The sequence below is a fragment of the Macrotis lagotis genome, chromosome 2 (genome assembly GCF_037893015.1).
Source record: "Macrotis lagotis isolate mMagLag1 chromosome 2, bilby.v1.9.chrom.fasta, whole genome shotgun sequence".
Lineage (NCBI taxonomy): Eukaryota > Metazoa > Chordata > Mammalia > Peramelemorphia > Peramelidae > Macrotis > Macrotis lagotis.
Window position 1 is genome coordinate 192989057 of NC_133659.1, and position 140000 is coordinate 193129056.

General features: G+C 38.6%; 2 protein-coding genes across 4 annotated transcripts; one reads left to right on the forward strand and one right to left on the reverse strand.

Annotated features, from left to right (window-relative positions):
• Positions 1-30366: 30366 nt before the first annotated feature.
• On the forward strand, positions 30367-88016 carry IGF2BP1 (insulin like growth factor 2 mRNA binding protein 1). Of its 3 annotated transcripts, none has more exons than XM_074220590.1 (15): positions 30367-30541; positions 31747-31807; positions 65026-65074; positions 66831-66882; positions 69752-69815; positions 72874-73155; positions 73955-74089; positions 78123-78245; positions 80185-80320; positions 81761-81883; positions 82724-82843; positions 83458-83532; positions 84012-84143; positions 84636-84749; positions 87924-88016. In XM_074220590.1, exons 1-15 carry the CDS (start codon positions 30367-30369, stop codon positions 88014-88016), a joined length of 1734 nt encoding a protein of 577 aa, XP_074076691.1. The 3 variants fall into 3 exon arrangements, with proteins under 3 accessions (XP_074076691.1, XP_074076692.1, XP_074076693.1); XM_074220591.1 differs by having other exon boundaries at positions 82727-82843; XM_074220592.1 differs by lacking the exons at positions 72874-73155; positions 73955-74089.
• A 35467-nt stretch (positions 88017-123483) lies between these two features.
• LOC141511372 (large ribosomal subunit protein uL18-like) lies at positions 123484-124369 on the reverse strand. The gene is given in 2 exon segments (XM_074220593.1): positions 123484-124198; positions 124200-124369. Coding segments are annotated over 2 exon segments (885 nt in total).
• Positions 124370-140000: the final 15631 nt, after the last annotated feature.

The window sequence follows — 140000 nt, forward strand, 5'->3', positions numbered from 1 at the left end:
TTTCTGAGCTGTTCTACTGAAATAATTTTCCAATGCACAGGCCTGACTATGGAACTCTCCTATTCCATGGAATAGGAGAATGAAAAATAATTTTCAATTAATATATTTTTCAATGAAAAATATTCAATGGTTCCCTAATTCCTATAGGATAAAATACAAACTCCTTTTCCTTGGTATTTAAGTTCTTCACAATTTAGCTTGAATTTATATTTTAACTTTGTTTCACATTTATTGGCATTAATGTACTCTCTATTTTAAACAATCTGGGCTACTAAGTTGTCTAGTCCCACTATTCCCTGGCCTATCTATTTGTATATACATTTCCTGCAAAACACAATCTACTCATCCTGTTAAAATACTTTTCTACTTTCAAGTTCATCCAGTTCTATCTCATATTAATCCCCTTTACAAACTCTTTCTTTTAATCAAGCAGGTTATTCTCTGAACAAGAAATTCTATTTCCCACCCCATGCCTTTGTACAAGTGGTTCCCCCATGTCTGGGATGTCCTCCTTCTCAACTGCATCTCACAGAATTCCTAACTTCCTAAAAGCACATGCTACTTCTTTGAACAAGAGGCCTTTCCTGAAGTTCTTTGTTAGCACTCTCTTCCTTTTGAAATTTGTTTGTAAGTTGTACTTAATAACTAGGCAGCTAGGTGGCACTAGGAGGCTAGAGTGTCTGGTCCTAAGTCTGGAAGATCTGAGTTCATATCCAACCTCAAGACATCTATTGGCTATGCTACTCCAAGCAAGCCACTCCTGCTTTGCCTGTTTCCTCATCTGTAAATAGAGATCAGAATAGCATCAACTTCCCAGAGTTGTTGTGAGGAGCAAATGAGATGATATTTGATAATACTTGTAAATTAGTATAATGTTAGGCACATAGTAAACACTATATAAGTGTTAGCTATAATTGTTGCTATTATAATTTTTAATCGTTATTTTTATATTATATCTCTTAAAAAGAGTATATTTTAAAGGTATATATATATATATATTTTTTTTAAAAATTTATAAGCCCTTTGAGAACAGGAATTATTATAATTTTGTGTATTGGTTTTCCTATCACCGAGCAGAATACCTTGCTACACTGGTAGATACTTGAATGTGCTGGTTAAATTGAAAACACAAGGGGTAGCTAGGTGGCGCAGCGGATAGAGTACCGGCCCTGGAGTCAGGAGTACTTGAGTTCACATCCGGCCTCAGACACTTAATAATGACCTAGTCGTATGGCCTTGGGCAAGTCACTTAATCCCATTGCCTTGCAAAAATTTTAAAAAAAAGAAAGAAATTGAAAGCACATTCAGATTCTGCTTGATGGAGACATCTTTGATTTTCCTAGTTCTCCTCCTCAGGAATTACTTTCTGTATAGCTTGAATATATATATATATATATATATATGTATATGTATATGTATATGTATATGTATACATATATATATATATATATATATTTTAGATTTTTTTTCAAGGCAATGGGGTTAAGTGGCTTGCCCAAGGCCACACGGCTAGGTAATTATTAAGTGTCTGAGGTTGGATTTGAACCCAGGTACTCCTGAGTCCAAGGCCGGTGCTCTATCCACTGTGCCACCTAGCCGCCCGCTTGAATATATTTTCACTTCATTTTTTGTAGCTATAGTTTCCCCCTAATAGAATGTAGTCTACTTGAGGACAAGGGCTGTTTTATTTCTGAGTTTTTTTATCCCCAGAACCTAGGGGATGCTTGTAGTAGCAGAAAGTAAATAAATGCTTGTTAAATGGTTGGATAAAAGTTATCTCAATAGTTAGAAACTGGACCAAAGAAGTAAAGAATGGAGAGGGGTTTTGAATCATGAGGTAGGGGAAGAGGATACATTTATAATATATGGCCTCAAGTTTCTAGGTGGAGGAGGAATGAGGTTCTTTTTTTGAGAGGGAAGGTATATTTGAGGCTTCTGGAGAGACTAGAAGATTTGGAAAACTCATTGTAGAAAATGAAAGAAAAAAATCATTCAGGGAAGAATGACAGGATTCTCTTAGGGGAGTAGTAAAGAGGGTCTAGTTGAGATCAGATAGCAAACATTTATGCAGGGAATTAGTCAATAGAATTACAATTCTATTTCTAATTACAATTCTAATTTCTGCTAGTGTCATTCAGTAGATTGTATGTAAGGGTAGAGACAGCAGAAGCTGGGAGTAACCCCCAATTAGGGTTTGGCAAGGTATCAGTCAGAGAGAGCAAAATGAAGAGTTTCAAAAATAGAGGGCAATTTTTTTGGTCCATTTTTCAAGAGGATCAATGATATGTGTTGACTAATGTATGAACTGGATTAAAATGAGGCAGAGTTGCACAAAGTCATCAACTTCAGTCCCTCTTCCAGAGTCAACCAAGTGCAAGGGCAAGTCAAACATCAGGATGACTGCAATGGCCCTGAATGACCTTGCCATAGAGAACAATGTATAGTTGAATTGATTGACTATAGGATCAAAATAATAAAGAGAGGAAAGTGAGGCTGATATAGGGATAATTCATTAGGAAATCAGGTAAGGGAGAATAAATAGAAATGATATGTAAGATACAGAATGATGAAGGGATGGCAAATGTACAGAGAACTTACACAAACAGGTACTAACATGGAAGTCGAAGAGGCAATACAAAAATACCCTCAAGGTTTCTCTGAAAATCTTTGGAATCAATTTGATGACATTGGAGTTTCTGGCCCACATCAAAGAAAGCATTCTCTTCTATGAGCAAAGCAGAAGTGCATAGCTCAAAAGAAATGTGAGAGTGTACAAATTTAGAGACATCTCCACTCTAATTGTTCATATGGACTATTTGTGGTAGAGCCTTCCAAACTTATATTGGTCTCTTCAGTCATAGTTCAACACAGGTGTACACCAGCCCTAACACAATGATGACATTTTGGTCCTCCTAGAGAATACAGAACAAAGTAGCTAGGTGGTGCAGTCAATAGAGCACTGGTCCTGGAGTCAGGAAGACCCGAGTTCAAATGTGACCTCTGACACTTAAAATTACCTAGCTCTGTGACCTTAGGCAAATTACTTAATCCCACTGCCTTGGGAAAAGCCCCCCCCCCAAAAAAAAAGATAGAGAATAAAGGATGACTAACCAACCAACCAGAAGGGATGAGTAAGAGGTAAGATGAAGGTTGTGATCAAAGAAAGGAATTTTGAAGCTCAGGATCATGGGGGTAGGTCACGTCTGTGTGTGTGTGTGTGAGATGGTGAAATTAGGGGTATGAGTGTCACAATATGTAGTTGAGGTAGAATGAAGTTATAGGTCATAGAATAGCTGAGAAATAAGGATAAGAGAGAGTTTACAACTTGAGTCCTTTGATGTGGAAGCCTATTTATCCAAATAATCCTCCTTCATAAATCTTTCAACCCAAAGACAGAAGCAATGGAAAAGTAGAGACAGAGCTCTGAAGATGGTCTTGGAGAAGTAACTTCATGTCCCCAGAAGACAGAACTAAGAGTAGTTCAAGAAATAGCAATTATAGGAGGCAGTTATGTATGTGGCATGGAATACTCCTGTACCAAGATTTCTGGAGAGAGGAAGAGTTTCTGGACATCATTGAATCCCCGGACTCAAACCTCCAGGAATGAAGAGGAAGGATTCTCAAACTAATTAGGAGAAGGAAGTCCTGAAGAGTAGCAATGAACAGAGCCACAATACAGAGAATCAAGCCTAAACTTTACTTCCTACTATCATTGAATAAACTGGGATGAGGATGGGGGCATCTAGCAAATTCAGTATTTTACCTTTCAGAAGAACCTTAAATCAAAGAAAAGTGCTAAAAATACTGAGGTCCCTGATAGAAATGAAAAGGGGCAGCTTCACCAAAAGGAGTTAAACTTCTTTTTTATTATAAGCACTTTCTCCTTTTCTTCAGGGGATTTTCAACCACAGGAGAATATTATTATAAGTATGGAGTTACCTGAAGGTAGGAGGGTACTAGATGAGGTAGAAGCATTGTTTTGACTATTTTAGTGTTTGGGCAGGAGTCTTTGTGTTTTTTACATTTTCTGTCTGATGAATAGCCTATCTTATTTCCTCTGATAGTTTGAATGCTTGCATGGGAGCTAACAACCTTTGAAAAAATATTTTTCTGTAGAATACCAGGGTATTGTAGGGTACTGTAGAGTACCCTAAACCAAAGCATTGGGGTGCTGGGCCCTTTTCATTAATAAGGTCAATGAATTTAGAAGGGATTAAGAGTCAAGGCAGAGAGGTCCTTCACCCCAGGCCTTCTCAATCTATGTATAAATACAGAACTAAGGTTCTAGGTCACAAATTTTGAAGTATATGTGAATGAATGACACTGTCCAGTGGACTGTGTTTGAAAACAGTATCCTACCTTGGTGGTAAATGGAAACATATAAGAACTAGGGAAGAAGCTGGGGAAAGACTTGTAACTGAGGTGAGGTAGGAGTGGGAGTAGAATGAGGTAGAGGATATGTTTTATGGTGAAAGTAGGATAAAGTTGGAGCTAAGTGATTATATACACACATTTTCTCCCATGGACAGGATGGAAGGGCAAATGGGGCACATGTACTTGAGAAATGGGACTAAAGGAGGGATGAACCTTTTTATTTGTGATCATTCCCCTGAATTTCCCCTTCTCCATGAGAGAGGTCAAATGAGTACTGTTTCCCCACCAGACTGAAAGCTTGCTGAAGGGAAGGACTGTGATTTCTGTCCACCCCAAAAGTAAGTCCCCTTTGCAGAGGACTTATGGTCCAGAGGCTTATTGAAAGCTCCAGCAGAGTCCTCCTCGGCCTCCTTTTCACCCCAGTGAATTGCAGGACAACTACTTAAGCTCAGTGTACCATAATAATGTTTCCTATATTAACTACCTATTAGGCAGCCCTTGAGATAACCTCTCCAACCCAGGAAAAGTGCCTGCATTAGTTTAAATATATGTGTGGGATGGGAGTTAGCAGAAGCAATCTGATTTTACCTCTGCCTCCTAGAAACCCCAGTTTCCTAGAGTCCAGACAACCCTCTGCCCACCCCCCACCCCCGCCTCCACCTCTCTTACCACTCTCCTGCACTCAGCCTCTAAAGGTCAAATGTTGTTTCAGAGATAACCCTAAACCGGAGCATTGGGGTGCTGGGTCCTTTTTCATTAATAAGGCCAATGAACTTAGAAGGGATTAAATGTCAAGGAAGAGAGGTCCTGCAACCCAGGCCTTCTGGACCAGAAAATGAATGATTTCAAGAAGTGCAATCCTGTGTCCCAAGACACAAAGAACCCCCCCCTCCCTAAAAGTCTAACCTGACCCCATATGGTAAGGAAGGGAAAGATTTGAGGTGCCATTTAGCACTGCCTTCTGGTCCGGCATTCTACACCAAGCTGTCAGGGATGAGGACACTTTAAAAATAAACCCTGATTCTCACCTCCACCCCCACCACCTTAGGGTGGTAGGAGGGCCTGGCCTCTTCCTAGGTGACCTCCCAGCAGCCTCAGGATCCAGTTTCCCTTTGATCTCAAGCCCTCCCAGCCTTGCTTCCTCCAGACAAGGAAAGAATGTAGCCCAGGCTGGGGGGAGGGGCCAGGCAGAAGTGGGGGGATGGGGTGGAGAGCTAACCCAGAGGGCTCTCGTTCAGGTCTTGGCAGGCCTCTAGCTCTCTTGGAGCAACTTAGGGGAAGGTCCCACCTCTGCTCTGAATCCTGGATCCAGGGCGCCTGGAATAGATTGTCTTTTTAGTCCCCCCCGAGACTACTGTTAGGCAGCAAAGTGGAGTGGACATGGGCAGAATCACCCCCTAGGCCTACCAGCAACTGAAGGAGCCCCAGAGACTCTGTGAATGTAGTAAACCGTATCCAATTTGCAGCTGAGTCAGCCTGTCTGTCATCACCCTAGATGGAAGGTGGCTCATGTAGGCAAACTTCTTTCCTGGGTTCTTGGGAATAGCAAGGGCAAGAAGGAGATAATGCTCCATCCTGCTGGGTATTCCTGGTCTGAAGAAAAAAAACCAGGACACAGAGACAGATGAGGCCAGACTTACCAATTAACAGTTGTAGACATTGAAACTGGGGGGTGGAAGGGGAAGGAGAGTTGTCTTGGGGAGTTCATGGTAGGCCTCCTGGAGGAGGGGAGTGTGAAGTAGGATTTGGGGAATTGGGAGGGGGAGACAAAGTTGTTAAGAAAAGAAAGGAGGAAGTCGTTCACAGTTGGAGGAATGACTTCTGGAAAGACTGGGCATGGGCAGAACATCTAACATCTAGTAGAAACCTCAGCATCCTAATTCCTAGCCCTTCTCGAATTCTGGGGCCAGAAACAAATGAATGGGAATGTATGTCTTAATTGACCCACACCTATACCTTCCTCACTCTTGAAAATTATCTGTTTTCTACTTTCTCTTCCTACTGAGGCCTAATCTGTCATTCTTTCCTAGAAAAACTGAGCTAGACTAAATGGGATGAAGGATAGGCTCCTAGTTTAGGACTTAAGGTGCGAATCCTGGCTTTAGGAAGGACCTCATGAACTCTTCCTCTTCCTCCTCCTCCTCCTCCTTCACCTCCACCTCCTCCTAACCATCCCTAAAAAAAAATACAAAACAAAAACTGATAGTGTCCTACATGAAAATAACCTTTAAAAAAAGGTTTTTCAAGATATGAGCTTCCTCACTCCCCAATGTAATCTTATCTTTTTCCTCAAACCATTTTCTCCCTTACTATTATATATTCGGTAATCCAGTTTCTCAAACTTGAAATCATCTTGTTCTTCCTTCTTCCTAATCCCTTCCTCCCAAATCTAATCAGTTGCCAAGTTTTGTTGGTTTTACCTCTAAATCTTCATTGGTACCCACTCCCTCTCTTTTTTATATCCCAAGCACAATAGTTCCTAGACTATTAAATAGTCCTCCTCAATTGGCCTTTCTTTTTCTAATTTAATCAATCAACCAACCAATCAATCATCAAGTATTATTAAATACCTGATGTGTATCTGGAATTGTACTAAGAGTTGAGGCTATAAAGACAAAAATGAAATAATTTCTGCCTTCCAAGAGTTTATTCCCTATAAGGGAATCAATCTTTCTTCTATACAACTCCCAAGTTGTTACTCCTAAAATAAAGGTCTGACCAAATCACCATCTTGCTTAAAAAGCTGCTTTATTTTTGTCATTTTCATCCTCTCTGATTCTTCATGATCCCATTTGGGGTTTTCTTGGCAAAGTAATATTTGTCCTCCATTTTTGAAGAAGGTGATGACATCAGGGTGGTGGTGCCATAATATTCAATGAGGGGACAATCTGGGTCCAGTAGTCAGATATAAATTTGTATATTTGGAGATAACCCTGGATGTGAGGAAATCAGAATTAAATGACTTGCCTAAAATCACATAGCTGGTAAGTGTCTGAGGTTGGATTTGAACTCAGGTCCCTCTGGCTTCAGGGCTGGTGCTCTAGCCACTATACCATCTAGCTGCCCCATCTTATTTCATAGTCAAAGTGATCCTATGCTGAGGACTAATCCTGCCCAGGAGGAATAGACAGAGGGCAGACCTTAGTGGGTGAATCCTACTTCCTGAGTGGTTTGTCATTTCCTTCTCCAGCTCATTTTATAGATGAGGAAACTGAGGTAAACAGGGATAAGTGACTTGCCCAGGATCACAGTTAGGAAGTATCTGAGACCAGATTTGAACTCATATAGGTATTCCTCACTCCAGACCCAGTACTTCATCTACTGTGTCACCAAGCTGCCTGTCAAGAAGCTGCAATTCCTCCCTATAACCTCTAGGATGAAAACAAAACAAAAACACAACAACAACAAAAACAAACTATAATTCCTTTGTTTGCTAGTTAAAGTCCTTCACAGTCTGACCCCCAATCTAACATTTCAGGTTTATTGTTCATTTCTTCAACACTCTGTTGCAGTCCAACTGGCCTTTCTGTCCCCCTATCCACAGCATTCCATCTCCTATCTCTGGGTATGGGAATGACATGTAGAATGTATTCTCTTCTTAGCTCTGTTTTTTAAGAATTCCTACCTTCCTTCAAAGCTGAACCAAAGTATCATTTCCTTTAGGAAATCTATTCCAATCCCTATAATTGCTTGATGTTCTTTGGACTGGAATTATTTCTTATAGTTTTCATATGCACTTATGAAAGAATAGAACTTAGGGGTGGCTAGGTGGCGCAGTGGATAAAGCACCGGCCCTGGAGTCAGGAGTACCTGGGTTCAAATCTGGTCTCAGACACTTAACAATTACCTAGCTGTGTGGCCTTGGGCAAGCCACTTAACCCCATCTGCCTTGCAAAAACCTTAAAAAAAGAATAGAACTTACCTGAGGGCAGAGATGTTACATTTTTGTCCTTGTATCCCTAGGGTTTAATACAGTACTGGCCTCAAATGGGACTGAATTTATTATAGGGGCTCAATTTGTAAGTTTCTCTTCAGCTCTAACTGATCTTATTTCATAGTCAAAGTGATCCTATGCTGAGGACTAATCCAAACCAGGAGGAATAAACAGAGGGCAGACCTTAGTGGGTGAATCCTACTTCCTGAGGTTTTCTCTGGAAAGAAGGGAATTCACTTCCCTGACAGGTTTGGAATAAAAGACTCCAAGAGCTTGAGACCTCCCAGAGAGAATGGTACATTCCTGAGTATTCTGGTCTCCCAGGACACCAGTCTAACCCCAGGAAATCTTTCATCTGCCATTCCATGGCAGGGTCATGCTAGATGCAACATCTTCCAAGTTCTGTAAATACTATATGCCCTTTTTTGGGGGAGGAGGTGAAGGAGAAGAAGGAATTTCTGTGACTTCAGGAAATCCAAGAACCCATGACCTTCATTCTCAAGACCTCATTAATTATCTATAATGATATAATCTTTTCTTATACCATCATCAACCAAGCATCAGCATCTGTCATCAGCATAAACTCTGGCTATCTTCTGTGGAACCTTCTCAGAAACCATTTAGTTTTTACTTTTCTTGCCACCAGGGATGAAGTTGGGATGGTTTTTGGACTCTGAAGACTAGAAAATGAAAGTCACTTCCTTCAAATCCTCTGGAAGTTGAGTAGAATTGGAATTAATTCTCTTGGGTTAGTCTCTGGGCTTTGAACTGTATTCTGATAGGCTGCTGACTAATCTGATCAACCAAACCAATGGATAAGTGGCTAGTTATAATGTGGTTAGTGCTCTGGACCTATAATCAGGAAGCCCAGAGTTCAAATTCTGCCTTCAACACTTACTAGATTTGTGATTCTGGTCAAGTCACTTAACTTTTATCTGCCTCATTTCCTCAACTCTAAATGGTGATAATAATAGAACCTATTTCTCAGGATTGTTGGGAGGACAAAATGACATAATATTTATTTATAAAGCACTTTGCAAATCTTAAAGTGCTAGACAAATGCTAGCTATTTTTAATCCACTAGTATTTGCCAGGCATTGTGCTAGGTTAGTGATACAAAGGGGAAAAAATGAAATCTCATTATGTAGAAGTAATTTCAAAATTTGTGAAAAATAATTGAAGTAATTTTGGTGAGAGAGGACATTGGCTTATGGAAAGAAATCTGGAAAGGTCTCATGTAAGAGGATGTGCCAGTGAAAAGATTCTACAAGGTAGAGGTGAGGTGTATTTCAGACATGGAGAACTCCCTGTGCAAGAGAACTGAGTTGAGAAGACAAAAGATGAAATGATTTATTTGAGGGACTGAAAATAGGTTGGTTTGACTGGAGCAGAGAGGTGGATAATGAATGTTAAGTCAAGAAAGACTGTTTGGAACCAGATTATGAAATACAATGGCAGAGAGGTTTGATTTGATCCTGGAGGATAGGTGCCATTGTGGTCAGTCAGATCTGTGCTTTAGGAATATCAATTTGGCAGCTGGATAGAGGGTGAACTGGAGAAAGGATTAGTCTTGGGGAAGCCAGGCTATAATAATTGTCTAAGTAAGAAGGGATGAGGGTCTGACCTAGGTATGAGTAGATAGATACAGGAGATATTGTGGAGATTAAACCAACAAGTGAGTAGTTTTGGGAGAGAGTAGGAAAAAGGAGGAAAGATGGAATTAACATTGTGACCTGAATAGATGGGGCTGTTCCTAGCATAAATAGCGATTTTGGGGAGGAAGATGATGCGACTGTTTTAGAAATATAGAGTTTGAATGAAAAAAATCAGACTCTAGAGAAGCATGGAATGAATTACAGGATCTGATGCTGAGTGAAGGGAACAGAACCATTGTACACATTAACAACAATATTGTGAGTTGATCAACTTTGATGGATGAAGCTCCTCTCAACACTTTAGAGAGCTAGAACAACCCTAAGGAGACTAGCCCTGGACAATGCTATCCCTATCCAGGGGAAGAAAAACAAAACAAAACAAAACCCTACAGAATCTGAATGAATGCTACATTCATGTTTTAAAAAATTCTCTCATGTATTTCTTTCCTTTCTCATGGTTTTATTTTCCCTTAATCATCATGCCGTATACCGAAAATGATTAATCTGTAAACATGTTAAACACAAAAGTGCATGTACAATATTCACCTGGCATTCCCTGCTGAGGGAAGGGTGGAAGGAAATTATGTAATTTAAAAATATGCATATGCATATGCATATGGATGAATGTTGAAAAACTTTCATAACATGTAATTGGAAAAATAAAATATCAATTAAAAAAATGTTAAGTTTGAGATGTGCCTGCCTGAAAATGTCCAATAGCAACTTATGATGGGGGGTGGGACCCTCGAGAAAAACACCAGGACTGAATAAATAGATATGGGAGTCATCAGCAAATGGATGATTATAAATCATACATCATTGATGAGATTACTGAAAATGTAAAGAAGAAAGAGGAGACTTGGACAAAGCTTTGGGTGAATCAAATCTTGGAAATGGGCTGTGGGTGATGATGATCCAGAAAAAGACACTAAGAAAGAATAGCCAGAAAGACAGGAAGAAAACTAGGAGAGATAAATCCCACTATAACCTGAAAAATGGAAAGTGCCCATGAAGAAAAAGGGTTAACAGTGGCATTGAAGAAAGGTCAAGAAGGATGAATACTGAGAAAAGGTCATTGGATTTGGCAATTTGAAGGTCACTGGTAACTTTGAAAAGAACTATTTCATTGAGTGAAGCTGACTAAGGACAGATTACAAGAAGATGAAAAATAAGCAAGAGAAGAGGTAGTAGAGGGAACCAGTGTAAAAAGCATTTTTGGTTGTGTGAGCTGGAAGAAAGTAGTGGATAGAGAACTGGTCTTGGAGCCAGGAAGACCTGAATTCAAGTCTCATTTCTGATACATGCCAGCTGTGAGACCTGAGACAAGTCATTTAACCTCTCTTGCCTGAGGCAATTATTGAAGACTATAAGTAAATGTTTGGCAACTGGTTTAGGGGGTAGTATGTTCTCAATAGACATTTTTTTTTGTGGGGCAATGGAGTTAAATGACTTGCTTAGAATCACAAATTAGTATCAAGTATCTGAGATAGGATTTGAATTTATATTCTCTTGACTTCAGGGTTGGTTCTAATCCTCTGTACCACTTAGCTACCCCATATATCCATATATATCCATATATATATGTATATATATACATATATATATGTATAGTTTTGTATAAGGCAATGGGGCTAAGTGACTTGCCCAAGGTCACACAGCTAGATAATTATTCTCTGACTGGATTGAACTCAGGTCCTCCTGACTCTAGGACCAGTGCTTTTATCCACTGCACCACCTAGCTGCCCCCATCAATATACTTTTAAGTTTAATCTTTATTATTATTTTCTCCTTCACTTTCTTAAACCTAGAAAGCAACAGAACAAGAAATCAAATTCTGATTTGCATCATCTTTCTGAGTGTAAATGCTCATATTGAGAATTTAACAGGTTTTTTTTAAACTGGTTTGAGTTGGCCCCAGAACACCTGTTTCTCTTTCAGAAAATCCCTATCTGAATGAAATCATAAATCTAGTCTCTAAGCCTTTTGGCTTTGAAAGGAAGAAGAAAGATGGCCTGAGGGGATGGCAGAGTCAAATATAAGTTCTTTAAGGAAGGCAGAGTGATGGGCATATTTGTAGGCTACAGGGAAGGAGAGACTGAAATTGGAAAGAGAAGGGAAGATCACAAGGATAATCTGTCATTAGACCCCAGAGAGAATGTGATCAAGGGCACAAGTAGAAGATTTGCCTAGGTAAGAACAGGAGTCACCTCTTACTCAAATATTCAAGAGTCTGAGGGATAATACCAAAGGATTTTGAAACACAGAAAGGAAAAAGAAATAGCTCATAGTGAATGGTCTATTTTGTCAATGAATTAAGTATGCAAGATTCTCTTATGAGAGGAGTATGTGGAAAACTTGAGGAGGGAGAGAATATGATAGAATGAAACTGGAAAGAGAAAAAGAATTGCCTTGCAGCAGTGAGAGCCCAGATGAGATTTGTTTTTTAACTGGACCTTTGATTTAATTGTTTTAGGGAACTCTTAGTGGGTAAATTCCCTCTACCAATGTATCTCTCAATCTTAGGTGGCTGCTTTAAGCACTGTGATTTTAAATAACTTGTCAAATATTATGCAACCAGCAAGTATAAAAGACAGAATTTGAAGCAGGTCTTTCTTATTGTCACATCAGTCACTAGGTCATGAAATCAATTGAGGTTAGATAATAAAAGTTTTAGTGGAGCCACTTGACACAAGATTATGTGCTAGACTATAGCCACAAAGGTAGATGATAGAAATAATTTTTGGTTTCCATTTGCTAAGAGATGAATATTAATAGAACAAAGTAGAAGGGGATTCTAGAATAGAGAACAAGGTCAATTTGAACCAGTTGAGTATTGATTGGGTCAAGACTGAGAAGGGAAGAAATTGAAGGCAGATCCATGGAGTAAATTACTGGATCAGAAATAGGAAGGAGTTGAGAAAAGGGAAGAGGATTAACAGAGGCTTTATGTGTTCATGGGACAGGTAAAAATTTTAATTCATAAGACAAACCAAGAATGTAAAAAGGATCTGGTTCCTGGCACCAAAACTTCCCCACCTTTGACCTGAGAACTAGAAGTATGTGCTGTGATGGAAAGGTTGGGGGTAAGGGAAGAATTAGGGAAAGAAGGGGGGAAAATCTGGGTTCTCAAGAAGTCTCCATTGCATTGGGGAAAAATTCAGTCTTTTTACTCAATGATTTCCTAGTTTGTTGGGGTTACACTCAGTTGCTACCTCCAGAGAGAACATGTTTTGTTGGGGGAGACAGTCTTCACTTCAGCAAGCCTCAGTCAGTTCATAATTTGATGGAGAAGGAAACTTAGTCCCTGCTTTTAGGGGACCTCTAGCAAGTAGCCACTGACACAGAGGGAAATGTCCAAAGATTGGCAATGGAGAGGTATTGGAGATGTGTGCCTGAGTGATCTATGAAAAGGATGAAAAAAAAAGAAAAGGATGCCCATTATTGAACAACAGCTTGGTTAGTTCCATGGCATTTGCCTGTGCCTGACTCAAACTCCCATTCACCAAATCTCAACTATTGTTACAAAAATCATTCCAATCTCTTGGCTCTTCAGTGGAAGTCAAACAGCTCAGGTGATTGATGTGGTCTGGGGGAGGGAAGCGGTCAATCTTGTGCTCTGGTAACTAATGAAAAAGAGCTGTGGCAACCCAAACCGCAGCTAGAGGATACCCCCAACAACAGATAGCCCTGGAGCACTGCAGTGGCATTGGAATGCATTGTTTGACTGTGTGTTCAGCAGTTTGGCTATTTTCTATTGGCTCTGGCTGTGATTCAAATTAGCTTGCATCCTGTAAACCCTCCTCTGGCTGTACAGACAGCCAGGGCAGGTGGCTTAAGAGTGAGTCTGGCAAGAGAGAAGTCAGCTGTAGGCTTTGAAAACTCCTTTTGAATGATCCACTGAGTGGATAAGCTGCACGTGGGTAATAGAGAATTGGCTACATTTCCAGAAGAACTATTGGCAGGGGTTTCTGCAGGCTGCACCTGTGAATGTGCCCTGCTGCTTTGCCTCATTGTAATTACAACTCAGAATTAAAGGAGAAATTGAAGTTTATCTCTGATAACCTCCAGCTCTGTTGCCTTGTGGTGGTATGGAAGGTACCCTAAGAGCTGGAAGAGTCTATTAATGGAGACAAAGTTTTGACAGGTCCTTCCAAACTGGCAGGGCTTCAGATATAACTGAAGATGTGATGGATCACACTATCTCTTTGATTGGAAAACCAGTGTAGATAAGTTTGAAGATGTTCATATGAAGATGTACCATGTGAAGTGATAGCAACTCTTAGACTAAGAGAATCTCTCAGATTCCTTTTGCAGCTCAGAATGTTGTATGTGTTGTCTATCATGGACATTGAGCCAGTTAATGTTATTTAAAGCTATTTGACAAGGCAGCTAGATGGTGTGGTAGATAGAATCAGGAGACTCATCTTCTTGAGTTCAAATCTAGTCTCAGACACTTGCTAACTGTGTGACCCTGGGCAAGTCATTTAACCCAGTTTGCCTCAGTTTCCTCATCTGTCAAATGAACTGGAGAAGGAAATGACTCTAGCCACTCTGCAAAGAAAACCCCACTTGAGGCCACACAGTCAGACATAACTGAAAAATTACTAAAAATGCTATTTGCCACAAGAGAGACTTCATGAGGCAGAGAAGGATGGGAGCAAATGGAGAAATCAAACAAAAATCAAAGGCATTGATAAAAACCTTAAAAAATAAATTAAGGCAGAGGGTTTACGAGATTTTTGTAACTCAGGAGCTGAAAGGAACCTTTTGGTTCTCCAGTCCAAATTCTTCATTTTACAGTTGAGGTTTAATCTTCCTTGGGAAGGGCAGTTCTCCGAGGCCACGGCTTTCAGTATACTATATTGCTTCATACTCATGTTAAAAAAAAAAAGACCTGGCCACAGGCTAACTCCTTAATAATCATAGTTGACATTTATGGAATGCTTTGTTTTATAAAGCAATCCTATCCCACCCAACTCCAGCCCTGTGAGGTGAGATGAACTATACAAGCATTATTATCTCTATTTGTAAACTCAGACCTTAAGTGACTTGTCCACAGTCACACAGCTGATAAATGTCAATTCAAATCAAGGATTTATTAAGCACCTACTGGGTGACACTGTGCTAAGTGAGCTAAATAGAAGCAAAAATCTACTGTCCAGTGGGGGAAAACAATACTTAAAGGAAACTCAAAAACAAAGGGGTGAGAATGGTAAAATAGTGAAAGAAGCATTTGAATCAGAAGTCTAGAGAAGAATGGAGGAGTGAAGATGGCCCTACTTAAAATGGAAGTTCTGGGGGGTAGTCTGACCTATCAGGAAAGGGTTACCAGGGCAGAGGGATCTTTCAGAGTAAGAAAGCTGCTGACACACAATGGAGAAGTCCTTGAGAGGAATGAAAGAGTGAATGTCAGCTAGGATTCCAATTCTAGTCTACTAAATCCAGGCTCAGTATTGACTAAACAATATCTTCTGACTGACAAAACTTCCACATTTTTCAACTGGTTGCTTTGGTTTTCATGTAGAGACAAGTATAGTTAGCTGTGGAAGAAATTCTCTTGCAGAGGTATAATAGATGGTCAGGAAAATTTTGAGTTAATATCTTGCCTCTGACACATATTAGTTGTGTGACCCCAGGCAAATCTCTGAATCTCTTTCAACCTCAGTTTCTTTATCTGTAAAATAAAATATAATATGTATGTGTAAAATAATGTATAATAAAATCTGTTATATCTGCCTTACAAGGCTGCTATAATGTTCTATAGGGAAACTGCAAACCTTAAACTATTATTTAAATGAAAGTGATAGGGCGCTAGGAGGCACAGTGGATAAAGCACTGGCCCTGGAGTCAGGAGTACCTGGGTTCAAATCCAGTTCTCAGACACTTAACAATTACCTAGCTGTGTGGCCTTGGGCAAGCCATTTAACTCCATTTGCCTTGCAAAAACCTAAAAAAAAAACAAATGAAAGTGATAAATTATAAGAAAGATATTAGATGGGGCAGCTAGGTGGTACAGTGGATAGAGTACTGGCCTTGGAGTCAGGAGGAAATAAATACAATTCCAGCCTCAGACACTTTATACTTACTAGTTGTGTGACCCTGGGCAAGTCACTTTTTTTAAAAAAAATTGACTTTTTTTCCATATGCATGTTACAAAAGTTTTTCAACATTCAACCATATGCATATGTATATTTTTAAGTTATACAATTTCCTTCCATCTTTCTTCCCACCCCCCTCCCCTCATTGGTGAACAGTCTAGTGAATACTGTCCATACACATTTGTGTATGTGTATGTATATTGTCCATACACATATTTGTAGATTAGTCATTTTTGGTATGAGGAATTAGGATAAGGGAAAAGAAAGAAAACCATTGGTATAGGAAAGAAATACATAAGAGAAATTTTTTAACAAGTGAATACAGTATTCATCAGATTCTGAAGGGTTTTTTGTTTTATTTTTCTTCCTCTGGATGGGGATAGCATTGTCAATAACCAGTCTAATAGGTTGTCCTAGCTCTGAACTGCAGAGAAGCTGTATTCATCAAGGTTGTTCAACTCATAATGTTGTTGTTAATGTATAGAATGTTCTCTTGCTTCTGCTCCCTTCACTCAGTATCAGATCCTGTAATTTGTTCAATGCTTCTCAAGAGTCCAACCATTTATGGTTTATTATAGAACAATAGTATTCCATAACATTCATACACCATAACTTGTTCAACCGTTCCCCAGCTGATGAGCATCCCCTCAATTTCCAATTCTTTGCTACTACAAAAAGAGCTGCTATGAATATTTTGGAACTTGTGGGACTTTTCTCATTTTTAATGATTTCTTTTGGATATAGGCCTACTATTGGAATTGTTGGGTCAAAGGGTATGATAAGTTTTTTACTTTTTGGGCAAAGTTTCATATTGCTCTTCAGAATGGTTGGATCAGTTCACAACTCCACCACAAATGCATTAATGTCTGGGTAGGTTACATAACTCTGATTGCCTTGCCAAAAATAAGAAAGATATTTCAGGCAATATGCCTTATTTGGAAAGTGTACTGAGAGAGATTTAGCTCACATTCTTGCTCTGGAATTTATGAATTGTATGATAATAGACAAGTCAATTAATCTTTCTGAGTCTTAGTCTCATCTGTAATAAACTGGGAATGATAATATATGTACCTTTCTCTCTGCTGCTACCTAATCTTTTCCTCCTTTCCCTGAAGTGTGTATCCCCTAATGTTTCAATATTTCTCTCTTTCTCTGCCTTTCTTTGAGGATCTCATTCCCTTTAATCCAACTCTATCAATGGGTTCAATGATCCCTTTTATGCCGATGACTTTGAAATCTAGATCTTTGATCCTAATTTCTCCCCTCCAACTCCATATCTTTGTCTATTGTGCCTCTCCATCTGCATGCTCTGCCAACCACCTTAAACTCCCCAAATAAACATACTTTCTTGCCTCTTAAACCACACTCCTTTCTTAATTACAGATTTCAGCTAAGGATAATCTCCCCCCCCCCCCCATCCCCATCTCCCGGTTTGTGCTTCCAGCTATCATCTTGGCAAAGACAGTAGAAGGATTTCCTATTTCCTTCTCTAGCTCATTTGACAGATGAGGAAACTGAGACCAACATGGTTAAATAACTGGTCCAGGGACATAGTTAGTAAGTGACTGAGGATAGATTTGAACTCAGATCTTCCTGGCTCTAGGCTCAGAGCTCTATTCATTATGCTACCTAGTTTCCCTGTGGGTTTTTTTTGGCAAGGCAATGGGATTAAGTGACTTGCTCAAGGCCACACAACTCCTTAATTATTAAGTATCTGAGAACAGAGTTGAACTCAGTTTCTCCTGACTCCAGGGCCAGTACTCTATTCACTGTGCCACCTAGCTGCCCCCATCTAGTTTCCCCATAAATACTTTTAACTTTTCTTTTACTTCATGTCCCACATTCAACCAGTCATCAAGTTTTGTTGATTCTACTACCACAAAATTTTCTTTCTCTTTGAACCCAGAGACTCTCAGTTCAAATCTCTGACACCTATTGCTGACCTGACTTTGGACAAACCACTTACCTCTTTGGTATCCATTTTCTTATCTATAAAATGAGGACTTTGAAAAACAAAGAAAGAAAATTTAAAAAGTTTCTAAAAGACCCCCTTCTAGTTCTAGGATGACTCTTCATTCTTCTCCAATCCCAGTTACCAACCTATCTCAGGCCCTCACTACCTCCTGTCTAATCACATTGTGATTCCTTCCTAGCTGCTCTCCTTGACATGTATCTTCTTTCTCCAGTATAATCTTTAAACTTCTGTCAAAATAATCTTCCTAAGACAAAGGGCTGATCATGCCACTTCCCAGCCCAGTGATTCCCTACTGCCTACAAAATACAGTACATAAGCTTCCTTTCCAGGCATTTAAATCCCCATGCTGTCTGGCTCCTATCTATCTCTCTAGCCACATTTCAAATTTTTTCCTTTCATATATTCTTGTTCCAGCAGAATGGGACTGTTAGCTGTGCCTCAGTCTTGCTCAGCCCTTTTCTGCATTTGTGCTTTTTAATTTTGTTTTGGTGGCAATTTGAGTTAAGTGACTTGCCCAGGGTCAAGCTAGCATTGAAGGTCACATTTGAATTTAGATCCTCCAGATTTCAGGGCTGTGCTAACTATCATCACATTTGTATATTAGAATAAGCTGCCCTCCATGTCTGGCATGTACCATTTCTACATTAAAATCTTCTAGGTCTCTAGTACCTCCTCCATGGAGCCTTCAGCAGAAAGAATTCTCATCCTCCTCAAATTTATGTCACTTTGTCTGAACTTCATCTTTGCCGTTATCAAGTTCTTCCTTGTTTCATGCTCATTTGTTCTGCCTGTGCTATCCCCTTCAATAGGCAGAAGATATCAGTTCAGTGCAATTTAATTCAACAAACATTAAATATGTTCAATGTGCCAAACATTGCTAGGTGCTAAGGATAAAAAGATCACACTAAATATGACCCTATGCACAATAAACTTACATATAATTGCTTATATTACTCTTTGCAATTCCTTACCACTATTTTCCTTTCCATTAGTGCGTTTTCCTTTAATTTACCTGAAAGCAACACAGTGACTTTAGCATAATAGGCAATTAATAAATACTTGCTGAATTCCCTGGTCTAAATGGACTGATTTGTGGGACTGTTATATCCTTCCATGGAAATATAAGCTGTTTGAGGACAAATATTATGGGGGAAGGGAGATTTATTCACAGTTTGTAGCACTGTGCCCTAACCCTAGTGTTCACTTAATGTTTGTTTATTTAAATCAAATGACCTACCTTATATAATTTTTTTTCACTAAGGAATTGTGTAGAACATGGAACTTCATATAAATCTTACCACTTCTTAAGCCCAGAGTTTCCTGAACACCATATCAGTAACATTCTTAGACCTCCAATCTGAGAGACAGTTGTTGCAAGGTAGAATCTCTATCTAGACTAGTTCTGTATTTATTGAGAGTCTAGGTTGCATATAATACTATCGAAAGTGTTGTGGGGGATATAAAGATAGGGTCTTTCCCCTCATCAGTAGTTAATTCAATTCAACCAAAATTTGTTAAGCACCTGGTATTTGCCAGGCATTTTAGTAAGTACCAGATGTGTTCATAAACAATAAATTGCAGTAGTGCTTACCATCAAGGAACCTCCTTCTTGAATAAGGAACATGCTTCTGGAAACAGACAAAGTGTATATATGTAAGTAGGTAAGTAAATATGAGAGAGAGATGGTATTCAAAACTGAGTATGATCAGGGAAGGCTATTCAGGAAGATGCCACCTGAGCTGAATTAGGAAGGTAGGTTAGGATTTTGATACCTAGAGATACTGAGACAAGAATTTGCAAGTTCACTGAGAGTCATCAGCATGAAACAACAGGTGAGAATGTGATGACAAGGATGACAGTAGGCTGTTTTAGGAGAAGCAAAGCATTCTGGACAATGCAGTAGATAGTCCCATTTTGTATTGTTCAACAGAGGAAAGGTAGAGTGTTTTTTTTTTTTGTTCTTGCCTGATAATGCATGTTTTTTGAAGGATATTGATAAGTCAGAAGAACATACAAAGGTGAATAACCTATGGAAAGGGGACTTGAGTCCAACTCATTTGAATACTTCTTTGAGGAACTGTAAATATTTATTCTGGAGAAGAAAATACTTGGTGATAGAACCTGACAAGTGTTCTCTATATAGTATTTGAGGAGTTTTCAAATGGAAGAGAAAATATATTTGGTTTTCTGGCATATCCAAGTAGGACTTGGAACCATGATAAAATTTACAAAAAAACAAATTTAAACTTTATATAAGAAAAAACTTAGAACTGTCTCCTGGTGGAATGAATTGCTTTGGGGGGGTGGGTTCTTTCTCATAACCAATTTTCAAACAAACACTAAATGATCACCTGTTAAGAACATTGTTGTAGGAGCAACTAGGTGGCAGATTTCAGGGCTGTGCTAACTAGCTACCATCACATTTGTACATTAGAATAAACTGCCCTCCAGGTCTGGCATGTACCATTTCTGGCTCTGGAGACAGGAGGACCTGAGTTCAAATCCTGCCTCAGACACTTAATAATTACTTAGTTAAGTGACCTTGAGCAAATCACTTAACCCTATTGCCTTATAAAAAGAAAAAAAAGAAAAAAAGAATGTTGTATATTTTGAATCAGATACAAGTAATATAGCATCTGAGATCCCTTTTAAACTCTGGTGTTCTATGTATACTAGAGAATACTGAGGAGAGGTTGGCAAAATTAACAATGGTGCCAGATAGAATGTCAATTTTCAGGAAAATGGTGAAAGGTCCATTTTGTTGGATTATAGTTTCTGAAATTAGTCTGGAACCAGATCATGACTGACCCTTCATAATTATGTCAGGTTGAGGAATTTAATAATGGAGGCAATAAGAAGTCACTGAATTTTGAAAAGGGGAATGATTTGGTAAGACATGATTTAAGAAATTTACTTCCCAAAAAGTTTACATTCTAAAAATAAGTTTACAAATAAGGTATATACTCATGGAAAGCTAAGCCACCACAGAAGTATGATGCAATATAGTAAATGGTTATTATAAAACACATGATTAGTGTTTCATTAGTTTGAGGGAACTCCTAAAAGAGACTTCCATGACTGATGCAGATTCCCAGCATCCCTGAAAATTATAATCCTAGATTTTTGCTCAGGGCACTGATGAGTTAAATAATTTTAGCCCAGAGTCATGCAGTCACTATATAACAGAGGCAGTACTAGAATCTAGATTTTCCTGCCTTCAGGGTAATCTTTCTCCATTATACCCTGCTGCTGCCTTCCTCATTACTTTGAATATATTCCTATTTATCGATTTGTGGGTAGGTATATTGTATTTCTCTAAGTAGAAAGTAAACTCCTGGAGAAGAACAGGGACTATAGGTTTTTCTCTTTGCAACATCATCACTTAGCATAGTACATTTTTTGGCATATACACACAGCAAGGTTTATTACATGTATGTTGGAGTGAATTGAAATCAGCCCCATTCTTTTGGAGTAATATACAAATTAAAAAAGAAAGTATTTACTTATTGCTTGAGCAGTTCTCTTATTCAAACATTACTAGCCAAATGTGGGACAAGCACTTTTTAGGGAAAGATGATATTGAGGCTGACTCATTTTGGAATCAAAAATTTTAAAGTCATGTAGATGCTTAGAACAAAGTTTGCTTTTGCTCATTTCCAATAGAAGAGAAATTTGAAGGTGGGTCATCTGTCATATCTCTCAGATACTTAAGAATGAGCATCTTGAATCAGATTCACACTCCATTCAGATCAGAGTCACCTCTCTTTCACAGGCACAAAGAGAGGTCTTAGTCTTATTCTTTCTTCATCATCATCATTTACCATCTCAAAAGGTTAGGAATGATCTCCAATTCTCTATTTATTACTAAAAATTAATTCAAATCTTTCTTCAAGAACTGAAGCCCTTCATTTTTATGAAAAGTAAAATAGAGGTTGAAAGAAAGGAAATGACTTGTCCAGGGTCACAACAGGGAATTATTTGCAGAGCCAACCCTAGAATCCTGATTTCCTGACACTAGTGGTCCCTGCCCACACCACACTGCTGGGTCTCAAATCTATTTATATCATCAGCCTGTGCCATAAATTTAAACCTCACATTGTGTACTTCCTTTTACTTCAAACTACCTCTTTTAATTTTGGAGGGTTGTTCCCTACTTCAACAATTCAAATAAATTTTAAAAGCAATGTAAGCTCTGCTATGGACAAAATATTGTTAGACACTGGGGATGCCAAGATTTAAAAAATCCATAGATCCCCTGACTTGCAAGAGTTTGTCTTCTGTTAGGTCAGGGGTAGTGGGGGATGAAAAGGGGTAAGAAAAAAAACAGGGGAAAACAACATATATGAGATAAGTATATACATATATAAATGAGTAATATACATATATATATATATATATACATATATTCATTTCAAGAGGGAAAGAGCAAAACAGGAGTCTTCCATTAATTACTTACCTATGTAAATATTGTATATCTCCAGCAGAGAGTAAGCTCCTGGAAGACAGGGACTGGCTTTCGTTTTGTTCTTGAGTCCTCAGTATCTAGCACAATGTCTTCCACATAGTGGGCACTTAATAAATTTTTTTTTGTTAGATTGTATTGTTTTAAATTCAATATTTACTTTCTCCATTCTCTTCATAATTTAAAACTAGTTAAAAAAAAAGGGAGATAATTTCAGTGAAAAATCAGCCTAACCAGTTGCTTGGCATTGAGCAGGTAAAATTAGTAGATTACTGAATTTTTCCCTTCTCAACTAGCTAATTTGGCAGCATGTAGCCCTCATTTTAGTACATTTTCACACAGAAGAAAAATCATTACATGGAAAAGAATTGAATAAGATGAAGAACCAATTTTCTTTTATTTATTTGTTTAATTGTGAAAATAATTTTTAAAATCAATGTTTAATTTTTGCATTGTCTAAATTTCTACTTTTCTCTTCCCCAGCACTTTCCAGAGATCCATTATTCCATTTTAGAAATTGTAGTTATCACCAAAATTATTCACCAAAAATTCAACCAAATAAAATGGTAAAAAATAAATAAAACTAAAAATTCTCAATAATTTAATTTGAAAATATGCAAATGAACTTTAACTAACTATTGAAAGTTAAATTTTATGTGCTGCTGCATTGCCTTCTGATTTATTTTACTCTATGTAATTATAGAATTCTTTTGCTGTGATCATTTTTATATTATCATACTCAACTCTTTACAGTAGAATAGAAGGTCTTTAAGGACAGGCAAAGGCTGGTTTTCGTTTTGTCTGGGTATTCTTAATGCCTAGCACAGTGTCCTGCACATAGTAGGTGCATAATAAATGTTCATTGGATTAGGTTGTACATGTTATTGTTCCAGTTCTAAATTTTTACTTTGTATCTTTTCATTTCTTTCCATATTTCTTGTTTTTTTTTTATAATTGTCATTTCTTTTGGAGTTATAATTTTCCACAAATTGCTAATATATTTCATTCAGCCATCTATTTCTAGGACATATGGTATGATTCTCCAGCAGGGAAAGCTAGGGCAACATATCATGGTAAACAGATTACTGGTGGGTGTGAGGAATAACTACTCACCAGTTGTAAAGAAGTCTTAAATTGTGCTAAGTGAAGTGAAGGATTTCCTCTTCTGTTGTAAATGGACAAAATAGACAAGTTTCCCCCACCCCACCCCCACCTCCAGATAGAAGACTTTGGAACAATTCTGTCTGGAGTTAGAGGTTTACAAGAGATGGCTCTTTGACTGTTTGTAGAGCAGTTGAATCACCTTACATCTAACCTCACAAAGCTGATACATTTCTTTTATTCAGGATGTATACACACTTTACTACATAATTGTTTGTCTAGTGGTGTATATTTTAGTAGAAGATCAATGCCTGTGGGAGGTAGAGGCAGAGAAAGGAATTTTAAAATTAGAAGGGAAAGAAGAAAAAATGAAAACATGGAGAGATAATTTGACAGAAAAACAGATGGAGAAAGAAAGGGAAAGGGAGAAAAGAAGGAACATAAAGTGAGGGACAAATAAGAGGAGAGATGAGAAAAGTAGGAAGTATTGAAGCAGAAAAGAAAAAAGATAATTGAAAGGAAGGAGGCAAAGATGAAGAAAGAGGAGGAAAGAAATAGAGAGGGGGTGGGAATAAGGAGGAAAATAGAGAAACAGAAAGAGGGGGAGGGGCAGAGAGGAAAAGGAAAGAGGGGAAAGGAGATAGGATTCTGGACAACTCTCTTCAAACCATACCAATTCAGAAAGAAATGAAACATCAGTCCTATAAACTTTATAGTTAAAATTGAAAAATGAAAAGGGACCACATGAAATGTTTATTTAAAAAAATATCTATTAGGACAAATGCCAACCTCATTTTGGAAGGTTATGTTTAGATTCTAAGAGCATTTTTTAAAATGGAAATTGAGGAAGAGATTGGACAAAGAATAAATATATAAAAACTCATTTTAGGCTGCTTAGATACATGTAAACTAGTTTAAAAAATAGATTTGAATCCAATCAAATAGTCAGTTATTTCAAAAACATCTAATTAGTAACTCTGGCTGTTTGATTGAACTTAACTAGTTATTTTCAAAATAACTAGTTGATTAGATCCAACTTTAAAACAACTGGACAGACTTAAATAGGTTTAAGTGACTTCCTGGGGGTGAAATGCCCTGAAAAACTGTTTATACCATTACAAGAAAATCCAAAAAAACCCAACCACCATTTCCCTTCAGAGCCCTAAATATTTGGGGCTGCCCCTGAGAAAAAAAAATACTCTTAACTAGAAACAGACTAGGAACCAATCAGTCCACATACTACAGTGAAATAAAGGCAAAAAGTAAGCCCCCAAAATCATATTTTCTCCTTTAAAAATTCTTTTAGTCTTAGTAATTAATGGTATCATGAAGAAAGGTGGGACCAGCACTCCTTAATGAAAGAGGCTGCTGATATTATCTTATACTGGACCCAAATGATCCAAACACTTAGGGAGGATGTACATCAAATGAGCAGGATTTATTTGTAGCCATTTTCTTCTGGAAAAATGATTCTATTTTTTTCCCTAACTTTTTTTACAGTATTTTTCTCCACAAAAATGCTTTTTTTGAACCAGATATCTGATTTAAAAATATACATACATATTCACACCACAAAATCATAATCCCCTTCCCCCCATGAACCAAGTTTCTTTTCCCATTTTACAACAGGATTTGGTTATTGATCCCAGTTTCTACCAAATCAGAATCAATAGTAATGTGAAATCTTCAAAAGGCAGAACTGATGATACAGCTTGGGGCACATTGTTTTGCAAAGGACTGAGGGGGATAGAACAGTTCATTGATAAGTTGGTTTTGGAATCCTCTCTAGGAAAGTCTGTTAATCTAATGAATGACTCCCTTTCCCTCCTAAAACCCCCTTCTTCCTTTTCCCACCTCATTCCCCATCCTCAATCCACCCCAGGAACATCTGTATAATATATATCATTCTGAGCAAAAATAATTTTTGAGCAATTATGCCCCCCCCCACAGAACAACAAGCAACTATGTTATTAAAGGTCTCCCCTACTCCTTCCAAGTACTAAATCTCCAGGATAAACATATATTTTTCTTTTGAGCCTTTATATACTAGAAATGGTTGAATTATAATTTTATAGGGGGGGGATAACCCTCCCCCTTCTCTCTGGTCTCTATATTTCATAAGTTATTCTAAACATATAATTACCCTTTTTTTCTTTGACAGGAGGAAATATACTCCTTATAAACTGGTGCTCACTTACATTTTTCAAACTTTTTGTAGTATTTAAAAAAAATAACAAAACTAAAACACACACACACAAACCCACTAAGATTTCATGTTGTAAGAAGAAACAAAATATCTCAAAGCAGTTACAATGAAGTGGGTAGAGAATAAATTAAAGCAGCTAAATGCCAAGAAATTTGATTTTTTAGACTTCTTAATGTATTCTATAAAGAGTAAAATATTATCCAAGAAACTATTGCTTTCAAATATAAAAAAAATTCCATCTTCATGTAACTCCTTAACTTCTTCCCATACTTCTGAATTTTTGTCTTTTATAAAAAAAAACTTTTGAGCTTTGACAATAGAAAACAAATACTAAATGTTAGATTTAAAAAATTCATCTTGTATTTGGGAATATGAGGCATTTTTCTATGCAAGTTTCTTTGGAAGAAACTTTAATATGCAGACAATCCAGACAATTCTTAATCCAGACAATTTCTTAATTCAGAGGTACTTTTGAATTCTTTAACCAGATCAAATACTTGTTTGAAAAAGGGAATGCTTTTGTCCAGGAGGTCTATTTGCAAATCTTTCCAAACCTAAATCAAACTTGGTCAAGAATTCATCTGAGGAGACTGAAAAGCCATCTTCTAAAGGAAGTTATGATATATTTGGAAACAAAGAATTGGGGATTTTACTTTTTTCCTTTTAATGTGAGTATTGAAGATTTAAATATAAAGATAGTAAATACTGTAACTTTTTCTGTCCTCTTATTTGGTATTCTAGCCTTACCAAGAAATGCCACTTTTCCACATGCTGACTTTATTGACCCCAGCTGATACAAGGACAGGGAAATGAAGAACTGATTAGAAACATTCTGGTAAAAACAAAACAAAACTTTCTTCCTGGAATATCCAGATCATTGAGGCAAAAGTGATTTGATAGACTGAAGGGTCTGCATCTCACAGCAGCTGCCCAGTTCTCTTCTGCAGTAAGAATACTATTTTGGGGGAGGGGACACACACAACCATCAGGGGAAAATGCTAGAATTTGGTAGAACTGATGATTAGAAAATAGATGATGAATTTTAACAAATAAATGTTGACAATAACCACTTAAAAAACTAAAACAGACTTACAATAACAAATTTCAACCATTTTATTTTCTAAATGAAGAATCTGGTTTAATAGACTTGATAATGAATAGTAATTGTTTTGAAAATGGCCAATTTAAACTAAATTCAAATTATCCCCCAAATCTGTTTGTGCCCAGAGAAGCAACCTGAGTTAGGTTTAAGGAATGGTGGATAAGGAGGGAAGCATTTTTTTTAATCATAAGGATTGGGTGGGGGGCAGAATTAGGTTTTTTATTTCAAGATAAGGAATTTCATGTGGAATTTTTCTCTATGGGGAAAAAACAAGGAGGTAATAATAATGCTGCCCCTATGTATATGAGAACTTACAGCTTTACAGTGTGATTTACATCATTCAATTTTCAGCCTGTGCTTTAAGGAGAAAAATAAGGGAGAAATAGAGATTCCCTTCTTTGGAATTATGTCCCAAGCCTCTCTTCTATTCCCCCCCCCAATTTAGAAAGGATATGGATAGAACAGGACTGCTCTATCATCCATTCTGTCCAGCAAGAGAGAGGAAAAGACAAGGAAACAATCCTAAAGATGCTAGTTTTTGAGTGTCTGTCTGCCTTTTGTTTATTTAAATAGAGACCATTCCTAGTAACCAAAAAATATTCCTGGGAAACATTGATTATCCTCCCCCTCCCCACACACCTAGATTGCTAGCCAAAAGAATCAGTAATTTCTCCATTCTAATTTTCTCGAAATTTTCCATGTGTTTTGCAATGGACATTAATCAGTTTCAAGTTTTGTTTTCTTTTTGAGTTTGCTGGGCTGGGCTGACTGATTCGATCTTTCAAAGCAGAGTAGGGAAGGTTGGTGAAAAGGTTGTTATCTGGGGTGGGGGAAGTCTCAAATGTCTAAAAACCCTTTGGACAGAAAGCCTTCCCCCCCTCTTCCCTCAAATTCTCTCTGAATTGAAAAGTTGTACAAATTTTAACTCAGCTGTCCCAAACCGGGAAGAAAACGATGAACTCATGTCTTCCTAGGGCAAAAACCATTGATCTTATTTTGTAGGTTGAGTAGAGAAGTGAAGCCCAGGCTCTTTCCTTGTGATCTTAATAATGAGCTCAAAAGGAAGAAAAGTGGAAGGGTATTGTCTGGAAAGATTGCTTCAAAATGTTGATTTTATAGACGGTGTAAAAGCTGATAGGACTGAGGTGAGGATCGTAGGGGGCATCCTGCTGGCCCTGGAGGTTAGCTCGAAAAAGCAAAATTAAATCAGATGTTTTGATAGAGCTAACACGTGTTGGGGTGCTACCCCAGTGGAGGCTCAGACAATGGGGAAATGAGGAACAGTGACCTTAGTCTCTTCAACCACCGGCTTTCCAGACCCTTGCACCCTCTACCTAGTATTCCGTTCTCCAGGTCCACGGGGCCCTATCCTATACACCGCCTAGGTTGGGGAACGGAAGGCTCAGGGGGGCTCCTCGCCTTTCCTCCCCTCCTAGCTTCCCGGCCCAGAGGGCTCCGGGGCTACTCCTTCTTCCTTCCCTCTGCCGGTATCCCGGTCCCGGAGAGCACCCGGGAACTCCTTTGGTTCCCCATTTCGTAGAGGGGTCACGCTCTCTACCAAGATTGCTTTCTCCCGTTCTCGGCAGATTCCGAAAGGCGCGGACGAGACGATTCACCTCTTCCCCCACCGCAGGAGAGGAGGTGCGGACCTCCCACGTGCCGCCCCTTCCCCACTCCGCCTCTCGGGTCGGAGGAAGCGGGACTAATCGGTAGGAGAGAAGAGTTGGGGGTGGGGAAGGACCCTGGCGGATCTGCTCCCCTCACCCACACCCTAGCGAAATCAGAGGGGGGAGGGGAGGCCCCCGTCGCCCCTCCCCAAAGCCCCCGCCCCCTCGCTTCCCCGAGCGCTGAGCGGAAACTCTCCCTCCCTCCCTCCCTCCCCCACCCACCCAGTCTGGTTTGGGCCCGGGGATCTCTAGCTTCCTCACCCACCTTCCTGCCCTCTGACCCAGCCCCCCACTCCCAGCTGAGTAGGGGACCCAGGAAGCAGAAAGCCGCGTTTGGAGAGCTCTCCTGGTGGAGTGCTCTGTGACTCCGGGAGGGACCAGGAGAGGCTAATTCTACTTGCCTCACCTCCCAGCCCCCCATCAGGTACGAAGAAAATGAGGGTAAAATTCTTCGCCCGAGTCACCCACAGCTGCCTTCGCCCCATCTTCTCCGGGTCTGTCTATTCCGCCCGCGGTCATCTAGCTAGCTTGTCCATTCTGCCCTTGAGGTGAATGCAACGAGCCCCCTCCCCCTCCCCCTCGGGGGTTCCGGGGAAGAGCTTGTCAGCGGGAACCCCGGTTCGGTCCTCCCTCCCCGCAGTCTCCCTCGAATTCCTTCATGGTTCCCCACTGATTCCCAGCAGCACTTCGCTGGGGCCCCAGCGTGGCCGCTTCCTCGCCCCGGGGCAGCCCAGGAAACACGGGCCACCTTTCTGGGATTCCGGGGAAACGGCCCGGGTCGGCGGGGACCCCTGCTTGAGGGTCTCCCCCCTCCCAGAACCGCCCCGCAAACCCCCCCCCTCCAGTGGACCCCGGAGTCCGTGGCTTCCCTTTGTCTCTCGCCGCGCTCGCCCTCCTTTTCCCCCTACCCCCCCACTGGGAGCTGCAAACACGAGCAGGCGCTGGGTGTATTTAAAGGAAAAAAGGGGGGGAAGCCCCAACAAAACCGAACCAACAAACCCCAACGAAACCTATGGAAACAAACGAAATGAAAACCACCCAGCACCCGATCCCAAGAGATCGCGGGGATCCCTTCCTCTCCGCCAGCGCCGAAGATCACGGGTGGGAGACTGAGGGTGGGGCGCTCTCCGAGGGGCCCAAGTTCCTGCCTCCTTGGGGAGAGGGCGCGGAGATCCACGAAAGACTAGCATCCGCCCCCACCCCCCCCCTGGTCTGGCCCCGGGGGCGCGCCGAGCCCCCAGACTGGGGAGGTGGGTGGGCTAGGCCGGGTGGAGAGTGGAGGAGGGGGCTGACGGCGTGGAGGCCTCCCCCTCCCGGGTGGGTGGGGGCTTTCACCACGTGGCTTCGCCCTACCCCCCCCCCGCTCCATTTTTTTTTTTTTTGCCCAAGTAGATTTTATTTAGAGGCGGCGCCAGGGCGGCCGTGGAGAAACGTGACCCAGGAGCTCGGCTCGCAGGGGTTTGGAGCCGAAAGGGAAGCCGCCGCTGCCGCCGCCGCTGCAGCTACCGCTACCAGCGCCTCCCTTTTAGCCGCCGGGCCCCTACTCCCGGCCCCCCCCCCAAGAGTCACCCCCTCCCTCCCCCGCGCCTCCCTGCATCCCCTCCCCTTCCCTCTCCCTCCGGCCTCCCTCCCCGCCCTCTCCCCCGCCCCTCTTCGGCTCCGGACAACTTTAGGGGTGGGGTGGAAAGAAAGTTTAGCGCTCTCCCCCCCACCTCTCGGCCTAGGATCGTCGCCTTCTCCCTCTTGGCTTGGCGATCTGGGGGACTCCCTCCAGCCCCCCAAAGCCGCCACCATGAATAAACTCTACATCGGCAATTTGAACGAGAGCGTCACCCCGGCAGACTTGGAGAAAGTGTTTGCGGAGCATAAGATCTCCTACAGCGGCCAGTTCTTGGTCAAATCCGGCTACGCCTTCGTGGACTGCCCCGACGAGCACTGGGCGATGAAAGCCATCGAAACTTTCTCGGGTAAGAAAGGATCCTCCGAGCTCCCCGCAGCCCCCCCTCGCCAGGCCCACCCAAATACCTGCCGTTCTTCCGCCCACTTATTATGCCTACCCCTCTTATTCAGTCCAGCCTCAGTCTTCTAGGTTATAACTAGGGCCCTGATCTGAGTCTACGGCCCCTTCTTTCGAAGTCTCCTCTTGGGGGAAAAATCGGGTCCCCCCTTTCAGTAGTAAGATTTCCTACAAAGGCAGCAGCCACTTTGGAGGCGCTGGCATTGCATCCCCTTGCCCCACCCCCTACTCCCCTCCCCGACGGGACGGACACCCCCTTATTTAAAAGAAGGGGGACCTTGCTTTTTCAGGGGTCCAGGGGACCTATTGACTAGCCGTGGTTTCACCGCCGAGCCTTCCCTCTCCCTGGCTAGGATGATTCCTGTGTTTAAACACTCCCTGCCCCCACCCCCTCCATTCCTAGGCCCTTCGAGGCAGGGAGGGGGCTCTGGGCTTCCCGCTTACCCCCACATCAACTCCCCTCACCCTATTTTCCTTGGAGAGTTTAGGCTGTTGGCCAAACGTGGGGTGAGACGGGGTGGAGAGGGAGTCTTGGCCCCAGGGGAAGGGGCTTTGGCCATTTTGATTCTGAAGTGGGGCGTGTGATGAAGCTAGGAAGCAGCGCCGTAGTCGCCATGCTGCCTTTGGAGACAAGAAACTAGGGAAAGGGAAGACGGCGAGGCTGCTGGAGGCCCCGGGTTCCTCCAGCCCTCGAAGCCTTTCCTGGGTGATTGCCTGCCTACTCCCACAGAACAGTGCAAAGACTCCCACTCACTCTCGGCCCCCCAATTCCCTGTGCCCAACAGAATAATAAAGTTGAACTCCCTTCCACCTTCCTAACCAACTCAAGCTTTGCAGAGAAATGGGGGAAGAGCAGATTTTCCTCGGATCTATTTATCTTCTGATGTGAGGGGTGAGGTATATATACCCCATTACCGTAGTCAAACTCCGAGGAAAGGGACTTCAAACATCTTACAGTCAAGCTTTAATACCATTAAAAAAGAAAACCTAAACTCTTAGACACCACTATTTTCTAAATATTTTCTTTTTCCATCTTAGAAATCTGCTTAGTGAATCCTTCAAACCCCTAGGTTATATCCCCTCCTTGTCTCTCACATCTTCCCCCCCCATTCAGGCATTCACTAATAAAACACTTCTGTTTTCTTATTTTTTCAGGGAAAGTGGAACTACAGGGGAAAAGACTGGAGATTGAACACTCTGTCCCCAAAAAACAAAGGTAGGGAAAATCTTAATCTTGGGGGAAATACTTCTGGCCTAAGGGTCTTTTAATATTTCTATCTTTCTATATTGTGGTAGATGGAAGGACATCCTCTGCTTACTATTCTATTGGGTTGTTGAGGGTTTTGATGAGATGTTACCACCTTGTTGAAGGTGTTTTAGAGTTTGTTTTGGGGGAAAAAAACTTAAGTGGAGACATGAGTGGAATACAGGAAGTAATTTGGAAAATAGAAGGGAATCAAAAAAGCAAAATGAAGGAAGCCTGAGGAGTTTTGCTTAGGGAGTGGGACCCACACACCTCAAAGAGAGCTAAGGTCTCTAAGTTTGCAAGAGTTCCTGATTTCTAGGTACTCTGAACATACAACTTCCTACCGGGCTTCCCTCCTCCTCCCCTCTACATAGATCATATTTCTATTAGGCTTGGTTTTGGGGGGAGTGGAGAGAGAAGATAACCTTTAGGGTTTCAGAAGGAAGCTGAGTGAGACCTCCCCATTCCTTCACCCAAAGAATGCCTCTTAAGATGGTTCTTTCTTATCCTGCATTAGACTGAGGCCAGTTTACACAGGCCCTGATCCCTAGTCTTTTTCTCTCACTCTCACCCCTCTATTTTTGAAAGAATATGCTACTGCTTTACTATCCTTCTGGAACCCCCAACCCCCATCAGTCTATTGTTGCAAGGGGACCATCTGGGGTGAGAGCTTTGTGCTCAGGCAGCGAGCTAGGGCTCTTGGAGGGCCAAGAACTGCCTGGATGAATGGAGAGGAGGGAGTAGTGTGTTCTTTAACCCTCCTTCCCTTTCCTCTCTGTGAAGAAGGAACTACTCCCCCCACACTCTCCTCGATCAGGTCCATGTAGAATTCAGAATCTCCCTCCACTTGAACTGTAGGTGGGAAAGGATAAGGGCAAAGTCCTACTCTCTCAAAATGGACTTCCCTCTTCCCCCCCTCTACCCCCACCCCCTTCCTTTCTTATTCTTGATGATGGAGGGAAGTTACCCTCACTCCCTGACTGGATTATTTGATTAATTCGTGTCTCCCCCCACTCCCCTCCATTTGCAAATTTTGTGTGGTTCTTGGCTTTTTCTGGGTGGGGAGGTGGGAGTGAGTGTTTCTGTATTTTCTGGGTTTAGAGGAGCTAAAGGGTTTAAGGTTGGGGCCAAAAATCTGCTGGGTGATTTCACTTTAGCTATTTAAGTAACATCGTAGCCAGGGCTGATCAATGTGGCTTGTTACATGTTTATAGAGTCTGTGATTTAATCTCTATTGGCTTTAGTACTTCAGTATCGGGGAAAGACAATTAGAGTTAAGTGAAAAGAGGCAATAAAATTGGAAGGTTAAAAAAAATCTTGTATTTAAAAGTATTTCAGAATGGGGAGAAAAAAAGACAATATATATGGAGAAATCTCAATAAATGAAGTACATTCTATAAATCTGAGATTTGGGTTGAGGGTAGAAACCTGAAACATTATCTGTTTGGAATTTTGAAAAGTGGAAATGGATTGCACTTCCCCTCCCCCCAACTTCTCTTTCCTTTTACTTCTGGAGATGCAAAGGAATACTAAGTTGTAAGAAAATAAATTAATTACATTTAGATTCTTATTCCCACTGTAGGAGTATGCATTTATTTCCCAAGTCATCTGTTTTTTCCCAGGTCACTTCTAACATCTCTTGCTCTAAAATGTGTAGTGAGATCTTTTTAGTTGGGGGGGGGTTGTAGGGTCTGACTGGAAAGGACTGGGGTAACAATTCCTTTCCTTCCAGAACTGATCAGATTACCTCTTTTGTATATTCTCCCTTCTCATGTAATTTCAAGCTTAAATCCTGAGGTTTCTTTAAAAAATTTTTTTAAATGAGACTTTTCCTACTGAAAAGTGAAATGATTTTGTTGCCATTTTGCTAAGATGTGGTTAAGATGTGTATTCTCAGTTTGTAGCTAAAAAATATTTCTTCAGTTATTTTATAATAATGGATTTCATAGTAATTTGAATTTATAGAACAAGAGCTAGTTATTTGAAACATGTTCTAGATACAACCATGTATATACAGATGACTCTACTCATTTGAAAAATAAACTTGCAATGAAAGAGAAAACTAAGGAGACTAAAGGCATTCTTACTACATCCCTTACCGGGTTCTGAATCAGCTTCTTTTTTTATTTTTATGATTGAATTAAAAACCTTCCAAACTTTTTATGACTGCTCTCCCCATTTACTAAGAGCAAAATGAGAAAAACAACTATGATTTGTGCCACTGCCTCAGTTTTGTAGTGCTTTTTGTTCTTTAAATTTATTTTCACTTGATAACTCCTAATATAGATCTAGTTAAAATGTGGGAATTGTGCACCATACATCAAAATAAAAATAGTAATGTATTTGCATTTATTTTCTTGAGTATAAATAAATTTGAATTGGATGAATTTAAATTTTTATTTCTGTATTTTAGTTTCCTTCTCAGGTCCTCTCATAATAAAGTTTAGAAGTCTTTTATCAAAATTGATTGTGTTAATGGTGATCATTCAAATAGCAGAATAAAATATGGGGAAAACACTTAGGGGAGAAATGTATTTTTCAAGTTATTGGGGAAAGTTGTAATTTGAAGGCCTTGAAAAAATTGAAATTCTTTAACAATATTTAAATTCTTGGGAAAGTTACTACTTATTTGAAAAAACAACTGACTTTTTAAGAGAATTGAAAATCTATCTTTCAAAAGAATGTCTTTTGGAAGAATGACTTACAAGAGACCATCTACTGATAACCAACTATATAGTGGGGGAAAAATTAAAAAGAATATATACCATGTTTTTGTGAATGTGCATCCTAAAGTTGAGATATTTATTCAAGTTGATTGTTGGTTATTCTCAAAGTAAAACTAAAATTAGCAGAGCTAACGATTTTTTTTAAGAATCCTGGCTAAATCTTTAAAAATCATTATTTGTCATTCATAGTAAATGTGAGTCCTTTAAAAATGAATTGTTTTAAATTGATAAAATATTCTACAATTGAATCTTTTGATTAGTTAGATTTTTCTTCTCTTAAAAGTCTTATTTGGTGTCATGTTTTGCCAAAGTATTTTTTGTGTTGAAAGCACTGAGAGAGAGTGACTGTGTTTGTGTGTGTGTGTGTGTGTAGTTTATTTTTAAAAATTTGTGGAAGAACCTAGAAGAAATAATTAGTTTAGGAAAAGGTTTGAAAACAGGTTTAGGAATGTTCACCTTTTAAAATGGGTCTGTCTTTAATGAAAAAGATTTGTGGTTGGGAGTGAAAATGAATGAATGAAAAACAACAACAAAAACAAGCCAGAGGGGTGAAAAATAAAAAAAAGGTGTTTGTGTATGTGAGAGCTTTTAAGGCAAATTTTACCCTAGTGATTACTTTTGAGAATTAGTATCCTAACTAGGGAAGAATTAACAATTGCTCTTGATGAAGATAAGAGTTTTATCTGATGATTAAAACACTTTAAAATAGAAGCCCAACAAGGCATTTTTAGTTTAAAAAAAATTAAAATCAAATTTTATTAAACTGGATCCCCAACTCCCCATAGATGATATGATGAATCTCTTAGACATTTAAAATTTTTTCTGCCTTGTTTGGAAATTTAGCTGGAAAGTCAGACTTCATTTTTTTTTTCTTATTTTAATTTCCTCTTAGAAATTTGCTATGATGTTTTGAAATTTTCTGAAACCTTAGCTGTGATATATAGATTATATATCTGATTTTCAGGATTAGCTTTTCCTAGGGTATAGTGGGTTTTTTGTTTGTCGATTTGTTTTTAGGGTTACTCATTGAAAGAATTGAGAATTGCTAGACTTTGTTAGCAATTCTCTACAAAGTAGAAAAAAATAAAATGTTACTACTCTTAGTTTCCTGAGAGAACTTTAATCAAAGAGGATAAAATGTAATTCTTAGCTTCTGATACATTTAAAGAGCAACCAACTATTCTCAGCTTTAAAGTTTTAAATGAATTGTATCTTGTTGTTTTAAAGTTGTTTCAAAATTGAGGTGTAAGAAATGTCACCAAAACTTTTCAGTGCTTACTCTTTCTCAAATTTCCCCCAATACGTACTAATAGAATTTATTTGGAGATGTTTTAGAGAGGAGGTTTTAAGTCTATTTCCGCTGTTTTTAATGTAAGCCAACCAGTTAAAAAGGAGCATTTGGAAGAGATTTCAACAATAAAATTGCCACTTAAAAAAAAAATCTTTCAGGTTTGCTAGTTGATTAAAAATGAGAGAATTTTTTTGGAAAAATTTTGGTAGTGAAACTTTCTACCTTTTTGGGGGGAGGGGAGAGGGAATGGAGGTGATAGATCATGTGGATAGATGTATAGATCTATCTATGTATTTAAAAGAAAGTCTTCCAACTGTTTGATTTTTCTCCCCTCTCCCCTTAATAATAATGTTTTTAAATGTGGCTAATGTCTTCCAGAAAAATGTGACTAAATTTTTTGGGGTTGGGAGAGAACAGAGAAGGGGGGTAAAAAGCAGCAGGGGAGACTTGAAAAATCAGACAAGTTAGTCCAGTGCTGGAAATTCCAGACGAGGGGAAAAAAAATTCAGGGATGGGGGTGGGGTCAATTTCCTTGCTCCCCTCTTGGAGGAGTGGCAGAGAGCTCCTAGCTTCTGGTGAGGGAGCAGGGGCAGAGAGAGACACCTCAAGCTTAGAATAGTTAGTGATAGATAGAGTCTGAGAAGAGAAGTTTATTTCTTTCTTTCAGGATCTTTTTTTCTTTCCCAAGTTTGCCGTGGTGACTGAGAGCTTCCTGGAGAGCTACTAACTGCTTGCCCTGCAGCAACTAACCCTTCCCCTTTCTACGCCGCCCCTTCCACCCCCACCCTAAGCCTTCAACCTTGAAATCTTTTGGGTTGTGTGTTCTCACTGTTCATTGGTTACTAAGCTTTTGTAACTCCCCAATAAGTAAAAATTACATTCCTGGGTGAATGCCATTGAAATAGGTGCTGGGGTTCTTGGGGGGGGTTGTCTTTGCTGCTCTAAACCAAATCCATTCTTTTCCACCCATTTAAAAAAAACATGTGGAGTGGAGATCTTAGCATTGGTTTCATATTGGACTATTTTGGAATCTCTTTAACCCCCATGTTCCATGAAATTGCTACATAATGCCTGTGTGTGTGAGAATGGCCATGTCTAAGGTTGACAAGGGAGAAGGAAAAATGAAAGAGGGGGATAAAGAGGAATGGGAAGAAGGAAAGGAAGAGGGAGAGAGGAAGGGAGGGTAAAGAGAAGATTAGAAGGGGGAAAAAGAAAGAAACTGGGAAGAGAAAGAATAGAGATATATATGGAGTGGGGAAGGATAGAGTGAAATTTATATTTCATTGTTACTGGGAGTATTCTCTTTGTAGATTGAAGCCTTGCTAGAACTTTTCATCTTGTGCTATTCTTGTCCATGTCTTTCCATAAATCTAGAAAGAATTCACATGCTAGAGAGTCCTTGCTCTGATTCTTTAAATTCTCTTTCTCTGTCTCAAAAGACTAATCCACCTTCTTTTTTTGGTTCTATATATCTTCTCTTGAGGCTGAGTGGCATAATGGATCCTGACCATGGAGTCCAGAAGGCCCAGATTCAAGCTTTGCCTTTATCCATAGTAGCTCTGTGACTTTCTTTGAATCTTTCTGTGCTCTAGGTCTAGATGTTTTTCTTAAAGATTCTAGGTTATAGAGATAGAGTTGATCAGCAATGGTGAAAGAGAGAACTTTCTTCAAGAGTTCCTACGTGAATGAAATCAGAAGTTGAGACTACAAAAAATCTTCTTATGTGTTATATCTCCAGAGTGACTCATCATGGCATGGATTGAACTGGAAGAATTTTGAGAAAAGATCCAATGGCAGGCTGCTTTCTGAATACAAGTCTAGCTATGTGGAGATCATTGAGGGGGGGCAGTGAGGAAGCTTTGAAGAAAAAAAGAAAATTCTATAGGCACCCCATATCTTTTCCAGCTCATTCTATCATACTACCAATGGAATACCTTAATATGACCTACAATATGGAACCATTAATAGTTAACAGGGTCAGTTTATGAATGGTCTTGAGTCTTCTGCAAACAGAGAGGTCCTGCCCTTTATGTCCCAAAGGACAATTTAAGCAAACAAAAATAAGTGAGCTCTGGGTTCTGCCTGCACACCATATTTTTGATGCAAAAGGTGGATCTGAAGAGGTATTCATTAGAACTGGCTACTTTTTATCCTGGAACCAGAGGCAGCAGGTCTTTGACCTTTTAGGGGTTCTGCCAGTACCATGGGTTTTTTTGTGTGGTAGCCAAGGGATCCTTTGTGGTCTCCAGCTCAGCTTCCTTCCCTTACTCTTCTTCCTTTAAGTTCTAAAAAAATGATTGGCATTTGTTAATTTTTAAAAAGACACACAACAAACATGAGGTATCCCAAGTTTCTGTTACTTTAGATATACAGGGACTTGGTTTAGTTAATCTCATTTTATTGATAAAAGGTTAGGAATAGGGGACAGATCCCTTTTGAATAAGTACTAACCAAGGATAAATCAGTTTAACAAAAAGATTTCCAAGTCTCAGCTCAGTGGTCTCTTATTTTAAAGAAAGTTCAATGAAAACCATTTCAGAACAATGGAAGCATTTTCATCAATCCCTCTGAGTTTCATTCATTCATTGGAACAAGAGTTACATTAAGCACCTGCTATATGCAAGGCACTATTGGATACTTGCCTGGGCTAGCAGTGTAATAGAACCCCAGCCTTGGAGTTCAGACCTGGGTTTGAATCCTGACTATTGTTGCTTTTTAGCTGCTGTGTGACCATGAGGAAATCATTTACCTGCTCTGGACCTATCCTTTCCTACTAAGTTCAACAGAGAAAATATCTTTAGTAGGGTTATTGTGAAATAAAAACCTTTTGGCACTATCTAAATGTTAACTATTTTAGAAGCTGCTAGGAGAGATTTTTTTAAAAAGAGGGCATCCTGGCCATCCTACAGTAGAGAAAGGGGGGAGATAAGGACAAACATATTCTAGTTCAGAATATAAGATAAGAGTTCCATGATTACTTACTAACCCCATTATTTCATGAGCTTCATAAAAACCAAGTTCCTGAGGGAAAAATCCTTTAGGAATAGTTCTGAAGTGACATATCATTTTGTATCTTTTGACATTTCCTCTTTTGAATTTTTTTTAAATATTTCCTTTTTTTAATGAAATCCCTCATTTATCCTACCCTGATATGAGAATCACTATTGCCAAAGATATTGCCTACTACTATTTCATCTGTGAGAGGATTGGTTTCTTCCTTCAAAGTTTTTGAAAATTTGTGAAGTGTGGGTTGTAAATCATAAATACACATCAGGACTTTACTCTTTGAAAATAGAATTGAAATGGTTCTAATTTTTTTTTGTTTTAGTTTTTGCAAGGCAATGGGGGTAAGTGGCTTGCTCAAGGCCACACAGCTAGGCAATTATTAAGTGTCTGAGGCCAGATTTGAACTCAGGTACTCCTGACTTCAGGGCCAGTGCTCTATCCATTGTGCCACCTAGCCACCCTGAAATGATTCTATTAAAGAAGGATTTAGTAGAATGTAAGATACTTGAAGATGAAAGAACTCTTCTTGTCTTGGAATTCCCAGAGCCTAGTGTAGTATCCATAGAATAGTAGGTATTTAATTCTTGCTGAATGAATGACTGTCAGCAAAATAATAGATTTTTAGACAAAGATAAATTTATCTATCAATGTCAAAATACAGCTGAATCAGTCCAAAATCCAGGTACTCTCTCCGCCCCCTCCCCCCCAGATTTGGTATTGGGTGTCATATCTAACATTGTAGCCCCACCACTTAATATATTTTGTTGAATTGATTGCCTAGAAACAATATCTAGCTAATTGACAGAAATTTTGACTAGTCTGGATGCATTCAGACTATTGCTGTCTGAAGGATTTCATTTGGAAATCTGAAGGGATCTTTTAGGAGTCCATGTTTTGAGTGTTTGAAGGGATATTTTAGGAAGCTCCTCTTGCAGTGGCAGTATGGAGGGGGAGAGAGAGTTATCTCAAAGTATGACTTTGGAAAAACGTTTTCTATAGAAAGGGAAAAATTAAGGTGGGAGATGAATTTTTCCCAGTCTTGATTTTTGGAGAATTTCTGACCTGAATTTTTCCTCTGAACTGCACCTCTTTGGAAAGGAAGTTTAAGGGGGGAATCAATACATTCCAAGTTGTTTCACTCAAAATTTCAGTGAAACTTTTGGATGTTTTGTTAAAATGGCACTAAACACTTGGGTCTGAATGAGTTTTTTTTTTCCTGAAAGGAAATTTTGGCAATATGTAAACGCAATGTTTTTTAAAGACCTATAATTGCTTTTAAGGAAGAATTTAAATCAGAATTAAGAAAGCCAAGTGAAAACCCTCATGTGCTTTTCATTTTTTTCATTCTTGTACTTAGAGGTTCTTTTTTTTTTTTCCAATGAAGGCTCTTTGAGGACAGAGACTATTCTATTTTTTTTTTTACTTTGTTCTTTAGGATCTTGTCTTGGGTCCTAAAGGTTTTTTTTTTGAATGTGCCATTTGAAATTATTTGAATGACCCAGAGGGGACTGGTTCCTCCCCCCAATAAAAAATCCTACAAAATAATTCCAATTAATTTTTTTTATAGTGCTAATTCTCAACTTTCATTCAAGCTTTATACTTTGATATCTCTAGTAGAGGGGAGGTGACCCAGGTTTCTGGAAGGCTATACTTGTGGAACACAAGCCCTGGCAGGTCTTATCAGTAGAAGAGGCTTTCCAGTACTGGCAGGTGACGGATTGCAAGTCTTTCATTGGGATAGCCAGCATCAGCCTAGCTTAGTGTGGAGAGGCTCATTACCAGACAGCTGGCTGCTACATTATGAATTTTTTTATTTAACCAGAGCTATTCAGTCACTGGAAGCTGTGAGCAGCATCTAAAAACACTGGTCCTTGAAGTAAGTCTCAAGCCAATTTCTGGAGGGACCACTTCTCTGAGATATTTTCTGTCTTGCCTTGGCCATTCCTTTGACCATTAATCCTCACCTCTAGACTCTTCCCCACAGTTTTATTCACCTTTGTCAATGACCTGAACTGATAAATGTGTAGATAGAATGAATCTGCGTTAGAGGGGAATTTGATGGTATGTGTTTGTTGGTGGAAAATGATGTTGATAATGGACTCTCTTATACATATTAGGTATATTTGGTATCTTAACAGGGCAAATATATAATTCATTCAAACAATCATTTCTTAAGCTCCTATTATGTAGAAGGAGGCTCTGTGCAGGACTTTGGAGACCAAAAAGTCCAAAGCAGTTTCTACTTTCATAGAACAGTCTAGGGAGGGAGGAGAGGGAGTAACAACTTGTGCACAAAAATATACATAAAATAATGTTTTTTGGATGGTAAAATAGCAATGTAAGACAGGATGTATTTGACCTGCACATATTGATTTCTCTGTTGCTTCTTCCATGCTGAAAGGGAAGGCAATTGTTTTTTTAGAGAAGATTGGAGGTAGTTGTTATTTTCCATTTAGATCCATGCCAGGTGGACCTGGCAAGCCCACCAAACAGGTCCCCAAATTTGTCTTAGCATAACCCTTTACTATCTTATCACACAGAAAACTTGGGCATTTTTTTTAATCTGGGTTTTGTGTGTGTGTGTGGGAAGACAGAGAATGTGTTATGTCCTCACAGAGAGTAGTTGTAATTCTACAGGAAATTGGCCATTTATTTTGTTATTTTAGTGGCTGAGAAGCTATGCCAGGGTACTAGCTGAAATTTCACACTTTAGGGTTATTGTATTTCAACCAGAAAAAGTATAAAAGTAGAGGGGGCTTTGGTTGGCATATATAATAGGAGAATCAACCTAAATTAAGCAAACTGGATCTGGAGAAGGGTGAGCCTTGAACAACAGGTGTTTCAATGATCTTGAATTAATAAAGCATGAGAGACTCTTGATTCTGGAGAAATAGTGAAATGGAAGTTGTACTTCACGACACTAGAGATAGAACTTTTTGCAACTGTTGATAACTATCCCACATGGTCTAAATTCTTTGCTATCAGGAAGTCAGCAAAATGAGACAACATAGATTCAAAGTTGATGTTCTCAGCATGCTGTTCATTCATAATGACATTTAAAAAAATATTCTTTTGATACAAATCGTTTTCCCAATATCATCATCTCCTTAGTGGCTTTATATTGCAAATCACTTCAAGCTCCTTGCCTAAGTTCCAATATACTTTCTATAGCCTTCTGACCTTTCTCCATGCTCTATTAGTATTCCTTGCAAGGGAAACAAGGACCTCTACTCTCTCCAGTTTATTCCAAGAAGGGCTTCCAAATTCAGATATGATTTTTAGCCATTTAATAAGCCTGTGATTTTACAGTCCTATAAAAGGGGTATTACAATTAGTTTATACAGAGTGATATCTATTTCAGGATTCTGGAGTCCTGGTAGCATTTGGGCTGACTTGAGACCTGTCAACTTTCCATTAGGATCTTTTAATTGGAAGGAAATAGAGAAGGCAGAAACCTGGATACTGTTGGTAGGGATGGGGGAAGTAGTCATTCAGAATAGAAGCATTTTTACTAGTTCTTCTTTGGGGAATGAAGGGAAAGCTCTAAGTGGATTATTTCACCATCTGCCAGTGTTCCAGTTTCTCTTAGTTCTGGTGGTCAGACTTAACATAGGAGCTGAAGATGAACCTTGTTACCTTATTTTTGAGATGATCTCCTCTGGGAATAACCTACTGTTTGGTTGAGTGGGTGGGGGCCACCTCAAAACTGTGCTAAGGTACTGTAATTCAGAGACATACTTTTCTTTCTTCAAGCTAATAAAGCAATTTGCTACTTATTAGAAAGGTTGGGAAATTTTATCTACTGTAGTTATCTTATCAACAGTGCTTTTACCTTTTTGATACCTATTGTTTTTTGAACTGGAATGAGTTGGCTGGGGCTCTGCTTTCTAGGCTGAGAATATGAAGCACCCTTGAGGACATCAAGTCTAATTCCCACATTTTAGAATTGAGGAAACTTAGGCTAAGAAAGCCAAGTGACATGTCCTAAGTCATACAACTAGTAGATATCTGAGGGGAACTTGCTTTTGGACAATTTTCTCCTGGAGATTTCCTGACTCCAGATCTGAGATCTATACATTGTGATAATACCTAGCTGTAGTAGTAGATAGTACTCTTTCTGTTATGGCTATAGTAGGGGAGTGCAACTAGTTGAATTTTCTTCTCCAAGTTGTGTTTTTTTAGGGGAGTTGGGGGTGGGGAGAGGATAAATATAGCAAGAATGAGAGGGATTCAAAATTTGGGGCAAGGAACCCAGCTTTGCTATAGATATTTGCCTGGATTCAAGATTTTAAGCTTTCACAGTACATTTAACCTGTGCTCAAAGCCCAAGTTGCCATTACTCTTATCCCTGAGTATTACAGGTAGCAGTAACAGGAATAGGGATCAGAGTTCAGACTCCCAGGGCTAGTGATTCTGCACCCCTTATATAATATACTATCACAAATAGATTTAATTAGGAGGAAGGAAGGTAGTTCAATGACATTCTACAGTTGTAGCAGGAGACAGAAAAAATTCTAGCCCAAAATGAATGCATAAATGAATGCTTGGGAGAATTTGTGAGTCCCACAAATTTTACTCATTCTCTCCACCAACTCTCTTCTCCAAAAGACTGGTGAAGTGTTATTTCTATCTTCAAAATTCTATGGATGAAGTTAAAGGAAACTAGCCAATAGAGAGGACAGAGAGAAAAAAGGGCTTCCAGTTCATGACACTGTAGAGCCTGGGCAGCAAATACATTCTGGTAAAGAAAGCTAAATAGGGCATCTCCTCAGCCCATTTTTCATTCACAACTATGTATTCAAGGACTACAATTCTCAAAAGAGCTATTTCTTAGACTTCACATCCCATAAAATCAGTTTTTTTTCTGGGTCCCAGAAAGACCCCTTGTGTTTCTCATCTTGTGAAATCTTTGATCATTTATAGTTCTTTGCCTTATCTTTTAGCTAGTGCTGGACCTCTCTTTATAAGTATTCTTTGTCTGAACTACTGCTGTGAGGACTGCCTGTCCACAGCTCTGTGTATCTGTTTGCCCTTGGGCCTGGTCTCCTCTGCTCCCACTGTATTGTCTACTAGCAGGTAGATAGCCATGGCATTCATGTCTTCTGCCACGAATCAATGCCCATGATGATTTGTTAAGATACCTTCTGTTCTCAGTAATTTGACTTCTGGCTGTGATTTTTACTTTTTTTGGTCTCAACTTTTCTCTCTTTCCCCAAATCACACACCTCTTTGCAGCCCTTCCTATCTTAAATAGTTCTGGTACTGTTTGATCACATAATCTGTCTTCTCCTATTCTTACTGCCACTATTTTAGTGCCTTACACTGCTGTCTGAATTAGCAACTGCCTGAATTGTTGTAATAACTTCCTAACCTAGAGATTTTCCTGCCTCTATTTACTTCCTATTCTGTTTCATATCATAATACTATACTGCCAAGATAATATGAAACCATTTAATGGTTCCCATTGCTCAAGGATTAAAAGTTAAATCACATTCAGAACTTCCAATCTGGCACTAAACTACCTTTTCTGCCTTAATTCCGCTCCATTCAGTCTTTGCTTTAGCCAGTCTAGATTGCATCTCTCTCCCTCCAACATGTCCTCTTTTTCCCCTTTTCATGCCATTCCCCCGTCTTCTTCCTCTCCACTTCCTTTCCTTTTTAAAAAAAATTATTAAGGCAATGGGGTTAAGTGACTTACCCAAGGTCACACAGATAGACAATTATTAAGTGTCTGAGGCCCAGATTTGAGCTTATGACCTCTTGACTCCAGGGCCAGTGCTCTATCCACTGCACCACCTAGCTGCCCCCCTCTTCCTTTCCACTTGATGAATTCCTACCTTTCTTTTAAAGCCCAACTCTTGCTACTTTGAAAGAATCACCTGATCCTGTTGGTAATAATCTTTTACTTCAAATAGATTCTTGTATTGGAAGGAACCAAAGACCATTGCCCAACCTATACATGGAAAGCAATCCTCTCTCTGATTTCCCTGACAAATTAGGCATCTCCACTTGAGCATGTCTTGTGAGGGAACTTATGTCCTTTCAAGACAGCCCATTCTACTTTAGGACATAATTAATTGTTAGATTTTTTTTTTAACTTTGAGGCTTCTAATCATTGTTCTTAGTTCTACCCTCTGGGGCTAAGGAGAACATGTCATAACTTCTATCTGGCAGACTTTCATTTAAAATTCTTCTAGACAGCTAGCATGGTACCCTCTGCTTTCTATCTTCTAGGCTAAATATTCCCCTTCCCTTCCAAATGTTGATCATAATTCAGGACAAAGTCATCTTTGTACCTTTTTCTGAAGTTGCTTTTCAAACTATTTTGTACCTCTCTAATATGCTTGTAACACAGTAGTGTGTGGTAGACTTTTGTATATCTTATTCCCATTGTGATGCATCAATCAATCTGTGATCTCATGGATGTGGGTATTATTCTAGTGATGCAGATTGCTAACCATCACGTCTTCTAAAAAATTGTATTTATTGTATTTATTGACTGCAATGGGATTAAGTGCCCAAGTTCACACAACTAGGCAATTAAGTGTCTGAGGCTGGATTTGAACTCAGGTCCTCCAGTCTCCAGGACTGGTGCTCTATCCACTGCACCACCTAGCTGCCCCAAAGAGATTACAGTTTATCCATGGCTGGAAGATTTCTTTCTTTTTTTTTCCCTTAGGTTTTTGCAAAGCAGTGGGGTTAAGTGACTTGTCCAAGGTCACATAGCTCCGTAACTATTAAGCATCTGATGCTAACCATCTCTTGCTGAGCACCCTGTACAACTGTCTATGTCCTATTCTAAAGTTATTACCTATTACTGGGGTCTACTTACTGTGCTGAGGGGAGGGGAAGAAGGAAGAGGATGGTTTCCGGATAATTCTCTTGACTTTCCATAACTACCAGTGGGGCATGTGGCCTGGGAAGTGCTGCATGACTCTTTTCTTCCTGTCATACATTTCTCTGACAGTGTCCTTTACTCTGCTTTTCCTGAAAATTGTCTCACTAAAAATGTCTTAGTGTCCACTCAAGCTATACTGCTCTCTCCAGTGCTCTTTGGGTGATCTGTAACTTTATTTAAATTCTTTGGAGTGTGATTCAAAGTCAGCAGCTATGCCAAAGAAATACTGGTTTTAAAAAGATGAGCCTTAGTTTTTGTCATAAAAATTAGGAACATTTAAGAGAACTGCTCAATTACTCAAAAGCAATGCTGGGGACTTCAAAGTGACAGGGATCATGGTCTCCTCAAACTTGGCAGTTTAGAACAATGCTCTGCACATTTAATAAATAATGTTACTAATAACCATTTATTGATGTTGATTTGAAAAAACCACTAGTTCCACCCTCAGTCTGGATGACAAGGTGGGACTAATGACCTCTAAGGTACCTTCCTTCTCTAATCAAAGCTCACAGTGCCTTTAGTATTTTGGGTTCCTTTTCCTGCCCCATCTGCTCTGGCTCTTTTTTGTCCGATGGATGACTTCCCAGACTCTTTGCAGTGGCAGAATCTTTTTGCATTAAAAACAAAACTAAAAATAAAAACCTTTGCAATAAAATCTTCTAATCAAAAAAGCCACTTCTTACTCAAATAACAAAAGACTGTTTTTTTTTAAAAAGTTTCCTTTTCAAATCTAATGATATTTCAAATAATTTGCTTGGTCAATCTACTCTCAATACTTATTATATTCTTGTGGTATGATATTGGTTGTGATCACTCACCTAAGAAGGACTTCCACAAAATTTTTGTTTCTCCCTATGCAGAAGCCTATACTTGGAGAAATTTAAACACATTTCTTAGCTTTTGTTTCCTAGAAGTACTTCATTGTAATTTTGCTTGAACAATAGAAGTATTTTTTGAAAATTTCCCGAAAACAGTACATAGGATGCATTAGGGCTGCCAGAATCCATCTGGCATTGGAGCCTGTTGTGGTCATCTATTTTTCTTTTCTGTCAGTGAGATATGACATCTAACACAATGATCCTGAGGTTTATTCATTAACATTGGTTCTCTAGTCTCTTCCAACTTCCTGGTTCTATCCTGTGATCCAGAAGGGACAGTAATAGGAAAAAAATAGTTAAAAATGAGATTTCCTCCTCCCCCCAAACCTTCACATTGCATTGGGAATATAATGGATACTGCTTACTTTAAATATTAGCCTGACATCAGTCATCAATTGGTGCATGTGTTTAATGATTGTAGACCAATAATATACCAGCTTATGGATCATGTGATTAATGTTAACCAATCTCTGAAGGCCTTGCACCAGTTGAAAGCCATGCCATATAACATAGATGACTCCTATGATGGCAAGTTTTTCTGTCATCGTAACTTTTTTCCTCTGAGGACTCTGTACCACCAGTCCTGTGAAAGAATTCAATTCTAAAGGTCTTTTATTGAGTGCTATGCTAGGTCCTAGATGGGGAGAGACTAAGAAAACAATATGGGAAGGTCCTGGCAGTCAAGGTGGTATCAGAGTGGTAGTCATGATAAAAACATCCTAAAGGTCACACAGCTAGGTAATTATTAAATGTCTGAGACTGGATTTGAACTAAGTTCCTTCTGACTCCAGGGTTGCTGCTTCATCCACTGTGCTGCCTAGCTGCCCCATGGGATTTTTGCAAATTGAACTAGCTAGGGGATAAGTAGGATATGAATGAGGGGCTGGGACAGGAGGAAGGAAGGACATTTTAGTTGTTTGGAGTAGGGGGAAGCTTGAGTAAAGGCTGGGAGGCATTTTTTTAAGTGGCAGAGGGAGTAGTGTTTATGGTCTTATTGGAACATGCAAGTCTTTTGAAAGAAGGTAAGCTTTAGTAGGAGTGGTTTTATTTTTGTGCTTTCTTTTTTTTTAGCATAATATCTGGTAATAAATGTATGTTTGATTGTGAAATAGACTTCAGAAAATGTCTTACTAAAAGTCTGAGACGCTGCCTGTGGGAGTCCAAAGTCTTGATCTCTTTCTAATTCTTTGTGCAGTCTTGGGGAAATTGCCACTGCTTTGGGGGCCATACTTTTCCTTGTTTGTAAAATTAGGGAATTGGATTATAAGCTATCTAAGGACCTTTCCCTTGCTAATATTCCATAGTCTAATTGTTCAGGAATATTTTTCTCAAATTTCCATGTTTTTCCTCTTTTTTTACATATTAGATAACTGAAGTCCAAAGAGGAATGAGGTACTTCAAGAAACTACTGAAGCCCCTGTCATCATCAATATTATCAAGAATCATATTTTCCTTTTACTTATACTTTTTTTTTTTGCAAGGCAATGGGGTTAAGTGACTTGAATGAGGTTACACAGCTAGGTAATTAAGTGTAAAAATGTATGGTTAAACCAACATGCTTATACCTCTGAGTGGAGATAGCCTTATTTGAGACAACTTAGAACTTGGTTTATATGTTTTATTTATCCAGGAGCAGTCTGGCCCAGATCATAGAAGGAGAGAGAGAGGAGGTAAGGTGATTGGGTCAGCCAGGTAAAACCATATTGACATCTTGGAGTATGGCTCCATGGCTCAGATCCCCACTTCCATCCTTCCAACTTTCCTAGGAAAAGGACTAGGACTGACATTCCCTTACATCCTCTTGGTCTGGGAGGTGGATGACAGAGGGGCAGGCAATAACTGCAGCTATACCTCTCTGACAGAATTCCACTTTATCAGGGAAGGGATAGGAAGAAGAGTTGGGGGTGAGGGGCCAGAAGGGAAGAAGGTTTAGTTTTTCAAGGCATCTGTCACCGAAGGGAAGTCCTTTTAGTTGTCCACTCTTAGATCTAGGCCCAAACTCTCAGCTCTTTAGCAGAAGCAGAACTGCTGCTGTCTCAAAGGAATGCTGACTGTCTCCAGGCTGCCATTTTCTCAGTCCTGTAGCTTTCCCCTCCCCCCTTCATCCCCATTTCAGTGTTTGCAATGGAAGAGGCCAACCCCCACCCCAGGACCTATCTCAGCAATGGCCCTGGAAACAGCAAGAGAGGGAGAGGGCTGGATTGGATCTGGCTTCACTGAAGACCTCTAAGGGGGGATGGAGCCCACTGGGGCTGGGGTCAGGTTTCCGGTGGGTGGTTCAAGAAAGAGACAAAGAGCAGGGTTCTGACTCCCCTCCCTTCCCCCTTCCCCCTCCTTCCCTTTTAGGAGCATGGTTTTTTGCTCTGGGGCTAGACTTATCAGAAAGAAGGCTGAGCAAATGCCCCAACAGTAGTAAGAAGGAGGAGGAGCATCTTACTCAGCATCCTCTTTTCCCTGGACCCTTGAAAGTCCCTTCTCTTTCCTTCTCTCCTGAGCTCATGGTTCAGAATAAAAAGGAGAGAAAGGAAATGAGAACATCAAGAGAGGACATACTCAGTTCTTCTGGGTTAAGTGAGAAAGGCTGGGGAGGGTGGTGGTGCTTGACAGTAAGACGGGCTGACTCCTGCTTCCCCCAACCCCCAATCCATCCCAGCTGCTCAAACCTTCTCAATTCTCCCCTCGGGTGTGAACCCTCTTCTTCCCCCCTCAGCTGCTGTGCCCTTTCCCCCTCAGCTGCCGGAGCCCCTCCTAGTCAGTCTGTTCGGCACCTTTTCTCTGGGACCCTATTGCTCTGTCTTACTCCCCTTAAAGCTTTTTATCCTTGCTTCTCCTTCTCACAAACACACCTGCTACAGTCTTCCTTCTTCATAAAGGGTGGAGTGAGGAGACAATTGGACCAGCTGTTATTTATTCCCCACCCTTCTACATACCCCAACAGAATCTAGGATTTGAGGGGTCATTTCATTTATTTCCTTGACTCCAGGCTAGATCCCATCTGACAAGTTTTAACTAGGATTATAAATCACTCCTCCTATTTTCTAACTTGGAATTCTAACCTAAAGGAGATACTATATAAACTTGGGGAAAATCACTTAATCCCTCTTAGCCTCCATTCCCTCATCTGTAATTATTTCTTTATTTAAATTTTATTTTGGGACAAGTAATTTTTAAAGGAAAGTAGACTAAAAAGAGTCTGCTTGGGTGATAGATTTATAGGAAATATTCCTTATGTGTCCTACTCTTCCCCACTCAGGACAAGAATTGTTCTGTGACTTGAATCTTTTCTGTAATGTAAAATTATCAAAGAAATTTCTGTTATTTTCACCTGTTTCCAGATGAAGATTCCAAAATATTCACCCTGAAGTAGACCTTCACCTGTAGAGGCTAAACTTGACTTCTCTACCCCTCATCCATCCACATATTATACCCAGCTTCAATATTCCTCTTTATTCCAAACCCTTAATTTCTGCTTCTTAATTGCCTAGATGGAAAGATTCAATTTGCTTTTTGAAGTAGAAAGTTGCATTAACTTTTTGGTCTTCGGGGTGAGGTTTAAAGTTCTGTTGTCCCCAGGTAAGAGTACTGTGTCTACTTTTTTAGAGTGACCAGGGAAATATGTCCCCCAAAAGCCTCAGTATGGGTTATTCCAGGAGGCTGCACTGGGCAAATTATATTATTTAATTCCATCTCCTAAATCCTGATCAGGTTTGTTCTGATTATTTTTCCTTAATACTTCTGCCCATTTACTTTCCCATTTCCTTAAAAAAAAAAGCTCACTTTTTCATAGCTGTTGCTTCTCGTTGATTTCCTTCACTGACAATTCCCTATATTGACAATCAGTTTACATATTCTATACTCTTTTGGCTCTTTTTTTTCCCACTTGAATTGTCTATGTTTGAATTCTATCTTTGCCACTGGGAAAATTACAACCCCTTTGGATTTCAGTTTCCTCTTCTGTAAAATGAAAGGGTTAGATTAAATGTTCTTGAAGTTCTGTTCCAGGTCTAAATTTGCACTGTAGTTTGAAGAGACAGCTGTGGTTAGGAAGCACTGTTTTGCTACTGCTGTAATTCAGGGCAGAAGGAAAAGGGATATGACCAGGGCAGGAATCAGGATTGGAATCTTTCTAGAACTTGGATTTCCTAAAGTCCTTAAGAGACACTAGGGCATCTTTTGAATCTTGTATTATCACTTGGTCAAGAAATGTAATTTCCTGGGGGGCCCATCTCTTTTTCAGATGAATGACTTGGGAAACAGTCCTGACTGTTTTCAATTTACCACAAAGGTTTTGTTACTCTGTATTACCAGTTAGCACCTTGCTACTTCCAAGAGTTTTCAGTTTTGCACTATTAACTCTTTGCTTTCTTGCCTAATTAAAAACAAAATATTTTTTAAAGTTTTCTGAAAATTGAAAATTATGAAATTTAAAAAGGCTTCACCTTGCCCCCTAGTTCCATTTCCCTCCCATGTCTCTGTGTGAAGTGGTTGGCCAGCCAGCATTTATTTAGTGCCTACTACTTCCTAGACATTATGCCAATCCCTGGGGAGCCAGGGACAAAAAACCATACATTTGCTGCTTTCAAGAAGCTTATGTTCTAATTAAAGAGACAACCTGTCTTGTGTGTGTGTATGTATGTGTGTGTGCACACACCCACACAAAATAGACAAAATGAATACAAGGAAATTCAGAGAGCAAGGCTAGGGTAATCAGGAAGGGCTTCTTGTGGAAGATGGTACTTCAGCTAAGTATTTAGGGGAATGGGGAACCCAAGAGGTACAATGCAAATTCTCATGGAGAGAATGAAATAAGTTGAGTGAGGAGGAGGTTAATATTCTAAAAGAAAGTCATCATCGTTGGTACTTTATGGTTTGCAAAACATTTCACAAACATATTTTGATTTTTATCCTTACAGCAGTCCTATGAAATAGTGTTCTAAGAAATGTTGAACCCAGACAGAGCAATTCAAGTGACTAATACAGAGTTCTATAGCTAGTAACAGTTATTAGAAGTGGAAGATACAGCTGATTCTTTCTTTTTGTTTCTTTTTGTTTTTTTTTTTTTTGTTTTTTTTTTGTTTAGGTTTTTTCAAGGCAAATGGGGTTAAGTGGCTTGCCCAAGGCCACACAGCTAGGTAATAAGTGTCTGAAGCCAGATTTGAACTCAGGTACTCCTGACTCCAGGACCGGCGCTCTAGCCACTGTGCCACCTAGCTGCCCCCAGCTGAGTCTGGCTCTAAGTCTCATTCTGTACCCCTAGCCACCTGACTGCCTAGTGTGACTGAATCTAGAGCAATAGGTATAATGTGTTCAAATCCTGCCTCAGATTATTACTAGGGAGAGACAGAGACAGGGGCCCATCTTTAGGAAAATCACTTTAGTGTCTTTTTGAAAAATGGATAGGAAAGGGACAAGTTTTGAAATGTTGGTAATATCTCTTGCTCTCTAAAATAAGGCTGCCCAATCTTATTTTTAAAAGTTTTTATTGAAACAATAGACAATATATTTTGATTTGCTATTTTAGTGAGAGCTCTGAGGTAGCTCAGCTTCATTTACTAAAGCATTTAGTAAATCCACAGGGAGTTGCATAAGATCACACTGTGGACTGGGTTTTTGATAGCCCTTCTCTAAAATATAAATCATATACAGTAAGAACCAGGATGCTTTAGTAGAGTTAAAGGACTTGGGGGTTAACATTGAATGGCCCTACCATGTGATGTGGAGCAAACCACCTAATTTTTCTGAGCTCCTGGTTTCCACATCTGTAAAATAAGAGGAAGAGGGATAGAATGGTAATCTCTAACATTTCTCATAGCTCTAAATCCTATGGTTGGTTAATCTATAAAATAGGGATATTAGTTTCATCTGGCATTGTTGTATTCTGAGATTTCCTGTGTTCATTCACTTTTTTTTTTTAAGGTTTTTTGCAAGCCAAATGGGGTTAAGTGGCTTGCCCAAGGCCACACAACTAGGTAATTATTAAGTGTCTGAGGCTGGATTTGAACTCAGGTACTCCTGACTCCAAGGCTGGTGCTCTATCCGCTGCCCCACCTAGCCACCCCCACTTTGCTTTTCAAAAAGAAAGATATTTAATAGAATACTGTGCATTGGTCTGGATCCTGATTCTATTTTGAGACTTTAAATAGGCCACTTATTTCTGGACCTTAGTATTCTCATATATAACAGGAGGGGGTTTAAAATGGAGTCTGAGGTGCCTTGTATGAACTTTGTAGGAAGAAAAATAAAAGTTTCCCTTCCAACTAAGGTTTGCTTGGTAAATAAGAACCAAAGGGCATCGCATCTCCCCTACTCTCGTGCACTAGTTATACCTTTATTTATCTATTTATTTTTTAGGTTTTTGTAAGGCAGTGGTGTTAAGTGGCTTGCCCAAGGTCATCATTAAGTGTTTGAGGTCGGATTTGAACTCAGGTACCGTTGTCTCCAGGCTGGTGCTCTATCTACTATGCCACCTAACTGTCCCCTTAATTTATTTTTAAAAATAAATTTTTTTTGTTGATATCTTCTACTTTTACACCTACATTTCCCCAATGTATTCCTCCCTTCCCTTTGCATATAGTCCTATAAAATTTATTGAAAAAGCTTAATATTATTTGCAGTGTTTCACACTTTTAAACTCTTTCCCCTCTCCTTTCCCTTTCCTGCAAAGAAGTGAGGGTAGAGGGAAGGGGATGAGCATATCAATTCATTTACATAGCACTATTATTTTTCTTGACATTGTAAATTCATGTAAATCTTCCTCTATATTCAATGCAGTAATGATTTCTTTACAGTACAGTAATATTCTACTGTTAGCATAATGTGGGTGGCCATTTCCCAGTCCATAGATGGGTTTTTAACTTTACTTTTCTTTTGCTACTATGAAAAAATGCTACAAGTATATACTTTTATAAAAAAAATTAATAAATTTATTTTTCCAACTACATGCAAAGGTAGTTTTCAACATTCATTTTTTTGGGGGGTAAGATTTTGAGTTCCACATTTTTCTCCCTCCCTCTCTTCCCTTCTCTTGCCCTTGACAGCAAGTAATCTGACGTGGTTGTACATGTAATAGTTCCATATTAGTCATATTGTGAAAGAAGAATCAGAACAAAAGACAGGAAAAACCATATAAGGGGGAAAAACATAAAAGCATAAAAACAAAATTTAAAAGGTGAAAATAGTATGCATTGTTCTTCATTCAGACTCATTAGATTTTTTCTCTGCATGTGAATGGTATTTTCCATCTAAATCCTTTAGAATTGTCAAGTATATGTTTTTTTTAATGTTTCTTTTTGCAAGGCAATGGGGTTAAGTGGCTTGCCCAAAGCCACACAGCTAGGTAATTGTTAAGTGTCTGAGGCTGTATTTGAACTCAGGTACTCCTGACTCCAGGGCCAGTGCTCTATTCACTACACCACCTAGCTGCTCCAAGTATATGTTTTTGACATAGACTTACATACCTTGATTCATTTATTTTTTAAAAGTTTTTTTATTATTCCAACTACATGCAAAGATAATTTTCAACATTCATTGTTTCTAAGAAACCTCCTCTTGACATTGAATAATCAGCTATAGGTTATGCATATATAACTGTTAAATATATTTCCACATTAATCATGTCATGCACCTTAATTTAAATGAATCTATTTCTAACAGAAACCTGTTGGATGAAAGATTAGTGGAGGTATGACTATGATACATGTGTAAGTGCTTGTAGCATCATAGATTTAGAATTGAAACAAGACTTAACATCTTGTCCAAGGTTCATATGGTACAGAGAAGTAGTTATTTGACTGTGATTCTAAAGGTTGTAAGTGGCACCTTAGTATTGAGATTTGAACGCAGTTTTTTTTGCTTCAATTTTCTTTTCATGCTGCTGTGCTGCCTTCAAATTAAATTATGTAGCAGACCTAATCAAGGAATTTTTAGAGCTGTGAGTGACCATTAAGATGCTCTTCTGACCACAGGCAAGTCACTTAGCCTTGCTGAGCAATATAGCTTCATCACCTGTGCATTTGAGACTATGATATCTGTCAAATTGCTAAACTTACAGGACTATTGATTGAACGAGATGGGTGTGTATATAGAAAATACTTTGTGAACATTAATGTTTATATAAGTTTCTTTTCTGTTCTCCCACTTGTGATTTGTCTCCAAGTCAGACCTAGCAGTGATTGCACCATTGGCTCAGGATCACTGCTTTTGCTGAAAGGGAAATTAGAAGTTACCTAGTTCTGGGGTGGCTAGGTGGTACAGTGGATAGAACACTGGCCCTGGAGTCAGGAGTAGCTGATTTCAAATACAGCCTCAGACACTTAATAATTACCTAGCTGTGTGGTCTTGGGCAAGCCACTTAACCCCATTTGCCTTGCAAAAAAACCTAAAAAAAAGTTACCTAGTTTAGCCCTCAAAATTTGCAGATAAAGAAACCACCTCCCAGAGATATGAAGAGTTTGACTCAAGAGCCTTAGGGTATCTAGAGCAAGGGGAGTATAAGAATCATATAAGGAAGGAATATAGAGAATCTATATTTCTGCAGAAAGCTTTTTGGGTCCCCATCTCTTAAACCAGTGTATTATACGTAAGACTTTGCATGTGTATGACCATCTGCACAAGCTGTCCACACACATTCATACCAATTCCCTTTGGATACTTTCTAATACTCCTTCCCAACTTCCAACAGCCTCCATGAGGGCAGCTTCCTCTCTATCCCATGTCCCCTTCCTGCTGCCTGGCATCCAGCCTCCTGAAGTGTCTTTAGTCCCTGGACACCCCCCCCCCCCACCTTTCTTGATACAATTTAGGCAGGAAGCCCTGGGCATCAAGCCAGCTCCACCTCCCTTATCCTCTCCTCCCCTTCTTCCACCAGCCCCACCTCCTGTCTGAGTTGCTGCCATCCCTGGAGCGTGCCAGTTCCACCCCCTTCAGAGAGGGTTTTCCCAGATGATCTGACTCTGGTGATCCGGCTCTCTGCCCTGGGCCAAGGTCCAGAGATTGCCACCCCCCCCCCCCATACTTCTGTACCATAAAAGGGAGAAGAATAGCAAAGAAATGACTTGATTACTCAATTAAAAATAAAAGAAGCTAAGACTGAAAATCATTTGCTTTCTTTCCCACCTGCTTGCTAGGAGAGATAGTGAGCTTTAATGTAAAGAGTACTAGCCTGGAAGGACACCTGAGTTCCTTTCTATGTTCTACTACTAATTAGCTATATTGTGACTTTAAGGAGAATCACTTCTAGACCTGTTTCCTCACCTGAAACACCTCTAAAATCACTTGCTTCCCATATTCTTATATAATTGGAGATAGGTTAGATGATATTTCTAAAGGTGGAGGAATTGGTAGAATTTAGGGTATAAGACAGTCCCAGTGGGTAAATTCTTCAGATAGTCACCAGTCTCAAATTTCTAACTAGTCATCAACTATGGGTGTTATGAATTGTATTGTCTCTGGCTTTGAATTCTAACTCTGCTAAATACTTTCTGTATTACCTTTTCCTTGTGCCTATGGCCTCATCTGTAACTAACTAATCTGTAACCTAATGAGGTTGGATTAGATAATCTGAGGTCCTTTTCAAGTCTAAAAGTATGATCTTCTGAGTTTTCCCTAGGGGATGCAGGACAACAAAATTAGACTTAGCCCACTCTCTATCTCTTAATAGAATATAGTGGGTAGGGAAACCTGGAGAGTTTCTACAGTTTGTGTGGGTGGATTATAAATAAGACTCCTTCTTTTTCATATCTTAATGGTGACTCCCTCTAAAAGAGTCCTTTCCCCACTAGATGTGGGTACCAGGTGGGAATATTTTCATTCTTAGTTGTTAGGACAACTCAAATTCATTCCTGCTCTTGAGCAGATAATTTATGTAGTTGGATAAATTAAATTAGGGAAACATCCAACAGCCATTTATTGAGTGTCTTTTATGGATGATACTGGTTTCAGACACTGGGGAAATAAAGATCAAAAAATAAAAATAATCCACCAAGAGTTTCTGATTAGCCATGATGAAAATATAAGGATGACTATTGAATATGGAGAGGCACAGTATCATTTCTCTGTTGGCAGATGTGGGAACTTTTGGATGCTTCTCAGATTCCTAGCACCATTTATGCATAATCCATAGCATTTTATCAGAGTGTCTGCTTTGCAAAAGGAATTTTTATAATTTTTTAATGTAAATTTCATTTTAAATTCTTTAAAGTTAAATTGCATGATGTGAATTTGTGAACTGTCTATATGTCCAAAACTTGATTCTTCTTGTATGCTTGAGGAATTTATGGTCTATACTATAATAGGTATGCAGATTAGTAGATATAAGTTAGCGAAACAGAGAAAAACATCAACTGGAATAGCTGCTAGTCCAGTTTGTGACATGGTGATTTAAGGGGGAATGAAATATAAATTAAGGCTGGAAAAGCAGATTGGAGCCAGACTGGCCATTGCAAAGTACAGCCTTTTGAAGATTTCTAATCAAGGAAGAGGACCTGGTTGAGTGAGAATGAGAAGGGGAATGGGGTGGGGAGGTCAACTAACTAAAGATTTGGTAATTGTTTGAATGGGAAGTTATGAGGGAAGGGGGGATGACCCTGAAGTGAACAGTCTTTAAATGACTGGGTAAATTGTATAGTGGTGCTTTAGAACAAATAGGAAATTAAAGGTGTGGGCTGGGTGAGAAGAATTGAATTTTGGACACTACAAACAGTTCTTACTTTATATAAATTCACATCATACACATTTGACTTTAAAGAATTCTAGGGGGCGGCTAGGTGGCACAGTGGATAGAGCCACCGGCCTTGGAGTCAGGAGCACCTGAGTTCAAATCCGCCCTCAGACACTTATTAATTACCTAGCTGTGTGGCCTTGGGCAAGCCACTTAACCCCATTGCCTTGCAAAAAAAACCAAAAAAGAATTCTAAAATAAATTTGCATTTAAAAAATTTCAAAAATTCCTTATGCAAATAAAATGGTATATGACAAGATACTGTACAACATGTATAAGTGGTGGTGGAAGCTGAGAACTGACCTACATCTGAGTCAGTTCCCACATATCTGTTTGACAAACATACACTTGAGGGGAAAAGTGAACCATTTCATAAGTTTGTCAATAGATATGAAAATGAAAATAATTAAAAAAGAGGAAAGAGGATAAAAATTTTCATTGATAGCACACAAGAACCTGGTCTTGCAGTATTGACACTGAACACCATAGTGAATAATGGTTTATGCACTGATTCATTCCTTAAGATGAGAAAGTTTTGTGATGATAATTACATTGCTTTCAAAATGCTACTTATTTTGGATAATGCCCTGGTCACCCTCCCCTCTAAAAAAAAAAGAGTAGATTGAGCCTTTTGGAGATGAGCATCTGATTGAGCTGCTAGCTTCAAAGAAGAAAAGGAAGCTTCCAAACTTGAGTTTGAACTGAAAAGATTCTAAATTAAAAAGGTTTGAAACAGTTGACAAAAGTATTTTGCTATTTGAATGAATTTTTCTTGTAACTGAAAAGTCCAAATAATTCAAAATTTTTAGTAACTCAAAAACTAATTGAGAACACATAAAGAGCAAAAGAAAATTATTGTTCAATTATCTCTTGATAGCTTCATAAAAAATTTAGTTTCCCAGTCAACTACCAGTGATAAAGGCTAGGTGAAATGGGTGGGATACTTATTGCACACACTTACGTTAGATTTACTTGACAGTATTGTGTATACTTCATCATAAACTGTATCTTTACATTTCATAATTCTGTTTATTATCATGGTACACTCTACATTTTAGTACATTTTATGACATGTATAAAATATTTTGTATACGCTTTTATCACAAGCTAACTGAAGTGAGTGGACAGTGACAAATTTGCATTAAACAAAAATCACTTTATACTGAGGGGTAGAATAGTTTGTAGAAATCAAGAGCTTATCTATATTGAGATTGAAATGCTGGTGCTACCTGGTAGATGTGTAGTTTTGCAGACTGAGGGCTATGAAGATCTTATGAAGGTCTTATGATGTCATTAGCAAAGAGATAAATTGAACCTATGGGAGGAGATGAAAAAAGGGAAAAAATATAAAGAGATCAAAGGACAGATATTATTTAATAAGAGAGGCTGGTCAATGGATAGAATTCATAAAGAAGGCAGTTAAAGAATGCTCAGTCAGGTAGAAGAACCTGAGGACAGAGGAGTGTTAAAAGATCCCAGTGTTCTTTGCACCATGGGTGGCACCATCTAAGGGATCATTTAGGTGCCATTATGGGCTAAGGAGCACAGATTTGAACCCAGATCATTGGAGTTTCAGATCAACTGCCTTATTTGACAGCTGAAGAAAACAAGATACATTGTGATAATGCCATCATAAGCAGCAGAACCGGTACTGAGCAGCAAGATTATTGAGGATGTGGCATGTAGTCTGATTATTCTGTTTGGAAAAGCTGACATTTGGTGGTCTACCTCTTGGTATTTAATTGTCCTGATCTGATTGGGGTGTGAACTTCATTTTACTTGAGAAGAAGATGCAATGATTCTTAATTAACAATAGACCCTTTTAAATGTTAAGCTAGAAAGTGGGAGCCAGATGAGCTTAGGAGAGTGACATTCTTTTTAAAGCATGAAGTGAGAGGGTGTTTCTAACTCCCCAGAAATACTAGCTAGCTGTCAGGTGTGTACTCTGCCCTCTCAAGAGGCCCCAGGCTAGTGAGATAGGACAGGTGTCCTGGGCAAAGGCCCCTCCCCCTCCCATGCATTCTAAAGTCTGCTCCCCTTCCCCATTTTCTCACCAACTAACTTGCAACCAGAGCCCTTAATGATAAAAACAAGATTGTTTCAGTAAAGGCCAATTGCTTAGGACTCACAATTCTAGTATATGATCATTCCAACCCTGAGAGGTACCTTTTTTTTTTTAAATTTTAGCAAGGCAGGTGGGGTTAAGTGGCTTGCCCAAGGCCACACAGCTAGGTAATCATCAAGTGTCTGAGGTCATATTTGAATTCAGGTCCTCCTGGCTCCAGGGCTGGTGCTCTATTCACTGAGCCACCTAGCCACCCCTAATAGGTACCTTTCCATAAGCTACAGAAAATGTGGAGCTTGCAAAGCAAGCTTATATAAAGAAAATTCCGGTGGGTTATTTAACCTATAGGAAAGCAACCTTTTTAGGCACTTTGAGCCATATTCATTTGTTATACATGCTAGATAACTCTTCAAGAGAGCAGGTTTGGTAGGACCTCTCTGTGGCAATACTTCATTAGTGTAGTTTGAATCACTATATTTATTCAGAATAAGAGAACATAGAATGTCAGAGCATAAAGGGACTATCTAGTCCACCCACCTCCCTTGGGAAGTCACATTGCTTAACAGATTAAAACTCACATGATCTAGCACAGGCTTCTTACATATTTGAAAGGAACACAATTGCATCTGTCTGACATCAAGGGAACAACTTCTTCAGCCTGTGACTGGAGTGGCATAATGAACGGGTAGGATGGATGTGATTGTTCAAGGTGCTTCCACTCTGAGGAACATTGCCAGACTATGGTATGGCCTCTATCCACAGAGAAGGCTGAGGATCTCCTGGTTCACTGACCTGGGCCTACCAGTCATTTAATATTTCTGAACCTCTCTTTTCTAAAGTAAAAGACTGAAACAGCTAGTAATACCAGTGGATAGAGTATTGACACTGGAGTTAGAGAGCTGAGTTCAAATCCAATTTAAGACATTAGTGTGGGGCAGCTAGGTGGTGCAGTGGATAGAGCACTGGCCTTGGAGTCAGGAGTACCTGAGTTCAAATCCGACCTCGGACACTTAATAATTACCTAGCTGTTTGGCCTTGGGCAAGTCATTTAACCCCATTGCCTTGGAAAAAAAAATCTAAAAAAAAAAGAAATTAGTGTGACTCTGGGCAAGTCACTTAATCCCAATTGTCTCAAAAAAAAAACCGAACAAAAATAAAGGAGAGGGGAAGGGAGAATCCATTTATTGCTTACAGTGTGCCAGGCAGTGGGATAAGTGCTGTACAAAAATCTTGAGAAATAAGTTTCCTCAATGGTGTCCTCTTCTAGCTATTGATATGAGAAGTCAAAAAACCTTTAAGATATGAACTTATAGAATTCTACAGTTCCCCCAAATTTACTTCTTGGTTTTTCATAATTCATTGTTTCTACTGGTTCCCCTTGCTATCAGATTCCCAAACTGGAGGTACAGAATTCTAGAATTCACTGTAGGGCCAATAGTTAGGACACTGAATATCCACCCCACTTATTATGATGAAACTAAGACCAAAAGAATTAACATGGTGGTGGTAGCTCCCCAAACCTGAGACCCAGCTCTCCTGCTAGATTTCTCCTACTCCAGAGCTCTTCCCCCTTCTATCCCTATCCCTATACCTGCAGGCCATCTGGAAGTTGCCCCAGACTGTCTTGAGGATGCCATCTACTGTTCTTGCCTGCCAAATTTCAAGAACTAATTCACTTGACTATAACCTGAAGTGGTCTGCTCAGAAGGAAGAAATCAAAATCCTGCCATAGCCCCTGAATGTTTGTCAACCCACATTGGTTAGGTTCTTAGAGCATTATATTTAATACATTGTATCAAAAATAAGAGAAAGTTGAGAAAGCTTAGAGTTTGTAATGTTGACCTGCTTGTCCTTTAGTAACATTATTGCAGTAGTAATATTATGCTTTTACTACATTTGTAACCTTCAACTCTTTGGAATTAGAGTTTCTTTTTCCTTGCTTTCACTGAATTTACTGACTAGCCTATGCGGTTTGTTGACCTTCTCTTTACAATCTCTTTGATTTGAGGTTTTTATTTTTTGAGAGGAAAGGGTCTGGATTTCCTTGTTTGATGTTGGAGGGTAGAATTGAAAATTCAGTTGGGGATACTGAGAATGTGTTATCAGGGCAGGGTGTGTACCCAGGAGGGGCGGGTGGGGCCCTGCCTATCCAAATGGGGGAGGGGAGGTTTGGGTTCTTTCATTGGATGGGTTGTTCTGTTCTCCCACCCCCCCTTCTAGGGACTGGGACATTCCTGACATTCCAGACAATCTCAAAGCCAATGCTTTCAGGATGTGAATTAACATCCCAAGTAGAGATTTGATTTCACCACTGCCTTACCTCCCCATCCTATTCCCCCCCCCCCATCTCTTAACCAACCTATGGGAAAAGAAAACCCCTGGAGGGGAGACATCATGGGAGCAAATGGACTCTGGTGTGACCTTTGACATGTTTAGACAAAGGATAACCATTTGTTATTTTGTCCCTATTTAAATTTCTAGAGAAGCTGAAGAGCTCTGGGCCCTGGTGATAGATAGCCCCTGGTACTTCTGGGAACTAAATCAGACTCCATAATGGGGACTTGGTCTGGGAGAGTTTGGGGAGAGCCAAAGATTTTGGGCACTTTAAGCTAGGGGTATTAGGATCTTCTTAATTCCAGTCCTATCACCAATTCTTTCATGTGATTATTGGCTCTGGCCCTCAGTTTTCTTCTGGTTGATTGGGTATATTTAGTCATGAACATAATGTTTATATTAGAATTGTGTATTGTCAAATTTGCCTAATAGTGTAGACACGATTTAACTCAGTTGAATTTACTCAATATTTAGGTGTCATTTTTTGGAGGATAGAATGTTTGGTTTATAGGATCATAAAGATGGAAAGGATTGTAGACCATTTTTTGAATCTATCCTTCATCAGGCAGAGGGGTAGGATTCATCATCTGGTCTTTTGGAATTATGATTGGTCATTATATTGATTAGAGTTGAAACTTTCAACATTGTTTCTTTTTTACTATATCATTTGTTATCTGCTACTTACTATAATATTCTATTATATTCATATACCATAATTTGTTGAGCCATTCCTCCATTTCTAGGACTTTACCTCTACACAAAGAACTACTATTCATACATCAGGGTCTTTCTCCTGCTTTTCTGATCTCTGATTCTCTAGGCTATTGACATACATACATACACACACACACACACACACACACACAAACACACCCACCCAGTTTTAACTGGGTCAAAAATTGTACACTGTCTCCCTCAATTTCTGGATATGAAAACTTTAGAAGGTATGTATGGTAATTATGGCTCAATTTCCTGTTAGATATTGGTGAATTATCCAGACTTTGGGGTTTTCCTAGACAAAAAGCAAATTCTCTTGGGGGAATCTAGTTGTGCTAAGCCCTGGAGATTCTAATGTAGGCCACCTGAGACCCCCCCCCCCCTTATCTTCCTTGCATTCCTTTTTCCTGAGGAAAGACTCCTCAGAGAAGAATACTTTTGGACTCCTGTGGTTGTCAGAGTAAATTGATACATCCATAGTCAGGAAACGGTTGTGTTGATTTGATGGCTACTGGAATTATTTCTTTTGATTTCTTCTCCCCTAAGATTATAATATTACTCCATTATCTCAGTAGAGAGGCCTCCAGAATCTTTTCCCTATCTTTTTTTCTCTCTTTAACATCAAAGGCTTGGGATTTGAACTGAGGTCCCAGGTTCAGTCTGTAGGATTTTTCTCTGTGATGTTGAGTAATTTGTCCAGGTTCATAGCATCATAGATTAGAGCTTGAAGGGATTTTAGAGGTCATTGTAGAACAACTCCTCCATTTTATAGATGAGAAAACTGAGGCATAAGAAGGCTACATTCAGATAATAAAACAATATGTAACCCCAAATTTTAAAATTCTAAATTCAGTACATTTTCTGCTGAATATTCATGACCATGATCTTGACCTCCTTGTGTATTAACAAAATTAACAAGATGCAGTCATAAAGCAAGCATTAATATCTGCTGCTTCCTTGACTAAAATCAGAGTTCTGCTGTTCCCTCCTAGAGAGGGCTTCATTCTTATCTTTCTTTGAATGTCCAAAGTGACTCTGATCTTTGCTTTCACTTCTTACAGGAACTAGAGAAAATTGAGAGCTGGTAAATGACTTCAGCAAAGGAGGAATATTTTGACTTTTGGGCAATGAGTGCTTGCTGAATGAATAGACATGGCTCCTGGGTTCTGGGTAACCATAGCAAAAGGACATAAAGAACCTAAGAAGACAGCTAGGCAAAAGTTTGGTTAGCTAACGTAATTTGTTATATGTAAACCTGGCAGCCAGTGCATTCATTGTATTGACTGGTGTAGACTTCATTTACCCATGTCACCAAGAAAGTCAGCCTCTCTGGGTCATAGTTTCCTCTTTTGTAAAATGAAGAAATTTTAGATCAAGTACCCACTATGAGTAGGGTGAAGAGGGGAAGAAGTATAGTACAAAATGTTAAAGGAGTTTGCATTCTCTTGATATTTAGGGAGGAGAGTGAGGTGGGAATGGTGGGAAGTAGTTCTCTTAGAGATTGCTACCAAGAGAAAGAAATGGGTGTGTGGGGAGAAAATGAAACTGTAAGCTCCCTTCTGATGGCTAAGCTGATTCCCTAAATCTATAATTCTGTTGATAATCCCATACTAGAAAAGTAGAGAAGTTCTCTGTTAGAGAATTTCTGAGATTCTACATGTGACCCTTTCTTAGATCTTCAAACTCCAGTCCTATATCCATAGTACTGAGATCTATAGGATCAAAGATTTAGAATTGAAAGATATCTCTTGGATATATTTTATAGATGGAAAAACTGAGACTCAGAATTTGACTTGGCTAAGGGTATACAGAAATGAGTAGAGATTTGAACTTGTATACTCTGGTTCTAAACTGAGTGCTTTCTACTACTCCATTATGTTGATACTATGAAAAGTTGGGGTAGTGTCTTTTTTGTCCTTTGAGAAATAGCTGTGAGTAGGTTAACCTTGAAAGATGGGGATTAAGGTTTTGTAGTGGTATCCATGATATGTATGTGGTTAATGTGGTTAATAGAAATGGCAGTTCCATAGCAGTAATTGGAAAGAACAAAAAGATGAAAGTGAAAGATATAATTATCTTTGCTGACCCATAAAAAGAGCTGAAGAATGGTAACACCCCTCCCCACCTTCCAGAGGTGTGGGTACTGGGCGATGAGGAATATTAAATATAATAATACTGGATATTTTTGATGTATTGGTTGGTTTGAATCTCTTTTTCCTTTATGGTTTACTTTTGTTTTTGCAAGGCAATAGGGTTAAGTGACTTGCCAAAGGTCACATAGCTAGGTAATTATTAAGTGTCTGAGTATGGATTTGAACTCAGGTCCTCCTGACTCCAGGGCTCTATCCACTGTACTACCCATCTTCCCCTTGGTTTACTTTTTACAATTTGTTTCAATGATTCCCTCATTAAGCAGGGAGGAAAGGGGGAAATATTTTTAAAACGAAACTGATGTTGAAACATAAGTCAAGAAGAATTTTAATGGCAATGCCACTGGTTGTCTTGGCCTCTAGATAATTGTCTGGGTGTGAATGACTATTTCTCTTTCCATTTCAGGAGCCGGAAAATTCAGATTCGAAATATCCCACCCCAGCTTAGATGGGAGGTAAGTGTCTTTCAGGGGACCCTCAGGATGGGGAGGAGGAAGAGCAGCTGCTTTTACTGGAGAGAGAAATTCCCTGGGAGGTATATAGAAAGAAAGCACATGTCATTCAAAGTGTGCAGATTGAATAGGGAGGAGGGAAGGTATTCCCAGCTGCTTCTTCATAGTGGGTGTGGAGCAGGATGATCTTTAAGGGAGGAGGTTTCTCATCCTAGAACCTGGGTGACTAGCACTGTGTTGAGAGATTCTGAACCGCTTCTCCAGACCAGGGCTCAGTCTGCAGCAGCAACATCATTGCTGGCATTTATAGTGTATCTGCTATGTGCCAGCTACTTTGCTAAGCACCTCATTTTATCCTCACAACAACCTTGGGAGATATTATTATCTGCATTTTACAGTTGAAGAAACCAAAACAAAAAGATGTTAAATGATTTGCCTAGGGTCACAGAGTTAGTAGGTGCCTTTTTTTGGTTCTTCTTTTCTCTCAACTCCTCAGCATTCTATGACCTCTATTCCTAGCTCCTCATTAATCACTTTCTGATTGTCTTTGTGGTGAGAGGAGGCAAAATTGGGCTTATGAAATGAATGTCATGCCTGGGAGCATTGAAAGTTGCAAAATTATCTTCTCATAAACATCAGTTTGTTTTCCCTTAACTGTGAAATTAGTAATTTTCTCTATTGCTGAGTATACTTTGATAGTCCAGGGCTCCCTCTTGGCATTAAATAAAAGAATCTTAAAAATTGGAAGTGACCTTAGAAGTCAACTAGTTCAATTTATACCTAACAGATATCCATTTTGGGGGGCAAGAGTCCTATAGTAGCTTCTAGTGCAAATTCAGATGTAAGAAAGGTAGCAGTTCCTACCTTCAGGCAGATTCCAGTCATAAATTATGCCTGGGACACTGAAATAGGATGCCTATACCAGAGATATACATGCTCTTTTACAAAAGTATTTCCAGCTGCTATGAGTCATACATAAAAATATGGCCAGCAAGCTTTGTCAAATCATGTGTCTCCACATTTTTGGAGGCAATACAGGTTGGAAAACAACCAGCTTTCATCACAGTTTTGTTCTCTTAAGGACTGAAACAATAATGGGATAACTTTCCCCCAACTGGTCTGACCCATCACCTAGGTCAATGGGTAGACTAGAATATCCAGATGTTCCTTTTTTAATTTTCTGTTCCTTTTCACCATCACTGTCAAAAGGTTAATAGATTCTGAGGCAGATGGTAGAGCTGTAGAGAGAACATTGGCTCTGGAGTTAAGAAGACCCAAGTTTAAATCCAATCTCAAAACACTAGATGTGTGATCCTAGACATATCACTTAAACCTCTGTCTCAGTATCCTCATTTGTAAACTGAGGATAATAAAAGCATCTCCCTTGGAGGGTTATAATTGTAAAGTTCTCTAAAGAGGGCCTTGCAGATAGTAGACACTATATAAATTATTGTTTTTATTACTATCATCATCATCATCACTACTATTCTAATTTAGCCCTGCCCCCACACACCCACCTTAGTTCTTCAAGATTCTCTGGATATTTCTCAAATGGTCTCTAAGAAAGCAGGGGCTTTCATAGAGAATGAAAGCATCTTGAGGGTAATGACTGTTTAGTTTTTATTTTTGTATTTCTCACCAGTGCCTGGTACTGTATTCAGCACAAAATAGGACCTTAAATGTTTGTTCAGTTAATTGAAGTGAAGCTTGAGGATGATTGGAATGGTGTGGGCCATGGACCCTTTCTGTGCTTTTACAGGTGTTGGACAGCCTGCTGGCTCAGTATGGCACAGTAGAGAGCTGTGAGCAAGGTAAGAGGATGAGACACAAACAAGATGGTCTTTGAGAAATCAACTGGCCCTTCTATGGTCATGAAAATAACTGAACTTCACAGAAAAGATCTTTTCAAAAATTCATAAAAACAAGAAAGGGCAGGGTAAGAGAGCAAGAGGCTCAGATGGAGAGTTAAGTGACTTGGGAACTGGCTCTGATCCTGCCATGAAACTCACCTTAATAAAGTGACTTCTGGTCTTCATTTTCTTCCACAATAAAATGTAGGAATTAGATTAGAACAAGACTCCTTTGGCATACTGAAGTCTCTGAACCTCCTTACAGAATAAGGCTTTTAAATATATAAAATAAAATGTATAGAATTTCTAAGGAAACCATTTATTTATGTTTATTTTTCCTATTTCATGTTATGAGTTTTTCCAGCATTCAACTGCTTGCATATTTAGAAGTACACATTTTTCTCCACCCTACCTTCCCACCCTTGTCCTTGTGGTGAGTAGTCTAGTAAAAGTTGTTCATATACATTTGTGTTTAATAGATTTATATTAGTCATTTTGTGTTTGAGCAATTAGGATTAAGGGAAAAGAAAGAAAACCATGGGATAGGAAGGAAAAAAATGATTTTTAAAAAAAAGGGGACATATTATCCATTCAGATTCCATTGGGTTTTTTTGGTTTGTTTTTTTGTTTCCCTCTGGATGAAGATGGCCTGGTCCATAACAGATTCCCCCAGAGTTGTCCTAGAACTCTGAATTGTGCATCTAACCATAGTTGGTCTATCCTCAATGATATTCTTTTTTTTTTAGGTTTATGCAAGGCAATGGGGTTAAGTGGCTTGCCCAAGGCCACACAGCTAGGTAATTATTGTCTGAGGTTGGATTTGAACTCAGGTACTCCTGACTCCAAGGCCAGTGCTTTATCCACTGCACCACCTATCAACCCAGACAATAATATTCTTAATGTGTATAATGTTCCCCTAGGGAAATCATTTATTTTGAAATGGAGATAAACATTTTTGAAGAAGTCCACTGAGCCCTGGTTAAATTAACCCTGTATTGAATGGTCCCTGAAGTTCTTTTCATTTTTTTTGGTTTCCATGAAGAATGTTCTAACTAATATATGAATTTCAGTCATATAAAACAAAGGAGTGAAGGCTTTTATTCCCTCTTTGAGGATGTCAAACACTTCAGATCCTTAATGGGCTATGGCCAGTCTAGGTCACCATAATTCCATTAAAAACACCAAAAAGGGGGCAGCTAGGTGGCACTGTGAATAGAGCACCGGCCCTGGAGTCAGGAGGACTTAAGTACAAATCTGTCCTCAGACACTTAATAATTACCTAGCTTTGTGACCTTAGGCAAGTCACTTAACCCTATTGCCTTGCAAAAAGCAAAAACAAAACAAAAGCAAAAACACCAAAAAGATAATATAAATCCTGGGGAGCTTTCCAGAGACTGATGACCCAAATATGGAAACTAGATGGAAAAAAAGTTAATGGAACTGTTTACCTTGTAGGAGGAAAAGGCAACTTTCAAGTGATTTAATTGAAATATGGATTAGTTTATTATTCATATGTCCAAACATTTATGAGATTACTAGATTGTAAACTCCTTGAGAACAAGGACTATTATCTCCACCAAATTATTAATCAATTGTTTAGTGATTAATAATAATATTTATCTTTATGGAATTGTGTGTTTATGAAGGGAGGAGTTATTACAGAATAACAGAATTGGAAAGTTGACTGTATCCTCAATGGTCATCTAGTTCCTTCTACACATGGAAAGTATCCCCTCTATAATATACCTGATGAATAGTCTTCTACCTTCTACCTGAAGAACTATACCCCAGCCCCAAAGAGGGGGACCTGCAAGGTTTTAGGACTTCAGCTTTCTCTTCTATATAAGAAGGGGATTGTCCCAGGGATCTTTGATTCCCCTCCTTCCCCTGGTTTTGTGACCTTAAGTTAGACATTGTCAGAGAGAGAAGAAACTAGCATGGACACCTATTTAATAAGTGACTTGTGAAATCACTTGTCCTTAGAGATCTGATTATAGAGAATAGGCAGTCAGTCACCTGCCCAGCATAAGCTATATATTATACTTGGCTGGAAGCAGGGGGCTGGACCAGAACTTGGGGAACTCTTTTCTTGCAATTAAGCCTTTATCAGAAATAACTGTGATGAAGCTCACATCCTAGAATAATCATGCTGTCCAGCATTGTTCATAGTCTGTCCTAACAAATCACTTTGGGCTTGACTAGACAAGCAGGGTTAAGCAGGTGACTTGAAGAGCCAGCAGAGAGTTTCACTAGTAGAGTTTGGGATTTATTGCTGTAGTTAGCAATGGAGATTACATTTGTTTTTGTAATTAAGAATGGATTATTTACATTTTAAAATAAACTCTCTAACATTCGGACTGGCCAGTGGTTAGTTTGTTGGGCTTTTGTCTAGGATGCCTTCTAGAGAATCAGGCCCCTTTATTTTATCAGATCAGTTTCAATGCTCCTATCTACATAGGTAGGAGTCATTCAACATTCCAGCATATGAGATAGAATACGATTTGAAGATTTTGCTTGAGAGGATTGGATTTTATCCAGGGTTTTCCCTCAGTGTTCCCACACGAGTTTATCACTTAACCTGTCCTAGAACAGTGAAATAAGAAAGACAATTTTTAAAAAGCAAGCTGGAGGGTAAATTTACACAAATCTCTTGAAAAAGTGAGTTTGGTAGCAGCAACAGTTGGCCTGTAAGTCACAACTTTGGGAGACTTTTATGATGAGAGCTTTCTTCCTCTCTTAATAAGAACTAGGTTTTTTTTTAAACTTTGGAAAAGGGGTGGGGAATGGGTAGCTCCCTAACTCTGACTCTGACTTATGTTTTCTCCTCTAGTAAACACCGAGAGTGAGACTGCAGTGGTGAATGTTACTTATTCCAACCGGGAACAGACCCGGCAGTAAGTTAGCTGGGAGATGGATGATACTGAGGGAGGTTTGGAGGTTGGAAGTACTACTCTAAGGAAGAAGATATTAACTTGTGTACTTTGTGTTTCATTGGGTTGCTGTGTATTTTGGAAGCCTTTAGATGCTATATGAAAACGTGCAATAGTTGTGATTTGTTATTATCTGTACCTTAAACCTCTTGAGTATCCCCAATTTTCTTTTTTTTTTGAGTTTTAAATAATAGTTATTTTCCCCTAATTATGTAAAAACATTTTAACATTTTTTAAAAGTTCTGAATTCCAAATTCTATCCCTCCTTCCCTCTCCTCCCCTCCCCCTTTTTGAGTTTTAAGTAATCTGACATAGGTTTATATATATTTAATCATGAAAATATTTCCATATTATTCATTTTGTGCAAGAAAACTTTTTAAAAAACAAAGTGAAAAAGCTATGCTTTAGTTCATTTTCAGATGATACCAGTTCTTTTTTCTGGAAGCAGATAGGATTTTTCATCATGAATCCTTTGGAGTTGCTTTGAATCATTGAATTGTTAAGAATATATATGAGTCATTCACAAGTCTTCATACAATATTGCTGTTACTCTAAACTTTGTTCTCCTGGTTCTGCTCTTCACTTTGTATCAGTTCATATTGCCTTTCCAGTTTTTTTCTGAAAGCATCCTGTTTGTCATTTCTTATTTCATGGTAATATTCTTTTACAATCATATACCAGAATTCTCCAGTTGATGGATGTCCCCTGAATTTCTAATTCTTAGCTATCACAAAGTGTTGCTATATTTTTGTAAAAATAGGTTCTTCTCCCTTTCCTTCCCTTAAAAAAATAAATCTCTTGGATACAGACTTTGTAATGGTTCGGCTGAATCAAAGATTATGCAATTTTTAAATCCTTTGGACATAGCTCCAAATTACTCTCTAAAATGGTTGGATCAATGAAAAAGGGTAAAAATATTGCTTGTATAAAAATATTCATAGCAGCCCTGTTTGTGGTGGTAAAGAATTAGAAATTGTGCGAATGTTCATCAATTGGACTGAGCAAATTGTGGTATATGTATGTTATGTAACACTATTGTTCCGTTAGAAACCAGGAGGGATGGGAATTGAGAGAAGCCTGGAAGGATTTGCATGAACTGATGCTGAGTGAGAGGAGCAGAACCAGAAGAACATTGTACACTGTAACAGCAACATGGGGGTGATGATCCATCTTAATGGACTCTCTTCATCAGTGCAACAATCAGGGACAATTTTGGGAAATCTGCAATGGAGTTTTCCCACATTCTCTCCAACATTTAGAATTTTCCTTTTTTCCCCACATTAACTAATCTGATAGATGTGAGTGTGACCCTAGTTTTCCATTTGAAGTAGAGGGAAAACAAGAGATAGAAACCTCTTACGATTAATTGATAGGTGTGGGGGTGTGGGGTCAGGTTCCCAAAGATGTACTGGAACCTACTGAGAGGCAATTGGTCTCTGGAGTTCAGCCTGGTTGCTTAAATTGTCCAACCCAAAGGTTCTTTGCTAGGTCAATGGCTCCATCTGTTGGTCAAAAGAAGAACCTACCTCCTTTCTTTGGGAAATCAGGCATCCCCAGAGATCATAGGCATTTTACATATAAGTCAATGTCCTCACTGCAGGTGTCTTTTGAAGATCTTTGACTTACTTTCTATTTTGTGTGTGTGTATGTGTAGAGACTTATCTTTTATTTAACTTTTTTTTTCTTTTGCAAGGCAATGGGGTTAAATGGCTTGCCCAAGGCCACAAAGCTAGGTAATTATTAAGTGTCTGAGACCAGTTTTGAACTTAGGTATTCCTAACTCTAGGGCTGGTGTCTGTCCACTGTGTCACCTAGCCGCTCCTTTTTTTAACTTTTAAGTCACTGAAATTTGGAATCTCCAGCAGTGGTTATCCAATTTAAACCATTTTAAACCACTTGCCTTCATTTTAAACCTCTTTGCCATTTCCTATTTTTTATGTCATCCTCATTGAAGAGCAAGATAGGGGCTGTTCTTTTTCCTGGCTCCTCATGCTGTTGCTAGGAGGCACATTGGATAAAATTCTCCCTACCATGATTTCTATCTAAGCCATTCTGCAGTTCCTTTGCGTTATTAATTTCTGGATCCACAAAAATGCTACAAGTTACTCTTAACATTTTTGTTCTCCTTGTCTTAGGAGTCCCTTTTCCTACTTGGCTCTGCTCTTCAAAGCTCATGGCCCCTAAGAAACCTTCCTTAGAAAATCCTGAATGATCACTTTTTTGTTCCCTGTACCCCTTCAACATGTGTAATACTTAGTCCCAAATTATGCCAAACTATATTTTGCACTGACTGCTAAATTAATGTTCTATCTCAAATTTACCAGAGAGTCTTCCTCTTTTACATTTCATATTTCTAGTACCTTGTCCCATTTTGTACTTTGCTAGAGAGGATTGTAGAAATTGTATTTGCTTGGGGTTTGTGTTTTGTGTTTAAACTTGAGTAAGTCATATGCCATTAATTAGATATTATTCTGGGCCTCTCTAGTTGTCTCAGCTTTTACTAAGCATATAGTAATCATTTACTAAATTTTTGTTGATTGAGTGAATCATTAAAGCTGATCTCTTAGGTCTTTTCCAATTCTAAAATTCTCTATTGTTGTTCCCTAACTGGACTCTGATCAATTCAGAATTTTAGGCTCCTTTTCATTCTCTTTCTTCCTGCCAAATTATAATATCATATGTGTAATTCTCAAAATTAAAATGTCTTCCTTGTTTCAAACTAACATGTCTGTCACATCTCAATCTGCATCAGATGGGATTTAATTCTTTAAGGGAAGATGGGACTTAGTTCAGATTGAAGGATCCTTTAGGATGGTGATTATGTCTCTACCCTTACCCTGGGTAATGCCTGAAATTCTGAATCATAATTTTTTTTATTAATTTTAGACTAGAAGACCTCCAACTGTGGGAATTATTAGTACTTCCATGACATTTCTCCAGTGCCAAGTACAGCATATACTCTCAATTTTATTTTGAGGCTTCTGCTGATTACATGAAATACTATCTTTTCTTCTACTCACAGAGCCATCATGAAGTTGAATGGCCACCAGCTGGAGAACCACTCACTGAAGGTCTCTTACATCCCAGATGAGCAGATGGCTCAAGGTCCTGAGAATGGCCGCCGAGGAGGCTTTAATTCCCGGGGTCAACCCCGCCAGGGCTCACCTGTGGTGGCAGGTGCTCCCTCCAAACAACAGCCAGTGGATATTCCCCTGAGGCTCCTGGTGCCCACCCAGTATGTGGGTGCCATCATTGGCAAGGAAGGAGCCACCATCCGTAACATTACCAAACAGACCCAGTCTAAGTGAGTATATTTATATATATGATGGGAGGATTGGGTTGTGGGACATAGAGAAGTAATGACTTTGAAAATCCTGGTGGGGTTAGGGGAGATGAAAGGGATAAATGTTAGCGATCTGATTCCTCACTTCCAATAAGTGAGTTCAGTGTCACTATCTTTTCCTCAAAGTTTCTCATTCTATAAAAATCAGATCAGGAGAGAGGAAGTGGGGGGGTGGGGGTGGGGGTGGAGGCAGGAAATGAAAATAACTCAGTTACATGATTGCAACTAATGTCAAGGGAGGTGGTACCATACTCTAAGACATCTGCCTTTTTAGCTCTTCTGGACTGCATCCCCCCCCCCCATAAAAAAAAACTTGTTAAGGGCCACATATAGAATTTACTACTTATTTATGACTACAATGTATCTATTACCAATGAATATAATGATAAAAATGTAATTAGACTGACCTCAAAGAGTTGGACACACTTGCTTTAAGACATCACTAAACAGGACCTAAGTGTGTGAGAGTACTTTGATAAGGATGCTTCCAATTTAGATACTATGATTCTATAAACTGAATAGAACCCAGAAGCTGGCTATCCTAGTTAAGGATTAGATCCATTGATAGAGGGCAAAATAGCTCCATAAATTTCAGTATATGAAAACAAAGTTGTGAGTTTCTTTTTCTTTTTATGTTCACAAACTGGTCCTCCTATCCCCCAGGTTAAGAATTTCTGTTTTAGGGCCATCAATGTGTTAACTCTCATTAAAACACTCAGCTGGGACAGTGTAATAATCTCTTTAATTTCTCAATCCTCAGAATTGATGTTCACCGAAAGGAGAATGCTGGAGCAGCTGAGAAGGCCATCAGCATTCATTCTACCCCAGAAGGGTGCTCTTCTGCTTGCAAGATGATTCTGGAAATCATGCAGAAAGAAGCAAAAGATACAAAGACGTAAAGCTATTACTCTTGCTTTTCCCTCTCCCAAACCAATGTCCATTGACCCTGATCTGTGATGCAGATCATCTCCATCCTCCTGGGATGTCTTTTCTTATTGCTTAATATTCTATTACATTCACTTACCAAAGGTTTTTTGATTGTTTCATTACCATTGTGCAGTTAATTGAAAGATTAACTAAACCGTGTCATCATGAAGAGAAATTCGAGGCTATTTTGGCGTATGTTGGACTTTTGTTTGGATCATTAGGTCACTTTTATGGTGGAATTCCACAGCTCAAATCAGTTGGTCAATAAGTATTATGAAGCTCCCCAACCTGGGTCAAGTCCTATGCTAAGCCTGGAGATGGAAAGAAAAGGGAGAAAAAAACTCTTAAGGAGTTTATAGTATAATAGTGCAAACATCATGAAAACAATTATGTACAAAGGAAGACAAATACAGGATAAATTAGAGATAAATAGAACAAAAACACTAGCATTACAAAGGACCAGGAAAAAATTGTTGTAGAAGGTGGGATTGTAGTTGATTTGAGGAGGAAGCTAGGAGGGGTGGCTAGGTGGTGCAGTGGATAGAGCACCAACCTTGGAGTCAGGAGTACCTGGTTTCAAATCCGACCTCAGACACTTAATAATTACTTAGCCATGTGTCCTTGGGCAAGCCATTTAACCCCATTGCCCTGAAAAAAAAAATCTTAAAAAAAAAAGAGAGAGAAGAAGCTAGGAGATGAAAAGGAAAGGATTCCAGATAGATGCATAATCAGTGGAAGTTTATGTATCAGAAGATTATGAAGCCATTATAAATATAGAGCTTGTTCAAGATACAGGGCGGCGGGGGGGGGGGTAAGATAGAAGAAGATTGGAAGTGTAGGGGTGTGCCAGATGTCAAAGGACTTTGCATACACCTAACAGAATTTTATTTATCTTGGAGGTAATAGGGGAGACACAGGAATGTGTCTTTGTGTGTCTGTTAGACAAAAACAGAAACATGGTCAGACCTGAGCTTTAAGAAGATCACTATGACATTTGAATAGAGGATGCATTGGAGTGGGGAGAGGATTGAGGCTATCCAGCAGTGATTGTGATAGTTCAGATGTGAGGTAATGAGAGCTTGTATCAGGATGGAGCAAGATCACAGAAAAGAATGAGGCATATGTGAGAATTTACTAGATTAAAGTTGACAGGACTTGGCAACAGATTAGGAGTGGAACTGTGAGAGAGTAAGGAATTGAGGATGACACTTGCATTGTGGGGCCTAATGCCTGAGAAATATGGTAGTACCTTTAATTGTAATAGAGAACTTTAGGAAGGGTACGAGTTTGAAGGGAAAGATGATGAGTTCTGCTTTAGACTTGTGCTTGATAGCATCCAGTAGGTAACTATAGGTAGTTCTATGTGTAGTCTGGAGGTTAGGGAAATAGATTAGGGTTGTATATGAACATCTGAGAATCATTAGCATAGAGATGGTAATTAAACCATTACCAAATAAGATAGTGGAGAGGGAGAAAAGAGAAAGGCTCAGGAGAGAGTTCTGTGAAATTCCTCACAACTTTGCCTGGATGAAAATCCAGCAAAAGAAGACTGAGGAGAGGAGGAAGACCAAGAGAGAAATGTGCCACAAAACTGAGAAGAGTATCAAGGAGGAGAGGGGTTTATCCACAGTGTCAGGGGCTGCAGAGATCAAGGAAGATGAGGATTGAAAAAAGGCCATTTAATTTTGCAATTAAATCACTGGTATCGCTTCTTGACCTTTTGGCTAAGATCAAGTGAAGAAATCACTGGTAACTTTGGAGAAAACATTTGCAGTTGATTGATAGTAGATTGAAGCCAGATTTATAGAGTTGAAAAGACAGGGAAAGGAAAGGAGGCAGCAAATATAGGTGGCCTCTTCAAGGGGTCAAGCTGCAGAAGGGAAGAGAGTTGTAGGCTAATAGCTAGTAAGATTGGTATAGGTTTTTGGACAATGGGGGGAGACATGGACATGTTTGTAGGCAGTTGGAAGATGAGTGAGATAGTAGGGATGAGAGAGGCAGCAATCATATTGGAGAAGACAAAATTGAATGGGATCATTTGTGCAAATAAGAAAGGTTTTCCTTTGGCAAGAAAAACAGAACATTATATGAATCAGGTGAAGGAGAAGAAAGTAGAAGAAGGCATTTGAAGAATATGAGATGTAAAGAGAGAGAGATCTCATTGAATGACCTAAATTTTTTATTCTTCAATAAAATTTGAGGCAAAGTTCTTGGTTGAGAAGGTGATAAGAAGAGGAACCATGGAAGGTTTAAGGGGAGATAAAAAGTTTTGAGAGAGGCCACTCTGATGAATGGAATAATGAATCCACTAGGGAGGTTTAAAAGGATTGTAAGGAACTCAGTCCATAATTTTTTTCCAATAAAAGTGAAGGCACTCGTGGGAAGCAGAGGACCTGTATTCGGATTTCACCTCCAATCCTTCGATATTAAACTTGTGTTTTAAGTTTGGTGAAATCACTTAATCTTCATCAATCTTGATGACCTCATGTAAAAACATAGAGATTGGGTCCAGGTAGTCAGAATCAGGTTGAATGCATCTAATTCCATATCCATTATCTTTTGTTGTCTTTGCCAATCAACATATTTTCATGGTGTCATTTGTAGTTTACAATGCTTCTTGAAGACAGTTCATGTCTTTTAATGAATTATGGAGAAGGAAATATTTGCGTCAACTCTCAGTGTATTTTATTTTATTTTATTATTTTATTTTATTTTTTTAGGTTTTTGCAAGGCAAACAGGGTTAAGTGGCTTGCCCAAGGCCACACAGCTAGGTAATTATTAAGTGTCTGAGACCAGATTTGAATCCAGGTACTCCTTACTTCAAGGCCAGTGCTTTATCCACTACGCCACCTAGCTGCCCTTCAGTGTATTTTAGATATCAGACTTAACAATTTTTTCAGTGATATCAATATTTTTTCTCTATCATTTCTCTTTGGATATATCATTGATTTTATTTGTGTAAAGCTTTTTAATTTTATGTAGCCAAAATAGTTTATTTTTCTCTTATGATCTTTACTATCCTTTTATTTTCAGCTGCCCTATACTCAACACTCCCTCTACTATACAAAGTTATTCAAATAAACATACATTAAGTGTGTCTCTTATGCAAAATGATATACATATCAAAATATAAACAGTGCTGAAGAAATGTATTATTTTCAGACTCTTGCTAGTTGTATGACCCTGGGAAAGTCAGGTAACTGTTCTGAAATCTCAGGTTTCCTCTTTTATAAAATGGGAGCTGTTAGCAGCTAGAAAACAAGACTGTTGAATCAAATGAGATAACACATATCTAAGACATTCTACCAATATTAAATTGTTATCTAAACATGAGTAGTTAAGATTTTGATTGAGGATAAAAAGATTGAGACAGGGCTTTTGAAGACTTCCTCTTCAAGAGGGACAAAATTCTTCTACTTGAAAGATATTGGGGAGGTGAAGGCTGAATTTGGATTGAACCATGAAGATATGAGCAAATGAATAGTTTGAGGACCTAGTCTCATGGTTAGGTTATGACAAAATTTTATATCATTGGATATAGGGGTTATGACAATATAAATATGACAGAATTGACATTGGATATAAGGGTTATGATAGAATCTTATATCATTGGATATACTTGTAGTAGAAATTGCCTTTTGTGTCATCCCTCTCTTTCGCCATTAGAAAATGAGTATTGCTTCACCTTCCAAATTGTATTTCTAGTCATTTGTACATTTTATTGTTCAATCATTTCACTCAAGTTTGACCCTCTCTGGGATCATTTGAAGTTTTCTTGGCAAAGATACTAGAGTGATTTACCATTTCCTTTTCTAGTTCATTTTTTATAGATGAGGGAACTAAGGTGGAGGGGGTTAAGGGACTTGCCTGGGGTTACACAGCCAGTAAGTAGGTGAGGTCAGATTTAAACTCAGAAAGACTAGTCTTCTTAAATGGGCTTAGTTGCACAAAGTTAGTATTTAAACATCTTTTTATTCATCATTCATTTTTTTCTCTCAAGAGCTGATGAGGTACCCCTGAAGATCCTGGCCCACAATAATTTCGTGGGACGTCTCATTGGCAAAGAAGGGCGAAACCTGAAAAAAGTGGAACAGGATACAGAGACCAAAATCACCATTTCTTCGTAAGATTTTCTCTTCCTTTGCTCTTATCACAAGCAGAGAAGTAAAATGTCTGGGTTGTATTAGTTTCATTCTGGGGATGTTGAACCTGAGTTACCTCCCTCAGTTCTCTGTATATAATTTTGAGGCTAATAGATAGGATATCTGCAGTTTTTCCAATACTACTTTTTTGTGATGAGGGTTAGTCTTGGAACTGGGGAGCACATTCTTTAAAGGACAATCAGGATATTGAAATTAAAAATGAAGCAACATGAGGATTAATCAAAAGAATAAGGGATTTTTTTCAAAAAAATTTTTTTGTATTTTTCCAATTGCATGTAAAGGTAGTTTTCAACATTCATTTTTTGTAGGCTTTTGAGTTTTTCTCTGTTCCTTCCCTCCCCATTTCCAATCAATCTGATATAGGTTATACAGTTATATTCATGTTTAACATATCCCCCCATATTAGCCATGTTGTGAAAAAAGAATCAGAACAAAAGGGAAGAAAGAAAAAATAAAAAATGAAAATAGTATACTTTGATATGCACTCAGAATTTCTCTGAATGTGGATGGCATTTTCTATTACAAGTCTTGTTTTTGATCATTGTATTTCTGAGAAGAGCCAAGTGTATCCTAGTTGATCATCTCACAGTGTTGCTGTTAATGTGTATAATGTTATGGTTCGGTTCACTTCACTTTGTGAAGACTCAAAAGTCTTTACAGGTTTTTTGAAATCTGCTTGCTCATCATTTCTTCCAGAACAGTAGTATTTCCATCACATTCATACACCACAATTTAGAACAAGGAATATTTAGAGCAAAAGAAAAGGTTGAAAAGGACTATAGAGATTTTTAGGCCAACTCTTAAGATTAAATGATGTAAGTGGCAGACCTAGAATTCAGACCAAGGTTCCTTTGACTCTGGGACTCATTTCAGGTCAACCCCATGTGAAATTCTCATGTGGAGGAAGGAGTCTGTTCCACTTGATTCTCAGGTAGCTAAACTAAAACAATCAGTAGAAATGTCAGATATTTGGATTTAGGCTTGATAACAGGAAAAGGTTCCTAATAGAGATTTCCAGAAAAGCAATTCAGTCCATCAGAAGGTGGTAAGGTGACTGTAACAAGGGATGTCTTCAGATAGACATTGAATGACCTTTTTTGGGGGGTGTTGCAGGAGAAAATTTTTGCTTTGTTATGTCCTGGGTCAGATGACCCCATAGATTCCTTCTAATCCTAAAATTTTGTGAATGTCCTATACAGGAAAGACATTTATAGAAAAAAAGGGATAAACTAATTGATTTTCCTAAATGCCTCCTAACTCGAACCATTTTTGAGTCTTCTTTCACTGCATTGGTCTTTCCATCCCCTATTATTTGAATTGGGAAAACTCCAGTCTAGGGACTCAAGATTAAAAGATTCTTGTCACTAGTGCCACCATGCCTTTATAATAAACTTAACTAACATGTGCCCTGTTACCAAGATGGGAAGGGTATTCAAGTGGCAGTGGAAGGGAGAGCATTGGACTTTAATTTTTCCCTTTGAAAGTATTATGCTCTTTCTTCCACCACTAGTTCTTTTTCAAAAGAGGTATGGAGCCCAATAGACCCTTTGGGTGAAACTATCCAGCCATGGTTCCAGTATAACCTACACTGATTAGATTAATCCAGTAGTGCTAATCCTGGTGGGAGGTTGGTTATCTTTAACTGTCCCTTAGAATTCAAGAATGCCAAGTATTTCAAAACACTTTTGGTTAATCTCTGCAGTTACAGCTATTTCTTTAGCTGGTCCCTCCTTTTATTCTTAGTTTAACTACTCTGAGAGGATTAGCTGTTTGCCATGAGTTTTACTGCACAATCCTATCTTTTTAGTATCCAGGTCTCTAGACTTCTATCTGGGACTTGTTTCTACCCTATGGTAAATAGTTTTTAAGGTCTTTTCTTTTCTCTGCTCCTCTCCCCAGGTTGCAGGACTTGACCCTTTACAACCCTGAAAGGACCATTACAGTTAAGGGCTCTATTGAGAACTGCTGTAAAGCTGAGCAGGAGATTATGAAGAAAGTTCGTGAGGCCTATGAGAATGATGTAGCAGCCATGAGTGTGAGTATTTAGAGGAATAGAAGAATTTCTTGAACCTATCCTACCCTCCCTTCTAGTTTTCTGTCCATCTGTGTGAGGAATATAGAGAAGTCAGTTATTTGGTAATAAATTTTTTCCAACCTTTTAGGTCATTGGAAGCTAGGGGATGGGCTTGAATGTTGTATGACTTAAGAAAGTCCTTTCTGGGGAATATGAGAACTTCCCCAACTTTGCTACCTTCTTACCTTAGATATTTTGTTGAATAAAGTTTTAGAACGTAGAAGAGAGGGACCTTATAAATTCTGGTAATGGACTTCCCTGAAAAGCACTATAATATAGTAAGCAAAGGGTTGCTCAATTGGTCATAGAGTCAGGAAGACATGGGTATAAGGCCTCTCACCGGACATATATTGGGTATGTGACCATAGATGATCCTTAAAACTCCTTGAAGGAAACCTTCCATAGGAAAAAAAAAAGAAGAAAAAGAAAAGGAGAAAAATAATATTAATATTATTAATCTATGTGATATATGTATTATATATATATATATTTTCTAACATTTTAGATTCCAAATTTTGAAGTCCTTGGAGAATTAATATGAGATTTAAAGAGATAGAGTGATATAATAGGTAGCATTGACCTTGAATACAAGTAGCTGAAGTCTAGCTGTAAGTTTACAGAATATCCTAATTTGCCTGATAAGAAATAATTTCCCTCCCTGGGAGGAAACCACAAACCCAGTCCCCCTCTTTCTTTTCCCATGATTTCTCATTCATGTTCTTGGTAAGTTTATCCATGGTCAAAGCCCAGCATCCATAAAAATAATATGTAATTCCCATAATGGATCATTTGGCCTCATAAACAGGAAAATTTTGTTGTCCAATCTATACCTTCTCCCAAATATGCAACTGTAAGTTAAAAGAGTGGTAATACTGCTCATGGTTGCTTTTGAAATTGTGTCCCATTGATGTTGTTTCAGGAGAAAAAAATTTTAAGGTATCTTTAAATATTTTCCAGAATGGTTTGAGTGGATAGAACATAGATTTGGAGATCAAAGGGATCCTAGAAATGTTCGAGTCCAACCTTATCCAATCTACAATGGGAAGCCCAGAGAGATTACAGAAGCATAAGCAGCAGAACCAATATTCAAATCCACCAGTCTCCCTTAGTGGCTATGTTTATAGCTATGTGATCTTGTTAGACTGTGGCCGTTTATAAAAGGGACAGATATTTTATATTTTTATATGTATAATAAAAAATATCATCTAGGCAGATTTATGACAGGGTACACATTCTCTAGTTATCTACATACAGTCCCTTTTGAAATTCCATGAATATAGATTGTGGATATATTGCCAGGCTTGTTTGGGGTGTAGGGGGAGAAGGACCAACTTCCTGCTTAATATCACCTGACATGAAGAAGGAACTATGTTAATTGCCTCTTTTTCATCATTTCTTTAGCTACAATCTCATTTGATCCCTGGCCTCAACTTGGCTGCTGTGGGCCTCTTCCCAGCCTCATCCAGTGCTGTTCCCCCTCCTCCAAGCAGCGTTTCAGGGGCTGCTCCTTATAGCTCCTTCATGGTAGGTAGAATATGTTTATTATCCTCTCTTTCTCTTAAAAGGTTGAATTTTGGGGTGGCTTGGTGGTGCAGTGGATAGAGCACTGGCCCTGGAGTCAGGAGTCTGACCTCAGACACTTAATAATTACCTAGCTGTGTGGCCTTGGGCAAGCCACTTAATCCCATTGCCTTGAAAAATCTTTAAAAAAAAAGGTTGAATCTTTATGGACACTTGACCTTGGAAATTCTTTTAAATAGTGTTTAGATGGGGTAGGCTAGCACTATTATGTAGTGGCAACTCTTTTATGTGACTGCATTGAGAGTACTTTCACCCTATTTTCCTCTGGCACTGAATCATGTGCCACACATGTGCCATATGCCATTCTAAGGAATTCCCTTAGTTTGTAGCAATTTAATAATTCCCATAATCTTTCTCTATACCTTCCTAATGCCTTTTGTACCTACAGTGCTACCCATCTTCACTGGTCTCATTGAAGACATAAAAAAACTTGCTTCTGAGCCAGTCTAGCTACTTACTAGGAAGGATGGTATTGCCTCTGATTTTTGCTTATTGATATGGAATGGGAGTTGGGAAGGAAGAAGAGGAGTCAAGGAGAAAAAAATGAATAGATGTCTTTTCCCTGGTCACTAGGAGTAATTTTTTTTTGCAAGGCAATGGGGTTAAGTGGCTTGCTCAAGACCTCACAGCTAGGTAATTATTAAGTGTCTGAAAATGGATTTGAACTTGGGTACTCCTGACTCCAGGGCTGTGCTCTATCCACTGCGACACCTAGTTGCCCACTAGGAGTCATTCTTGAACATTAACAGACTGTCTTAGTAACAGTCTTTCTTGTCTTGGTAGCAGGCTCCAGAGCAAGAGATGGTACAGGTATTCATCCCTGCCCAGGCAGTGGGTGCCATCATTGGTAAGAAGGGGCAGCACATTAAGCAGCTATCAAGGTTTGCCAGCGCTTCCATCAAGGTGATTTGCTCATTCCCCCCCCCCCCCCCCCCTTTTGGGACAGGAACTCATTCCATCTCATTTTAACCCTCCTTCATATGCCTCAAGGAGAGAAATTTGCTTCCAGCTTTGGAAATTTCTATTTGTCTATACTCAGTCCCTTCCTGAGGCAATTGATACCTTTTGTGCTTAAAGAACTGTTTTGAAAAACATTTTTTATCTTGTGCTTTTGAGGGTTGCCTTGGAAGAATTGGCCTCTTGTTGTTTAATGGTTGTTGTTGAAGGCCTCTTGTTGATTAATGTTGGGAAAGGAAAGGATTGTTTATTTCAATCATACCTTTGCTTGTAGGCCAAACCATCCCCGACTAGACCTTGGAAACTTTGGGATGAAAATGGAAAGCATCCTAAATTGGGTAGTCTTCTTCCTTAAAGATCCAAAAGTGCATTAATGTAAACTTTTCAACAGTTAATGCTAGGAAGGCTAACCTTTGTCTCTTTTTATTATGAATCTGCCAATGGAAATAATAATTTTGTGGCTTGGTAAAGTTGGAGTGTTTTAAAGTAGAGTCCTTTCCTATTAGGAGAAGACTAGGGTAATTTTTAGCTTTCTCTTTAACTTATGTTTGGGTTTCCAGATTGCTCCCCCAGAGACCCCAGATTCCAAAGTTCGAATGGTCATCATCACTGGACCTCCAGAGGCTCAATTTAAGGTAATTCTGCCTTATTGCTTTCTTGAGGAAAAAAATGAAATCTGGGATTCTTCAGGAGGGTATCTGTATTATTTTTAGTTCTCAATTTATCTATCAAATACTTGCTGAATCTATTACCAGTAGGCCATAGGGCAGTAGAGTTTGCTGGTTTTTTAATTATCTTCAAAGTCAGTTGTATTTTAATCTCTTACATTCAGAATAAGGATCTCTTTTCCCTTTATCATTAGATTTAGATCCCAGAGAAAGTTGGCTCTTCATTCACTCCTTGGCTTCTAGAGAAAGTAGGAATTAGTCAATCCTTAAGTTTTTAGGGAGGGGAGGGGGGGATATTAGATAGATATAGAGGTAGGTATAAATAACTTGCCCATTTGGTTGTTACCTTTCCTATTTTTGCCTTAAGGATAAGAAACTCAGTGCTTTGGACCAATCCTTATTTGCTCAAGGAGGACTTCTGCTTAATCCTTTCTTAATCTCCCTAGGCTCAAGGAAGAATCTATGGAAAGCTCAAAGAAGAGAACTTCTTTGGTCCTAAGGAAGAGGTAAAGCTGGAAACCCACATCCGAGTCCCTGCATCAGCAGCTGGCAGAGTCATTGGCAAAGGCGGCAAAACTGTGAGCCATGGGGCGTGGGGCAGTTCCCAGGAATATGGGGAGTTTTTAACTTCATTAACCAGTCACATGGTAAAGTGGAAAGACCTGAAATCAGAATACCTGAATTAAAAGGTTGATTATTTGTGTGAGCCACTTAACTGGATCTCAGTTTCTTCCATGTAAAATGTGGAGTGGAAGGGGTTAAGGGTGTCCATGTGAACTTGATCTTCTCTGTTTCTAATATTGCACAATTCAGATTCTGTATTTCACTGAACATAATAGTTCTTCAGTTCTTACTTACTTAATATCTCTGACCTTACTGCTCTGCCCAATGTTTTTGATGAACATAGAACTTTTCCCTACTAACTTCCCTTGATGCCCTTCTACTCCTACTTCTGTTTCTTACCTTTTAATTTTGTTCTTTCTTCTTTCAGTCCTGATAGGGCTTCATCCTTATCTCTAATCCCCAGCACTCTTATTCCACTAACTAACCTGCCTCTTTCTTTTCTCTAGGTCAATGAACTGCAGAATTTGACAGCAGCTGAAGTGGTGGTTCCCAGAGATCAGACTCCCGATGAGAATGAGCAAGTCATTGTCAAGATTATTGGACACTTCTATGCTAGCCAGGTAGGAAGTCTGGAAAGGATTTCCCAAGGAGAGAATCTCTTTTGAGTCATAAGAACAATGGGAGATTCTTTCAGGAATCTGGTTGTCCCTGTGCTTCTTAGTTGGGTTTCATCTTTCTTTTGACCCAAAGAGAGTATCTAGTGATTAATGAAAACTTTTTATTTATTTTGAGTTTTACAATTTTTCCCTCAATCTTACTCCCCCCCCCCCCAGAAAGCAATTTGTCAGTATATTGTTTCCATGTTGTACATTGATCCAAATTGAATTTGATGAGAAAGAAATCATATCCTTAAGGAAGAAACATGAAGTTTCACTCAGCATCAGTTCATGCAAATCCCTCCAGGCTTCCCTGAATTCCCATCCCTCCTGGTTTCTAATAGAACAAGAGTGTTCTATGACATACATATACCACAGTTTGCTAAGCCATTCCCCAATTGAAGGATATTTACTTGATTTCCAATTCTTTGCCACCACAAACAGGGCTACTACGAATATTATTGTTCTAGTGATGTTTTTACCCCTTAGATTAAAGAAAACTTTTGAGAAAAGGCACAATTTGAGTCTCTTATGTATCTTATCTATGTTATTGGGCAACTCTTGGATTCTATCCTTATTCCCTTTCATTGCAGTTCTTTTTTTTTTACTTCGGTTTTTGCAAGGCAATGGGGTTAAATGACTTGCCTGAGGTCACAGCTAGGCAATTTATTAAGTGTCTTGAAGCTGGACTTGAACTCATCTCCTCCCTTCCACCTTAGTCCTTTAAATAAAATCCTACATTGTCACTGTGGTGTAATGGATAGGATAGAATCCTGGGTCTGAAGTTGGGAAGACTTAAGTTCAAATTCTCCTGATCTGGAGAAAGTTAATCACTTTTTATGCCTCAAGCAATATCTGGAACTTAAATCTTAGCATTCTAGAGATTGGGAGAGTTCCCTATGATGACATAAATCGCAGATGCTGTTTTCCAATATTTACCAAACAAAATCTGAGTCAATAAGGAAATGTTTATACGAAAATGTCCAGTAATTCTTAAATGCTCTGTCTATTTATGGTTTCTTAAGAGTACTAGATCATGGGGCGGCTAGGTGGCATAATGGATAAAGTGCCAGCCTTGGAGTCAGGAGTACCTGGGTTCAAATCCGGTCTCAGACACTTAATAATTACCTAGCTGTGTAGCCTTGGGCAAGCCACTTGACCCCATTTGCCTTGCAAAAAAAACTAGATGATAGTTCTAGAGGTAGAAAGGGATCTCAGAGGTCATCTAATTGAGTGCCTTATTTTACAAATGAGGAAACTGAGGCATATAGACAGAAGTGTAGTGACTTGTCTAAAACCATACCAGCACTAAGCATCAGAGGTAGGTTTTGAACCCAAATATACTAACCCTGCTCCTTGAGATGCACACACACACACATATGCATCCATACTTGGAACTGTGTCAAACCTGTGAAATTGTTGATGTTGTTATTCCCATTTTGTAGTTTAGAAAACTGAGGCAAACAATTTAAGTGACTTGTCCAAGCCACACAGCTAGTAAGTGTATTGAGGCCCAATAGATGACACAGTGGAAAGAATGCCAGCTCTGGAGGCAGAAAGATGTGAGTTCAAATTTGACCTCAAATACATATATTTGTAAGATCCTGAGCAAGTTCCTTAACTCTATTTGCTTGTTTCCTCATCTATAATCAAGTGGCAAGTCACTTCAGTATCTTTCCCAAGAAAACCCCAAATGAGGTCACAAAGTGTTGGACATGATTGAAATAACTAAATAATAAAATTAATTCTAATAGTTCTTTCAAGTTTGGAAAGTTTCACATGTTTCTTCATTGAATCTCATAGTGACCCTGAATGTTATGGTAAAGAATGCCTGAAGCTGAATTTGAATTCAGATCTTCCTGACTCCAGGCCCTCTCAGAGGTGTATCTGCTATGCCACCTACCTGCCCTCTAACTATATTTAGGAGAATCAGAAAGACTTGATAGAGGATAAAATTTTAGCTCTTGAAGAAAGCCAGGGAAATCAGGAAGTAGAGGTGAGGAAAGAAATCTGGGTATGGGAATTAGTGAAAATCCTGGAGTTTGGAGATGGAGAGTTTTGATCAAGTTATAGCAATGTGGTCAGTATTACTGGATTGCATAATAGTTGAAGGGGAAATAAAATGTTAGATTAATTTTATAGTGGAGTGGGGGAAACTTCTGGTAGAGAGGCCAATCAAATGACTATTGAAACAGTCTGGGGTAGCTAGGTGGTACAATAGATAGAGCATTCCCCTAGAGTCAGGAAGGTCTGATTTCAAATCTGGCCTTAGATGCTTACTATCTCTGTGATTTTGGGCAAGTTACTTAACACTGAGACTAAGAGGTGTTAAGAGATGTGGGCCTTCACAAGTATGGTAGCAGCTTCAGGAGAGAAGGGGTTGTACTGAAATGAGATCAGGTAAAAAAAAAAGTAAAATACCTTGACAACATATTGTATGGGGGTGAGGGGGAGGGAGGATATATGAGATAGAGGAGTCCAGGATGGCACCTAGCCTGCAAGCCTGGATGACTTAGGCGGCTGGTGATATCTTCAATGAAAATGGAGAAATTCAGAAGTAGGAAAGATAAGAATTGGGTAGAGAATTTAAAATGTCTATTTTGATCTAGTTTAAGATGTCTATTGTGACTAGGGAGATAAGAATCTGGAGGTTAGGAAATAGGTCATAACTGGATAAGTAAAGCTGAGATGATAAATGATTCAATGGATGTTAATGAGATCACTGAGTGAAATAGTATTAATAGAAGAAGAGAGCTCAGGTCAGAGCACTTGGAATAACTTGCCTTTAGTGGGCCTGATTTGAATGAAGAGGTGCAGCAAAGGAGATTGAAGAAGACCATTAGGATAGATAGCAGGAGATCTGACAGTATCAGTAAATAAATCAGTAGTGTGCCATCTAACAATGTGTAGTGTCATCTCTGCCTAAAAGTTCCATAAGTACTTGGTTCCATAAGATGAGTTTGTCAGCTCATTTGCTAGTATTCCAGAGACTTGAATATTAGAAATGGGACTTTAGTGTCTATTGTCTTCTTCCATCTGTGATTTTCTTCAGAAGTCTGAGTTCAGAAGTTTTGAGCTGCCCTGACTCCACTGTTACATTGTCTCACTCATTTTTTCTCATTTTTTCTCCCTGTACAGATGGCCCAGCGTAAGATCCGAGACATTCTTGCTCAGGTGAAGCAACAGCACCAGAAAGGACAGAATAACCAGACTCAGGCACGGAGGAAATGATCTGCCTCCAGCTCTATTGGCCCAGGACAGAAAAAGTAGAAATCAAAAGAGAATGGCAAGCTTAAGAATGAATGGGAATCAGGGATGCTTAATCATGATATTGATTCAGATTTTCCCCACTCTTTAAAACATGTTTCAATAAGGAAGCCTAATAATTTCAAAAGACTAAACCAATTGGCTCAGCCCTACTGTCTGTCATCCCCCAGCCACTCTTCATCCAAATTATGGCTCAGTGTCAATTATTTTTAAATGTGGATTATATTTCAAGTCCTTGTTCTCTTAGATTAGGGAAGGAAATATGAATTGTACCAAGGTTTATTCTCTATACTGAGGAGGCTGGGGGACCTCTTTTACAGGTCAAGTTTTGCCTTTGCAAACAGACCCCAAAATCTTACCCCCCCTCAATTGATGAAAATATTTCTGTCCTCACACTTCAATGAATTATATTCACTCATGGTTGTTTCACCTTTCATACAATGAGAAAGTGGGAACTGTTGTATGTTGATCACAGCCCTAGGTGTTTCAAGATTGCCCCAAAGGGAGAGCCCATTATCCTGGGGAAGAGTATAATAATCATTTTTACCCTTTAAACTCAATAGAATGAAATAGAAAGAAAAAAGTTTGAATTAAAATGATCCACATTTAAAGGAATTCCCTGGAATTGATCTGAAGCAGATGATTCTAGGGAGAAATTAACACAAATTTCCTTATCCCTTATTAGGGTTTTACCCTATGAAGCTCCCCACCTATCACATGGATCCACATATGTGGCACTGTGTCCATGGCAGGGGGCTTGCTGCCATCCCTGATTCCCATCGCTCTCAGGCTGATTTTATATTTTTAAAGTCTGTTTTAACAATTGGATATGAGAACCGAGAAGGGGGGGGACAATAGTTCCCCTTGGCAAAACCTCAGCTCCATTGAGGACCTGGTAATCCCATGGTGCTCCCCATTTCTGGCCCTTGTGGCTGGACTGAGATGATATCAAGTCTCTCCTATGGTATCAGGGGAGCAGACAAATATATGGGAAGTACTGGTTGCTCTTGGGAAAGCTCATGGAAAATGAGGAGATGAGCAGTCCCTCTTCTTCCCTCTCTGAGGATGGGACTTTGACCTCTATTTACCCTGAGCTCCATATATAAAAGTTAAGTCCATTAACTAGCAAGTGTTCCTCAACAATCAGCCTATCAGAAAGGGATGCTGCTGTATCTATTTTCTCCCGATGGATTATTTGTATAGCTGTAAGCCTATGCCCTCCCTAGCTGCTGTTGGCCCATAGAAAAGGTGATTTTAAAAAAGTTAAAAATCTAATATCCTTGGGAACCAAAGGGTTAAAGCAAAGAAACTCACTTTCCCAGGGTTTAACTGACAAGGCCAAAGGAAGGCAGCAGCTGACAGTTTTACTTAGATCCATTGTTACATGGTGAAGGGAATCACCAGCTTAGGTACCATCTAATTAGTTGATTGTTGCTGGACACCAAGCCAGGTGATGAACTTTGACACCCTGGAAAATGCTGTCGCGTGTGTTGGGAAAAGAGGAAGGTCCATGTGTACTTGGGGAAAGTCACATGCATGAAGGAACCTTCCTTCCCACCTTGCAACAAAACCCGAGATGTGGGCGGAGTCAGGTGATGCTGTGTGTGATAGTAAAACTACCTCAAGGTATGAAGTTACCTCAGCAATTGTCCCCAACCCTTTTTTTCTTTTTTTTTCTTTTTTTTTTTGGTTCCCTTTTTCCTTATTTTTTTTGGCTTGCTGATATTTTATATAAGAGAGAAAAACAAAAAAGCAAAAGAAGCTGATAGTCTTGAATATTTTATTTTTTTAATGAAAAAGAAAAGAAGAAAGTTATGTTTCATAAATTTCTTATACATGAGCCAGTCACCAGATAGGAACTCTGTATGGACAACAGGCCTAGTGGGAGAAAGCCTGCTGGTACCCCAAGGAACTTTCCTGGGGTAGAGCTAGGGAAAATGTTGAAAGTGGTGGGATAAACCTGCTCCACCTCTATTTTGACTTTCAGAGTCCAAAATTGTTTGCCCCAGCTAGAGAAGCCTTGCCTACCTGGCTCTTTGCCCAAACTCTGGGGAGTAAATAAATGCAGCGTGCTATGTAAGATCTCACAATGATAGTGATGAAGATCAGGATTTCTAGCAGCCCACCACTTTTTGCCTCCCCCACCTTCATTTTTCTTGGTCAAAGACTCTTCCAGCTGGTTTTCTCCCACTTGTGGCACTGTTGAAATATTTTGCAAATATTGCCTCTGTTTTATTGAGGAGAAAAAAAAAATCAAAAGCGGAACAAACCAACCCTCTAAAAATTCCCCCCAGTCTATCTGTGTCTAAAATTTGGGAGCCAAGACTTTATTATGCACAGAAGAAAAACATAACATAGGGTTGACCCATCTGCCCCAAAGAGAGGCCTACCTGGTTTTTCATTATAGTTGCATTGTCTTTGTTCTTTTTGACCCAGTTCCATCTTTGCTGCTCCTCACTCTCGGCCTTTAGGGACAAACAGATACTGCCTGTTCCCAAAGTCCCTCACCTCCTTTTCATTGGAATGGTCAGATTTTAACATGGAACCTGGCTTGGAGCATTTTTGGTCTTTAGGTTGGTGATGGGAGTTAAAGTGGCAGCTTTTGAGATGTAGCTATTATTGAGGGACAGTGTTTCCGTTAGCTGTCACAAGTTGGTCTTTGCCCCCACCCTGTCAGGCCCCTTTCCAAGCTCCCACATCCATCTCTTCCTAAGAGATGAAGCAAACAGCATTTTGAGACAGAATAAGGCCAGTGTAATTTAACTCCCTGCCTATTCTAATAGCAAAAAGGGTCTCCCAATTTCTTTCAACCTCTGGCTCTACATACTTCATCCTAATTGAAGCAGAAAACAGTTTATTCAGACATCGGCAGTTGATGATTTAAAAGCAATTTCCAGCAGCAAGCATATTTTGATACCTGGTTCAGACTGTTTTATCAGAGAAAAAAATACCCCACAGTATATCTGACATCTTATTGTTGCAGCGTTCATTTTCCTTGGGATCCTATTCCCCTCACCTCCCCACCTCTGCCTTCCTTTTTGCCAATCTTGGTGTCCTAGGGAGAGCAGAGTGGGGACTTTGACTGTAATACACTACTCACTTGGACTGAGTGAGACATACATTCATAGGTAGCCTTAGTTTGCCTAGCAGGGAAATGGGGGGCAGGTGAAACTCCCGACGTACATGAACTTTTGGTTAGAGCAGAAGGTTTGCAAAGGGATCAGAGGTTCTCTCCCTTGGGTGGGATCTTCTTATTTCCATTGGCTAATTGTAATTGTAATTCTTTTGCCCATTCCCCATGGTGCCTTCACTTTCCCTGTTGGTGAAGAGAAAAATCAAACTGGCTAAGCACTTGGGAGACTTAGATGAAATGACTTGATAAAATTGACTTTTTAAAAAAAGCCACTTCTGTACTGAGATAGATACATATGTGTTCTATATATTTTTAAGAAAGGACCATCTCTTCTCTTAGGATATTGTTTTTAATTCTTTGAATCCCATTGAAAAACAGAATGGTTTGATCCACTGACTTACTTTGAAGCTGCATCTGCCAATCCCATCCTTTCCCATCTCTCACAAATCCCTTCCACAGACCTATTCCCAAGGGCTTCAGCCCCAAAGGTCTAAGGCTGGGTACTTTTTTTGGCTTGTGTACTCAATCCCTGTGAGATGCTCAGGAGCAGATACTCTTCCTATCATCCCACAACTTTCTTACCCCAATTTAAACAAATAATCTTAACTATTTCCCCTTCTCACATACCAGGGAAATGGGCTTTTTTTTTTGTTCAATTTGTTCCACTACCAAGCAGAACTGATTTTGTGTGGCCATTTTCCTCTGTGCCAAAGACTTACAGAGAGAGTGACCATTTCTGAAAGAAAGCAGTAATTATTCTCCAGGCCTATAATCAGACCTCTTGGTGTGACTTTTGGAGAAACACTCTGAAAAAATATTGGGTCTGAGAATATGGAATACTGAAAGATGAGGCAAAAGTTTTATCATAGGCTCTGGTCAGTGGGGGAGAGATCTAGGAGTGGCTTTTGCCAAGAGTAGAGAGTTCAAAAGGGGGCCTGCCTTAATGGCCCTCCCTTATGGCCATTTGGCTCCTTGTTGCACTTTCAGGAATGTCAGGGAATTGAGTTGAGGACTCCGAAGATCTGAGCATTCTGACCCCACTACTTTGTTTTTTGCCTCATTCTTCACTGCAAAGGAAGTTGAGGCAGCATTGGTTAAGGGTAGAAGCTGAGTCTTGTAGGGCAAAACAAAGCTTGTGCACCTGTTACATCTGGTCCTATTCCCTACTCTCCCATAAATGTTTTTCTCCTCTTCCCTCCTCCTTCCCACCTATCAAAACCCTCTGCCCAAAGGGGGAACAGAAATGCTACTTAACTACCTCACCGAGCTGATGGAAGAGTTGGTGGGGAGGATGTGAGAGCTCTCCCAGATATCTTTAGGGATTAGCAACAGCATCTCCAATATCTACCTGTCTTTCCATTCAGATGGAGGCAGGGGGACTCCTCACTTTATCCCCCTCCATCTCTAGTGTTTTTCTGAGCTTTCTGACTCCCTTTCCCTCTTTCTCAGTTCACTCTGGGGTAAATATTCAAATGAATAACAGTTTGATGTAAATACTCAGGGGACAGGAAGCTTTTTAACCCACTTAGGGACCAACCAATAACACAAAGGTAGAAGAATGATCCCTCTGTTACTAGGGGACAGACACAAGCCATTTCCCTCCCAGATACATCCAATTCTTTAGATGCAGAATAATTATCCTGAACACAAGACTAGGAGTGACACCAGTTGAAGACTTCAGTTTCTTTCCTTCAGATACATAAGGCTTCTCATTTGGGTGCCCAGGAACAGGAAGGAGGCCTCAAGACTGAAGATGGATTTGGAAGGGTAAGGGGAGTTTTGGAAGGATGATGGCAAGAAACCAGCTCCTTATTCCATGCCCCCCCTCCTCTCCGGCTCTTATTTAGCACCATCCCTGGGGCGCAAGATTTATTGGCAGTCCCATCCTCTAGGGCTGCCATGGGAGTGTTGTTCCCAGATGGATGAGACAAAAGAAAAGTAACAAGACAGAATGTTTTTCTTAAAGGAATAAGCAGGAAGCTCCTTATGAGCATGTAACCACAGGTGAGACTAGGAGTAAAAAAATGGACTAACTACCTCAATCCTTACAATAAGATTGGAAGGAAGAGCAGGGACTACGGATGAACGGGTGAAAGGATCCACCCTCCCAGCTGCCTAGAGAACACCAGTTGAGGCCCCAGCTCCTTTTGGTAACTTTGTAGGGTGAGAGTGGGGATTGGCAGGGCCATTAAAAGCCCCAACTCCCACCCCATAGATCTGGAGGCTGGACTAAGGGCACCACCACAACTATCACCACCACTGCCACCACCTTCCTTGCTCTGGAACCTCACCTTGTTCTCCCCTCCAGTTTTTCAACCTGTCTACCATTTTACTTCAAAAGATGGTCTGACAGAGGGAGGAGAGATTTGGTGAGGCTGAAGATTGGGGCTTGACCTCTCACCTACCATTCACTAGGCCCAAAAGGTGGAAAGAGGGGAGAGAGATTTCTCTGAAATTTTCTCAAGCCCCCCTGCCCTCAAATAACCCCTTTCTTGGGGGATCATTTTGCTCTGTGGGGAGAGGAGGTGGTGCAGGAACCCCCACCTGGGAGCTGAAGGGAACCCCTCCCCCTATCAGGCTCTCCTGGTCCTGAGGGAACTCCCTTTGGACAAATCCCCCTCCCCCCACACCCTCCAGTGGCCCTCCTAGTAAACCCATTTTGATTTTTAAAAAAATCTACCTCTTAGCAAAACAATAGAAAAATTAGATAGTGGCAATTCCACAGACTGTAGATTGGGGTGGGGGGAGGGATTGGGGGAAAGATTTCTTTTTTCCAAAGAGAAAAAATATTACCTTAAAAATACTTTCCAAAAATATAAAAACCAAAAAAAAAAGAGACATTTTTCCAATATCCAATAGACTGTCTACATTCCCCCAGTGATTTTTTTTCCTCTCCCTTAAATACATTTCAATCTTCTGCGACTTTCCCCCACCCATTCCCCACTCTGAAGATATTCGATTTCCTTCTGGGTACAGCATTCCCCAACTATCTACAGTGGACCCCACCCCCTATCGCATTGGCAAGCCTCACTTGGGCTCTTTCACTTCCCTCTCCCCAACACCCTTGAGAATCAGGTCACCCCACAAAAGCCATTGCTTTGGAGGGCTCCACGCCTTACCCACCACTGCGCCTGTAAGGGGGGGAGGAACTTTTTTTAATGTAATATTTTTTGTGTAGTAAAACTTTTCTTCGCAACTTCATGTATAGCAATGTAAACTAACTCTGGCAGGTAATACCTAAAAAAAAAAAATGCCTGAATCCCACACTGGATTCCTCCACTTCATTTATGAAAAAATACACAATTCCTACAACTACCATTGATAACATCCTGGCCTTGGCAAAAATAACACAGGCCATGTACCATGCCTTCCTACCCCTACCCTCATGAATGCTCCATGTCATTGCTCCCTCCTTAGTGGAGAAAAGAATTTTTAAGAAAGGGTTGGGGGTGGAGTGGGGCTTGTAGTTTTGAATGTGTCTCAACTTAAGTGCTACCCTCTTTCTATGTGATTGTATTGCCTTGGGAAGTTGTACTTGACTGTAAATGACCTTTCTTTCTGATTGTACCCTCTCTATACCCTCTGCTTTAACCCTGTCCTTTACTCTGTCCTCTGGGGAGGCGGGGCAGCTGGTTCAGACTTTTGGAGTTTGTTCTTTTGATTTATGTGGGCTCCAGTTTTCTTTCCAGTGAAGGTTGTTTTAGCCACAAACCGCTTTACTCCACTGTTTCCATTTTAAAATAAAAAGAAACTTATACTGACAAACTGTTTTCTATTTAGCATTCTGTTGATTACTGTTATTGGAAGCTACAGCTCTCATTGAAAGGGGGAGAGGGTAAAATCTCATCACTTGATGGTCAGAGTCCCAGATCTTCATTGATTTTAGTTATCCAGATCTAGACATCTTTTACAGGGGAGGAACAGATGAATGTATGACCAAATCAAATAAAATCAAAGATGAAATCCAAATGTCTACAAGTGAACCTCTACCACACACAATAGTGGAGTTCCTAAAGATTTCTAATTGGGGGAGGCTAGGTGGCTCAGTGGATAGAGCACCTGCCCTGGAGTCAGGAGTACCTGAGTTCAAATCTGCCCTCAGACACTTAATAACTACCTAGCTGTGTAGCCTTGGGCAAGCCACTTAACCCCATTGCCCTGCAAAAGCAAAACAAAACCAAAAAACTAAAAAGTTCTGAATCATTTCTGCATACCCTAAAGGATCATAGAGTGATTCTTTTAAAAATGTATTTTACTAATGCCTTTTATGGCCTATATCCATCATTTCCAAATCCTTCCCTTCCCCCGTGAGACTTTCCTTTTAACAAACCAGTTGATCAAAACCATTTGTTTTCTCTTTTAGAGGTCAAAATTTGACATTCCAGTCCCAAAGTTTAATATTTTTCTTCTTTTTATCCTCTCATAAATATATTATTGAAACTTTATTAGGGTCCTCCAGATTTGGGAGATGCCTCTCTTTCCCCATTCCAGTAAGTATATGGTTGATAAACTCTGGAGTTTTGCATCCCAAATTGATTTCTTAAAGCAGATCATCCCCTCTCTGATGTTCAATTTGATTCCTTTAGGTTTAGACTAGAATAAAGAGCAGCATATACAGGGTTTATATACAGTTTATTTTTTTGTTTTGTTTTTGCCCTGCAGTGGGGTTAAGTGACTTGCCCAAGTTCTCAAAGCTAGGAAATTATTAAATATCTACTGTTGGATTTGAACTCGGGTCCTCCTAACTCCAAGGTTGGTGCTCTATCTACTGGGCCACCTAATTGCCCCCTTATATGGTGTTTTAAGGTTTGCAGATTCTTTGCACGTACTGTCATGTTTGGTTTTCCTCTGTGAGGTAGGGTCTAGAAATTGACAGGGGTCTCACTTGGAGGTGGAATCTGATCCCAGATTTCTACTTATCCCAGTCCCATCATTATTGGATTTGTAGCTCCTCTTCAGATACATCCAAGAAGCCTGACTGTAGGGGATAAGATTCCAGGACCAGAGTCAGGAAGACTCCTTCCTGAATTCAAAACTAGTCTCAGAAATTTAACTACCTGTGTGTCCTTGGGGAGGTCACTTAACCCTGTTTGCCTCAGTTTATTCACCTGTCAAATGAGTTGTAGAAGCAAATAGCAAATCACTCCCAGTATGCTGGCCAAGAAAACCCCAAATGGAGTCATGATTAAACAAGAGTAACCACTACCACCAACCAGCCACCAATAAAATCTCTTAGTTCTTAGTCCATAAACCTATGAACCACCTCTCTCTTCCTCTGTCTTTAACGATGCTGTTCCATTCTTAAGCCGAGGGCTCCTCACCCTTCAGTCATTCTTAGTGGTCCACAAATAACTCAATACAGAAATAACAATCTGCTAGGGATTGATGAGTTAACTTGATTATGATCTGCATGTATTTTGTATGTTTCTTAAATCATATCATCTAGATCAGGAAATTCTAAATGGATTCTCCATTCTTCCAGGGTATTTCAAGTTAAGTTCTTCCTATGTACCACAAACTGCTAAGAGCTAGAGATTCCTAGTAAGACAAAAACCTCTCCGGTGCTCAAGAAATTTAAAGCTTCTAATAGGGAAAATATGTAAACAGGTACAAATACATACAAGGTTTTGCCCGTCTTTGTTCTTTCTAGCTCCTTTTACTGAGATAGGACAGAGAAGGTGACACTCACAAAATAGATGAGGGAGGGTAAGATCCACCCCATGCTTAGTGGCCTCAGTCCCTTGAGGTCACATCCAGGACAATGCCAGTAGACAGGCCAAGTCTGACCCTATCTGAAGCATAAACCTAACCCCTTAGAGACCTAGCCAGTGTGAGCAATCCCAGATACTTCTTGAAGTGTTCAAATTATTCATACCATCTTCTAATCAAGTGGGCATCTTCAGAGACTGACCAAGAAAAATCATCCCTATGAAACATTTACTCCCTAAATATGGAAAAACTCCTTGGGAGTGAGTCCAGTTGGATAAAGAGGGCCTAGAACATGGGATATCTCAGAGATAGGGAGATAGTCTGATTCCAGACCCAGTACTTAAACACTTTGCCACCTGCAAACTCATAAAATGAGTGTCATATCGGAAAATTTAGAATCTGGTAGATCAATATAGATCTTTTCAGAGAATTGAAGTTATCTAAGTTATCTAGGAGTCTTCTTAGAGAAAAGGGATAGGCCAGGGGAGGAAAATAATCGCAATCTTGCAAAGAATCAAACACAAACCCAGCTCAGTCAACCAGCTTTGACAGAATCTCATCTTTTGTCCATTGCCGCCAGGACCTCACACAGCTTGTTTACCTCAATCCCTGTATCCAACCTCTCACTGCCACTACCCACCACTAGCTGGCAACAAAGACCCAACTACTGCTGTTTGACTCTCTAGGGGCATAACTTGCCTTCATTTGGAACTGTCACTGGTTTTACTTTATCTATGAGATGATAATGAGAGATAAAAGGGGAGGATATAGCTGAAATGAGCTTCATCATGTATCATTCACTCCTTAGATTTCTAAAAGAAATCTGTAGTCAGTTATATTGCCCCCTTCTCAACAATCCCCATTCCCCAGTCCTGTCCCTGAGTTTGCTGACTACTAAAGAAAGACTCCAACATGGCAAATGTATGCTTATCTTGTCTCAAAACACTCTTAATCCTGAACCCTCACAAAACTCATATTGCCCTGTGGATACATTGTAACATTGGGCAGGTCATTTAACCTTTGTGAATCTTAGTTTCCTTATCTGCAAAGCAAGGAGGATGGATCAAATGATACCCAAGCTCCCTTTTAGAGAATCTAGGAGCACAGGTAATAAAATGCCAGGCCTAGAATCAAAAAGAAAAATTGGGATGAGGACAATTGCAGAGGTACCTTCTTTTCAGGTACAGAAGAGGTCAGCTTGGGTCTCACACTGAATGTGAGAAATACCAACCCTAAGGAAAGTAAACAAGGAATAATGACCAAAGGAAAGTGAAAGGGGCTGATTCAGTGGAGGGTGCCTTATCTGAAGCCAGAGAAACCAGCTTCAGATCCTGGCTATGCCTTTACCTGTGGGATTCTGAACTGATCATTTTCTGAGACTCAGTTGTAAAATGAGGATGTGCATTAAATGGCCCTTTCATTTGTAAATCTGTATTCAATGAAACTACTCCAAGTGAACTTCACTTCCCACAATGGCAAGGATCCTGTCTGTCTCTATTTAGAAACACCAACTTCCATTAGAACTTAAGAATGAGCCCAGTATAGAGGGAGCAGTTAAGGCTAGACTTCAAGAAACACTTCCTCCACCTTGGGGAACCAAAGTCAGATGGGAAGGTATTTGCTAAAGTTTACACAGTGAAGCTACAGAGCTGACAAAACAAGCCAAGCCCAGCCTGCTTTCACTTTAAAGGCTCTATAAGGAATTTTAGTTTCCTTGGAAACTCTTCTGTGTACTTCCCACTATATCTGTTTACTATTTCCAGGTTCCATTCTGCGAGATCTAAAACTGACAAGAACCATAATTATTCTGGTAAGCATCCATTGTCCTCCAACTTGCCTTTTACTCATATTGCTGTTGTAGAAAATCACAGAACAAACAATAAAGATGAGGTTAACTCCCTTAATTTCTGTTGTCTTTTGCTGTATGTATATATATATATATATATATATATGTATATGTATGTATATGTATATATATACATACATACATACACAAACACATAAAGCATTTTATACAGTTGTAGATAATTAGAATTTAGTAGGATTTCTTTGCTTTGCATTTTTTTGATTTGTATTTACTTATTTCTGCTTTGCATTTTTGTTTTTAATTATATTGATTATATTGATACACCCTGATTTATTCAGCCACTCCCAAACTTTAGTCACTTAAAGTGTGTCCAGGAACTTCCCAAGAGGAGCCCATTCCCCCCCTAATTTCTGAGACAAATTGTGAAATTCATAGTAGATAGAATGTGAAGTCCTCATTGCCCACAATGCTGAGGCCTCTGTTCTGACAGTCTAATTGAACTATACACCCTTGGTCTTTAAAGACCCAAACTGGAAATAAAGGCACACAGGAAAGTGAAGCAATGGGGTGGTGTGTATTTGCCCATATGTATACAATGGTGAAGGATCTTTCCAGCTACATAGCCACCTTACTGGAAGAGCAGGGAGAGTTGGCAGAGACCCAAGAGATAAGTTCAAAAGAGATCTTTGGAACTTTTCAACATTTCTTTTAGACTACTCAGTAGATATCTCTCCTTATCTCAGTCATCCATTGTCTTTGACATAACTTCAGCAGAACTCAAAAAATTTTTTGCTTTAAAGTGGTAATTATTAACGCTATATTGCACAGGATATAAAATGCACGGATAATATAGAATTAGAACCAAAGGAATATGTGGTAAATTTATATTTGAAAAAATCAAGATTTCAAAACTCCAGGGAAATGAAGTCAATAAAAAAAAACCTTGTGAAAACTGAATAACTTACACGATAAAAATATTTTTAGAACCAACCCTTTAAAAATTAAAAAAGCATTCATTTGTTCTCTTTCCACTCAATGAAAAGAAACAATGAAAGTCTTCTAACAAATAAGTGTAGTTAAGCAAAATAATTTCACACATGGACCATATCCAAAATGAAAGTCAATCTACATTTTGAGTCTGTCACTTATTGTTCTAAGTAGGTTAATAAAAGGAAAAACTCATAATTTATAGCATATATACAAAGAAAGGATAGGACTAGTCTGTATACTATATAGAGTAGATCTGTGATTTCACAAATACAGGAAATTCTTTGGTGAGGAAATTTCCCTCTTCCAACCACCTTCACTGTAAGTTATCATTTTACAGATTTCCCTAGATCTTCAAGAGATTGGGATTTAATCCAGTGTCACAGAGCCACTGTGGGTCAAAGGTGGGACTTGTACCCAGGGCTTTCAAATGTTGAGGCCAGCTAAGTCTGGTTTCTGATGAATCCCATTCTGGATCTCTTTGGAATTCTCCATCATGCCTTCCTTCCCTTAGAAACTGATGACTGGGAAATCTCATTATGCTGCAGGATTAAATTTGCCTGATATTTACATCTCATCAGCACCTCTGATTGGACCCTTAGATTAGAGGGCAGGCCCATGGGATCCTGGTCCTCTTTGAAATGAGGGGGGGTAGAGTCTCAGCAAAAGTTTTTCTCCCCATTTCCCACCAATTACATTGCTTCTGAACTTTTTTTGGAGCTATCATGCACCCACTGCATCATACCCCCACCCTCTAGCTTTTCAACTTCCTTCTGTGTTGTTTCCCACCATTAGATTGTAGGGATCTGTCTTTGTTTTGGTCTTTATTTGTATTTGGATCACCAGCACTTCAGTGCATAGCTCATAATAAGTACTTAATAAATGTTGATGGATTGACTGATCAAATCCCACTTGAACCCAGGTCTTCTTGACCAGTTAAGTTTGACTTTGCAACACTAGGTCAGGCCACTATAACATTCCAGATGAATCAATGGGTCATCATTTGAATCATCAGTGAGTCTGAAGGAAAATGGTAAGAACCAGGAATGATATAATTATATTCCAATTGGTAAAGGAGAAAAATTTTTATCTGTTTAGCAATAGGTACAACTGATTGGATCCAAAAATTTGTTTTTTGTAAGTTGTGTCCAACTCTTCGACCTCACGGACAATTTTCTTGGCAAAGATACTGGATCCATTTCCTTTTCCAGTGTTTCCTCATTTTGCAGATGAGGAATTGAGGCAAATAGGAGTTAAGTGATTTGTCCAAGATCACACAGCTAGAGTCGAGACTGGATTTAAACTCAGATCTTCCTCATTTTAGATGATTACTGGATCACCGGCTGCCCCCACAGCCAAAATAGATGGATTTAAATATGTAAAAAATATACAGACTAACTGGGAAGGTCCATAAACTGATCATTACAAAGCAAAAAAGAGGCCAGGCAACACAGGAGATGAGATTTTATTATTTTCCGTCTACAGGAATAACTGTAGCTTGTAAAATAGTAGATATATATCCCCTCTTATAGAGAATAAAATGGTTTGGAATTCACAGTTTTACATATTTTCCCCTCGTTTTGTATATTTATTGATTTAAGCTGAGATTGAATTTCCTTCCCCCCGCCCCCCCTCCCCCCCCCATGAATCATTCAGGGAGTCTAGGAATCTAATTCTCAGAAAGGTTTTCTTCCGACCTTCCCTACCCAGAAATTCTCCCCAAGTCAGCACCTCGATCCTGAATCCTGCCCAAGTCTGAATCTCCTCAGGCATCATCTGCAGCTCTGGGGCGCCAGTCCCTCCCCTTAAAACATTTCTAATGTCAGGCGTCGCCCACCGAACCTGAATCAAACCTAAGTCCATCTCTATCTCGTCATTTAGACATTTTATCTCTCGCCCGGGCGTGGTTCCCTCTCCCTCCAGCCCAAACCCCTCCTGAAGCTCTCTGGGTTTCTCTGGGTAAAGGGAGGCGGGAAGAATGCCAGCGGGAGATTGGCTGCCTGGTTGAAACCCGACTCACACGCACGTCAAGCCATCGCCCCAGTGACGGCATCGGTCCTCCTCGAGATGGGTCTTCCCAGGGTCTCGCTTTCAGAGCAGTAGGCTGCCGAGGGGGAGAATAAACTGTGATAAGTCACTCGTCTCACTTTCTCCCATAGAGCCAGATGAGTTCAGTGGCCAGATACAGATCAGAATGAATGTGATTGTATTAGAGTCAAAGCCCACGCTTATTATCTCTTTGTAGGAAAGTGAGATAGGATCCCTTAGGTTGATCATGAACTCCTTGGGGTTGTGGCACAACTCTTCTACATGCTAACTCTAATTTTGGAGACCACTGGCCAAAGTTATAGCTCCTTTGTCTCTTTCTCTTTCTGTCTTCCTTTTTATTTTTATCTCTCTTTTTGCCTTTGTCTTTATTTCTTTTTCTATTTTGAAATGGGACTCTTTTTTGGGAAATGAACTCTTTTATCTAGACATAATTACTGGTTCAGGATATATCTCCATAAAACTTCTCAAACCCCTGAACTAGCCCTCTTTCCTAGGTCCCCATACGTTACAAACTCCCACAGCCCTTCAATGAGTTAATCAACAAGTATTTATTAAGTACCTGTTATGTGTCAAACTGTTAGATGATGTAGTGTATGGTGTCCTCGATTTAGAAATAGGAATTTTTTTCTTTCAGTTGTTTTTTTCAGTTGTGTCTGTCTCTTCCTGACTCTATTTGGGGTTTCTTGGCACTGTAGTGATTTACCATTTCCTTCTCCAGCTCATTTTACAGATGAGGAAATTGAGGAAAACAGGGTTAAATGACTTAGTAACTTAAACACTAGTAAGTGTTTAAGTTCAGATTTGAACTCATGAAAATGAGTTCTCTTGACTCTTGACTCCAGATCCTGCACTTTATTCACTGTGCCATGCCTTAGATGATTACCAGCTGTGAGACCCTGGGCAAGTCAGCATCTGTAAATGGCACAAATTCTTAGAGTTGTGAGAATTAAATGGGAAAACTCGTGCAAAGCAATTTACAAAGCTAAGTGCTATGAGGAATGTGCTATCATTACTCATAGCACTTAGATTTGTAAATAGCTTTGCATATGCTTCCCCATTTAATTCTCACAACAACTCTAAGAATTTGTTATTGTTATTAGGTTCTGGGCATACAAAGACAAAAGTAAAACATTCTCTCACCACTAAGAACTAATATTCTCTCCATTCTCATTCCAGGTTCTCCTATTCTTTCACTTTTTTTTTTTTTTGGTTTTTGCAAGGCAAATGGGGTTAAGTGGGTTGCCCAAGACCACACAGCTAGGTAATTATTAAGTGTCTGAGACCAGATTTGAACCCAGGTACTCCTGGCTTCAAGGCCGGTGCTTTATCCACTATGCCACCTTGCCGCCCTAGTCTTTCACTTTCTTCCCTTTTGAAGCTTTTTCCTTAGAGTTTTTTCTTTTGTTACCCTTACCATTTGACATTTCTCTTATTTATAATTTTTCTCAGTTGAAAAGCCTGTCTCCCAATTGTTCCATTTTTCTCACCTCCTTTTGAATCTATTAGCTGGTACTAACATTTGCCTTAAATATATCTAAAATTCTCTTCATCTTCTTTCCCAGGTAATAGTTTCTAATTAGAAAGAGGCTGGCCTTGGAAGCCCAAACTTCATCTCTGCAATTTGGAAAATGTAGGGATCTTAAAAGGTATCAAGTCCAACTTCTCTTATTTTACAGGTAGAGAAACTGAGGCTGAAAGAGGTCACATAGATAGTAGTGCATATCTGAGGTATGAAAGAAACTGAGGTCAGACTGACTCTAAGCCCAGAACCCCACCCATTGTGCTACCTGTCTCTGAAGTAATGGTGAGACTCCTGCCTAAAAGGAGATTCTGGAATTCATTTTCCTCTTTTCCCTTTTCCCCCTTTTCCAGGACAAGGAGATAAATTAAATGAATGAAATCTGAAGAAGGTAAGAACTTCATTTTGTGTTTATTCTTTTCTGCCTAATGGAGTCAATAGAACTGCTTATACATTTTGCCCATGGAAAAATATGAACAAATTTTTTTCTATTTTTCTTCCCTGACTCAACTCAAGTCAGCCAATCAGCCAAAAATCATTTATCAAGCTACCACTATAGGTCAGGAATTGTTCTAAGGCTGAAGATACAAAGATAGCTAAAAGAAAAATTTACTTTCAATGAGTCTGATGGGGAGACAAAATGCAAGCAACTATTTATAAACAAGGCTTATGAAATAAGGATTGGTATGTGCTTCAGTGGCTAGAGTGCCAGACATACAGTCAGAAAGACTCCTTTTCCTGAGCTCAAATCTGGCCTCAGACATTTATCCTCAAAATAATGTTTGCCTCAGTTTCTTCATCTGTAAAATAAGTTGAAGAAGGAAATGGCAAACCACTCCAGCATCTTTGCCAAGAAAACACCAAATGGGGTCACAAAAGAGTCAACACAACTGAAAAAAATAATTCAATAAGGGAAGAAGTAGTTTAAAGCAGACTGGGAAAGACTTATACAAGGTGAAATTTTAGCTGAGACTTGAAGGATGCCAGAGACAGAGATGTGGAAGCCGAGTTTTCCAGGAGTGAGGAAATAAGGATGACAACCGGATTTCAACCCTTGGGACCTGGGAGGACTGCAGTACCCTTAATGGTAACAGGGAAGTTTGAGGGGAAAATGAGTTCAGTTTTGGAGATGTGTTTTTTTTAATGACATTACAAATTTTATCTTCCTGAAAATCTTCTTGCTATACAGTTTCTCATCATATTTCAGATCAGATCAGGGAAGAGATCAAAATAGAGGGGGAAAACAATGCTTTCTAGGTAGATTCTTGCTGACTAGTAAGTAGGAAAAATTTTTTCTCCTTCCTAATGTTCTCTAAACCTAAATTCTTCATCACTAACTGAGGGAGGGCATTGGAGGGCATCTCTAGAATTAGATCCTCGTGTGAACTTAGGGAAGTTGTAGCCTTTCTGGGCCTCAATTCTCTCTTCTATAAAATGAAGGGCTAGAATTATATGGTCTCTAAGACTTTCCAACTTTAAAATCCGTGATTTTTCTTCTCTCCTTCTACATTTGGCTTCTTACTAACTCTATTTTATTGAAAGTGTTCTCTAAGAGACAATTTTAATAGCCAATCCTAATTTTCTTGGCCTTTTTATACCATCTGACATTGTCTCCCAATTCAATTCAGCAAGACTATACATATGAAGGATCTACTAAGTGCAACAGGTTGTTCTAGGTATTAAGGCAAAAATAAAAAAAAAAAGATCATAGAGCTCAAGCTAGAAAGCATCTCAGATGCTAATTTGTTCAACCACCTCCTTTTATGGGTGAGAAAAATAGACCTAGAAGGATAAAGTAAGTTACCTTAGGTCACATTGATGATGATGATGATAATAATGTTTGCCCTTCCTTCTTTTTTTTTTTATTTAAGGCAGTGGGGTTAAGTGGATTGCCCAAGATCACACAGCTAGGCAATAGTGTCTGAGCTCAAATTTGAACCCAGGTCGTCCTGACTCTAGGACCAGTGCTCTATTCACTATGCCATCTAGCTGCCCCTTGTCCTTCCATCTTGAAGAAGACCATGACATCTGGGAGGTGATGCCATGATGAGCACATGAATTGAATATGAGCAAAGGGTTGCTATGCTAAGTCACCAGCCTCACTTTCTCCTCCAGAGCCATCTGGATCCAGTGGCCAGATGTTAATCAGGATGATTGGAGATGTCCCTGGATGCAAGACAATCAGGATTAATTGACTTGCCCAAGGTCACACAACTAGTGAGTACCAAGTGTTTGAGACTGGATTCAGACTCCTTTCCCCCTGACTGCAATGCCAGTGCTCTATCTACTGTGTCATCTAGTTGCCTCACGTCACACAGATAAGTGTTAGATGAGGAGGCAGAATTCAAAACAAGGTCTCCTGACTTCAGAATCAGCATTCTAATCCCTGCCTTCAAGGAATTTACATTCTGAGGTTGAGGAAGATGTAAGTTGTTGTAGGTCATTGATATCTAACTCTTTGAGAGCCTATGGAGTATATGCACATCAGGCCCTTCTGTTCTTCACTACCTTCCAAAACCTTTCAACCTCATATTTTTTGCTTCTATGTCTCTATCTATCTGTCTATCTCATCCTCTATCCCCTTCACCTTTTGCCTTCAATCCTACCCAACATCAGGGTCTTTTCCAAAAAAGCATTTAAACTTCAGCTTTACTATTTGATTTTCCAATAAATAGTCTGAATTAATTTCTTTAAGTATTGACTGATTTGACTTCATTACTGTCCAAGAACTCTTAAAAATCTTCTCAAGCATCACAATTCAAAATCGTCAATTCTGTGATGCTCAGCTTTTCTTATAGTCCAACTCTCACAGCCATATATTACCAATAGAAAAACCATAATTTTGACTATACAAACCTTTGTCAGCAAGGTGATGTCTCTGCTTTTTAGTATAGTGTCCAGATTTCCATAGTTTCACTTTCTTGGAACAAGCATCTTTTAATTTCATTTCTGCTATAACTATCTGAAGTAATCTTTGAGTCCAAGAACATAAAATATGGTACTACTTCCATTTCCTTTCCCTCTATTTGCCAGGAAGTGGTGGGACCAGTTGTTATTATCTTAGTTTTTTTTAAAAATTATTTCAAGTCTGCTTTTTTTAAACTCTTTTCTTTTAAGAGATCTCTTAATTCTTTACTTTCTGCCATCAGAGGGATATTGTCTGAATATCTGATACAGTTATTTCTGCTAGAAACCTTAATTCTGGCTTTTGATTCATTCAGCCTGGCATTTCACATGATGTTTTCTGTTTATAAGCTAAATAAATAAGGTACCAATATATAGCCTTGTCATATTCCTTTTTCAATCTATTTGTTTTTTGGGTTTTTTACAAGGCAATGGGGTTAAGTGACTTGCCCAAGGTCACACAGCTAATTAATATTAAGTGTCTGAGGTAATATTTGAACTCAGGCCCTCCTGACTCCAGTGCCAGTGCTCTATCTACCATATCACCTAGCTGCCCCCTCCTTTTTCAATCTTAAACCAATCACTTGTTCCATGTTTCATTCCAACTGTTGCTTTTTTGGGGGGGGCAAGGTAATGGGGTTAAGTGACTTGCCAAGTTCACACAGCTAAGTATTAAGTGTCTGGGGAGGGATTTGAATTCAGATCCTCCTTACTCCAGAGCCAGTGCTCTATCCACTGCACCATCTAGCTATCCCCACCCTTAACTGTTACTTCTTGACCATTCAGCACCCATTCACTCAAATCCAATTCATATGCATGTCATGACATCATCTCCCTGATGTCATGGTCCTCTTCAAGAATGAAGGACAAACAGCAATGCATAGGTTCTTCAGGAAACAAATAAGATGATCAGCTACTCCCATTTTTTGATGGATTGTGATCCACATAGTCAAATGTCTTAGTGTACTCATTGAAGTAGAAGTAAATGTTTTTCTGGAACTCCCTTGCTTTCTTCATTTTCCAGTGAATGTTGACATTCTGATCTCTAGTTCTTCTGTCTCTTTGAATTCCAGCCTGCTAGGTAGTTTTCAGATGAAGACTGCAATGTATAGTCATATGAATATGCCCTAAACTACCATTGATAAGAGAAATGCAAATAAAAACAACTCTGACATATTACCTCACTCCTATCAGATTGGTTAAAATTGTAGAAAAGGAAAATGATAAAGGAGGAAAATTGGGAAAATGTTGCCACTGATGCCCAACTGGTAGAGTTGTCAATTAATCCAAGCATTCTGGAGAGCAATTTGAAACTAAGCCCAAAGGACAATCAAACTGTGTCATACTCTTTGTTCCAGTTAAATAATAATACTAGGTCTATTTCTTGAGAGCAAAGGAAAAGGAAAAAAGACCTATTTGTACAAAATTAATTATAGTAGAAAAGATTTGGAACCTGAGGGGATGCACATCAAATTGGGGAATAACTGATCAAGTTGTGGTATATGAACCTGATGGAATACTATTATCCCATAAGAAATGATGAGTAGGCTGACTTCAGAGAAATCTGGAAAGACGAAGATGAATTCATCAAAAGTAAAGTGAGCAAAACCAGGATAACATTGTATATAGTAGCAGCAATATTGTATGATTTAGTCTCAGCGATAAAATGATCCAAGAACATCTCAAAGAACTCATAATGGAAAATAATATCCACCTCCAGAGAAAGAATTGATAAGAGTCTGAATGCAGATCAAAGCATGGTATTTTACATTTTGTTATTTTTTTCCTTTTGGTTTGTTTCTTCTTTCACAATATGAGTAATATGGAAATATGTTTTATGTGATTGCACATATACAACTTTTGTCAAATTGCTTACCATTGTAGGGAGGGATGGAGAAAATTTGGAACTCAATTTTTTTAGAAAATTGAATGTTGGGGCAGCTAGGTGGTGTAGCAGATAAAGCACAGGCCCTGGAGTCAGGAGTACCTGGGTTCAAATCCGGTCTCAGACACTTAATAATTACCTAGTTGTGTGGCCTTGGGCAAGCCACTTAACCCAATTTGCCTTGCAAAAACCTAAAAAAAAAAATTGAATGTTGAAAATTGTCTTTACATGTATTTGGGAATAATAAAATATTACTGAAAAGGGAAAAGAAAACTTGCTCTTCTGGTAATTCTTAGTTCACGTATTGCTAAAGCCTGGCTTGTAAAATCTTAAGCATAATCTTGCTGGTGGTATATGAAAGGAGTGTAATTGTAGTAATTAGAACATTCTATAACATTATCCTTCTTTAAGATTGAGATGGAAAAGAATGTTTTACAATTCAGTAGCCACTGTTAAGTTTTCCAAAATTGCTGGCATCTTGAATACAGTACTTTAATAGTATCATTTTTTTAGGATTTTAAATAGCTGCAATTCCATCACCTCTACCCAACCTTATTGCTAGCGATGCTATCTCACCTGACTTCTTTCTTCAGAATGTCTGGTATTAGATCAATAACTACACTATCATGGTTATTGGTGATGATAAGATAGTTCTTGTATAGTTCAGTATATTCTTGGCACCTCCTCTTCATCTCTGCTACTTCTATTGTCACAACTTTTTTTTGTCTTTTATCATGTCTTCCTTCTTTCCTTCCTTTCTTTTTGTGAGGCAGTTTGTGTTAAGTGACTTGCCTAGAGTCACACAGCTAGTAAATGTCATATGTCTTAGGCCATATTTGAACTCAGGTCTTCCTGATTCCAGGGCTGGTGCTTTGTCCACTGTACCACCTAGCTGCCCCTATCATGTCCATTTTTGCACAAAACATTCTTTTAATATCTCTAAATCTCCTAAAGAGATTTCTTGCCTTTCCCATCCTATACTCTTCTTCTATTTCTTTGTATTGCTCTTTTAAGTAAACCTCTCTCTTTGTTATTCTCTGAATTCAGTTGGTTATATCTCTCCCTTTCTCCTTTCCCTTTTTCTTTCCTTCTTTCCTCAATTATTTGTAAAGTTTCATCAAGCAACCATTTTGCCTTCTTACTTTTCTTCTTTTTTTTGGAAATGTTTTTTGTTGTTGCCTCCTATACAATATTCCAAATCTCTGTCCAGACACTTTATCTACCAGATCTAATCCCTTAAATCTATTCATCACTTCCACTTCATATTCATAAGTAATGTTATTTAAGTCATGGTCTTTATGGTTTGTTGGTTTTTCCTACAAAAGTCTGAAATTTGCAATATGACTTAGGTTTTTGCAAGGCAAATGGGGTTAAGTGACTTGCCCAAAGCCACACAACTAGGTAATTATTAAGTGTCTGAGATCGGATTTGAACCCAGGTACTCCTGACTCCAGGGCCGGTGCTTTATCCACTGCACCACCTAGCCGCCCCTGAAATTTGCAATATGAACCTCACATTCTGACTCAGTCTTGCTTTAACTGACTGGATAGAGTTTTATCATTTTTGGTTTCAGAGTATATAATCAATTCAAATTTTTCAATCAATCAATATTTATTTTTTAAATAATATTTTTTCAATTACATGTAAAGACAATTTTAAACATGCATTTAAAAGTGTGAATTCAACATTTTTCTCTTCTTTCCTCTCCCCTTTTAAAACAGTAAACAATATGATATAGATTATGTATGTGGAATCAAATAAAATATATTTCCATATTAATCCTGTTGTAAGAGAAGAAACAGAGCAAAAGAAAATACATACACATACACACACTCACACACACACACACAAAAGAGAAAACAGTATGTTTTGATCTGCATTCAGAATCCATCAGTTCTTTCTCTGGATATGGAATAACATTTTCCATAATAAGTCCTTTAGGATTGTCTTGGATCATTGTATTGCTTAGAAGAGCTGTTACTCAAGGTTGATTGTTTCTTAACGTTACTGTAATTTTGTATGTTCTCCTGGTTCACTCACTTCACTTTGTAAGACATCATTTAAGTCTTCCCAGGTTATTTTGAGAGCATACTGCTTATCAGTTCTTATAGCACAATAATATTCCATTAAGTTCTTTTACCACAATTAGTTCAGCCATTCCCCAACTGATGGACATCCCCTCAATTTACAATTCTTTGCTCTCACAAAAAGAGTTGTCAAAAATATTTTGTACATGTAGGTCCTTTTCCTTTTCCTTTTATCTCTTTGGAATACAGATCTAGTAGTGGTATAGTAGGATCAAAGGGTTTGCACACTTTGGTTGTCCTTTGGTTATAGTTTCAAATTGCTCCCTAGAGTGGTTAGATCAATTCATAACCCCACCAACAATGCATCAGTGTCCCAATTTTTGCACATCTCCTCTAATAGTTATCATTTTCCTTTCTTGTCATTTTAGCCAATATGATCAGAAAGAGGTAATACCTCAGTATTGTTTTAATTTGTGCTTCTCTAGTTAATAGTGATTTGGAGCATTTTTTCATTTGACTATAGATAGATTTGATTTCTTCATCTGAAAACTATCTGTTCAAATCCTTTGACCATTTATCAATGGGAAATGACTTGTATTCACATAAATTTGTCTTCAGTTCTGGATGTATTTGAAAAATGAGACCTTTACCAGAGACATTTGCTCTAAAAATTATTTCCCAGCTTTCAATTTTCCTTTTAATCTTGATTGTTTTGTTTTTACAAAATCCTTTAAATTTTGTTTTGTTTTAGGTTTTTTGCAAGGCAAATGGAGTTAAGTAGCTTGCCCAAGGCCACACAGCTAGGTAATTATTGTCTGAGACCAGATTTGAACCCAGGTACTCCTGACTCCAAGGCCAGTGCTCTATCCACTATACCACCTAGCTGCCCCATAATATTTTCTATCTCTTGTTTAGTCAAAAATTCTTCCATCCTCCATAGATCTGACAAACTATTCCTTGTTCTCCTAATTTGCTTGTGGTACATGCTTTATGTTTAAAGCATGTACCCATTTTGACCTTATCTTGGTGTACTGTGTAAAATATATAATATATAATTTAGTTTGAAATCTAGCATGACTTCCTTTGTATTTTTCATTAATTCCCTTGATATCCTTAACCTTTTATTCTTCCAGATGAATTTTATTATTATTTTTTCTAACTCTACAAAATAGTTTTTTGATAGTTTAATTGGTATGCTGCTATTTAAGTAGAATTGCCATTTTTATAATATTATCTTAATCTGCCTATGAGCAATTGATATTGTTTCTAATTGTTTAGCTCTGACTTTGTGTTAACAGCATTTTGTAATTATATTGATATAGACTACCAAGTATTTTATATTGTCTACAGTTATTTTAAATGTAATTTCTCTTTCTAGCTCTTGCTGCTAGACTTTGTTGTCAATATATAAAAAATGCTGTTGATTTATATGGATTTATTTTGTATTCTGTAACTTTACTAAAGCTGTTAATTATTTCAAGTAGTTTTTTTAGTTGATTCTATAAATATCACGTAATTACATACTCTGCAAAGAGGGATCTTTATTGCCTGTTCTAATTCCTTCAATCTCTTTTCTTACTGCTATGAGATGATAATGGGCATCTTTCCTTCATCCCTGATCTTACTGGGAATGCTTCTACTTTATTAATGCTTACTAATGGTTTTAGATAGACATCACATAGTATTTTATGGAAAGCTTGACTTGTTCTTATGTTTACCAGTGTTTTAAATAGGAATGGATATTGTATTTTGTTTTAAAAAATTCTGTGGCTATTGAGATAATCATGATTTCTGTAAGTTTTGTTATTGCTTATAGTCAATTATGTAATCATTTTCCTAATTTGAATCAACTCTGTAATTTTGATATGAATCTCACCTGGTCATAGTGCACGATCCTTGTGATATATTGCTATACAAATGCTATATGAAATATTTGAGAGTATTTTTTTAAATTTTTTTGCTTCAATATTCCTTAGGGAAACTAGTCTATAATTTTCTTTCTCTGTACCATAGTTGAGTCATAAAGGAAATTTGATAAGACTCTATCTTTGCCTATTTTTTCAAATAATTTATAAAGTTTTGGGATTAATTTCTCTCTAAATATTTGGTTGACTTTGTGAACCACCTCTGGTCCTGGAGATATTTTCATAGGGAGTTCATGGAGACTTGTTTGATTTCTTTTTCTAAGATTTAAACTTTCTATTTCCTCTTCCTTTAATCTGAACAATTTATATTTTCATAAATATTCATTTATTTTGCTTAGGTCAAATGTGTCCAACCCAATGCTAGTTGGCTGCCTGTGGCCCTTAAAGCCCATTCATTTGGCCTGTGTTGCATAACCTGAAAATGTGCCAACAGTGCAACATTACAAACAAGCTTAATTTTTAATTAACATAGCTTTACTTTTTCCACTAAACTAATATTGTGCAATCTCACAGACACTGGACTTTTTTTTAAAAAATAAAAGATATACATATAGGAATTACAATTTTTATTTTAAAACATTATATGACTCATCATAATAGCAACAACTTTATTGTGTGCAGCGTTACTGTTATTTTGTACATTTGAGAATGAATTTCAAGATTTTAGAATATTTGCTACTCCATTCTCAGTTGACATCAAAGCATTGTCTGCAAACCTGCAAATAAAATGTATTGAGTTGCAATCAGATATGCAACTTAAAAATTTATTCAGGGATATTGATTGAAGAACTTTTTTTTTAGGGCTTTTTTTTTGCAAGGCAAACGGGGTTAAGTGGCTTGCCCAAGGCCACACAGCTAGGTAATTATTAAGTGTCTGAGACCGGATTTGAACCCAGGTACTCCTGACTACAGGGCTGGTGCTTTATCCACTGTGCCTCCTAGCAGCCCCCAAAGAACTTTTATAAGATGTACTTGCCTAACCAAAAATATCCAGTATTTCATGAACATGTCATGTTCATAATGCATTTTTTCCCTTATGAAGCATTCAAAAAGCAAAAGTGAATAAAAATTTCAGATGTGCATCTTGAAAATAGTATTTGCATTGCTATAACCTCTATAAACTAAATATAGATGCATGAATATTGAAAAAGCAGACTCAGTGTTCACATTAAAAATGGCATGTTCTTATTTTTTGTTTAAAAAGCAAAACACTTTCATTATTTTTATTATTATACTAAGCTACATTAATACATTTCATTATTTTATACTCATTGGTAATATGGATTACATTGTAGTCATAAGTAAATATTATATTCTATACGTGGCTGTTGATAAATTTTAGTTGGATGATGTGGCCCAGAAGAGCTAAAAGGTTGGACACCCATGGCTTAGGTTGTCAGATTTATTGGCATATGATTGAGCAAACTATTTCCTAAAAATTGTTTTATATTCTCTTCTTTGGTGGTAAATTCACCCTAAACATTTTTATGCTAGAAATTTGGTTTTCTTTTTTTTTTAAATCAAATTAATTGATAGTTTATCTTACTGATTTTTCATTAAACCAGCTTCTAGTTTATTAGCTCACTAGTTTTCTTACCTTTAATTAATTAATTTATTTATTTTCATTTTTTACAAGGCAATGGGGTTAAGTGACTTTCCCAGGGTCACAGATAGGTAATAATTAAATGTCTGAGTCTAATTTGTACTCAGGTTCTCCTGACTCCTGGGCTGGTGCTCTATTCACTGCACCACCTAGATGTACCTACATTGAATTTATTAATCTGCTCTGCTTTTCAGGATTTCCAGTTTGGTTCTTAATGAGGATTTTTATTTTGTCCTTTTTCTGGTTGTTGTTTTTTTGTAGTTGCATACCCAATTCATTGATCTAATCTTTCTTTTAGAGTATTGATTTAAGAATTTAGAGAAATAAATTTTCTCTAAAATGCTTTTGTTTGCACCAAATAAATTTTGATATGTTGTCTCATATCAGTCTCTTTAATGAAATTATTGTTCTTTGACCCCCTTATTTTTTAGGATTAAATTGTTTAATTTTCAATTAATTTTAATCTATCTTTTTTTGTTTGTTTGTTTTGCAAGGCAAATGGGGTTAAGTGGCTTGCCCAAGGCCACACAGCTAGGTATTTATTAAGTGTCTGAGACCGGATTTGAACCCAGGTACTCCTGACTCCAGGGCCCGTGCTTTATCCACTGTGCCACCTAGCCGCCCCAATTTTAATCTATCTTTCCATTGTCCCTTACTAAATGTAATTCTAATGCATTATGATATGAAAAGTGTACACTTAATATTCCTGCTTTTCTATGTTTGATTTTGATGTTTTTATGCCCTACACAGTCAGTTTTTGTGTAGGTGCCATGTACCGTTAAGAAAAAGGTATATTCTTTCCTATCCCCATTCAGTTTTCTCCAGAGATTTATTATATCTAACTTTTCTAAAATTTAATTCACCTTCTTAACTTCTTTCTTTCTTTTTTTTTGGTTAGATTTATCTTGTTCTAAGAGGGGAAAATTGAGGTTCCCCTATTAGTGTAGTTTTGCTGTCTATTTCCTCCTGTAACTCAGTTAACTTCTTTAAGAATGGGTATGCTTTACCACTTGGTATATATAAATTTAATATTGCTATTACTTCATTGTCTATGTTACTTTGTCGAAAGATATAGTCTTCTTCCTTATCACTTTTAGTTATATCTGTTTTTGCTTTTGCTATGTCTGAAATCATGATTGCTGCCCCTGCTTTTCTTACTTTATTCTGTGTGTGTCTCTCCGCTTCAAGTGTGTTTTTGGTAAACAATATATTGTAGTATTTTGGTTATTAATCTACTCTGTTATCTTCTTCTGCTTAATGGGAGAGTTCATCCTATTTACAGTCACAGTTATGAGTACTATTTGTATTTCCCTTGAGGTTTCAAGTGATCTCATTATTTACTACAAATTAGCAAATATTAAAAGAGAATTTTTTTTTTGGATTTTTTTTTTTTACAAAGCAATGGAGTCACAAAAGTAGATAATTATTAAATGTTTGAGACCAGACTGGTACTCTATCTATAGTATCACCTAGCTGTCCCATATCAAAGTTCTCTATGTTCTGCCCAATTGTTTTCCCAGACTCCTCTCTACTGCCCTCATTCTCTTTTGTTCTCAGGTTTGAGAAAGATGCTGAAACATTTCTACCCACTGATGTTCATTTGTAGGGTGGCTAAGTCTGATATTCTTTAATTCTATATTTCTGATTTAAAAATTTGTTTTTTAGCCTCTAATAGTTATAAATCTGAATGCTGTCTCAGTGTGTAAAAATATCAGTCTACTATGTAGATTCCTACATCTAAAATGTTGATTTGGTCAATACTACCTGATCAGCTCAGTGATAAATTTCTTTATCTGAATCAAGGAACCACATGATAAGAGACATCTTGGATGAGATGAGAAAAATCCTATGGCCATTTGTAAACATTCCCTCTCTAGTCTAAATGGGATTTTTATCAATTGGAATTTGAGGAAAATATAAGTTATGAGAGGATCGTATTGTAGAACTATGTCATCCAGGTGAAATCTCATTGGTTATCTGACTCAGTTTTATGATTCTTTGTCTTTTCTGTATAAAATGCCCCCAGAATTTTGTATCACTGTTGGTATTTATAAGGATGCCATCCACCCATGGGTTGTTGTTAAGACCCTAGAGGAAAAAAACCTCATTTATAAAACTAACTTCATTTCATTTTTGGCATAAGAAAATTATGGTTAACAAGGGATAAGAGAAGGAAGTGTGGACAGCATTTCCTCTCTGTATCTTGTAATTTAATAGAAAGGATTTTTTGGGGGGAGAATTACCTAGTCTTGGCTTGCAATTCCTTCAGGATTTGCAATAGCTGAGGGTCTTTGGCATCTAGGATCTCCTCTCCATCTGGTCACCTAACTATGCCCAAAGGACTACAAAACCATACATATACTTTAACCTAGCAATACTACTATTAGATTTATATCCCCAAAGAGATAAAAATAAAAAAGGAAAGGACCTAATGTACAAAACTATAGCAGTATTTTTTCCTGGTGGCAAAGAAAGGAAAATGAGGGGATGCCCATCAGTTGGTGAATAACTGAACAAATTGTGCTATGTGATTATGATGGAATTTATTGTGTTAAAAGAAATGATGAGTAGATACCTGGAATGATATACATGAGATGATGCAACATGAACTGTGCTGTGTATAAAGTAACAGCAATATTCTATGATGAAAAACTATGAAAGACAGCTATTCTCAGCAATAAAATGATCCAAGACACCTTTGAAGGACTTATGATGAAAAATGCTCTCCATCCTCTTTTTTTTTTTAGGTTTTTTGCAAGGCAAATGGGGTTAAGTGGCTTGCCCAAGGCCACACAGTTAGGTAATTAATTAGATTAATAGATTATAATAGATTAATAGATCCCCCTTTGGCATTCTGATGAAGCCTATGATTTTCATTGTTTTATTGTTTATATTCATATTGAAAGGAAATGCTAGATTTCAGTTAGAGTTTAGTGAAAAGAAAGATTTTTTTCCTATCCAAATTCACAGATTCTAGGGTAAGAACCTCTGCTCCTACTGGAATTTCTACCCTGCCCCTAACCCTTCTTCTGAAAGAGATGAAACAGAAGTATGTTCAGGGAATACCAATTTGGTGACTGTATGGAGGGAGGATTAGAGTGGGAAGACCATCAATCCTGGGAGAGCAATTAAAAGATTATAGTGGGATATGAATGGGTGGATGAGAGAAATATTGTCAAGTAGAATTGACAAGATTTGACAACCAATTGAAATTGAGGATTGAGGAAGAACTCCTTCAAGGATGGATAAAGAATAATGAACCTACTAGAAAATTGGGTAGTTGAATTGGATGGGGAAAATTTGGCTTTGTAGTATGGAAAGGGCAGTCAGGGTATAGGGTAGGGGTTCTTAATCTGGAGATAGATTTCAATGGATCCTGAACTTGGTTTTTTTTAGGTTTTTTTTGCAAGGCAATGGGGTTAAGTGGCTTGCCGAAGGCCACACAGCTAGGTAATTATTAAGTGTCTGAAGCCAAATTTGAACTCAGGTACTCCTGACTCCAGGGCTGGTGCTCTATCCACTGCACCACCTAGCTGCCCCTGGATCCTGAACTTGAATGGGAAAAATATTGCAACTTAATTTTCACTAACCTTTATTTATTTGAAATTTAGCATTTCCTTTAATTATTATTTTTTAAAAAATTTCTCTGAGAAGGGATCTATAGATTACACCACATTGACAAAGGTAGCCATGACTCAAAAGGTTAAGAACCCCTAGCATAGGGGCTACATTCCCCAAACAAACCCTAACTCCTAACCCTACAATTTGGAAATAGAATCTAAAAAGGTGATCCTCTTTTTTAACCACTCCCCCCTTCCCCCGTCCCAGGTGTGGGTGCAGGTGCTAGCATTTGAGCAATAAAAAGATATATTCTAGGCTCAATTTAGATTTGGTGGGGCATTGTGAACCCTGCCTCTCATCCCTCCCCCCTCTCGAGAGTTTGTTTTCAATTTTATCTCTCCTCTGTAAACAGATAGAAGATACTTTGGAGTGCCTGAGATTTGAACTTGAAGCTAGACCCTGTTCAGGAGCCCAGGTAGGGTCACTTCCTGGCAAACTCAAAACAAAGCAGTTTCAGAAGCCTCTCTGATAACTTGGAACATTGAGTATAGATCATTTTGAGTGGGATAAAGCCTGAGATTTTTTTCAGTAGAATATTATAGATTGGAGAACAGTTAACTATGTGTCCCTCCTCCCTTGACAAAGCAACCTCTGGGATATTGGTGAAGAGTCAACTGACCCCACTTTATCTGCTGAAGTCTGGATAACCATTCAGTCCCTGGGGCTGAAGAGATAATCCGGGTTTCAGTTTGAATTTTAAACTCTTTTCCCTAGATTAGTTTGCCAGTCTAGATTGTAAAACCACATTCCTCATTAACGAGGGTGGGTCAGTGGTGGGCAGGAATCAAGTTAGGATAAATGTGATTCTTGGGCCTTTTGCTTTTGCCTCAGTCTCTGTAATTGATTGTGTCCTGTTCCTCGAGAAATGAATAAAATAAAGCTTTCTCTTCATACCTTGAGAGATCTCCGAAATTTATTTAAGTGGTATTTGTCCCACACAATTTGGACTCTCTTCTTGGAACATCCAAGTTCCACAAACTAGAACCGGGTCAGCACAAGTAGGAGAATCCAAAGTTTCAACATGGAAAAGCTCTTTTTCTTTTGTCTAGCTGACCTGGGAACTGTGGATTCAAGAGCCCATCTCTTCCATCAACTTCCTCAGTAGCAACAGATCAACCTGGCTAGAAGAGACTGGTTCCTAATCTGTTGCATAAATAGTGTAAATTGATCTTATCTTATTCTTATCTAAATAAATCTTATCTTGTTATATATGTTTGATCTTTTGAGGGCAAAGACATTTACCAAAGGCTTCACCATAACAATAGAGGAATGAAGATGGGAGAAGTAGGCAGAACTAACCCCCATTAATCTTTAATCCTACTGGTTTTTAACAGAAATCCCCAATTTTTGCTTCTGCATTGTTTCCAGGCAATGGTTTGTTTAACTTTGTTTATCTTAGCTCCTTTCCTATTTATAATATACACTCATCTAAACTTTGCATTTCTCCCAGCATCAAGGACACTGCTTTGTATAGGTCCATAATAAGTGTTTTTTGAACTTGTTGGGGAAAAAAAAACCAATTTGTCACAAACCTTTGTATTCCATTACCACTTCTGTATTATTGGGATATGAGCCTTTCTTCCAAGGAGTAATTCTTATAATGACTATAGTTTGAACTGCCCCCATCAAAGGCAAGTTATTTCTTAAAGAACTCCCCACATTCATAATATCTGATTCTCACAGCTACACCATGTTATAAGCAGGGCAGGGGATACTACTTCTTTGTGAGAATGTGGGAACCAAGGCACTTCTGTGTGAAGAAAGTGACAAAATTTTTAAAACGACTCAGGCCTTTTGACTTTCAAGTTAAGTACTGCAGGGGACCAAAGGAATAGATTTGATCCTGAGCTAATCTGTTTTGGTTTGTGCAGAAGAAAATTCATTTTTTTGGTTTTGGTTTTGTCTATCATCTTTGCCAATTTGACTCAAAAGAATCATTAAAGGACATGGGAGAAAGTATAGCTAGTTAAATGTAAACTAGTCTCTATTCAGAGAAAACATCAAGAAGATGAATAGAAAGAAAGAATAGAAAATGAAAGAGAGAGGAAAAAATAACATGCTTCAATCTATATTCAGATAGTATCAGTTCTTTCTCTAACTGTAGATAGTCTGCTTCATCATGAATCATTATGTTGCCCATGAGAAATATGGTCACTGATTGAGATAAAGGGTCACTGAAAAAAGGAAGGAATTCACATGTACCTTGGGATTTTAAAATTGCTCAAGATTTATTGTAAATTATTGCAAAGTAAGCAGATTAAAACTTTTCTCCTCAGTGGAGAATCAACTGGCACTTTGAGGACAGGAGTGAATAACAAAAGGTTAGGGGAAGTTACTTGGGAGACAGAGACAGAGATAAGGAGGTGAGAGAGAGGAAAACAGGCAGGCAGAGCTGAGAGCCCATGTGAAAACCAGTCATCCAGCCAGCCATGTGGCATGGGGGCTGATGGTGCTCCACCAGGGCCTAGTTTGGGAGAACATTGTGGATACACAAGCTATTCTAACAGCCATGACACAAATCATCTCCAAGTAAACCACCACCTGGACAATCTCAGGAGCTGGCAAGCTGTCCTTAGAGATAAAGGTGTGCTGAAGTCCTTGGGAGCTGGACATTCTGCCCCACCGACCAAGGGCACTAGACACAGCTGTGTTTTACCACCTCCCCCCTAAAGTACCCCCTTATCCTGTAATGCAAGATGCTGCACTGATTGCACGCCCCCATTACCTCATTATTCTTTGTTCTACCCCGGAAGACCTAACAGTATATATGTAATAGTTAAGCAGTAATAAAATTGAGCTGGAGGCATAAGGCAGTAGTGGCTTGACTCCTTATTCTCAGCTCTCCTCCAGGAGGGAGGTCACCTCTGTGGGCCCCAAGGAAGCAAGCCACAACAGAATATGGCCTAGGAAGGAAAGAGAGATGCAGACATCCTTGCAGATAGAGTCCAAGAGAATGAGAGAGCCCCAGGAGGGGTGGGGCTTCTTCTTAAATGTGCTTCTGTAGTGGGATGGTGACTGGAGAGTGGTCTAGCACCTGGCCCAGGTATCCTCTCATGGGCAAGCTACAAGGTGTATGACCTCCAAGTTACCATGTCATTTCCTGTCATGTCAGGGTCAGTGGGAAAGGTCAGGTAACTGGAAACCAAAGTAGGGTGAAGGGGGAATGAGGAGACCATATCTAAAGAAAAAAAGCATAATCAAACAGAGACAGGATTACCCCAAGGAATGCATGGACATTCAGACTTTAACAGATAAGACAGGGTCAGTTGACTCTTTACATTTTAGTCATGATACCCCAGAAGTTGCTTGTCAGGGAAGGAGGGGCAGAAGAGATATAACACACAGTTCAACTATTTCTAATCTATAATATTCTACTGAAGAAATCTCAGACCTTATCCCATTCAATCCTTCCTCTTTATTTTAATGAGATTTCTTCAAATTTCTGTAATATAAACTTACATTGTTGGTCCATCTAGTCATCAACCTCATAAATTCTGTTGTTAAGAGGAATCCATCCCTGTCCCTTTAGGATCAGCATTATTGTCTGATTGGAAGTGATTGTCCCTATTTTATTAAGACTATCCTGAGCCACTCATGTTATCAATTGAATTAAACAGGGCAGATAATTTGGTAGTAAGATAATTCCACTACATTCGATTAACAAAAGAATCTGCTTCCACCAACTCCCATTAAACCAGGACCACCAAGAATTACCAAAGGGACAGTTCCAAGTTTGCACAGGAACATAGATTAACTTCCTAATGTCTTTAGTGATCTCTTTAATCAATGGTCCATTATCATCAATCTTACTACAGCACATGGATAGATTCAATTTCCCATATAATCCTCCCTCTTCAGCTAATAAGTAGTCCAGTATCAATCTGTGTTGTAAGACTGCCTCTCTAGGGCGGCTAGGTGGCACAGTGGATAGAGCACCAGCTCTGGAGTCAGGAGTACACCTGAGTTCAAATCTTACCTCAGACACTTAATAATTACTTAGCTGTGTGGCCTTGGGCAAGCCACTTAATCCCATTGCCTAGCAAAGACCTAAAACAACAACAACAAAAACAAACAAACAAACTAGACTGCCTCTCTGGTTTGGATGGCTTGATTGGCCAAAAGATCTAGGGACCTAACTGTTTGATTAGTAATAATTTCTACAACTGCCTGGAGCCTAATTATTCTGTTCAGCATATAGATAGGGGTCCTATATCCCCAGCTTCCATCCTGTGCTCAGGTAGTAGGCCCTTAGGTCTAGATAACAACTCCTAATCAACCCTATATAGCAACTCCCTGATCAACTCTTTGGACAACTGGGTGTAGACAGTAGTCCTACAAATCCAATAATGTTCCTCTAGTGCTAGTTGGTCTTCCAGGAAAATAGTTTCCAACAAAAGGATAATGCTGTTCTTCCTTACTTCCAAGGGGCCCTCTCAAATAGGCCATTTAATCATCATGATAATAGGTACATTTCCAAAGTTGCTGTACCTCCTTCCACTGGCAAGTTTTTATACCAATGTCTTTAAAGGTCTTCCTGGCTCAAAAACTGATTAAAATAAATTCCTGATTTTGTGCCATTGGACCAACTCCAAGTGATGTTCCTTAAATTATTTTTCTTGCAAATGGCCATTTCAGCACTTTCCTTGCAAGTCCATACTAACTCATAATCACAGTTTCCCTTAACAAATGCTCCAGTTTGTGCATCTTAAGTTACAGATGAACAATGTATACATAAGCAAGAGATGGTGGAGATGAACTGGTACAGTGTCTCTCCTCTCTTCTCTTCTCTTCTCCCCTAGAGACATCCAATATCCTTTTGCATCTTTTGAATCTGTTCCAAAAAATCCTCTCTGGCCCCGGTGACTAGTTGAGACCTTGTTTTCTGGTAAAGAAACTGCTTAACATCTTACACAGATCAAAACACATGTTTCCATCAAATCAATGAGATTCTGGAGCTTATTACAATTTACATTTTACCTTATTGCCATATTGACACACAGACTTCACTTTTAACACAATAAACTTCCATTAGTATTTTACTACATGAGCAAACTCCCAATGAGAATTATCACATTGACTCAAGCTTGTAACATATACAATCAACAGTCATCTTTGTTCTAAGAGTACCTAGCATCTGGCTTAAAATAAAACAATTTTAACCTTTGCTCTCATTACAATAATGACTTAAACATCCTTAACTAAAATGATTTTTTTCCAAAATATTCCCATATTTTCCTTTTCCTGATGTACATATCTAACTCACATTCCCTTCCTTAAACTAGAACTTGAAACTGTAATTATTCAAAGAATTTCCCTTTCTTCTTCTTGCCTAAATATCCCCTCTAAAAAAATCAAGGAAACTTAATTCCTATCTTAGCATGTAACTGATAGCAGGTGTCAGAGCCAGACTCCTAGCCTATCTTTGGCTATTAGATCCAATTCACCTAAAACTTCTTTTTTTCTGGTTGCTTAGTAACTAACTATAAAGGTCCAGGACATTAAAGGAAAATTCCTTTATAGATATAGTATTGAATGTCAATGTCTAGAAAGAATTCATGTGGGTAAGTCAAATGTCTTAGGCCAGATTTATTCTTCCAGGTGAGACATTATCCAAATGTCATTTTGGGGAAATCAAGTCAAAGGGGTCAAGCCTCAGTCATACTGAGAAGCTGCCCCTTTGGCTACAATTCCTGTCACCTGACATCTTTAACACATTGGCTTCCTTGGCTCCAAGAACATGACATTTACCCAGTAGCATTTCCTTCTATTGACCATCCTGGTATCTGACATAATAGAAAATTGATTAAAAGTCCCATGACCTAACATAGTTGTTTTACCTAGTTAGAATTTCCAGTAAATACAATTCACTAAATTCCAATTATAATCTTAATGGAGTCCCAAATAATGAAACCCCTACCTAAAGCTCCTTCCTGGGTCTTTGCCTAAAACTAGGTATTCTAACTATGACTGGCCCTACAGGCCTCATCTCCTACCTCTCTTACTAGAGACATCCCTTTGTCTGAAATCATATCTCTATATAAAGATGGTATTATCAGATTCCCCTTGGCTAGAGAGAAACCTCCTTCTAGCCTGTTGTATTTTACAACAAATTAACACCTTCTTTGTCCAGAAGATTGCACTAAAAGACTCAAATTATCCTGTGTTTTTCTTTCCCATATTACATAGTGCTTTTTTTTGTTGTTCAATAAATTTATTGGCTTAATCTGAAAAATCTTCATAGAAAATTACAGATTTTGGTGTTTTAACTATCAGCCGCACATTCCTGGGCTCTGAGGAAACTTGCCTTCTTCTGAGCAACTCTGTCTTTTTTCTGAGCAAGAGACATTTTGGGGTGGTTCCATCTTTTCTTTTTAACTTCCTTCTTGGGTTTCTTTTCATACACTGGATTCTCCTGGATACCAGCATGAGCTTTCTTGTACATCTCCTCCATCATGTCGGGAGTTATGTTGTTCTTTATGTACTGTGAGAATTGTTTTTTATAAGCATCTTCTTCCATAAGATAGCTCATATAATCTGCAACATTTTGGCCCATGATGTGTTTTTGATGTACTTCAGCATTGAATTCCTTACTTTCTGAATCATACCCTGGGAAGCATTTGGTACTGTGAGGAATAGACAAACCACCATTCACAGCTCCTTTAAGAGCCCCAAAGACTTTGTTTCCAGTGGTAGTTCTGGTAAGACCTGCATCCAGGTAGCATGTAAAAGCACAAGGCTGACCATCAATGCTTTCCACATTGTACTCATCTCCAGTCACTTCCACCTGGGCTTCATAGATCTTGTCCATGCCAAATCTGTTTAGAAGCCTGTGGGCTAGCAGCAGGCCTGTATAGTAAGCGGCAGCATAGTTTGTCAGGCCAATCTTCACACCATACTTGGGTAACTCATGGGCATAGGCTGCACAGACAATCATATCCCCTTCTATATGGGCATAAGCAATCTGGCAGATGATGTCTATTGGTGACACAGAAGATCATCCTGTACTTGGGGGTGTTGTACTTATTTTTGTCCTGGATCACCAGCCACTTCCGTGCATAGTAGTCTGTCTTTCCCTCTCTCTGTCTCCGGAACTTCACCTGGTACCTCTTGAAGTAGGCCTTGTTCTTCACAACTTTCACGAACCCCATCCTACCAAATGAGACCCGTGCCCTCGGCACAGACCAGCAGGCCTTGCAGTGCTAGGGGTAAAAGGACATAGTACTTTTACTTTGAAGCAAACAACCACTGCTTTGGAGTATATATACATATCCAAAATATTCCCAATTCACTCACATAACTAGAAACTTCTATATATATAAACTTATTTAGCTACTAGCCATCCTCAACATGCAAATGGTTATTTTTGTTTTGTCAAGGCAATTGGGGTTAAGTGACTTGCCCAGGGTCACACAACTAGGTAATCACTAAATGTCTGAGGCTTTATTTGAACTCAGGTCTCCTGACTCGAGGGCCTAGTGCTCTATCCTCCGCGCCACCTAGCTGCTCCCTAACATACAAATTACTTTTCAGAATTCTTTAAAGCCATTAGAATATCACAGGTAGATTTAAATTTCTAATGTGTTATTAATTTCATTATAACAGAATAGCAATAAGAGTAACACCAGATTACTAGATTGTACAAAGTGATCCTTCCATTATTACATTATTTATGAACCAAAAGATCTATCCCAGAAAGGGCCACTTTTTGATATTTTCCTTATTGCTCTTCAAAGCAATAACACATTAATTCCAGGCTTTAACAATAGAGTATTTAAATAACATTCACAAAAGTTAACTAAATATTGCAAATATAATCTCTTTGCAGTTACAAAAGAATATCATATAACTGATAAATACATCTTATTCATCAATAAGTTACTTTATAGCACCCCCCCCAATATCAGCTATCTGCAGTTACCAAGAGAGAAGTTCATATTCCTGACTTTTTAAAAATTAAATAGGCATTTGGGGCGGCTAGGTGGCGCTAGGGGCGGCTAGGTGGCACAGTGGATAGAGCACTGGCCTTGGAGTCAGGAGTACCTGGGTTCAAATCTGGCCTCAGACACTTAATAATTGCCTAGCTGTGTGACCTTGGGCAAGCCACTTAACCCCATTTGTCTTGCAAAACCTAAAAAAAAAAAAATTAAAAAAAATTAAATATGAATTGTTAATATACATTAATCATAAGACTCTTATTAAAACATCTCATTTCCCTTGGAACAAGAGCAAAGTGAATATTCTACAATCTTTATACTTTTGTCTTCAGACCTTTTTACCCAGATTCTCAGAATCTAATCTCATACATATGATATATTTAAAACCCCAAAGCAATTACAACTAAACTCCCCAACAGTTTAGTTTGATAAAAACTTTAGAGTACCTTATACAGAGAGTCCAGCACTCACATTCCAAAAGCTTTATCCAAAATAAAAATACAATTGTTAGCATTATTAAGGCTTAACATTAAAACGAATTAGAGCTTTTTCCCAAAAGAAAGCAGTAAGCATCTCTGTTAACATAGGTATTGCTCTTCTTAGTAACACAATACCACTTTTCTTTAACCCAAAGGGGTTACCATAAAGTTTAAAACCCCAAACCACTTAACTCCTTGCAATAGTTACAATAGTGTTGAAATAGTTTATAATCCAAACTAATTTAACAATCTAGATTATTTAGTTCCTCCCATTCTGAACAAATTTTGTGAGAATGTTACAACACTAGTATCCCTCTTTTAAAATCTTCAGTGTGCTTCCCCAAACTCTAGTTCAGAAACCTTAAAAACAATGAGAATAATCACTCAGGCCATGTGCCCTCCCTCTATCTCTGTCATTTTTTACTTCCTTATAGGATAAGACAGATTTCAATATTCAACTGAGGATGTATGCTATTCCCTCTTTGAGACAATTCTGATGGGAGTAAGAGTAAGATTTAAGCTTTTTCTGCCATCTTCCTCATGTCCTCCTCCATTATAATAGCTTTGTCATGCCTTGCTTATGTGAAATAATTTTACCCCATTTTATCATCCCCCTTCTTCTAATGCAATTGTCTTTCTCACCCCATTTTTGGTTTTTATTTTTGGGTATCATCTCATCAAAGTCATCTTATATCTGTACCTTCTGGCTATGAATTGCCTTATAGTAAAAAGTTCCTAAGAGCTACAAATATTATCTTGCTATACAGAAATGAAAGCAGTTTAACTCTTATTGAATCTCTTATGCTTTCTTTCTTATTTTTTTACCTTTTGATGCTTCTTTTGAATCTTTTATTTGTAGATCAAATTTTTATTCAGCTCTGGTCTTTTAATTAGGACTATTTGAAAGTTCTTTAATTTATTAAATATTCATTCAACACCCCCCCCCAAAAAAAAAAAGGTTTATATTGTTTTGATGGGTAGGTGATTCTTGGTTGCAGTCCTAACGTCTTTGCCTTCTGGAATATCATATTCCAAGTCTTCCAGTTCTTTAATATGGAAGCTACTATATTCTGTGGTATCTTAACTGTAACTCCATGATATTTGAATTGTTTGTTTTTGGCTACTTGTAGTACCTTCTCCTTGATCTGTGAGCCCTGCCATTTGACTATGTTGATAATGAGAGTTTTCATTTTGGGATCTTTCAGGTGGGGATCAGTGAATTCTTTCAATTTTTCTTTTGTCCTCTGGTTCTAAGGATATCAAGGCATTTTTTTTCCTTGATAACTTCATTTTTTTTTTGATCAAGGCCTTTTATTTAGTCTGATAATTTTAAAATTTTAAAATGATTTCTCCAGGTTATTTGTTTTTCCAGTGAGAAATTTCATATTCTCTTCTATTTTTTAAAATTGTTTTATTGTATTTTGATATCTCATGGAGTCATTAACTTCCACTTGCTCAATTCTAATTTTTAAGGAATTATTTTTTTTCAGTGAGCTTTTTAACTGACTTTTCTATTTGGCCAATTCTATCTTTAAGCAGTTATTTTATTTAATGATTTTTTTGAAAGTATCTTTTCCCATGTTTTTACTTCTTTTCATGATTCTTTTGCAGTACTTTCATTGCTTTTCCCAATTTTTTTCTCCTTTTTTTTTTTTTGCAAGGCATTGGGGGTTAAGTGTCTTGTCCAAAGGTCACACAGCTAGGTAATTTTTAAATGTCTGAGGCTGAATTTGAACTCAGCTCCTGACTCCACTCCCCACAGAAGGCATTCTGTTAGTATTTATATTGGTTCCATGTTATACATTGATCTCAGTTGAATGTGATGACAGAAATCATATCTTTAAGGGAGAAAAATAAAGTATGAGATAGTAAAATTATATATTAATATAACACATTTTTTTTCTAATTTGTTTTTTTTCTAATTTGACGGTAATAGTCTTTGGTTTTTGTTCAAAGTCTGTAATATTTTCTCTGGATACAGATGGTATTCTCCATTGCAGATAACCCAAAATTGACCCTGGAAGTTTCAATGAAGGGATGAGCAAGTCCATCAGGGTTGATCATCACCCCCATGTTGCTCTTAGGGTATACAATGTTTTTCTGGTAATGCTCATCTCGCTCAGCATCAGTTCATGCAAATCTTTCCAGGTTTCCCTGAATTCCCATCCCTCCTGGTTTCTAATAGAACAATAGTGTTCCATCACATACATACAACACAATTTGTTAAGCCATTTCCCACTTGAAGGACATTCACTTAATTTCCAATTTTTTGCCACCACAAACAGGGCTGCTAAAAATATTTTTGTACAAGTGATGTTTTTATCCTTTTTCATCATCTCTTCAGGGTTTAGACCCAGTAGTGGTATTGCTGGGTCAAAGGGTATGCACATTTTTGTTGCCCTTTGGGCATAATCCAGGAGTTCTTTTTGAGCCTGTGAATAGACTATACTTTTCTTTGAGGTTTCACATGTAGCCTCTACTTTCACAAGTCCTCTTCTATGTTAGAGTCTTGATCCTCCCTGTCTCTAGTCAAGTTCTTTCTTGTTTGCTTATTTTTTCTGCCTGTTTTGTGACTTGATATTTTTATGTGAGAGTTGGACTTTCATCTTGCACTGTTGCAAGTTTCTTGTTCTGGAGCTCAGGGTCTTACTGCTGGCTTTCACAGGACTTAAGGGCCAGGCCCAGGGTTGGGGCCTTGTTGCTGTGTTGCTATGGAAACAAGTCTCTTTGTTGACTGGTTCTGAGGGAGATCTTGCTACCTTGTCAGGACATTGCTTCTAGGTTACTATGGCAACAGGGTGGGGGGAATGATCTCGTTGTTTTGCATGTGCATAGGATATGATTCCCAGGTTGCCATGAAAACAAAGCCTTGAGGAGGATTTTGGTAGAGAAGATCAGAAAATTCCAGTTTCTCCAGATTTTCTCCACAAACAAGACAATATAGCACCTCAGGATGAACACAGATAAACAAGAGTTGGGAAAGAACAGTGGTCTTCCTAGAACAACTGGAGAAAAACTGAGCAGAGACCCCAGGGACAGTGGTTCAGTCTGAGTAAAGTGGAAACTCCTCCAGGCTATCTCTGCTTAAACTTCAAACAGTAAACCCTAGGGGCAGATGGATTGGAAAATAGCCTCAGTCACAGAAATTCTCACTTCAAAGAGAGTCTGAGTATATGTATATGGGTGTGTGTGTGTGTGTGTGTGTGTGTGTGTGTGTGTGTGTGTATGTAGTGGGGTGAGGGGGAGATTAGACATTTGAGCAGGGGAAGCTTATTCAAGGACTTCCTGTGCCAAGGGACAGCTATTATGGGAATAGAGAAGACCCTGAATTTGTTTTCAGAAGAGAATACTGAAACAAAAAGAGCCTCTTCTATTGTCCAAGAGTAAAATCAAATGGTCATGTGCTCAAAAAGAGTTCTTGAAAGAACTTAAAAAGGACTTTAAACATCAAATAAAAATTAGGAAAAAATAAGAACAATTCAAGAAAAAATTATGAAAAGAAAGTCAATTAACTGGAAAAAGAGATCCAGAATCTTAAGGAAGAAAACAATTCCTTCAAAACAGAATTGGGCAAGGGGAAGTGAAAACTGTTATAAGATACCAAGAAATAACAAAACAAAACAAAATTAAAAATAGATTATGAAATATTTCATAAGAAAAACAGCTAATCTAGAGAGTAGATCAAGAAGGGAAAATATAAGAATGAACAGACTATCTGAAAGCTATGATTAAAAAAAGAATCTTGCAAGAAAAATTAAAGAAAATTGCCCTGAAGTTTTAGAAAAAGAGGAGAAAACTGAAATAGAAAAAAAAATCTACCAATTACCACAAGAAGAGGATCACAGGATGAAAACCTACAGGTATATCATGATCCAATCTCAAAATCCTTAGTTTAAGGAGAAAATATTACGAACAACAAGAAAAAACAATTCAAATACTATGGAATCACAATCAGAATTACATAAGACCTAGCAACTGCTACACTAAAAGTTATGGCATATATGGAAGAGTGAAAAGAACTGCAGTTGTGACCAAACCAACTTACCCAGCAAAGTTAAGTACAAACCTGAATGAAAAAAAAATGAACATTCCATAAATTGACAGATTTTGTTTATTAAAGACCAGAACTTAATAGAAAAATTGTCAGATAAAATCTAGGAGAAATATAAAGTAAGCATCAAAGATCAATTATAAGAAATTCAATAAGAGCAAACTCTTTACTTTTTATATGTGGTAATGTAAACCATATTTTTAAGATTGTCATTAGAAATAGGGTAGTTCAAAAAAAGATTGGGGATGAGCTAAGTATGATGTAATTCTAAAAGGCAAAATTGTGTAGGAAAAGGTAAAAAGAGCAATAATTTCATACAAATTAGGTGTGAAAGGAAGAACTGACAGAGAAATCAAGTAAGATTGAAAGGCCAGTAGTGCTGTAATTCTACTCTAAGCAGATCTGGGTTAAAGAGGTAACAACATAAACATCTAGAATAGTATAAAAGTTTTCTAAATTTGTAAAGAAGTAAGAGAGTGAAGGAACAGGATAAAGAAGGATGGGGTTAAAGGGTGTATAGATTACAATTTAGGGGAATAGGGGGAGAAGAAAAAGGAGGGACCCTTAGAGGAATGACTAGAACAAGGAAAAGGAGAGTTGGGGAGAGGATAAGAGAGAGATTCTTTTTTTTTTTTGCCTCCAGGGTCAAATACAAAATTCTCTATTATATATATATTTTTATTTTTGTACAAATGATTTTTTAATGCATTACTAAAATATTCTTGTTTAAGAGTAAACATAATACCCCATACCCCCCAAAATATAGACCCCCATGAGCAATAAAGTAAAGGAAAGAGAAGAAAAATAAAAATAAAAAAATAATTTAAAAATGTGCTTTAGTCTTTGTTCTAACACCACCAGCTCTGTCGCGGGTGGATCACATTCTTTATGATAAGTCCATCACAAAAGCTACTTCCATATTTTTTCACCATTGCCATTGCTGATCTCAATTCTCTCCATTTGGTACTTCCCCATTACCATATACTATATTTTCTCTCTCCTTTCACTCTGTCCCTCTTTTTAAATGTGCTGTAGGGTAGCTGAGTGGCACAGCAGACTGATCACCCACCCTGGGGCCAAGAGGACCCCTAAGGTCCAGCAACCACCGGGTCCTGTGGTCCCGGAGAGGCCATCCAATCCCAGTCCTTTGCAAGAAGTAAAAAAGAAAATGTGTTATATCTGACCACTCTCCCCCATGGTCCACCTTCTCCTCCATCACTCACATCCCCCCTTCCCCCTGTCCCCCTTCTCTCCTTCTTACTCTAGATGTCTATAATCCATTAAGTATATATATGCTGTTTCCTCTCCTAACCACCTCTGATGAAGCAAAGGTTCCCTCATTCCCCCTCACCTTCCCCCTTCCATATCATTGCAGTAAAAAAAATCTTATTATATGAAATATCTTAGCTTATTCCATCTCTCCTTTCTCTTACTCCCACTACATTTCCCTTTTAGCCATTGACTCCATTTTTACAATATATTATATCTTCAAATTCAGCTCTCTCCTGTGCTTCATCTATAAAAGCTCCTTCTATCTGCTCTATTAAATGAGAAGTTTCATATGAGTATTATCAGTGTCATTTTTCTATGCCGGAATACATGTAGTTCATCATCATTAAGTCCCTCATATTTTCCCTGTCTCCTCCACTCTCTATGCTTCACCTGAGTCCTGTATTTGAAGAATGAACTTTCTGTTCAGCTCTGGTTGTTTCAACAGGAACAATTGAAATTCCCTTGGTTCTTTGAAAATCCATCTTTTCCCCCTGGAAGAAGATGTTCGTTTTTTTCTGGGTAGTTGATTCTTGGTTGCATTCCAAGCTCTTTTGCCTATGAGCCGTTAATGTAGTTGTTGCTAAGTCCTGTGTGATCCTGACTGCAACTCCACAATATTTGAATTGTGTCCTTCTGGCTACTTGTAATATTTTCTCTTTGACTTGGGAGTTTTGGAACTTGAGTATGATATTCCTGGGGGTTGTTATTTTTGTATCTCTTTCCGGGGGAGATCAGTGGATTCTCTCAATTTCTATTTTGCCCTCTGCTTCTAGGATATTTGGGCAATTTTCCTGTAGGAATTCTTTAAAAATTAGGTCAAGGCTCTTTTCCTGATCATGACTTTCAGGTATCCTAATAATTTTTAAATTATCTTTCCTGAATCTGTTTTCCAGATCAGTTGTTTTTTCAATGAGATGTTTCACATTTTCTTCTGTTCATTCTTTTGGCATTGAAGTATCATAAAGTCAACAGCTTCTTTTAGTTCCATTCTACATCTGAAGGATTTGTTTTCCTCAGAGAGCTTTCTTATCTCTTTTCCCATCTGATTAATTCTGCTTTTTAAAGCATTCTTCTCAATAACTTTTTGAACTGTTTTATTCATTTGACTTATGCTGGTTTTTAATATGTTATTTTCTTCAGGATTTTTTTGGATCTCCTTACTAAGCTGCTGACTTCTTTTTCATGTTTTTCCTGCATCTCTCTCATTTCTTTTCCCAATTTTTCTTCTATCTCCCTTACTTGATTTTCAAAATCTTTTTTGAACTCTGTCATAGCCTGAACCCAATTTCCGTTTTTCTTGGAGTCTTTAGATGCAGAAATTTGTAATTCCTCATCTTCAGATTGAATATTTTGATCCTTCTTGGAATCATAGATGATGTATTTCTCAATGATGTTCCTCTTTTTTCTCTGTTTACTCATCTCCCCAGGCTGTGCCTGGTTTTGGGATGCTTCTTGAGCTTTTGAGTATTATAGGGACACCCCACCACAAGGATTTCAGTGAGCGAAGCTCTGTCTTCCCTCCTGGTCTGTGAATGAACACAAGCGCCCCCTCTGCCACAGGGCTGAGGTGGGTGGCCCCCTGCTGTTCTATGGAGGGCCTAAACTGTTATTAGGATCTGAATGTGGTCAGAATCCCAGAGTCCTGTTGCAAGTACAGAGGACAGACCTTGGAAGTCGCTCTCCACTCCCCTACCTTTGGTAGACTGAGCACACAAGGCTCAGTTGCCTGGGGGCTCCTGCTTACCAGCTCCTCCTGCTTCTGTTTCCTGGATCTGGGCTGCATCAATCACCACTGCTTGCTGAGTGCCTTGAGGGTTCAGCTTCACATACTTGCTCTGGCAGAGGTCCCCCGCTGATCTTCCAAGTGCTCCCCCTGGGGTGTAGGTCAGGAAACTGCCCCTGCTGCCGTGAGCCACAGCTCCCAGGTGCCCTGGATCTGCTTCTGGGAGGCTGAAGTTCCTTCACTTTGGTGGTATGCCCCACCAACCCCGGGGAGTGGAACCTTTCCACTATTTCTAGGTTACCTTGGTCTGGAAAACTGCCTCACTGGATCTTTTTGTGGGTTCTGTCTCTTGAAAATTTAGAGTCATAATTTTATAATTTTTGAAATATTATAGAGAGAGCACCTAAGAGGGGCTCTTCTCCTGTCACCATCTTGGCTCTGCCCCTCAAGAGAGATTCTTTAAAAAGAATGTAGAATGAGATGGTAATGGTTAAAAGGAAACTAGAGGAGAGATAGGGTAAAAAGAGAGTTTAAGAAGGATAAAAGTGAGAAAGAATAGGATGGAGGAAAATATGCAAATAAAAATTATAACTGAATGTGAATGGGATGAATTCATACATAAAATGGATTGCAGAATGTATTTAAAAATCAGAATCTGTGAATATTCTGCTTATAAGAAATGCTTTAAAATGAGAGACACACAGTTAAAATTTAAGACTGGAGTAGCATGTATTATGTCTTGTGCAATGTAAAAAAGGCAAGGGTGGCAATCATGATGTCAGACAAAGTCAAAGTTAAAAACAATTCAATTAAAAAGATAAACAGGAAATTGCAGTATGATAAAGGTATTATAGATAATGAAGCAATAGAGATACTAAGTTTATATGCATCAAATACTATAGCATCTATATATTTTTTAGTTTCTTAATTTTTATTTTAAATTTTTTTTAATATTTTAGCATTATATTTATTTTCCAATTGCATACAATAGTAATATGTCCCCATCATTTTTGGCAAGGCTCTGAATTCTACAATTTTTCTCCCCTCATCCCTTCCCTCCCCCCCAGAAGGCTGTCTGACAGTCTCTGTATTGTTTCCATGCTTTACATTGATGTAAATTGAATGTTATAAGAGTTAACATAAGAACAAAAATAAACCCTCTCCCCCAAGAAGATGAGAAACCTCAAGAATAGAGAGAGAGAGAGAAAAAATCATACTTCAGTCTGTGTTCAGATTTCAATGGCTCTGTCTTTTGGGTGAGTTGCTTTCTTTATCATAAGTCCACCAGAGAAGTTGCTTCAATATTTTCCCCTCAGTTGCTATTACTAGTTGTACCTCCACTCCCACTCTCATTTATTCTATTCTCTCTCTCCTTTCATCCTGGCCCTGTCCAAAAGTGTGTTGAATCTGAGTACCCTCTCTCTCTATCTTCCCTCTCTTCTATCACCTTTTCTCCTCTTCCCTTCCCCCATTCCCGCTCATCCCATTCCTTTCCTCCCATCCTTCTCCAGGTCAAGATAGATTTCCTCACCCTATTAAGTGTGTATGTCATTTCCTCCCTGAGCCATTTCCAATGAGAATGAAGGCTTATTCATTTCACCTTGCCTTCCCCCCCCCCCCACTCCATTGAAAAAGCTTTTTCTTGACTCTTATGTGAAATCTCTCAGCTTCTTCTTCATCTCCTTTTCCTTCTTCCCAGTACTTTCCCCCATTGCCCATTGACTCCATCCCTTTACCACACCATACCATTATATTCCGCTCCTTCCTATGTCCTGTCTATATATGTTCCTTCTAACAGCTCTTATAAATGAGAAAGTTCATATGAGTTATCAATATATTCTTCCTGTGCAGGAATACAAACAGTTCAACATCATCAAGTTCCTCATAGTTAGTCCCTCTCTTCCACTCCCTCTATGGTTCACCAGAATCCTGTACTTGGAGATAAGACTTTCTATTCAGCTCTGGTCATCTCAATAGGAAAGTTTGAAAGTCCCCTGTTTCATTCAAAGTCCATCTTTTCCCCTGAAAGAGGATGTTCAGTTTTGCTGGGTAGTTGATTCTCGGTTGTAAACCAAGATCTTTTGCCTTCTGGAATATCATATTCCAAGCCCTACGAGCTCTTAATGTAGATGCTACTTGATCCTGTGTAATCCTGACTATGGAGCCTCAGCAGGTGAACTGTTTGTTTCTGGCAGCTTTTAGAATTTTCTCTTTGATTTGGGAGTTTTGGAATTTGGCTATAATATTCCTGGAAGTTTTTCTTTTTAGATTTCTTTCAGGAGGTGACCGGTGAATTCTCTTGATTTCTATTTTACTTGATTTCTATTTTACCCTCTGCTTCTAGGATCTCAGGGCAATTTTGCTGTATTATTTCCTGAAAAATGAAGTCTAGGCTCTTCTCCTGGTCATGGCTTTCAGATAGCCCAATAATTTTTTTTTAGGTTATTTTGCAAGGCAAATGGGGTTAAGTGGCTTGCCCAAGGCCACACAGCTAGCTAAATATTAAGTGTCTGAGACCAGATTTGAACCCAGGTACTCCTGACTCCAGGGCCAGTGCTTTATCCACTGTGCCACCTAGCCATCCCAAGCCCAATAATTTTTAAATTATTTCTTCTGGATTGTTTTCGAGGTCAGTTGTTTTTGCATTGAGATATTTTATATTTTCTTGTGATTTTTGGCTTTTTTTGGCAGAGTTTTATTTCTTCCTGATTTCTTGCAAAGTCATCAGCTTCCTTTAGTTACATTTTTCATTTGAAGGAGTTATTTTCTTTTAGGTGTTTTTTTTTAGGTGTTTTGTGTTTTTTGTTTTGTTTTGGTTTTTTTTTTTGCAAGGCAAATGGGGTTAAATGCCTTGCCCAAGGCCACACAGCTGGGTAAGATTTGAACTCAGGTACTCCTGACTCCAGGGCTGGTGCTCTATACACTGTGCCACCTAGCTGCCCCATGCCACCTAGCTGCCCCAAAGGAGTTATTTTCTTCAGAGAGCTTTTTTATCTCCTTTTCCAGCTGGCCAATTCTGCTTTTTAAGGCATTCTACTCTTCATTTGCCTTTTGTTTTGCTTTTTCCATTAGGCCTAAACTGGTTTCTAATATATTATTTTCTTCAGTATTTTTTTGTGTCTCTTTTACCAAGTTTTTGATTTGGTTTTCATGATTTTTCTGCCTTACTTTCATTTCTCCTCCCAATTTTTCCTCCACCTCCCTTAATTGCTTTTCAAAGTTTTTTTGAGTTCATCCATAGTCTGAGCCCATTTTCTATTTCTCTTGGAGGTTTTGTATATGGAAGCTTCAATTTTGTCATCATCTGAGTATATGTTTTGATCTTCCATGGGACTAAAGTAATTCTCTATGGTTAGATTCTTTTTTTTCTGTTGTTTACTCATTTCCTCAGCTCAAGACTAATTTACAGCACTTCCAAGGCTTTGGGGTTGTTTTTTTGAGGGGGGGAAACCCCACTGGGACCTTTATTCCTCCAAGGTCTTATGCTCTCTAGCCTGTGCTTTTGTATGTAGATGTCCCCCCCACTTCCCTCTGCCCTGGGGCTATAAGGAGAGATCCAGCTTGGTTATTTAGTATGGAAGCCCAAACTGCAATATGTGAGTGTAGGCAAACAGCAGAGTCCTACCCCAGGGAAAGCAGAGAAATCTCTGCAGACTTCCTTTACTGTCTCTGGGGGTGCAGCAGGCTACTTTCTCCCTTGGTGCAGATTCTGAGGCTGTGCTCCTCACTCCACACTCACCCAGGTGCAGCAGAGTTCTCTCACCACTCCTTCAAGCTGTTGCCAGTGATCTCTGGGCTGGGCTGGATTGGACTGCACTGCTGCTTTCTTTCCAACCCCTGGTCCTGGTGAAGTACACCTTTCCCACAGAACTTCTAAGTTATCTTAGACTGGGAAAATGTATCAGTCAGTCTTTCTGTGGGTTCTACCCCTCTAAATTTTGGCTAGAGTCATCCTTTGTTTTTTGGGAGTTTGGGGGGGTTGGAATTCCATGAAAATGTTGTCTTCACACTGCCATCTTGGCTCCACCCTTGCATGTATATTTTTACCTCAGAGAAGCTTTAATTTGCATTTCTCTAATAATTAATGATTTAGAGCATTTTTTCATATGGCTATGGATTGCTTTGATCTCCTCATCTGTAAATTGCCTTTGCATATCCTTTGACCATTTGTCAATTGGGGAATGGCTTTTTGTTTTAAAAATATGACTCAGTTCTCTGTATATTTTAGAAATGAGTCCCTTGTCAGAATAATTAGTTGTAAAGATTGTTTCCCAATTTACTACATTTCTTTTGATCTTGGTTACATTGGTTTTATCTGTGCAAAAGCTTTGTAATTTAATGTAATTGAAATCATCGAATTGGTTTTTGGTGATGTTCTCCAACTCTTTCTTAGTCATAAACTGCTCCCCTTTCCATAGATCTGACAGGCAGACTAGTCCTTGATCTTCTAATTTGCTTATAGTATTGTTTTTTATGTCTATGTCCTGTAACCATTTGGATCTTATCTTGGTAAAGGGTGTGAGGTGTTGGTCTAATCTAAGTTTCTTTCATACTAACTTCCAATTATCCCAGCAGTTTTTATCAAAGAGGGAGTTTTTATCCCAAGGGCTGGACTCTTTGGGTTTATCAAACAGCAGATTATTATAATCATCTCCTCCTTTTACACCTAGTCTATTCCACTGGTCCACCACTCTATTTCTTAGCCAATACCAAACAGTTTTGATGACTGATGCTTCATAATATAATTTTAGATCAGGTAGGGCTAAGCCACCTTCTTTTACACTTTTTTTCATTAAGCTCCCGGCAATTCTTGACTTTTTATTTCTTCATATGAATTTACTTACAATTTTTTCTAACTCATTAAAGTAATTTTTTGGAATTTTGATTGATAGGGCACTAAAGAGATAGTTTAGTTTTGGTAGAATTGTCATTTTTATTATATTAACTCTACCTATCCATGAGCAGTTCATATTTGCCCAGTTATTTAAATTTGATTTAATTTGTGTGAGAAGTGTTTTAACATTGTTTTCAAAAAGATTCTGAGTCTGTTTTGGCAAATAGACTCCCAAGTATTTTACACTGTCTGAGGTTACTTTGAATGGGATTTCTCTTTCTAGCTCTTCCTGTTGTATCTTGCTAGACATATATATAGAAAAGTTGAGGATTTATGAGGGTTTATTTTAGAACCTGCAACTTTCCTAAAATTGCTAATTGTTTCTAGTAGTTTTCTGGATGATTTCTTGGGATTCTCTAGGTAGACCATCATGTCATCGGCAAAGACTGAGAGTTTTGTCTCTTCCTTCCCAATTCTAATTCCTTCAATTTCTTTTTCTTCTCTAATTGTTGATGCTAACATTTCTACTACAATATTGAATAGTAGTGGTGATAATGGGCACCCTTGTTTCCACCCCTGATCTTATTGGGAATGCCTCTAGTCTCTCCTCATTGAATATAATGCTTATTGATGGTTTCAGATAGATACTGCTAATTATTTTAAGGAATATTCCATTTATTCCTACACTCTCTAGTGTTTTTAATAGGAATGGATGCTGTATTTTTTCAAAAGCTTTTACAGCATCTATTGATATGATCATATGATTTCTGATAGGTTTGTTGTTGATATAATTGAGTATACTAATAGTTTTCCTAATATTGAACCAACCCTGCATTCCTGGAATAAATCCTGCTTGATCATAATGTATTATCCTAGTGATGACTTGTTGTAGTCATTTTGCTAAGATATTATTTAGGATTTTTGCATCTATATTCATCAGGGAAATAGGTCTATAATTTTCTTTCTCTGTTTTAGCTCTTCCTGGTTTAGGTAACAGCACCATATTGGTTTCATAGAAAGAGTTAGGCAGAGTTCCATCTTTCCCTATTTTTCCGAAGAGTTTATACAGAATTGGAACCAATTGTTCCTTAAATGTTTGGTAGAATTCACTTGTGAATCCATCAGGCCCTGGAGATTTTTTTTTTAGGGAGTTCAATGATGGCTTATTGAATTACTTTTTTCAGAAATAGGGTTGTTTAGCTATTTAATCTCTTCTTCATTTAACCTGGGCAACTTATATTTTTGTAAATATTCATCCATTTCACTTAGATTATCAAATTTATTGGCATAAAGTTGGGCAAAATAATTTCAAATTATTACTTTAATTTCCTCCTCATTGGTGGTGAATTCACCTTTTTCATTTATGATACTAGCAATTTGTTTTTTTTTAATCAAATTGACCAGAAGTTTATCAATTTTATTGGTTTTTTCATAATACCAACTTTTGGTTTTATTTATTAATTCAATAGTTTTTGCTTTTGCTTTTATTAATTTCTTCTTTAATTTTTAGAATTTCTAATTTGGTATTTAATTGAGGATTTTTGATTTGTTCTTTCTCTAATTTTTTTAGTTGCATATTTAGTTCATTGATTTCCTCTTTCTCCAATTTATTCATGTAAGCATTTAGAGCTATAATATATCCCCTGAGAGTCACTTTGAACGAATCCCATAGGTTTTGGTATGTTGTTTCATTATTGTCATTATCTAGAATAAAATGGTTAATTCTTTCTATAATTTGTTTTTTGGTCCACTCATTTTTTAAAATGAGGTTATTCAGTTTCCAATTTGTTCTGGGTCTATATCTCCTTGGCCCAGTATTGCATATGACTTTTATTGCATTGTGATCTGAGAAAGATGTATTCACTATTTCTGCCTTTCTGCAGTTGATCATTAGGTTTTTATATCCTAGGACATGGTCAATTTTTGTATAAGTTCCATGTACTGCAGAGAAAAAGGTATATTCCTTTCTATCCCCATTCAGTTTCCTCCATAATTCTACCATATCTAATTTTTCTAACACTCTATTTACCTCCTTAACTTCTTTCTTGTTTATTTTATGATTCAATTTATCTAGATCTGATAGCGTGAGGTTGAGATCACCCACTACTAGAGTTTTGCTGTCTATGTCTTCCTGTGGTTCTTTCAGCTTCTTCTCTAAGAATCTGGGTGCTTTCCCACTGGGTGAATATATATTCAGTATTGAAATTACTTTATTGTCTATGGTACCTTTTAGGAGGATAAAGTTTCCTTCCTTATCTCTTTAAAAGAGATAGCCTTAAAGGCTATCTATTTTTGCTGCTGCTTTGTCTGAGATAAGGATTGCTACCCCTGCTTTTTTTACTTCAGCTGAAGCAAAATATATTTTGCTCCAAACTTTTATCTTTACTCTATGTATCTCTCTGCTTCAAATGAGTTTCTTGTAAGCAGCATATTGTAGGATTCTGGTTTTTAATACACTCTGCTATTTGCTTACGTTTTAAGGGAGA

Coding starts and splice junctions, on each gene's coding strand:
- IGF2BP1 (XM_074220590.1), top strand. CDS start 30,367: ATGAATAAACTCTACATCGGCAATTTGAACGAGAGCGTCACCCCGGCA. Junction 30,542..31,746: donor AGCCATCGAAACTTTCTCGG/GTAAGAAAGGAT, acceptor TTATTTTTTCAG/GGAAAGTGGAACTACAGGGG. Junction 80,321..81,760: donor ATGATGTAGCAGCCATGAGT/GTGAGTATTTAG, acceptor TCATTTCTTTAG/CTACAATCTCATTTGATCCC.